At 33.3% G+C, this 123,346-nt stretch overlaps 4 protein-coding genes and 6 long non-coding RNA genes across 14 annotated transcripts; 4 read left to right on the top strand and 6 right to left on the bottom strand.

Moving 5' to 3' along the window:
* The first annotated feature begins 17,544 nt into the window (after positions 1-17,544).
* LOC126266029 (uncharacterized) lies at positions 17,545-18,465 on the top strand. Its single transcript, XM_049969307.1, has one exon. It carries the CDS (start codon positions 17,782-17,784, stop codon positions 18,232-18,234), a length of 453 nt encoding a protein of 150 aa, XP_049825264.1. The 5' UTR covers positions 17,545-17,781; the 3' UTR covers positions 18,235-18,465.
* A 1,190-nt stretch (positions 18,466-19,655) lies between these two features.
* Positions 19,656-21,416, bottom strand: LOC126266049 (uncharacterized). The gene is made up of 3 exons (XR_007548523.1): positions 21,302-21,416; positions 20,595-20,715; positions 19,656-19,815 (listed from the first exon to the last, which is right to left on the bottom strand). It is a non-coding gene; the product is annotated as an uncharacterized LOC126266049 (long non-coding RNA).
* Positions 21,417-21,550: 134 nt separating this feature from the next.
* On the bottom strand, positions 21,551-22,653 carry LOC126266050 (uncharacterized). The gene is made up of 3 exons (XR_007548524.1): positions 22,557-22,653; positions 22,188-22,271; positions 21,551-21,980 (listed from the first exon to the last, which is right to left on the bottom strand). It is a non-coding gene; the product is annotated as an uncharacterized LOC126266050 (long non-coding RNA).
* A 485-nt stretch (positions 22,654-23,138) lies between these two features.
* On the bottom strand, positions 23,139-37,347 carry LOC126266035 (uncharacterized). The gene is made up of 6 exons (XR_007548496.1): positions 37,210-37,347; positions 36,955-37,155; positions 35,038-35,122; positions 32,700-32,952; positions 24,025-24,150; positions 23,139-23,246 (listed from the first exon to the last, which is right to left on the bottom strand). It is a non-coding gene; the product is annotated as an uncharacterized LOC126266035 (long non-coding RNA).
* A 6,541-nt stretch (positions 37,348-43,888) lies between these two features.
* Positions 43,889-44,877, bottom strand: LOC126266054 (uncharacterized). Its single transcript, XR_007548530.1, has 3 exons — positions 44,749-44,877; positions 44,114-44,697; positions 43,889-44,016 (listed from the first exon to the last, which is right to left on the bottom strand). It is a non-coding gene; the product is annotated as an uncharacterized LOC126266054 (long non-coding RNA).
* Positions 44,878-56,279: 11,402 nt separating this feature from the next.
* On the top strand, positions 56,280-58,972 carry LOC126265915 (uncharacterized). Its single transcript, XM_049968823.1, has 2 exons — positions 56,280-56,789; positions 58,277-58,972. Exons 1-2 carry the CDS (start codon positions 56,280-56,282, stop codon positions 58,970-58,972), a joined length of 1,206 nt encoding a protein of 401 aa, XP_049824780.1.
* Positions 58,973-62,040: 3,068 nt separating this feature from the next.
* LOC126266037 (uncharacterized) lies at positions 62,041-64,260 on the bottom strand. Of its 5 annotated transcripts, XR_007548502.1 has the most exons (5): positions 64,148-64,260; positions 63,864-63,924; positions 62,646-62,781; positions 62,359-62,480; positions 62,041-62,179 (listed from the first exon to the last, which is right to left on the bottom strand). It is a non-coding gene; the product is annotated as an uncharacterized LOC126266037 (long non-coding RNA). The 5 variants fall into 5 exon arrangements; XR_007548500.1 differs by lacking the exon at positions 64,148-64,260 and having other exon boundaries at positions 63,864-64,069; XR_007548501.1 differs by lacking the exons at positions 63,864-63,924; positions 64,148-64,260 and adding an exon at positions 62,997-63,095.
* A 6,504-nt stretch (positions 64,261-70,764) lies between these two features.
* LOC126266055 (uncharacterized) lies at positions 70,765-83,106 on the top strand. Its single transcript, XR_007548531.1, has 4 exons — positions 70,765-70,869; positions 70,924-71,074; positions 71,125-71,237; positions 82,833-83,106. It is a non-coding gene; the product is annotated as an uncharacterized LOC126266055 (long non-coding RNA).
* Positions 83,107-89,023: 5,917 nt separating this feature from the next.
* LOC126265914 (exodeoxyribonuclease III-like) lies at positions 89,024-89,440 on the bottom strand. The gene has a single exon (XM_049968822.1). It carries the CDS (start codon positions 89,438-89,440, stop codon positions 89,024-89,026), a length of 417 nt encoding a protein of 138 aa, XP_049824779.1.
* A 19,860-nt stretch (positions 89,441-109,300) lies between these two features.
* On the top strand, positions 109,301-110,245 carry LOC126265913 (uncharacterized). Its single transcript, XM_049968821.1, has one exon. The coding sequence runs from the start codon at positions 109,301-109,303 to the stop codon at positions 110,243-110,245; it is 945 nt and encodes a 314-aa protein (XP_049824778.1).
* The last annotated feature ends 13,101 nt before the right edge of the window (positions 110,246-123,346 follow it).

The raw sequence follows: 123,346 nt of genomic DNA, 5'->3' as shown, positions 1-123,346 counted from the left end.
TTTGAGATAGATATCTTGTTTCATTCAAATAAGGAAACGATCTCAGTGTACAAACAACAACAAAATACTCCTACGTAGGAACATTGATTATCATAATTATATTTTTATTTATTTTATCTTATTTATAAGGAGAAGTAAAAATGTTCAAATCATAAATAATATAAAAATTGTGTCATTAATCATAAATTTTAATAAAATCGTAAAATGTGTTTTAAATATTTCAATTTTCTTTACTTATGAAACAGAATTTTGCGTTTTATATATTCATAAAATTATATTTTAATCTGTTATTATGAATGTTTTTGAAACAGGTTAAAATTTATCAAACAATATACGAAAAATAAATCTCCAATAATCTTTTCAGTTTAACTACAAATTTATTTATTGCAATTGAAATATATTGTTTATATTTCAGATATGTTAAAAATTTAAATCATTTAAATTATCAAAACTCATATTGGCATACTGCATATTTTTTGTTGTATATTCATAACAAACATAATAATAAATGGAAAAATTCAACGCATAAATAATATAATTCAGTAATTTGTACATTGTATCATTTGAATCATATATTTTTTATGTATTAATTATCTCAGACTACATAAATCATAAATTGTAAGAAAATTGTTATTAAAATATTTATTATATTTTTGTAGTAAATAATAGGTAATATGTTGTTTCATTTTATGGGAAAATTAAATTACCAACAAACTAATTTCACATTGAATTAAAGATTTATTCAAGCACAGATGATTTATAATCAAATAAAACCCATTTACTTAACGATTGTTTATTTATGTTTAAACCTATTTGCACAACAAAAAGCGTTATTTGTAAATACATCAATAGCGATTTTTGCAATTCCGTTACATACCAAGACGACTAATTTCAATTTCTAATCAGTTTGAAGATGGCAATACTGGTAAATCAATCATGTGGTGTCAAGACTTGTTAACACGAGGTATATGGATCAATGACATGGTTTTTCATTCACTTAAACTTTTACCATTTTCATACACATGTCGAAGACTAGAAATTTTCTTGGTCAAATTTCTTCAATCATCGATTTCAACACGCCTACTTGATGTTTTTGTACACATGTTATTATTTATGGCTTTAGGGGAAATCGTCAAGTCGAACCTGCAACTTTCGCCGATAAAAAATAAGCAACTTTGTAAACACAGTTTTGCATCGATTAATGAAAATGTCGATATACATAATTTTTTGTCGGTAGCCGATGCGAAATAAATCAAATTAACGTCGGTGACTTTCTTCTGCTTTCCCGATTGATCGGAGAAAGCGAATTTTCCTCCGTGAATGCGACTCGTTCTTCATACTTTGTTCTTGATATGGTGTATGTTGTTGATGTAAACTTGCACTGTTTATTTTTACAACCTCAATTAACGAAGGAGCAACAAAAATGTAAACATTCTAACTCTTAGTTTTTAGTGATAGTATTTTCACATAACTGTTTCCATTCGTAACCGTAAAACTGGGAGTGAAACAGGTTAGATACGAAATCATCAATTGATACTTGTTATACAAATAATCCAAATAAAATTTTAATTTGAATTTAATGATTTATTAAAAATTGGGTCACAATTGATGATTTGTCGATTTGTGTTTTAAAAACAATGAAGAAAAGACGATTTAACCATTTTTAGCAATGGTTTCATTTAAGTCTTTTGAATAATTCAAACGGCCTTAACGGGAATTTATTAAACTTAAATTCATGCATACCTGTAATTATAACTGATTTTAGTGTTACTGATTAGCTACATGACTATTTTAAAAATTTAAAAATGTTTTTTAATTTAACAAAACAAATAATTGAAAACAATTTTATAGTAAAAATTTAAATTACGCTTTTCTACGTAAATTCAATTGTTATATACAAAGGGGTTATAACAAAAAATACTAATATAAAATTGCTTTTTAATTAAAAGTTAGGCTAATGTTACATATTTATTTTTATGTTAATTTATTTTCATGAAATGGTGTCGTGTTTATCTACGATTATTAACACGAAATTTCCTTAAGGAAACAGTTATGTCTTCAAGGAACAAAAACTACTTATTTACATTATTTACTAATAATGAAATAAATAATAAATAAATTAATAAAACCAGTACCGATAAAATTGCATGCTGATGTCTAACTGTAAGTAATCTATTATTTTTCAGTTATTGTTAAGACACTGGAACAAATATTACTACCGTGTATTAATTTCATCAAATTAAAACCAATTAATACTTATAATGGTTGAAATATTATGAACCGAATATCCTTCGATCAAAACCATTTTCCCATCAAATACGAATTTCTCCTCTCACATTTGTAACAATTATATTTTACTTTTTGTTAAAAGACGTTACGTCATAATTAATTGAAACAACAATTAATAAATTGGGTTTTAGTCAATAAGAAATAATGGATGTGTCCTTTTATAAGAATAACTATTGTTTATGATTGACATTTAACAGATACAATCCATTTGTATAATTTAATTACTGTTCATACTTTCTACATTCAATTGTACATCTTTCTTATCTGACTATACATATGTTGAGCAATGATCCTAAATCTCTCACAAACTTATGGTCACAGGAAACATTTGCGAATGACAAAATCGTAAATCAAATAATTTTTCGGTTATAATGCAATTAGTTTCGATAACCGTAAAAAATTACGAATCCTGTTATAATTTATTTACTCCATAATTTACGTCAGGAACCTACAGGAACGTCACAAATGTTTAGACGCACAATATAAACAATTTTCATCGGTTAATTAAAGAAATTTTATATATACACTGAAAAAAGTGCGGTACCGTAATCCATTAACGATTTTAATTTAAATTCCGCAATGAATTAACGTTGTCAAACTAAAAACACTCTCGTTTACGCCTTGAAGATTAATAGATATGAAACGAATGATATTTAATAATTTGGAATTGAAGGAATTTGTTTATTGAATATTGACGTTAAATGATCATAAGATTAAGATTTATCTTTTAATTTGTGGTGTCATTAATTTTTATAATAGTACAGTACACAGTATTGTTCATAACACCTGGAATTTCTTAATTATCGATATTTTGAAAATTTGTACGGTAATATCAATATTATTAATCTTCTAAAATATAACAGATATATTGTATACTATAATGATTAGGTATTTTATCCACTCTGTATTGCAAACCCAGAGTTATATGAAATTTAAATTTTTTGGTTTGCTATACTCAGTACTATTTCCGAGAGACAACGAAAAATCACTCAATGTGAGTATAAAAAAATTGTGCGTATTGCTGAAGTCTTCCCATTCTTATTATCGGCCTATATTTTGGCTATTATGAACCAATCTGTACCATCTGGGATCTCTACTAGGCCTATACGTTGAAAACTTGTGGACTCTGACTTAAAAAGTTGTAGGACAGCAAAGAAACCACTTTTACGAAAGAAAAACATCGCAGCCAGACTATAATTTGCTAAAAGCACATGGGTGGACAGTTAACGACTGGAAAAGAATTATTTGGAGCATGTTAAATATGGAGTGCTTGTATGGGGGTGATTTTCTTCGTACGACGTTGGTCCAATTCACCGTATAGAGGGTGTAGTGGATCGATACATTTATAGAGACATCCTTAATATTGTTTTGAAGTCGTATTTGTTTGAAAAATGCCTATAAGACACACATATTTTTAATATGACAACGGCACAAAGCCCCGACCTTAACCTAATTGAGGATCAGTAGGAAATTCTTGAATTCAAATTTAGGGGCCGATTTATTTGAAAAATTATGTGATGGTTGGTATTCAATGGAACAGAGCCAAATTAAATGAATTCATGCACAAAGGGTACCACAAAAATATTAATATGACTAAAATTATTAACAATTTCAATATTCACCAGTACGTTTTGAAATAATTTTTTCAAAAATTCCATATATTATGACCAATACTGTAGTTCAAGCAATGAAATAAATTCTTATACATGTTTTCTAATAATTTTAGAAAATTTTTACTATTTACGTGTTAATGTTTAAATTATTGTGTGTTAATGAATAATTCTTTAAATATTGTGATAAATAATATATGTAAAGTATGTATTAATCAAATTATGCGTGTTTAAGGTAATGAAATGTTGATAATATGTTAATAAAGTTTATATTTTCGATTTAAACAAATTTGGTCTAAAATTTAAAATTAATGTAATTTCTGACTACATACTTGAAAGACGACAAAAATAATTCTAAATTTAAAACGTTTAATATATTAATTATCAGACACTTTTTAATTAATTGAAAGCAGTAATTATTTAATTAAATTCTATTTTTGCCTGAGTAACGTCAATTGGGGTTTATAAAATATATATAATGCTAAATTTTTTGATTTAATTGTATTAGTAAAGATTTTAATGATTAGAAATCACCTTAAACGCCGGACAGTACAGAGAAAGTCTATAGAACCCAGCTTATGACCAGATGACGTATATTCAACTGAAACTATGTCAGTGTGCTGAATTTGAACTTTTTTTATTAATTTTCTTGGGATTTTGGCCACTTTAAAACAATTAACATGAAACATGTATGCGATTATGGATCGTGCGGGTTATGAAACCATTTTGAGAACTGCTGTTTTATGGTTTACTGCATAATTAAATATTATATGGTTTTAATAACCGCAGGAAATTATTAAATTGCACTGTAAAAAACTTAAAAAACTAATGCAAAAAGTCCACTTTATAATTACAATGCAATTATCTTGCAGTTCAGGTCCAACTATTCCCGAAAAAAACTAGGAAACAGTAAGAAATTATGCAAATAAATATGAGAATAATTTGAGTGGTATGAGGTACCATTATTGGCAAGTATCCATTTACATTTCCCCATGTACCAAATGGTACCTATTCATCACATTCTTATGCGTTAAATCTCATTATGCACGTAAAATACGGTAAAAAGTAATGCACTTAAATTCTAAGTTTGGAAGCCAACTGTCGATGTAATAAATTATATTTTATTGTTGCATGGCACTGTTTTAAGTGACTTGGTAAAATCGCAACATTAACTATCCTATTAATGTTCGTACTAAAGGCGTTGATTGATTGTCTCCTTTTTCAGACAGTTGTAAATTCGAAGAAGATGCAGGAACACTAAATCAATTTATGAGCTAGTGTGAATTTTCTTGTACGTGCTTTCTATTATCTGTGCGAGATAAAAATAACAGTAACAAATAAAGTTTTGCTTCTATGGATAGGAAACTATAATAAATGTGACAGTGTCTAGTCACAAGTAAAATAACAATTAAATCATCAGTTAATGAGGCTTGTTAAAATCTTTGAAAGCGTGTAACTACTATTAATCTGTTATTCCAAAAGTTTCTCACCTTCCTTTTTAGTTTTCTAACAGGTTACGTGATGAATTTGTTTCAGTTGTTACTTTAGAACACCTGGTATACTATAATTAATTCTAAAAGAACTAAATAATGGTACAGACTGCATAAATTACACGTGTGTGAATTATTCCCTTGTCTATACCTTACACACAAAAATATCGAAATTCCAGCTTCCGGTGGACTGATGCATTATTAAGTTTTGTGTAGTCAGGTACTTTTTATAGACTTCTACACAGAACACTCAGAACCTCTAGGTATAATTCTGAATACTGAATTCCGAAATCACCGAAGATCACTCGATAGTCAGTTTTAGTAACGTACAAGTGCTTCACAAGGTGGCGCCGCTTTCATTATTATCCTTGAATACAGTGGGGGTATCATATCGTAATGATATTATCGTTCATTAATAAGGAAGTGGTTACATCTGAGAAATTGCGTTTGCTTTAATCGTTGCCTCATCAGAGTAATTTGAAATAAAGGTAAAACTTGAAATCGTTTGTATGGAAAATAATGATTTCTAAATTATATATAAAGACCATACAGACCACAAATTCCTGCTCCAAACCCAAGTGCGAACTTAAGAGGACAATGCGGTACCAGACATTCGCAGGGCATCAATGACCGCATCAAGAATCCAGTCTATGTTGACGGAGACAGTGAATTTGGAGAATACCCATGGCAAGTTGCAATCTTAAAGAAAGATCCCAAAGAAAGCGTGTACGTTTGTGGTGGTACACTGATCGACTCCCTTCACATCATTACTGCGGCTCACTGCGTTAAAAGGTAAGATGATTAAATTGTGGATTAATTAATTAATTAATTTGGTTTTTAATGAAAATAATTTTCACAGTTACACCCCTCATGACTTGTGAGTTCGTCTTGGTGAATGGGACGTAAACCACGATGTGGAATTCTATCCGTACATCGAAAGAGATGTTTCGCTGGTTCAGGTCCATCCTGAATTCTACGCTGGAACGCTTTACAACGACTTGGCTGTTCTACGAATGGACAAACCGGTAGACTGGACCAAACACCCACACATCAGCCCTGCCTGTTTGCCAAATCCACACGACGACTACACCACAGGCACAAGATGTTGGACCACCGGCCAGTGTGGCCATTCAGCAAACCGTACCCCTCTGAACTTGATATTTTTGTGAGACACGTTCGGCACCTTTGGACTCGGCACGGTTCGGTTTCTGAATCGGAACGGAACTGCTTGGACCCACATGTTTATAATACATTAGCAGCGAAGTAAACAAGATTTTGTCTGTTTCTTATAGCGTTACACAAACTTGAATATATGGAACTCGATGCGAATCTTCAACATTGTTGTTGATATATAATTTAACGAATTGTTTGAATTGTTCTTAATAAAAACTATGTTTTAAGAAAGTAAAAACCATAAAACATTCGTTAATTTATACATAAATTATCTATTATACGTTACTAAAGATTAATTTACTTCAATCATAAAATGGTATATAAAGATTGAAATTATATTTTTATTCTTGAGTAAAATTTAAGTATATTATAATAATTATTGTTTATTACTAACAATATTAATTAAAAGTAAAGTAAAACACAATAATATTACTATGTACAGTCGGCTGCAGAATGACATTACCACTTTCCAAACAAAATCCTTTGCGACCCTCTCTCGTTAAGCCTCGCCCAGAACCCTAAAAAAATGTAGGCCGTAAAACCCAGATATACGTAACAAAGGGTTAATTGCGGATCAAAAAATTTACTCCTGTCGATTATATAATAAGTATTTCATATTTTTGGAAACACTTCTTGAGAAAATTAGAGATTGACTAAATTAAAGAAACTTAGTTTTTGTAAATTATTATCACAGTTAGTCATAAATTAAATATAATAGCCCTATTTATAAAAACTAATAAAAATGTATAAAATTAGAAAAAAAATTCTTTATTTTTCTCTCATCTGTTTGAACTAAAATTAATCCTATTGACATAAACTAAGATATTTATGATTTTATTAATATATAGCAGAGGTGGCCAACCTGAGGCTCTTTGAAGGAATATTTGTGGCTCTCGATAAATGTACCCCTTTTCCCTTTTCATTCCAGAATTATCAAGAGAAGTAAAATAAATGGTCAATTTTTAATATTTAAATTCAATACACATATTTTGTACTTTTCAATAAGTATAATTTTTGTGAACAAATTTTTTTAATACATTGGGGTGGAGCTGGCCACCCCTGATATACAACATTACTTTTCCGTTAAACTATTTGAAAATATCAGTGTAATATATTATGTAACTTGTATAAAATATGTTGTGTATTTCGCTTGTTTGAGAATTCATTAACTAAATGCTTTTTAGTATTTATTATAGATGTGTTAAAAAATAGTCATACTTTTTAGTTGTAAGCAATTGGGATAATAAATTATTATGTGATCATTGGTCACGATTTCACTCTAAGCATATATCGTGTATTAATTAAAAACCGCTTATTCAGTGAACGACTAAAGATCTACACAAATGTATCATAGTCTAGAATTTTCTTTAACACGAGCTTCATCACAAATCAGAGCAATTACAATACTATATATATATACATATATATATATATATATATATATATATATATATATATATATATATATATATATACATACATATATATATATATATATATATATATATATATATATATATATATATATATATATATATATATATATATATATATATTGTAATTGCTCTTCATTGTCAAATTGCTAAATTGTAGTAAAAGTCTGTTAGTGTAACGATATATACTACTTTGATTATAATAAACAATCAATTTTTTTAGTAAAAATTTATTTATTTAATTTTAAGCAGTAAAATAACATTTATTTAATAAAATTTTTAGTTTTCAGCAGCTAACTGTAAAAAATATCTAAAACTTTAAGGTAATTAAGGTACCTTAATATTAGGATTAAAACTAAGTCTTACATGATATTTAATTTAATAATAAAACTATCTTAGACCTAAATAACACAACAAATGTAAAATTAAATATTTATTATAAGTTTGTACACAAATGTAGTATTCGGAATATTTATATTACAAATACATCAAACAAAGTGCAAATACTGTTAAATTATTGGACAAATATGATAGTTAAGACTGCCAGAAGTTAAATTTGTTCGATGTGTTCGATGTTCGATCAGTTTCGAGATACACGTATATGAACAAAATTTAATTGTTTCTTGTTTTTCAAAATATTCTCCATGAAGACTGACACAATTTTTTTTATGTGAACCAATTTTCAAAGCACTTTGCCATCTTATCCCAACATAGTACTTTCAAAACAAGTGTTTAAAAACTTACTAAATTAAGGACTATACGGAGAATATTCCATCAGCAAAAAATAAAATATTATAAATATTATAATTGTATCGTTATGTATTCCATTTCCACTATAATAAAAGTAAATTATTTCAAGTTATAAAATGTCAGTTATTTCAAGTTATTAAAAAAGTCAAATAATTATATTTAATTATATTGTATGGTTCAAATTAATTTAAAGTTTTCGTTTAATATTTAAATTAAATACAACATTTATTTTTAATCAACATACTTTTTTAATATTAACATTTGTAATCAGTTCAATTAGACAAATTTAATAATTCAGTAAATAATTTGAAGTTCTTCAAATATAAAAGAAAATTTCTCTTTTGGTTTTCATTAATCTGAACTAAATTGTTATTATGATTATTATTGAACGAGTCGTGCTGTGTAATTAATAAAATCTATACCAAATTTATTCTAAAAAGTACCAATGTTTAAGATTTATCAGTAATTTTATAATTGAATATTATTTTCCACACTTTAGATATAAAATAAATGTTTGTCCTTTTTTATAGTCCTAAAACCGAATAATATGATATCTGCAATAATGTTCCTACTATATAATTATTTTTAATAGTTATATTAAATATACATTTGTATTAAATAATTTAGAATTTAATGAACAATTTGTACGGTGAACAATATTAATATTAACAAAACGAGTAGTTAATTAACACATTTGTGTTTGAAATCAAAATCATAGTATTTCTCTCAGAATTATTTTATTGTATAAGTTTATTTTAATAATTATATAATATATTTTTACAATTAAATTAACCATAAATAAATATTGATTGTTTATTACATTATTATCATTGTTTATTTTATAATTGTAGTTATATTATTAATTTCATAATTATATTGAAACAAAAATGTACTATATTCACACCGACTTCAAAATTTTATTCTAATAATGCAAGATCGTCAATTAATGCCGACCGCAAATCTTATTAAAAACGCTTTGCAGGTAAATATAAAATTGGAAAAAACTAATACTAAAAACGGCATGCGTATCCACGGCAGTCGCGTTTCGATTCGGAAACCGAACATGATGAACGAAAACGAGCACTCCAAAATCGTCTTAGACCCGAGAAACCCGGTTTGCTGAATGGCCACACTGCCACCGGCTGGGGAAAAGATGCCTTTGCAGACTTTGGCAAATACCAAAACATTCTTAAGGAGGTCGACGTGCCAATTATTAATCACGGCATTTGTGAGAGACAAATGAAACAAACCAGATTGGGATACGACTTCCAACTGCACCCAGGATTTATTTGCGCCGGTGGCGAAGAAGGCGAAGATGCTTGCAAAGGAGACGGAGGTGGTCCGATGGTTTGTGAACGTGGAAGGTACCTGGCAAGTTGTTGGTGTTGTCAGTTGAGCTATTGGCTGTGGTCAACCAGGCGTTCCTGGAGTGTACGTTAAAGTTGCTCACTATCTCGACTAGATCAGGCAAATCACTCAGCGATATTAGATAGTTTGTGATTGTCGCGATTATTAGGAGTACTTACTTTATGTATAGATTTAGGTTTTAACTTATTTTTGTACAGTTATTATAGGATACTGATGTGATAGAGTCAATTTTATGTAAATTATTTGCTTATGTTTTATTTATATTCAACTACGTTACAATAAAGTATTAATTTAGTAATTTAGTTTAGTTAATGAGCTAAATCAATTCTTCAATTCAGAAAAATTCCTCAAACGAATTTACTTTTACAAAAAGGAAAAAATAAATGATACCTAAAACATATTTTAATAATTATTAATTTAATGGTTGATTCCTATATGTTAAAATATCACTACAGTTTATAGCTATTAATAATATAATAATACAATTAATTATAATAATAATTTAATAGCTATTAATAATATAAAAGTAGAATTTACTCTTTATTTTTTTAAATGAAGTGGATAATTTCTTCGTAGTTTTTTTATGAAGAATATTTGGTTCAATTATATAAGAACAAAAAATATGTTTATATATAAAATCAAATGTCAATATTTAGTAAAAAAATTTTTATTTCTTATAGGTTGTGTAAAAAATACCATTTTATACTTACATTGCAAAATGTAACGGAGCAATATAACAAGGAAACGGCATACTGCATTTCCAAAATGAGCAACTGTTTAACTGTTTTTGAGAAATTTACACTCACTGAAATCACAGATTATATATACTGAAATCAGTGTTTAAATATTTTTATCCGTAATTCTTTTATCTCACTTACCCTCATTCTCGTATGAGCTGCAACAGAGATAGTACGCAATCATTGTATTGTATCATTGTGACGTCATCAGATTAATTTGTATCTCTACCTAGCGCGGTAAATTGAGTTTGCCTGTCTGCCATATTCTACGCTCTGAGCACGAGGTAGAAGAAGAAGAAGAAGAAGAAGAGTTTTGTTTGGCGATTTAGGGACTCTCATTTTACATCTTTGCTTAGCTTTGATGCGGCAGAAGTACCAGGGTGGCCAAGCGAATAGGGACGGAGGGGCAACAGCCGATGATAGACGTTCGGAATCGTCGAAAAGGCACGACCTTTATGTCTGGGGTTGTAGAGATTTTTAATGTTTAATTTTAAAAATTGGTCATGGAAATTCCCCAAAAATTTCCGAGATGTATAGGGAATATTTAGTGATTTTAGTTAGAGGAAATAATTTACTAGATTTTAAAATGGCGAAAATTCAGTAGTTTTTAGGTTAGAGAAGTATATAGTCTTTAAAGAGAGCGTGGTCGGGGAATGTTAGTACTTTGAGAAAGCGCACAGTATAAAAAGAAAAATAGGCACACAGTATAAAAAAAATGGTTCATAAAAATTTCAATGAAAAATCTCATTAGTCAATATTTTTCAACTTAAAATTGAATTTTCTATAAGAAAATCTTAAATGAGACAGTACTCTTCGGCGCGAGTACAATATTTTGAAAAAAATAATAGGAAGAATGTCTTTCTTTCTATTTTTTACAGCCAACATTAGAAGTTGTGAGTCTAAACAATTAACAAAAGTTTTAAATGAAACATAAATGTAAAGCTAAACATTACATATAATCTCCAATTTTAAAGAAAAGTATACTAACCTAAATAATAATTAAATATACAATAAGTATTTAATTATTTAGGTATTATTAAAAAATGCTGTGATTAAAAAAAAACTAGTTAGAAATTTTATATAAAATTTGGTACTTCATTTGAGACTTCAATTACCTCAAAAAATAACTTGTTTAAAATTTAAGAACGAAATAACAATGCTGAAAATAATCAAATAATAATAAGTACATTTTAATAGAATAGACATATAAAAATACCATTAACAAATAAAACTATGTAAAAATACAAATACATAAAACGAGGCACAAGACACAAAAGCGCAAAGACTAATAAGAAAATAATGAAACGAAATGTGCATGGCAACACAGCGTATGAAGCTCACGCCGGTTGTCGGTGACGTACGTTGGGGATATACCCATACTTATCAACCGCAAACACAACATTACCCATACATACAAATGACATAAATTAATTAAAGGGTACTTACAACATAAATTGTTTCAAAAACAATTTGTAATGAATTTATTCTTTTTTCTATAGCCTATAAACTACTAAGAAAGCACGCCGTGAATCTGGGGAAATATTACTGTCAATTTTAGAAATTTCCAAATGTAAATACTAAAATCTCCAGTTTTTCATGTTTCTACCAGATGACAGAGGTTGACCTTTGACCCCACTTTCGTCTCAGAATCGTGCATTTCCACCGCGGCCGCACGAGTATGTTCGGCTGCTGCCCACTCGTCCCTATTCACTTGGACCGCCATGGTCGCGACCAGTGTGGCCATTCAGCAAACCGTACCCCTCTCTGAACTTGATATTTTCGTGAGACACGTTCGGCACCTTTGGACTCGGCACGGATCGGTTTCTGAATCGGAACGCAACTTCTTGGACCCACATGTTTATAATACATTCATTAGCAACGAAGTAAACAAGCGTTTTGTCTGTTTCTTGTAGCGTTACACAAACTTGAATATATTGAACTCGAGGCGAATCTTCAACATTGTTGTTGATATGTAATTTGATTTAATATATAATTCGTGATATTCCAGGCGTTCTTGTTAAAAGCAGTTTCGTAATGTAATCCCTTTATTGATCAGGCCTATCAGACTGTGACGAATTGTTTGAATTGTTCTTAATAAAAACTATGTTTTAAGAAAGTAAAAAAAAACATAAAACATTCGTTAATTTATACATAAATTATCTATTCTACCTTACTAAAGGTTAATTTACTTCGATGATAAATTATAATTCATTGATGCAAAGAACGGATTGTCAGTAATTTCAATAACGTTCGTTAATTTATATATACATATTTATTTTATGGAAATTATACAAGGTTGTTTATTACTAACAATATTAATTAAAAGTAAAGTAAAACACAATAATATTACTATGTAGCTTAATATTAGGATTAAAACTAAGTCTTACATGATTTAATTAATTTAATAATAAAACTATCTATCTTAGACCTTAGAACTAGCATAACAAATGTAAAATTAAATATTTATGTTATTGTTATGTTATTTAGTTTTAGTCGATTTGCGACGGAGGCCGGTCCACAAAGGAGGCCAGTATTTCGGGGGCTACTGGGGCAACCAGGAGCGTCCATGGTTGTATTTTGCTCTCCCACTGTTGTCGAGGAAATTCGACGATTGGGAGAAGTAAATCTGCATATGGACGGCACTTTTAGTGTTGTCCCACATATTGGGGATGCCCACCAACTATTCATCATTCACCTGAGGTACCGGAGGACGATATTCCCGATACTGTATGTTTTAATGGAGAAGCGCGATAGGGCAGCATACAATATCATACTAAGGTACCACAAGGAGGAAGTGTTTAAACGAGAAATAGTTGTTGGTAGCATTATGGCCGACTATGAAAGGGCGCTGCGCTTGGCTATTATGGACACATATCCGGGGACGAGGATTGTGAGCTGTTGGTTCCACTATGCCAAGGCAGTGTACTTGAGAGGTCGGCAACTGGGGCTTGTTGGGCACTCTCACAAGGGGTACGTATGGCAATGGTACTACCCCTTCTCCCTCAAGATAATTTTATGGCTGGTATTGAGGAAGTGGAGGCATGAATGGCGTCCAAGGACAGGAACAAATGATTGCCGCATTTGTCACCTACCTAAGACGCCAGTGGACCAGGGCAAATGTTTCGGTATTTGGCGAAGAGCATGATTGGGAGGAAACATCCTAACATTTGGGTATATGTTACTCATTTTTTAAACATGGAGAACGCAAAGGCAAGCGACTTAGTGCAAATGACGCGGGGCCTCCAAGAGCCAAATACCCCCAGGGCGCGCTACACACGACTAAATAGGAGGATAGGTATATAAACTCTCATCTCTTTTATCACAAAATATTAAGATATTTTTTTGCAGAAAACGCACAAAGACTATTACTGGAAGAACAGGACATAGGTTTATTCCTTCGCCGTCTAATCCATCTCGTCGATGGCTTAGAATTGGTAATAAACCCGGATATTGCGGTATATGATGATGGGGACATCGTACCCAATATTCAGGCGCCTGTTCCTCATGTGATACCGCAAATGGCAGGCATAAGACTAGAAGAAGAGGTGAATGGTGAGGCAGCCGCAGTGGCTGTTGCACATGTTCCTGAAGTGGCCCCGGAGGTTTTGAGGCTGGAACCACCACCTTTTCACTATTTTGCGCCTGTCAAACCACCACCGTTAAAAAGTTTTTCACCCGTAGTGGCTGTTTCGCGTGGCCCTGGCATATACTGACCGAATGTGAACAACAAAGATATTCAAATGTATAATAAGATATATAAGTCACGAAAGCCTTAATCTTTACATTAAATATTGATATTTTTAAAACTTTCAGTGTTCTTTTAGATTATTCATATTGAAAATCTCTATCTTAATTTTGTTCTGATCTAAATCTGGTTATAAGAATATTTGCTCTCACTCACTCATTTTTCTCTACATTTGACTCTGAAAAGTCATCTTCATCAAAACTGAATTTACTTCTGGTATTAATAAATTATATTTTAAACTCTCGACATCTGTTTCTAGTGAACTAAATGATAAGAGCCGCCTAATTTGAAAAAAATTATGGCATACAATTTCTCTTACGGTACAGTTTCCATAAGAAATTTAAACTTAATTATTATGGATATACAAGCTTAAACGTAAGAGATACTGTTTGCGACCAAGATAGCAAAAATAAATCTGTTTTAATAGTATAATTCTTTATATTATCAAAGTTCCCCTTCTGAAACATATTTTATAATTAATAATCGTCGCATTTATATAATTTTCGATGCTTCGCACATTAGACAGTAATCTTGTAAAATTTGAACATATTATTTAAGCTTTTGTTCTAGATAAATAATCCAATATTAACTTTAGGACGTGGCCTAAACTCACTAATCAGCATTTTAATTTACAATATCAGTCAGTAATCTGAGACTAAAGATCTTCCTAATGATGCATTTTATACTGCTGAATTTGTACACATAATGAACTTTGTTTCTTTAAATCAGATGTTCAAACTAAATATTAAAATAAAACTATAGGTAATGGGAACTGAAGATTATGAAGTCAGACAGTCTATTCCAGAAAAACACATATAATCGAGATGAAGCCAAAGAGTACAACAAAACTCGGAGTCCTGTCTAACCTACAAGATGAATCTCCAGAATAATACTATTGGTTACGTTTGTGTATGTGTTATTCTTGTCGTTGTCGTCATAATTTTCGTTGATCTCACACAACAGAGTACGTCACCGTGATCCAGGCAATGAATGCAATAAAAAAACGAACATGAATATAGCCTCACCTAATCTCCAATGCGAGTCCCCAAAATCATCGCAGTCGCCGTCGTCATTTTCTTTGTAATCGACAGACTACTTAACGTACGTAAGTCTTTGTACACCCTTCATTGTGCGCGATGATGTTCGTAGTAAAAAACGGAGTCACATCTAATCGTCAAGAAGAGGAATCTCCAAATGATTGGATTGGAGTTTGTTTTAATTTTGACATTCATTCGTTCGTTCATCTTAATATTGTTAATGTCAATTTTAATAAAAAGAGAAGAACAAACAGAACGTCGCACAACGTCTAACCGGCGAAAAGAATTCCCAAGCAAAGGCCCGAGTCTTAACAGATCGCAACGTGGAAACTGATCTACCACCAGGAACGTAGATCGTGCACAGACATTTCCGAGTACCAACATGGAAACGTTGGCCTTGTGAAACTATAAAACTAACTAAATCCTGTCGTCGACCGATGGCCCCACTCGGTATATAAGGTAAATCCCAACAACTCATCTGTCATCTCTCGGGCAGTACCGCTCCACAAGCCAGTGGTGGCGGGAAGCCAACGGATCAACTGCAAGCCCAATACTCACCCAGGGAGGTTCTAGGACCTTCCTCAGATTGGGCTTGTTCTTCCGGGAACCAGTTGACAGGGGGCTGTCATCTTTGTCAGTCCCGTCTTCTGGTTCAACTTCACCCGTGTATGTATATACACGTGTGCTTGCACATATGGTTCCCGATTGGTCATGATCTCCGGATCGGCACCCGGAGAGGGGTTTACACTTTCCCCTCTCTGTCCCAAAAAAACTCACCTGTCCCTCACCATTAAGACTTGTGGCCGAAAGGCTGGGTGGTCGTGAGTGCGGATGCACTTGTATTCATGTCCCTCACCATTGGAAATATGGTGGAAAGTACGTGAAAAGAACAATAAAAGTGCTGGAAAACTAGACGCGCACGGCGTGGGGTGCGCGTAGCAGCGAGCGCGCGGAGCGGTCGAGCGGCGAGGGTCAATGAACTGGCGGTACTCAGCAAGCGGTGTGACAAAGCAAGCGGCGCGGCGTCAACAAGGCGGCGGATGGTCTTTGTCGGTGATTTAGAGAGAGATCGGCGGTGTTTTTGTCGGTTGTAGCGCGGTGAACACAAAGCAGCGGTGATATAAAAGACTAAGTGTGTGATAAACAGACATAGGTGACTGGAACAATATGATCACAAAGGGCACCGACAAAGGGGTAATTTAGACCAAATAAGGGGTGAGTAAACAAACTGACTTTAATTAAAAGCGGCCGAAATAATAAATTACGAGGTGAAATTAGAAAACAAAACAGAACAGTAAAAAAATTTGCGTAGTGCGAAAAATTTGTGTATGAAACCGAAAAACAATAAGCGAAAATGAGCGGGACAGAATCGGAAGTGATTGACATTGCGTGGGAAACGGGATATGACACGGATATAGTAGCGGGAGGGAGCACAAGGGAAGTGCAAAATAAAGAAAGGGAAGTGGAAATAGAAGAGGAAGAAAAGGAAGAAAGGGTGGAGGATTTCCTTGAGGAAATAACAGGATTAGGGAGTGCTGTTACACGGAAATCGGGTGCGAAGATACAATTCAACATCGCGGAACAGACAACTGTCTTGAGAGCAGTGAAGGAAATCGAGGAAAGAGTGGCACAAATGGCATATAGGATGGGAAAATTAGAAGGTAGAATGGAAGGAAGAATTGAAATGGTGGCAATGATGGTGGAAAGACAGAATGGAAAGTGAAAAAGAAGAAAACAAGAAAAGTGAAAGGAGCAACAAGAAACAAACAGGCAAAGAACAATACGGGGAAAACAACGTAATTGAGGCAACAATGAAGGAAAAAACGGAAAAAACTTATGCAGAAAGGGTAAAGACAACGAGAAGAAGGGAGGATAAAGACAGAGGGGAGACAGGAAAAGAGGAAGCACCAAGAGTGAATAGAGAAAAAAGAAAAGAAACAGTGATTAAAATGAAAGATGCACAGAGCAGGAAGGAAGTGGAGAAGAAAATAGAGGAAATGAAATTACACAGGAAGAAAGTACAATCGGTACAAATATTAAGAGGAAACAGAGTACTTATTAAAACAGGGATTTTGAAATAGAAAGAGAAAAGAAAATAAAACCAAAACTGGAGATACAGGGCGTCAGGAAAGGGACGAGTGAGGAAAGCATGATGGAAGGAATTGAAAGAGCAGTAGGAAAGAAAGTCAGAATGGAAGACGTAAAAATAGTCAGAAGATACAACTGCAGGAATTTAATCAGGGAAAATATTATATTCAGCATAGAGGGAGAAATTTTTAGAAAACTAATGAAAGAAGAAAAAGTAGAAATAGATGGTGAAAGGTGTTTCGTAAAGGAGAACTTTAGCACCGAAATCTGCTACAGATGTTGTAGATTTGGGCACATCGCAAAACATTGTAAGCAAGAGTGGGAAATAGTTTGCTATAGATGCGCTGGAAAGCATGAGGGAAGGGTGTGTAAAAATGAGGATTGGGCATGCACCAACTGCAAATTTCAAGGTTTAGAATATGAGGGACATGGAGCGCTAGATTGGGAATGCGAGTCGCTGCGGCGGAGGATCAGGAGCAGCAAAAGACTGATAGAATATGGGAACGAGCATTAAATTTGTTATGCTAAATGCGGGGAGAGGGAGGGAGGCGACGGATTTGTTCGCAAGGAAACTGGAAAAGGAGAAGATAGACATAGGTATTTTGCAGGAAATATACCACGGAAAGATAAATATAAAAGGATACAAAACATATAGGGTGGAGGATGGAAAAGTAGCGATTTTTGTGAAGAAAGAAACTAAGTTTTTGCCCAGTTACCTCGGTGGATGTGGGGTGAACCATTTACAAAAATATTCTAAATAATCGAAGACACAATCTTACCACTAAGTATTTGAATAATACTCGACTGTTCACGTTTAATAATGTTACTCTGCCTATTATTGCCTATCAAAGGATAATTTACTAATAGTATGCTGAATTTGAAAGAAAAAAATTTATCATTTAATTTCGCATATTTCAAATATTTTTCATGCATATTTGCATGCATAAAACCTTTGTTGCATATCATCTGGTCTCTAGTGATTACCAAATATCAATTAGGGATAAAGGTTACATAGTCAATGAGGTCAGATGCTTGGTTGAATCACGTATTGTTACTTGCATAACTAGGGAAAGTAGTCTTAGGTTTAGATCAACAGTTAGTAAGAATTATAATAAAGGTGCCGACGAATGCCACAAAAAGGACAAATACACTATAGAATTAAGAAATCCTGTTTCAGCAGTTGCCAATATATTAATGGGCAATGTCGTGCTTAAGAATTTCATATAATACAAATGGCAAAGAAACTGTTAGTTCTTCCATCAGGACAATTCAAGCCTATACTATAGTAGGAGCAGCAAAAACAATTACACTTTGTTTAGTAAAGGACAGCAAAAACTAATTATGTTCAGTCGGGAATCACTGAAATGGATTCTTATCGTTAAACAAGAACTTAAACGCTAGAATAATAGGTTATACATTAATACTCCACGAGGAAGTAAGAACTCTATACTCCAGAGACGATCGATTAAACACCCCAGTACTAACGTTTCCAAACCGAAATTGAAAAGAGGTATTTCCAAATCATTAATAAACATAGTAAATAGAATAAAAGAGGTAAAATTACTGCACACAAAGAAATAATGAGTGTCGCATGTCAAATCAAAATGGCATTAAAAAGGACCTCCTGAATCCTTGTTATTGTGAATAGAACATATCTTATATCCAACTGACACATAAGAGAACAATCAACCATAACTGTAACGGATAACCTTTAACAATTAAATTCAGCCTTTAGATCCTTGTTATAATTGTCAATTCATCAACTCCAATGTTCAAAGAGCAGCAGGTTATAAACCTTAGTTGAGACAATTGAACATGTACTCAAGTTGATATATACTGTCGAAGGACTAAATTACACTATTACAAATTACATTCTAAATACATAAAAAATTACTTATGAAAGTCAACAACTGGCGCAGCAGCTCGTGTTTATGTTAATATACAAATGAGAATAGACTTTATTAATGTTCTAAGAGTTCGAATCCGAGATCTCTCAATTATTTTGGTGTGCTAGTAGATTGATACAATCAATTGGTTCGAGTGCCTGAAGAAAATAAGACTCGATGAGTGCTTTCCGAATAAATGATCCAAATACCTAAAACAAAAAGATAACAAACGTTAGAAAATATCGTAACTATATACTTATTGATATGTTTCAATTTGCTAAATTATCTTTAAAATTTTAAGTAGTTAACAAATCGTTCTGGGATAGATAAACTTCTTTGCGATTGTGAGAACACGAGTTATTGACAATCTGAAATATCATGACTATAACAATTCAAATTTTCAGTTTTATTTAATATTTTAGAAACTAACAACTTAACTCTTCATAGAAAATGATTAATATACCTTTTTAAATAAATGTACTTGAGAATCTATAGAAATGTTTAAAAATTATTTTAACTTATTGAAAAATATAAATTTATTTTAATTTTCAATTAATAGAAAGAAGATAATGGAATGTTTATGTTTAAAGGTAAAAGTAGGTTAGGTTGATATTCACTATAAAAATTTTAAATTCGTTAAATTTTTTTAACACAGTCCGAGAGTAAAAATAAAAATATTCTAAATTAATTGATTATATAAACAAAAATTATCAAATGTCATCAAATTTGGTTTGACACTAGACAAATTTGAAAATTATATTGGGTAATTTGACAATTTTAAACTAAAAGTTACTGAATGAACTTTTTAGAAATATTTTAAATTCAATTATTCCGTCTGAAATAAAAAAAGGTGGACATATTTTGTTGAGTGGAGTTTATAGGGAAAGATATCAAAATGAGGTTTGTGGCAATTAACCTTTTAAAAAATTTACCCCCGAAGCAAATTCTTCTCTAATTAATCTGGAAATAATTATGATAGTTAAAATACCTGTATACTTAATACAATTTCTTGTATTAACTTTTACCAAAACTGTTGCTCTAGTAGTAGTATTTTCAATACTACTAAACTTACAACTTGGAGGAAAGCTTCTTAATTTCTTAGTCCAATGCTAAAGCAAAAAAACAATATTAATTATTTACATAATAGATAAATTAAAGAATATAGTATAATATAATTTATACAGTAATTTATTGAGATCTTATTTAAATGATTAAAAATAATTGCTCATTATACATATTTATACTTACTTAACCATTTTTGAACAGTTAAAATTTGTAATATGGGCTTTAATATGACAAATAACAATTTTAAAATTGTTGGTTGCTTATTGTTATTTAATTTTTTAAAATAATTGTATAATAGTTAATTTAAAAATATTGTAGATTAATACCAATTGTGACAACATTTAAAACAGAAAAGATACCTTGGAGGTAAATTGTGATAACCGATCATATTTAAATAACCAAAATTAGTTGCCCAGCATATATATTTATATTAAACATATGCACAACAATTTTAAATACTTAAAATTTGTGAGATAACTTTAAGTATAAATTTAAAATTTATTAGACTGTATGTCCAACAAGAAAAATTTATATTTTTACTATACAAAACTGAACGGTTGTATCGTCCTTTTAAAAACACAATCGGTGTGATACTATGCAAAATTAGTTTATAGTAAATGTGAGCCTGACCTTTAGTATTTACATTTCTGGTTAATTTCATTTCCTTTCCTCATAAAATAACAGCCCAGTTTAATTTTTCATTTGTCCTAAGGAACTTACAACTTTGTACAACTGGTCGGAAGCTTCTTAGTTTCTTGGTTAAATGCTGAAAACAAAAAAGAGATTGGTTACTCAATTTATTAAAATAATTTTGTATAATAGTTTAATTAAAAATATAGGATAGTATAAGTTATATACCAATTTATTGTGAGTGACAAATATTGAAGATTGACACCAATTGTGATAACATTTAAAACAGAAAAGAAACCTTGGAGGTAACTTGTGATAAATGATCATATTTAAATAACCAAAATTAATTGCCCAGCATACATATTTGTACTAAACATATACACAACAGTTAAAATTAAGTAAGTAAGTTAATCCTTAGCAGATATTAAAGAAAATTTGTATTTTTACAATACAATAAAAACTGAACAGTTGTAATTGGGCTTTCAAAAACACACAATCAGTATGATACTATACAAAATTTGTTTACAGTAAATGTGAGACTGATCTTTTATATTTACATTTATGGTTCATTTTATATCCTTTCATCATAAAATGACATGCCCGTTTAATTTTGCATTATTTCACTTGTCCTAAAGAACTTTGAACTTGATGGAAAGCTTTTTAGTTTTGTGGTTAAATGCTGAAAACAAAAAATTGATATTAGTTATTCAATTTATTAAAATAATTTTATATAGCAGTTATGTGTTAGACTATATGTTCAAGATTTACTACTAATGAAAAGTTATGTTTTTATAATACATAACTGAACGATTGTAATTATATTTTTAAAAGCACACAATCGGTATCATACAAAGCAAATTTAGTTTACAGTAATTGTAAGACTGACCTTTTATATCTACGTTTCTGATTCATTTCAGTTCCTTTCTTTCTAAAATTTCATGCCAGTGTAACTTCTCATCTTGCGCCGTTGCTAAAATAAAAAATTCAGTATTGGTTATTAAAAGCACCTTATAGTTTATATACATAGTTTATCATGAATAACTGTAAAATTTGTAAGATAATCTTAAGTATAATAGAAAATTTAAAATTTATTAGACTGTATGTCCAACATTTATTTATCTATATATTATCCATATATTAAAGAAAAAATTATATTTTTACAATACAAAACTGAACGATTGTAATCGTACTTTTAAAAACACAATCGGTGTGCTACTATGCAAAATTAGTTCATAGTAATAAATGTGAGCCTGACCTTTTATCTTTACATTTCTGATTCATTTCATTTCCTTTCCTAATAAAATGACATCCCAGTTTAATTTTTCATTTGTCCTAAGGAACTTACAACTTTGTAGAAAACTCTTTAGTTTCATGGTTAAATGCTGAAAACGAAATATCGATAGTTATTCATTTTATTAAAATAATTTTATACAATAATTTATATACTAACTTATTGTGAGTGACAAATATTGAAGATTGATCCCAATGGTCCTAACATTTAAAACAGAAAAGAAACCTTGGAGGTAACTTGTGATATCTGTTCATATTTAAATAACCAAAAATAATTGCCCAGCATACAAATTTATATTAAACATATACACAACAATGTTGAACAGTTAAAATTTGTAAGAGAACCCTTAGCACAATAACATTAAAATTTAAATTTATTATGTCTAATATTTACTTATCCATATGTTAATGAAAATTTATATTTTTACAATAGAAAACTGAACAATTGTAATGTGTAATTGTGCTTTTCAAAACACACAATCAGTATGATACTGTGCAAAATTTGTTTGTAGTAAATGTAAGACTGATCTTTTATATTTACATTTCTGGTTCATTTTCTATCCTTTCCTCATAAAATGACATCCCAGTTTAATTTTTCATTTGTCCTAAGGAACTTGCAACTTGGTGGATAGCTCTTTAGTTTCATAGTTAAATGCTGACAATGAAATATCGATATAGTTATTCAATTTATTAAAATAATTTTATACAATAATTTATATACTAACTTATTGTGAATGACAAATATTGAAGATTGATCCCAATTGTGATAACATTTAAAACAGAAGAAAAACGTTGGAGGTAACTTGTGATATCTGTTCATATTTAAATAACCAAAAATAAATGCCCAGCATACAAATTTATATTAAACATATACACAACAATGTTGAACAGTTAAAATTTGTAAGAGAACCCTTAGCACAATAACATTAAAATTTAAATTTATTATGTCTAATATTTACTTATCCATATGTTAATGAAAATTTATATTTTTACAATAGAAAACTGAACAAGTGTAATGTGTAATTGTGCTTTTAAAAACACACAATCAGTATGATACTGTGCAAAATTTGTTTGTAGTAAATGTAAGACTGATCTTTTATATTTATATTTCTGGTTCATTTTCTATCCTTTCCTCATAAAATGACATTCCGGTTTAATTTTTCATTGTTTTAATCGTCCTAAGAAACTTTCAACTTGGTGGGAACCTTTTTAGTTTTGTAGTTATAAAAAATCGATATTAGTTATTCAATTTATTAAAATAATTTTATATAATATTTATAAGTTAGGCTATATGTTCAACATTTACTTATCTACATACTAATGAAAATTTATATTTGTACAATACATAACTGAACAGTTGTAATTATACTTTTAAAAACACACAATTTGTATCATACAAAGCAAAATTAGTTTACGGTAAATGTGAGACTGACCTTTTATATTTACGTTCCTGATTCATTTCAATTCCTTTCTTTCTAAAATTTCATGCCAGTGTAACTTCTTATTTGTCCTAAGAAACTTACAACTACTGAAAAGTTTCTTTGTTTCTTGCGCCCTTGCTAAAATTAAAAATTCAGTATTGGTTATTTAAAAGCGCCTTATAATTTATATACATAGTTTATCATGAATAATTGAGCAAAGAATAACCAAACAACCCAAAAACATCATTTTATATCTATCCACCTTGATGTGCACACAGCCCCTATGACATCAAAGAGTTGCGGGTTGCAAACTGGATGGACAATAAACAATATTATTATTATTAACATAATAATTTTATCCACTCTACACAATTTAAAAATTATTTAAATTTTGCAATTTTGTATAATTTATATAATAACCTATTGTGTCTGGAAAATATTGTATATTGTGAATTAAGACGACATTCAATACAAAAAAGACGTGAAAGTGATAACTGATATTATTTAAATAACTAAAAATAATTGCTCAGTATACATATTTATTCAGAGCACATACATAAAATTTTTGAACAGTTAAAATTTGTCTAAATTGTCTAGATGTTTTCTTATAAGATTTCTGCAATCCTGTTGCAAATGAACTTATTAACGATAGCTGATCAATTTTGTGCTCATTACGATATCGATATCGATAATGTAACATTAGGTATCATGTTTATTTTTTATAAAATAAGATTTCGTTGTTCAAAAACCTACCGTTCCTTTAAAAGAACGCCTTTATTTACATAACGAATACTTGAATTTGAATTTTAAAAACATACTGCGAAGAATTCTGCAAGATATTTTAACAATGAATTCAGCAATATTTTGTATTGAAAATATATAAAAACTTGTTGATATTTACAATCAAAATTCAGTAACGAATTAAAAATATTAATTCTACAACGTGATATTAAAAGAGTTGCCGAAAATTAGTAATCACAATAATGAACTATTTTAATTAACAAGAAGAAAGAGTAGGTCACTACGTTTTACAAATCGACAAGTGTATTCTTTTTTGTTGATTTTCATTTTTGTTTATTTATTTTAATATAGTATCTGTGCGACAAAATTAATGTCTTTTACTTTGTTCCACTAAAAATTTCTGAAAATTTCTTTTTTTGATGGGAATAAACTCTAGATTAGGTAAAATGACGCACCGTGTTAGAAGAAAAAATATAATAAATTTGGAAAAAAAATACAGTCGGACACCAATATGAAACAATAATGTGGAGTAAATTTGATAAAAAAAGTAGCTCCTCTTATGCTAAGGATTTTTATTAAATTAAGAGCTACAACGTTATCTGGAAGAAGAACCAATTCAGCGAAATCAGGATATGTATATACAATTTTTCTTAAAGAACAATTTATAATAGCAACTTCCGTCACTTGTGAGAAATTATTTTTAATAATATCACACATAAATAAGATCAATTTTATTCCTAAATTATGAACAAACGAAACTTTTAATATGTATTGTTTAATGTTTGTTATATATTTTATTATCTTTAATTAAATTGTACAGATTTATTACATTATATTTTTTAAATTTGTTAAATAAATTTATTTGTTGTGTTTATTTTAGAAAAATATTTATATATAAACTAATGGAGATTTATCGCTAAGAAGAATAATTGCTGACAAAAATAGTTATCATGCTGAACAAAAAAATAAACAAACAAGTAAACTTGTATTTACGTGCAATTATTGATTTTATTTGTATCACAAATATACTAATGCAAAAATATTGAAAATAATTATAAGAAATTGATTATTTTGTTATTTTTGGTTTATTGAAAATTCGTTATAACGTATTATGATATAGTAATTAAAATAATGTTTAGAATGTGATAAATACTTTTTTGTTTTTTGGCATCTGGTACTGGTCACATTGTAGGAATTGAAGACAAAATGGATCGTAATGTCTATAAAAATTTATTCGTCATATGATGCCCTTTGCGGACATTTCGAATTATTTAAAAAAAACTAGATTACAAGTACAAAATGTGTAACATTAATTACAAAAAGAATTTCGTATTTTCAATAGAATGTGTGAAATCTAAGTTAAATAACATAGAAATTATATTAGTATATACGGTTAGCGACAGATCTGCGGTTACACTTCAAATTCAGAATGTTTTGTTACTATGCATTGTTACTGTTAATTTTGAGTTTTTTATATATTTTAATTTTTAATTGTGTAAACTTTTTATTATTTTACCACAATTAAAAATCTTATAGATGCTTCAAAGTCTGAAATGTACTCAAATATTGTAGCCTCTTGCAAAATTATAAGCGGCTTCTATGCAGTAAATCAAACATTTTAAGCTTATTTATTCTCTTTCACTTCATATAATAGCCAATGAATCGCATAAAAAATTGAAAGAAAACGAAAGTATTTGCTACAATTATAAAATACTAGAAGAAAGTACTATGTGCATGGTTCCAGTTTTATAATCGAAAATGTATTGGTGAAGTTCAATTTATGGATAAATTAACTTATGGAAGACATAATATCACATAATAACCAGAAAGAATGTTTAAGTATACTTTCAGAATTTGAAAAAACTATATCTTTGGAAAAGACAGTAAACCCATTCCGATATTATTCACAAAACGTATGCAATCCTATATTGATCTATTACTTGAAATTAGAAAGACCACCGATATAGTTCCCAATACAAATAAATACGTTTTTGCAAGGCTCCAGGTTCCAAAGATAAATGGATGAACGGATCTGCAATTATTGGGAAGTTGGCACATAAATCTGTAGCTAAAAATCCTGAACTTTTGACTAGTACCAGATTTAGAAAGCAAATTGCAACAATACTGCAATTGGTAAATTTTGAACAGAATGAAACGGAACAGGTAGCAACATTTATGGGATTCATAAGGAATTTTATAGGAAAATGGTAATAAGAATATAAAAATAATATATTATATATATATATTATTATTTTTTATATTCTTATGATCTTTATTTTTTGTTTATTAAATTAACTATCGTTAATTGTTTGAGTTTTTTATTATAGACATTTAGAAGATATTTTCCGAACAGCCAAAGTTGCTAAGGGTTTATTAATGATTAATGCGGGGAACGGATCGGAGTTTTTGGCCTTGTTTTGAACTAACTGTATCTGAAAAAATATATATTATTTTAAAAACATAAAATTTTTTGTAGAAAAAATATTGTACTTAGTGTGATTGTTTCAAAAACATAGTTAACTTATGTTTTATTTGTCTTAAAAACAAGTACTACCACCATTATTTTGTTTTCTACGTAATATTTATTAAATATGAAATTACCTAATTTCCACATATCTTCTAATATTTATTTTGAAATTTTCAATAAATTTATCTCAAGTAAGGTATTTTATTAAAACATTTGCTCTTTTAGAAAAAAATGATCTTAATTATCTATTATCTATTATAATCTCTTCAATTTAAATATTTGTAACAATTTTAAATCGATTGTTTTAAATTAATTTCCGACATATATACGGGTTTTATTGTCACCACTTGCACAAATATATGTAACGGCAGGAAAACCTGTTCTTCGTATCCACAATATACATGCCAATACCTGGGGCAAACCTAAAAGGTGTTGATACAACTTATGGCAAGTTATCTCGTGACTCAAATTTCTTGGAGACGAGCGAGCACGCATTTATTAAAATCAAATTATTCTATCAAACAGACAATTTAAATCTAAACATATCTCAAAATATTTAAAAAATAGTCTAATAACAAGTAGATAGACCAACAATCAATCGCATTTGTGAATGACTAGACTAACTTTATTGAAAGAGAGCTCGTAGTATTTCAAACATTATTTTCGTTCAAATGACTTTTGTCATTACAAATGTTTGTAATATTTTGTTATGTTGTAGACCACATATTTTAATAAATAAATTTATAATAAACAATAAATAACAATAATAATAAAATTTATAAATTAGAAATATTGTTAAAGATACAAATTAGGGTATTTTAAATAAAGGAGATGTCTAAACGGAAAATTAGTAGCTAGGCATGCCTATGCATAGTTGTCAAATTTGGGGTCTTCTGTTAACGTTGATTTCAAAGTCTGGGTCTAATAGTGTATTCGTATAAAATTTTATACAAATTTTGCGCCCTCTGCCCTATTCGTCATTCAACTAAATTCGTATAAGTGTAGTTATACAGCCGCTTTTCCAGACCCAATCGAAAATTTGCCCTGACCCCCCTTAGAGGGTGTACATACGAGAACCATTGAGACCCGGAGCCGGGTCTGTTAACGTCAAATTTGGTCTGACAACGTTAATAGGCGGTTAAATAAATATATATATATATATATATATATATATATATATGTGTGTGTGTGTGTGTGTGTGTGTCTGTATGTGATAAGATTAATTATTTTAGGGCAGATTAACATTTTTAACGGCATTTTTGTACCACAGTTTTCTTGAATTTAAAATATGCCTTTGTTGTGGTGACACTCCTTGACATTCAGTCGAATGCATACAGCATAAACAAGAATGTATTATTAACATAAAAACGTTTGTAAAAATTGAGAGTCAGAAATATCTGATCAATTTCTTATGTATATCCGTGTAATTAAATACTCATCATTAGATATTTTATGATTAATATTCTGAAATTCATTTATTAAAATTCATTTTATTGTATGTGTATATAGTAAATTAATAAATATTTAATTATCTTCTAGTAAACAATATTAATTATTTCGTTGTATTTATAAACATTTAAATAAATACTGTATATTATTATTATTTTTATTACTATTGTTAAGAATGATTTGGTTTAATGTTAATTTACATATTGTGTTTATAAAAAAAAAATTAATATTGTGGTTTTCCTGCTTCCATATCATGTATGTTTTTTATCAGCTTAAAAAGTAATAATTTTAATTTGAACATTATCGTTTTAATGTATATTCCACACAAATGAGTAAAAATACAACAGGATTGCTAAAAATTTTGTTTGAATAATAACAACCAGGGTATGTATATTTCCGACGTGGTGGTTTTTCTTCAATCTTCAAAATGTAAACATTACCAACCATTTTCGAAAAAATTAGTAATTCTATTATCCCGAGCGTTTGTGGGTAGTGTGGGGGGTTAAAAATAAAACACGCAACTGGTTTCAACATCAGGGCATGGTAAATTTGATTATTAATTGAATTCTATTGTACCGAATAAACGTGCAGTTCATAAACTATGAATCACCATTAAATTCCGATGGGTGATAAGTGGTATAAATGATAAAGGATCATAATTATCATTAGATATTCATTAGTATGTCGAAGCATGATTGATTGTAAAATGATATAATATTGTGACCCTAATATACACTGCAGTAAAGCTCCACTATTTATCGTACATCAGCGTATTATAAATAACATGCTTGTCAAATTAGTTCCCAAAGGTTTCTGGACCGTTTATTAGTTGTAATAGATACAGAAACAAATTGAAAAGCTATTTACTAATCTAAAACGTGTTCGGTCGTCTTCATTAGAAATTAACATACAACTTCTTCGTAAATCTATAATCTTGAATGAAACGACAACAATGCGGTCATTCTTAAAACAAACGCAATTGCATTTTGCGTAAGTCTTGAATGCTGGACCTACGTACTATCGGCTCCAGAATTGCATTACCACCTCAAGGTTCATTTTCGCTTGCAGTGTTCGTCGTTGCTCACGACCGATATTTGTGGAGGGGATCATTTTGCTTGGTGTAAATCTTGTACAATACGATTCATTCTTTTGGGATTTTATTGTTTCGTTTATGAATATTTTCTTTTCCGTTCGTGTTAGGGCAAATAAATTGATGATTACAACTTATTTATTTAGTCGGTTACAAATGTTGTTGCGATTAGTTGCTCAAAACATATAACTTATATGTTATTATTGCTATTACATAAATTTCGATTTCAGTACAATATTTACTGATGAAAAATGTAACAAAAATATAATATTCCCGAATAATCAAAATAATAAATAAATATTAAAAATAATAATTTAATACTTAGTGTGACCAAGTATTGTGAAAAAACTGAATAACCATGGAAACTACAACCGTAGCAAACAGTATAGTGTCTGTCAGTTCTTATATTTTTATTTAACAATTATTTTAGAGAAGCGACGTTTAATTAACGTTATGTTTCTTTTTATAATAATAATTTGCAAACGTTACGCGTGGAACAAAATAGTCATATTGCTTACAATCCAATTATTTTAAATAACTAAATTAAAGGTAAACTATATTGATTGACAAAAAGCATTTAATTTATTGTTCTGCAAACAGCAATAATTATGAAGTTAAATGTATGCTTTAAAATTAAAGTTCCTTGAAAATAATAAGGTAGAAAATAAAAAAAAACTCAGTGTGCATGCAGTTATTGAAAAAAATAAATAAAAATAAATTCTGTCCTATATAATTTTCTTGTATTTATCTTATGGAAACATTCAGTTCTCGGGAAATTTAGGATATATTCATTTTCTGTTCTTTTAAAAGAACAATACGTGTACGAATTTCGTTATTTATATTGCACCACATCTTGTCTCGTTATATCGAAGGTAATAAATGAACCAACCGCATGTTTTACGAGACGGTCAAATCATATTCGTGGTGGGGAAGTGAGTAGTGCGCCAAGCCAAGCCAAGCCAAGCGAATTGAAAGTGGTAATGCAATTCTGTAACCGATAGTACATACACATACATAATAATTAAAACCTGAAACATTTCGCGAACAAGAAACATTTACTTAGGTGAAAGTTAATAATTAATTTGCACACTGAACCAATTTTTGCTTGAGGCTATTTAACATAATACAATCGCCGTGGCTGGATTTATAACCAACGGAAACTTTTCAGATGAATAATATGGTAAATTTATATTTGTTTCTTTATTTTGAATAATGTCAAAAGTGCAGTTAGTTTTACAGTTAGTACTCTAATTTATAAAGTACACAACGAAATGTTTATGTGGAATTGTCGTTTTGAGTATTCAAATCCCATTGTCGTTATATAGTAGATATATACAATAAATAATGTTATTGTGTTAGGATTATGATTCATTAGAAATTTAATTACGGGGTTTCTTATTCTAAAAATAGATAATGATTACATGTTACGTCCTTTATTAAGTCATTATAATTATTAGTAATTTCTGAATACATGGAACGTAATCGGTATCAGAACATAAATATTTAGATAAGTTTTTGTGGGATTTATTCATCGGCCCATATTGAATATTATTTAAGCATAAAGCTATAAAGCGTTATTATTAATACACCTAAATTTGTACAGAGTGTGCTTTGTTTTTGTTTAATTTTGTGCATGTCAGAACATTCATAATTTTGTTATTATTATTCACAAAATTAAAAGTAAATAACGATCACTCTGTATAAAATTTGGCAGTACTAATAATGGATCTTTATAGGATGATCCTTAGTTAATGTTTATGTCAAAAATAAACTTTCCAATATTAAAATTTGGCAGTATTTTATGAACATTTTAGCTAGTCTATCAATTTGTCAAAATTTTTAGATACAAAAATATACAGGATGTTCCATTGAAAGTAAGTTACAATGTTGACGTTATTAGAAAAGTACTTCAAGTTACATAAAAATTTCAAATCAATACCTTTCCCTTTTCTCCATAAAATTTCTATTGAATATTTTAGATGAATAAACCTGTATATATTGTACGAAATAAAAACAAAACAATTTATTAAATTGGCCAATAGGTTTTCTGACGCATTGACACTATTAATGAACAAACAACAAAACACATCAGTTACTTACTAAGAATATTGAAATGATGGATAGAAATATTAATTCCTTTTTTAGAGGGTGTGCAATGTGAAGAAAATAATGAAATAAATCTCTCGCTCTCATTGAGCCAGCCAAGGAATTTTTAAAATTATTTTATGTCCACTTCTGACTTTAATCGACAAAATCTGGGTCGAGTGAAATTTTATTCAAACCTAATGGTTTAATAATAATAATAATAATAATAATAATATACTTGCTCAGTAATCATAAAAAAATGTTGAACTGACGTGGTGGTTTTAATGAAAATATTAGGTAAGTTATTACATGATAAAAACTCTCAAAACTATTTTAATTAAGTTTTGAACAAAAATATTTGGGTTTATTCTAAGCATATCTAAAATAAGATACGGAAGAGGAAGCTGCTGCTCTTATACCACAAACGACAGAAAATTTAAAATAGAATATCTTCATTAATTTATTTGGTTGTAGGATATTTTCCCAAAAAAAGTGGATAAACCAATTGTAATAAAATTTAGCATTATTCAATATTCTAAGAATTCGATTTCTTTTACATCTAACCAATATTTATCTACCTATTTAACTATTATGCTGTTATAGTTTATTCTAATTTACAGTAAAAGCAATAAAGAAGAACAATGTAAAATTAGTGTAAATTATCTGTGCTAGAACAGTAAAAAAATGTTAATTATCATGGTCACATTATTTTCATAATAATATTAACTATTTAATTTGTGAGTAAGGATAAATTATAAATGCACGTGTGCTTCCTACGATTTTTTATTATTATATTTGTTTCAATTTTATCAATTTTGGGCGACAAACTGTCGACAACAATTATTTTGCCAATACCTATTTTATAAATGGCCTTCTGCACATCCTTTTGGAAACAAATAAGGGCACCGAATCTGTTTTTACCGTAAACTGTGTAATAATCCAAACAAGTAGTTATAACTTTTATTATCCATCAATTAACTTGTTTTCAGATTTTTTTAAACTTGTGTATTTTGGTTTCACTTCTTTCACACCAGATTCTCTTTGATCACTCATATGTGATGAGAACATTAAAACATTCTGGGGACCTCCTTTGTTCCATCATTCATGACTAAAATAAAAAATAAGGTTGAATATATACAAAATATTAAAGAACAACACAGTAAGTCGATTTAATTTTAAAAATGTATATTTTTCTTTAATATTTATTATTTCAAATAACGATAACTATGGACATCAGTACAAAGTTTTGCCTAGTTTTTTATACATTTTTTTATATTTTCATAAATATTTAAATTGGAATTCTCAATTTGGAACCTACATTTTACTTCAGAAAAAGATGATCAAATAAGCTTCAACATAAACAATAATCATTTTAAATTCTTTAAATAGTTAGAAATGTTTATTAGTAAAATAAATTTTAAAGTGAAACATTTATTTACTAAAAATTAAAAAAAAAAATGTTTTACAAAAAGTACTAGAAATTAATTCATCAAATGTTCAAAACATTAGTGAATGAGTTAATTAATTCAAAACAATTTATAAATATTTGTCAAAAGGTACTGAGTGTAAAATATTGTTTTTCAACTAATCTTCTAAAAACAATTAGTATTAAAAACGTATGTAACATTTCTATCTTAATTAAATTGTTTCCTGTAAATTATATTGGTGGTACCGTTTTATGCTAATTACATATATAATTTTTAGTCACAAAATTATTTACTTTCAATTTTGAAAATATTGTACGTTTTTAAAATATAGGCAATACCCATTTAACTTAGAAATTAATTAGTTTTATAGTTCAAATCGATTTCTCTTTACGTAATGTCAATTTTCGCATTTTCCCGCAGCGAAAACAAAATATAAATAAAGTTCTAAAATTTGTATACCATTGGAAATCTAGATAAATGGATAATTAAAAGAATTTTTAGTAGATCTTTATTAATTTAATATTTATGAAATTTTGTCTTCGATTAATAAAATATAATTAAAATCCACGTTTCACATTATTAAAATTAGAAAATATTGATCAAATTAGTTGACGATTAATTTTAATTTTATGATTAGGTTGAATTGTTTATTAATTAAAATATGTTTATTTTAAAGAGAATCTGAATGTAATATAAAAATATATATCAAATTAATCTCACAATATTCACGTATATGAATAGAATAAATTTGCTATCCATTCAAATCTTAATCAACAAGAAATGAAGAATGATAAAAAATAAATTGTTCCATGTACTCTACTACTGTTTATAATTTCCTTTATTACACGAAATATCCTTTTAATTTTTTTCTTTTTAACGTATAAATATAAATATTTTTATATAGAATTGTCTAATAAATATATGTATTCTACTTCATTCAAGTGTGAAAATTTTGATCAAACAACTATAATCAAAATACGTTTATTATTTCAAATATTTTTATTTCAGGGTAAATTTGATTACGTTTATGGGACTGATATTCAAAATTTTCAAAATGTATTTGTCTATTAAAATTATATTTCAAAGCTGTATCAATAAAATTATATTAATTTATGATTCGTATGTAAATATATGTAATAATAAAATTTTTAATTAATCCATCAATTAACTCGTTTTCTATGACTTTTTTTAACTTCTGTATTTTTGTTTCTACACGGACTGTCTCGAAACTTAGCTGACTGCTGCTATAAATTTCCTCAACTTATTTACAACTAATAAGTGTTAATACTTATTCCATTTTTCTCACTCCATCATCGAAAAACACGATTTCTAAAATACAAATTAAATTCTCCCGAATCGATTGCTAAAGAGAATTATCTGTGTTGAACCTTAAATGTCGATAGTGCAACGTCCGGTCAAGTCCAGAATAGTGAAGGAGTTTCTGTCCAAAAAGGGCCTTATTGTTTTACAACATCCGCCATATTCGCTAGATTTACCATCAGCAGACTTCTGGCTATAGAAGAGATAAGAAGTACGGTGACATAAGTCCTTAAAAAGACCTCAAGGAAAGACTTCAACTTTTTTTTAATTGTTTTACAATCTTATACAAATGATGAAAGAGTGTACTTGGAATATTATTAAATAAAAATTACGATATGTTTACCCGTTTCGTTTATCTGACATCAGCCATCTAATTTTTGAGACAGACTGTGTTTGCATTAAATGTACTTTTGACTAATCAAACTTAAAGTATCTATTCTACTGACCTTCACATCAGATTCTCTTTGATCACTCATATGTCGTGAGAAAACTAAAACATTCTGGGCACCTCCTTTGTTCCATCGTCAATGACTAAAATAAAAAATAAGGCTGAATATATACAAAATATTAAAGAACAATACAGTAAGTATTTTTAATTTTAAAAATGTTTTTTTAATAATTATTTCTTTTGTACATTAATTTTTTAATTACATTTTCATATAAATTTAAATAGAAATTCTCACTTTGGAATCTACATTTTACTTCATATAATCATTTTAAATTCTTTAAATTTTTAAAATTGTTAATAAAATAAATTTTAAAGTGAAACACTTATTTACTGAAAATTAAAAAAATATATTCACGTATGTGTTTCCAATATCTTCAAAAAGTTATTGAAGATAATTTATTAAAGGTTGTCCAAAATATTAGTGAATGATTTAATTTAAAACAACTTATAAATATGGCAAAAGGTACTAATTTTCAACTATTCTTCTAAAATTAATTAGTATTAATAGCATATGTAACATATGATAATATTAAATTGTTTCCAGTAAATTATATTTGTGTTATCGTTTAATTATAATTGCATATGTGTAATTATCTAGTTTTTGGTCAAAAAATTATTTATTTGCAAGTAATCTTTGAAACTTTTGTACGGTTTTTATCAACTTTAAAATATTTTTGACAATACCAATTTAATTTAAAGAAATTGTTCAGTTTTATGGTCCATCGGTCTCTTTACGTAAATGACAATTTGAGCAACAAAATACAAATAATGTTCAAAAGTTTGTAGATAAATGGATAATTAAATGAATTTACAGTAAATATTTAGTAATTCTATATTTATTTACAATTTTCTCTCTGATTAATAAAATATTTTTGAATATTTATTTATTTATTTTTCAAATTACTACAATGTAACTAAAATCCACGTTTCACATTATTAAAATTAGAAAATATTGATAAAATTAGTTACCGTTTAATTATAATTCTATGAATAAGTTGAATTGTTTATTAATTAAAATATGACAAGATCATTTTAAAAAGAAACTAAATCTAAATGTTAAATTGCTCACTCATTTGTCATGGGAGAACTAAACCAACATTCTGGTACCTTCCTTCATTGTCCAATACTAAAATTTAATAAATTGTATATTTACACAAACTTAAAACACCATTTTAATTCATTGAGAACCTCATTTCAATATTAATTTTTTGTGTTATTAAAAAACAGTAGGAACTGTTCTTAAACAGTATTAATTGTATGTAAAATGAATTATTTAACTAAAATAAATATAAATCTATAGATGCTATGTCTGACTACTGTCTGGGTACTTTCGAAGTAGAAAAGTCATTACACATATTAATTTGTCACAATTAGTTAAATGTTTATTATTTACAGTAATATTATGTAATTTTTAAAAATTGTTTTTAATAAGTATAATAACTAAATCAATTCATATTATATTAAAATATACAATTAGATTATTGGCTTATCTGATAATAAAATTAAAATTTGTACAGGCTGAACATTCATCGGTGGACAAGATCTAATTGATTGTAGCTTACGGAACTTAATATGAGATAAAGAAATTAGTGTAATTTAATTCCTATAAATAAATAAGTTAACATTTGTACCAATTACATATCATAGACAAGTTAAATATATTCGATTGCATGAATATTAATTTACATAAATGAATATAAAATTATTTAATAGACAAAGGAAAATATGTTTTGTTAAGCTAAATAACATTATTATTATGTTTATTCTACAAGTTTTTAAATTAAAAAAGGTATAAATAAAAAGAAAATTATTTTTTAACTTTGTTTCTTTGTTTAAAATGAAATATTTAAAATGTATATGAAAGAACATATGATGCGTTTTCTTATCATAATTAAATAAAGAAAAGGTTACTAACCTTCAATTCGTAGCTTGCAAAAATTTCAAGAACAGCATTATGGCATCTCTTATTACATATTCAAATTGATAAATTAAGATGAACTAAAACAATTTATATTACGTTGAATCCTTCCGTATTTATAATTTAGGGCGCTAGATTTTCACATGTTTCATTGTTTTATGCACCAACACGTGGTCCTTGGTTTTCTTCAGTTTTAAACTACAATACATAAATTAAAGTGCAAACAAAAAATACACAAACGGGAACACTCACTGTCACCAGTACAAATATAGCACACGTGATACAATCAGTATCCCAGGGGATGACGAAGAAAAACCTGCAAGATTAACCAAGGCCCCCGACTAACCTCGTGGTTGTTCCGATAGCGACTGACACATGCTATGTATACAGTGCGGTACACCAACAGGTATTACATTGTAATATACCAGTGCCGGATACCAGTGTGGCCATTCAGCAAACCGGTTTTCTCGGGTCTAAGACGATTTTGGAGTGCTCGTTTTCGTTCATCATGTTCGGTTTCCGAATCGAAACGCGACTGCCGTGGATACGCATGCCGTTTTTAGTATTAGTTTATTCCAATTTTATATTTATCTGCAAAGCGTTTTAAATAAGATTTGCGGTCGGCATTAATTGACGACTTTGCATTATTAGAATAAAATTTAGAAGTCGGTGTGAATATAGTACATTTTTGTTTCAATATAATTATGAAATTAATAATATAACTACAATTATAAAATAAACAATGATAATAATGTAATAAACAATCAATATTTATTTATGGTTAATTTAATTGTAAAAATATATTATATAATTATTAAAATAATCTTATACAATAAAATAATTCTGAGAGAAATACTATGATTTTGATTTCAAACACAAATGTGTTAATTAACTACCCGTTTTGTTAATATTAATATTGTTCACCGTACAAATTGTTCATTAAATTCTAAATTATTTAATACAAATGTATATTTAATATAACTATTAAAAATAATTATATAGTAGGAACATTATTGCAGATATCATATTATTCGGTTTTAGGACTATAAAAAAGGATAAACATTTATTTTATATCTAAAGTGTGGAAAATAATATTCAATTATAAAATTACTGATAAATCTTAAACATTGGTACTTTTTAGAATAAATTTGGTATAGATTTTATTAATTACACAGCACGACTCATTCAATAATAATCATAATAACAATTTAGTTCAGATTAATGAAAACCAAAAGAGAAATTTTCTTTTATATTTGAAGAACTTCAAATTATTTACTGAATTATTAAGTTTGTTTAATTGAACTGATTACAAATGTTAATATTAAAAAAGTATGTTGATTAAAAATAAATGTTGTATTTAATTTAAATATTAAACGAAAACTTTAAATTAATTTGAATCATACAATATAATTAAATATAATTATTTGATTTTTTTAATAAAGAATCATTTTATAACTTGAAATAATTTACTTTTATTATAGTGGAAATGGAATACATAAAGATAAAATTATAATATTTATAATATTTTATTTTACTGATGGAATATTCTCCGTATAGTCCTTAATTTAGCAAGCTTTTAAACACTTGTTTTGAAAGTACTATGTTGGGGTAAGATGGCAAAGTGCTTTGAAAATTGGTTCACAAAAATTGTGTCAGTCTTCATGGAGAATATTTTGAAAAACAAGAAACAATTAAATTTTGTTCATATACGTGCATCTCGAAACTGATCGAACATCCAAATGTATCTTCCGGCAGTCTTAACTATCATATTTGTCCAATAATTTAACAGTATTTGCACTTTGTTTGATGTATTTGTAATATAAATATTTCGAATACTACATTTGTGTACAAACTTATAATAAATATTTAATTTTACATTTGTTGTGTTATTTAGGTCTAAGATAGTTTTATTATTAAATTAAATATCATGTGTATCATCATCACCTTAAAGTTTCAGATATTTTTTACAGTTAGCTGCTGAAAACCAAAAATTTTATTAAATAAATGTTATTTTACTGCTTAAAATTAAGCATTTAATTTAAATAAATAAATTTTTACTAAAAAAATTGATTGTTTATTATAATCAAAGTAGTATATATCGTTACACTAACAGACTTTTACTACAATTTGGCAATTTGACAATGAAGAGCAATTACAATATATATATATATATATGTTAGCTTACGTCATCATCTTCACCGATGGACCGATGCGACGGGCTCACATCTATTTAGACTATTTTGTTTTGTAAACAAATCTGAAGGATTTGTTTATATTTGATAATCGGGGCAGTTTTTAAGAAATAACCGGGCAGTCAAGCTTTAGATGTCGAGGGTTAAACTACGTTTGTTGTAATAAAGCGTATTATTGTGAATTTAGTGTTTTAATCAAACTAAAAAGACATATATATATATATATATATATATATATATATATATATATATATAGTATTGTAATTGCTTAGAGGGAAATCGTGAAAAATCATCACATAATAATTTATTATCCCAATTGCTTACAACTAAAAAGTATGACTATATTTTAAAATATCTATAATAAATACTAAAAAGCATTTAGTTAATGAATTCTCAAACAAGCGAAATAATACACAACATATTTTATACAAGTTACATAATATATTACACTGATATTTTCAAATAGTTTAACGGAAAAGTAATGTTGTATATCAGGGGTGGCCAGCTCCACCCCTGATATTAAAAAAATTTGTTCACAAAAATTATACTTATTGAAAAGTACAAAATATATGTATTGAATTTAAATATTAAAAATTAAACATTTATTTTACTTCTCTTGATAATTCTGGAATTAAAAGGGAAAAGGGGTACATTTATCGAGAGCCACAAATATTCCTTCAAAGAGCCTCAGGTTGGCCACCTTTGCTATATATTAATAAAATCATAAATATCTTAGTTTATATCAATAGGATTAATTTTAGCTCAAACAGATGAGAGAAAAATAAAGAATTTTTTTTTCTAATTTTATACATTTTTATTAGTTTTTATAAATAGGGCTATTTTATTTAATTTATGATTAACTGTGATAATAATTTACAAAAACTAAGTTTCTTTAATTTAGTCAATCTCTAATTTTCTTAAGAAGTGTTTCCAAAAATATGAAATACTTATTATATAATCGACAGGAGTAAATTTTTTGACCCGCAATTGACCCTTTGTTACGTATACCTGGGTTTTACGGCTTACATTTTTTTGGGGTTTTGGGCGGGGCTTAGCGAGAGAGAGTCACAAAGGATTTTGATTGGAAAGTGGTAATGCCATTTTCTGCAGCCGACTGTACATAGTAATATTATTGTGTTTTACTTTACTTTTAATTAATATTGTTAGTAATAAACAATAATTATTATAATGTACTTAAATTTTACTCAAGATATAAAAATATAATTTCAATCTTTATATACCAGTTTATGATTGAATTAAACTAATCTCTAGTAACGTATAATAGATAATTTATGTATAAATTAACGAATGTTTTATGGTTTTTACTTTCTTAAAACATAGTTTTTATTAAGAACAATTCAAACAATTCGTCGAATTATATATCAACAACAATGTTGAAGATTCGCATCGAGTTCCATATATTCAAGTTTGTGTAACGCTATAAGAAACAGACAAAATCTTGTTTACTTCGCTGCTAATGTATTATAAACATGTGGGTCCAAGCAGTTCCGTTGCGATTCAGAAACCGAACCGTGCCGAGTCCAAAGGTGCCGAACGTGTCTCACGAAAATATCAAGTTCAGAGGGGTACGGTTTGCTGAATGGCCACACTGCCGGATACTCCCGTGTTCAGTTTTAGGTCGGCCGCGCGCATGACGTCACGCGTAGAGTAACTTGCATTACGGGATATGAATTTTATACGAATATTCTCAGAAATGTGTTTATTTCCACAGTTTATAAAAAAAAATCTAATATAAAAAATGCTTGTTATGCCATATTTTATAATTTAAAGATAAAAAAATATTTAATTTAACGTAACTGTGCTATAAAGTGCATTACTGTTGCCGTAAAAAAATTTTTACGTAAAAGTTTATTATAATAAAGTTTATTAAAGTTTATAAGGATAACCAACCATGGTTGGGCAATTTTTAGAGTATTTTTTAAAAACCCTGGATTCAGCTTAATTTTTGCTAGCCATTTTTTTAATGTAGAGACTGCCGGATATGGAAAACCCCTTTTTAAATTAAGTCTATATTCTCTAGGGCCAGCAGCATACATCGATATAGCACGTGAAATTTCATTTACTGACCACTTTATTCTTTTTTGGCTGTTCATTTTTTTAATTTAATTTTCACTAAAAACCCGTTTAATTGCAGCAAGTTGTTTTTTAAGTTGTTCATTTTCAATTGCGAGGTCATCTAAGTTTTTCAATGTTTCGTTTGTTTGAACACTAAAATTTTTAACACATAAGCAAATGATATGATAAATGACTTATAGAAAAACCATTACCCCTTTTCCAAAGTAATATTTGATTCCACCAATACCATATTATTATCTAAATTTTCCTCCACCTTACAATTATTAATAACTACAGGCTAAGCTGCCCTTTCTCCAACCCTGTTAAGCAAAAAGATAAGCCAGTCTCATACAATCAAATCAACACACCACCACAATTTGATATTTCAAAAACTTACGTGTATTCAGCCTGAAGCATGTTCTTTATAAAACGTGCTGTTTCTCTTTTTTTTTTTTGCAATCTCTCGGGCAGTCCCGCTCCACAAGCCAGTGGTGGCGGGAGGCCGACGGATCAACTGCAAGCCCAATCCTTACCCAGGGAGGTTCTAGGACCTTCCTCAGATTGGGCTTGTTCTTCCGGGAACCAGTTGACAGGGGGCTGGCATCTTTGTCAGTCCCGTCTTCTGGTTCAACTTCACCCGTGTATGTATATACACGCCCTTTCCCCCATATGTGCTAGCACATATGGTTTCCAATTGGTTATGATCTCCGGATCGGTGCCCGGAGGGGGGTTTACACTTTCCCCTCTCTGTCCCCAGAAAAAAAAAAAAACTCTTTTTTGTACGGAACTTTTCTTCTTTCTCCAGCTCCAGAAGTTGAAGGTGATTGTACAACTGATTGGATTAAATTTTGAGTAGGAACAGCATCATCTTTCAGTGTGCGAAAATTTTTAGGAGTGTAACCCAGAAGGATATGTTTTAAGATAACTTTGTAATCAGTTTCATAGAAATGTTTGGAACACATTACAGCGTTGTTTGTGTTTACTTTGTCTTTTCTCTTTGTGAGATGTAACCACGTTTTGCATAAATGATTGTCTTTAGGAAATCTAAAAAATATAACGTTTCTGATAGGATTTCGTTTAGACTAGTTGTCAGAATTACATCCACAATAGCACACCGCATTTTTATCACTTTAATACACAGTCTAGAAATTATGTAAAAAACAATACACACAGAAACAAAACGTCGGAAAGAATACCGTACATATGTTAAATAAGTATATGTATATTCAACTATTTACTTTTAATAATGCTTATTGGAACAAAATTGCCAAAGGGCATAGTAATTCGCAGATTATAGGTCAAAATAATATTGTTCAGTTCAAAACCTACTCTACGCGTGACGTATTCGCGCTAAAATAAGCACCGCCCACCGTGCGCAATATCCTACCTTATATTTAGTGTATCATGGTAATATACAGGAAAGAATATACGATAAATAAATCCTGTTTCACTACATCTGCCCCCTCTCCTCAACTCGTTAAACAGAAGCTACACGGGATGATCCCTAACAATTCATATAATAACAGAAGCAAATTTTAAAAACAAAATAAAATCAAGGTTTTTATTAATTAATAAGATAAAGAAAGAAAATGTCAATTTAGATGTGTTATTTAATATTTTTGTAAGTGACTCAACTTAACAATTCATAGGAAATGATTAATATAACTTTATAAATAAATAAAATTGATAGAAAATGTTTTAAAGACAAAAATATCAATTTAGTCATATTCCATTATTTTTTAATGAATAAGAAGGAATAGGAAGCAGATGACGGAATGTTTATGTTTAAAGGTAGAAGAGGTTATCAAAATGTGGTTTGTGGCAACTAACGTTTAAAAAAAAATTGTTCTTCGAAGTAAATTCTGCTCTATTTAATGTGGAAATACTTATGACAGTTAAAACACCTGTATACTTAAAAGGGACTCACACTTTCTTGTAATAAACTTCACTAAAGAAGTTGCTCTATGTATTTCTAATACATTTTTTTTTTCGATTAATATTATAATCAATTTTTGAAAAGAATTAAAATTTTTATTTTAAGTATTAAAAAAATGAAATTAAAACATTATATTATGAAATTAAAAAACAAAGCATTATTATTTTAAATATATAAAATTTAAAACATCAAATATATCAAATTTTAAATATATAAAATCAGTTAAATTGTATTTTTAAAAACATATAATCAGCATAAGTTCGTTTCTCATTCATTTCATTTTCTTCTTTCGTAACATTTTATGCCAGATTCATTTGTTCTGAAAAACATACAACTTGGGGAAGAACTTTTTAGTTTCTTAGTCCAATGTTAAAAGCAAAAATTAATATTAATTATTGATGACAATTGTGATAATATTTAATACTAAAAAGATGTTTTGAAGGTAACTTGTGATAATTAAACTTATTTAAATAACCAAATAATTACGCCACACACATATTTATACTAAACAGATGCACAACAATTTCCAACAGTTAAAATTTGTAGGATAACCTTTAGTATAATTTAAAAATTAGTATTAGTATTGGACTATATGTTCAACATTTATTTATCCATATATTAATAAAAAATTTTATAATAAAAAAGTGAACGATTAATTACAACCATAAACATCAATACACAATCAGTATCATAATATGCAAAATTAATTTATAGCAAATGTGAAACTAACCTTTTATATTTACGTTTCTAATTCGTTTCGTTTTCTTTCTTCATAAAATTTCATGCCAGTTTAATCTCATCTGTCCTAAGGAACTTACAATTTGGTGGAAAGAATTTTAGTTTCTTCATTAAATGCTAAAAACAAAAAATTCATATTAGTCATCCAATTTATTAAAATAATTGTATACAATAGTTAAGTATAATATATAATATAATATAATTTGAATACTACCTCATTGTAAGTGAAGAATTTTGTTGTTCAAGAAATTTCATTCTGATTATTTACCATTCTCGTCTGCTTAGCAATTTTAGTCTTTCCAAACACTGGTGTCCATATTTTATCAAGTTTCAATGTTTCTTCTTTTCCATTGAAGTTGTTTTTGTGTTTATGAATTTCAATTGTTTCCTTAATCATTCTGTTATGATATACAATTGTTGACGCAAGCAGTTGTGTATCTTAGAATTATGTGTTAACAAAAAGTCTAAGTTGTCAATCAGATATCAAAGAGATACAAATCAAACCAGACCTCTGAAGATGATAGTCACTTTTGCTAATGAAACATCAGGAAATAATTCCAACAAACATTGACTTATAAACCTGAACAAATATAATGTAATTGCACTTTTAAAAACACTCAATTGATATGATAATATGCAAACTTAGTTTAGAGTAAATATGAAACAAACCTCCATTAGTTACATTTTTGATTCATTTCGTTTCCTTTTCTTCGTAAAATATCATGCCAGTTCAATGTTTTATTTATTCTAAGAAATTTACAACTTAGTGAAGAAGCTTCTTGGTTTCTTGTGCCAATGCTAAAAGCAAAAAATCAGTATTGTTTATTTAATATATTAATATTGTTATACCATTCAAAGCACTATTATAGTTTATATACATGGTTTATTATGAATAAGTGAGCAACGAATAATCAAACAACTCAAAACGACATTTTATGTCTCTCCTGATGAACACGCCACCCATATGACATCGAAGAGTTGTGGGTTGTAAACTGGATGGACCATAATATTGTTAACTATATAATTTTAATCATTCTTTAAAAGTTTATTCAAATTTTGGAATTTGTATAACAGTTAAGTTGAAAAATATAAGATAATTTATATAGTAACCTATTGTGAGTGGAAAATATTGAATATTTGCTAATTATGACGACTTTTAATACAAAAAAGTGTCTCGTAAATAACTTGCGATAACTGATATTATTTAAATGACTAAAATAATAGCTCATTATACATGTATAATAATTTTGGACAGTTAAAATTTGAAATACTGACTTTAATAGACAAAATAAGTTAATAATAAATGTGGAACTGACCTTTTATATTCGTATCTCTAATTGTTTTCATTTTCTTTCATCAAAAATTTTCATGTCAGTTTAATTTCTCATTTGTCCTAAGTAACTTTATACTAAAGACATGCATAAAAATTTTAAACAATTAAAATTTATAAGATAACCAGATAATCCAATAATGTTGATTAAATATAGACAAATCGATTATAAAAGAATATATTCTGACAGTCAAAATTTGTTTCTAAAATCCACTTATTATACTAAATATTATTAACAAAGCACTTAAATATATTGAAATATGTAAATTATTAAACCATTTTAAAATATATTAAAATGAAAAATAAGACATATTTGCAACTAAGTTTTCATTTAAAAACGATTGATGACTAAAAATGATGATAATTTTTATGTAAATTTTCATAAAAGTATGTTAAAAAGTATATAGAAAATAAAATTTTGTTGTTCAACAATTGTGATTTAAAATAATTATCGATGTAACTTGATTCAATTGTATAAATAGTAAGTATCTATTTTAAATGATATGTGGTAAAATTGAAAATTATGCAAGAATTATTTAGTAGACAGTGGGTACCTGGTAAATGCAGCACCAGAATTTTTTCTTTATATATGGCCATCAGCCACTTATCTGCAAGTTCAATTACGTATTACTGAAAAGCAAAGTGATTGATGACTGGTGAACGTGATATCGATAACGTGTTATCGCGAAACCTACAGGAATTTTCTTGGTCACATTCTTAATTGGTAAGTTGCTTGTACAATTTATTAATTTTAGTGCATCTAAATTCCATAAAAGTATACAAGGAACTATCTATATTTTAGCTATAAACTAGTTTTCATCTAATATTATTACACTATATTGTTTGTACATTTTTTAATTTTATTCCAAAATCAAAATAATGTCTACTTAACTATATACTAATTATCTATTTGAATTAAGCCATATCCCAACAGATCAAAACCATGGAGATCTGTTCACCAAGCCCCTACCTACTGATAAACTCAATTACTTTATCAAAAATATGTACGTGTCTTAAATATTGCCTATACTTTGTGCTATCTAATGTTTGTCATTATTAGTTAAGACTTTTGCAATGTTAATTAAAGCCAAATAATTATACCAAAATTTTAAAACTGGCCTTGCGTTTATGTGGTCGAGTGTCGAGATTGGTAGTATAAACTCAGTCAATGTTTTAGTTAATAATAAAATGGTGAAAAATAATAAGACAACTCTGCGTTTTAGTTCTTGTGGCAAGTCTAAGATATCGACTGATAAATAATTAAACTTAATGCATTAATCAATATAAAATATAAACATTCAACTGTATTGACTTTAAGTTAGCCTCATTACTTTTCTCAGCAATGTCTATTTCTCTGTCTAGGCTTTTCTGGGCTTTTTTGAACTTTACTGGGCCCATAACCTGTTAATTTTCCTCAAAAGAATTTATTATTTCTGGAGAAATAGTGAAATTAAAAAGACCAACTGTATTTTCCTTTATTAATTTCCATATATGCAACATTATTTTTTATTTCATCGTCGTGGACGATGGAACAAAGGGGATTCTCAGAATGTTACAGTTTTTTTCATGACAAATGAATGAAATTTTGATAACGTAATAAAATTTATCCTGGAATGTAAAAACATTTGCAATAATAAACGTTTTTTAATTATAATTGTAACTTAAATGAGGTAGAATGAATGAATTTTCAATAATTTGTTGGACATTGAATTTTATATAAAATTATTTATATGTATACATTAAAAAGAAAAAATTAAAATACTTTTCAAGCATGTTCTTAGATGAAATTTGAGAAATTATATACACAGTAGTATGGAATATATAGAACTTATTCTTTTTATATCTTTCGATAAGAAATTATATCGATTAAGGTCTGCAATAATCTCGGCTTAGACAAATATTTTCTCGCAAGATATTTTATTTTTAATTGTAAAACAGAATTGGTAGTATCAAGTTTGTTCAACACTATAACATGGTCATTGGTATCGAATGCATGTGAAAAGTCTGTATAAATGACGACCATCTAACTTTTACGATCTATTGACTCCCTTACTAAAATTTTTACTTTATCTTCCCTCCCTTCATCGATTGCTCTCCACCCCTGCCACGGATGTTCCAATAAGAAAAAAAGCCTTTTTAAAGGGCCCTGTATCAGAATAATATCGTCTTCGATTTCTTCCCCCAGTCTCTGCATCAGCAGTCTCGCTCCTTCCCCCCTCCCCTGATTTATTTGAATCACTCTTACGATTAGATTCATGATCTCTACATACTCGTAATTGACCGTAATTAACATAAGCCAGTTTTCTTTATATTTGCCCCTACCTTTTTTGTTCACAATCACTTCGATGCTTTCGATATCCTCCCTTGAACATTTTGATTGTAACTCTTTGTTCTGCCTTATCATTTCTGATATAAAATTATCCTTATTGTAGTTCTTCTCCACCCATCTGACCATAATATTTGCCTTCTTGCTCGACTCTTCTTTTACTTTTAACGCCTCTTTTTTCTGTTCTCATTCTCTCAACCTGATCCGTATCCATCCCCTCAATTACGACGGTCCCATTCCTAAACTTTTTCACATTTCTGAAGGATTCTTTCATACCTTTATGTTCCATCATCTCCATATCTATCTAACTTAATCTTTTCTCTACCCTATTCTTTTCCTTATGAAGTGCCAGTTCGAGCATACATAATGTCGGAATGATGTACATGTCCTGTACATCATTCCGACATTCTCCCTAACATATTCCGTTTCGGCCGTATTAAACTGCTACTTTCCCTTCTCTCTCTTGGAGGTTGCCTCCTCAAAAGCAGTGCATGATTTAACCACCAGGCTCCAGTTTCTATTCAGGTTCCCTCCCTCTGCATTATCCTTCACCTATTTTATCAGGGCTTTAAATTTTTCTTCATCTATTTTCCTTTATCTTTCTCCAATTCTCCGAACTTCATCCTCTTTACTATTTCTCTCTCAGCATCTTCCTCTCGTAGCTCCTGCCCTTCCTCGTTGCTTCCTGGTTTCAGTCTTTATCTTTTGCTCTCTCAGTTCTCTTCTTCCTGATCTGCCAAATAGAAAGACAAAAATAAAATAGTAATAAAATATTCAATTAAGACCACGCCCAGGTATAACCTCAGCCGCTCACCTCAGTCCGGTTCCAGGTAGCTCCTTATGCCTCGTGTTGTTCTCATTCTTAAAGGATCATAATTCAGGATGATCAGGAGTGTTTCTTGCTGTAATTTCTCAGCGGTGTCCTTTGTTCTTTTCTTCACCTCTTCCTCCAACGGCACTATTCCCAGTTCTCCTCTTATCTACGTATTTCAGACAAACCATGACGCACCCAGGATTCTTCCCAGGATCTTGTTCTCTATGGTGTGGAGCTCCTGTCTCCTGGTTCTAGCCGCCGTCAACGATGCCGGGCATGCATAGGTCGCCACTGGCCTCACCACCTGTGTATAGAGGGTAGTTTTGTTGCTTACAAACATTCCGTTGCCCTGGATCCACATCCATCCTAGTCGTCATCCTTTTTTTCAGAACGTCTATGTGGGGTTCCCAGGTCAGTTTGGCATCCAACGGACCACCTCGACTCCCTCCGCCCTTGGAATGTCAGAGATGTATGTGTTGAACAGTGTCGGACCGATCCCTGTGGCACCTCCGCACCAATGACGCGTTCCTCCGATCTGGATTCCTCAACTCTGACTCTGTCCGGTTCCTCAGGTAGGAAGCCATGACCCCAATCATGGTCGGGCTGAACAACGGCCTTTTCATCTTCCAGAGCAGGCCGTCGTGCCAAACTTTGCTACGTGGCAGTTGACCTACTTTACGGTTAAATTCATCCAGATATTACTGATGACTCCGTTGGTTGTTTCTTGAAAACTTTGGATGGGAGGTGCTTTGAAGTATCCCCTTTTGGCCTCAGGCCCGGGCACAATTTTTTGTCCCATTTTACTGCCTTTTTTTCTAATCCAAAGACATTAAAACACATAACACTTAGCGTTTCTTCGTCAGTCCGATCATTTTAATACTATTCGCAATTATTATTCATCCCTTTCTTGAGTTCTCGCTCAGACTTGCTTGTCGACGTCGACGATTCGAAATGACGAGTCGTGTTAAAAGTTATAAGACTCGTGTTAAAAATGGAAAAGCGAAACCTGAGTTTATAGACATAAAAGGACAAGTGGTGTATCCACACCCAATTTGGTCTCAGATTCGGTTGCAGACGCGGGTTGTCTGTTTCCCTTAGCTGTGCTTTCCGGATCCTATTCCTAGTAATCGTGTCTTTGGTGTGCTTGGCCACAATCTTCGCATGGCAGTTGGCCCTCCTCGACTTCCTACTCTTTCGGCCTTATATGACACCGGGGAACGTGGCCATAGATCAATCGGATCTTACAGGAAGTTTTATTGCACCGGATGCATCTGTAGACAAGATTAAGAAGCCTTTCCTCGTCTTTTAAACGAAGAGCTAGAAAATTTCCCCTTCCAGCATCGATGCATATTTGACATGATCTCTGCTGGAAGGGGAGGTTCACGTATATTTCGCCGTTCTCGACTTCGTCCGTTCTTACATATTCGTTATCCGTTATCTTTTGCCAGGTTTACATAAATCATGATGTTAAAAATTTTATTGCCAGAACTAAAACAATCTAGCACCCTGCGTCGGGTTTTAGGGCGAACATACTACCGGGGTCTGCCAAGTCCCGGAAGGCACCGTTCACGACAGCCTATCGTGCTGCACATAGATCCCCCAAAACTCATAGAGTATTAGGCCCAATAACGGTTGACCGTTAGGAGTTGGTTCTCTGACACTGTGCTCGAAGATTTTCCTCTTCGCTGCCATCGAATCCACAGATTGCTTTCCGTCAGCTGTTAGTCAATCTACACTACGCTGACATACTTGTCCGCCTTCTTGGGCCGGAATCAGAATATACCAGGTGTGTCGAATTGTCCGACCACGCTTGAATCAGGGCTAGGAAACTCTAATGGGCAAAATGGTTCATGAACTTTTACTGCCATCTATCGGGACTGTCCATTACAATCATTTAAATTTCCACCAATCAGAAACAACTCTCCTTTCTCTCTGTCGTTAGCGCGGGTTTTAACAATCTTTGTTTAGCGTTGCTTACTTCCATCGGAAGTGCATTTTTTAATAATTTTTCCCTCTCTATTGTGTTATTTGTGTTGTTTGTCTTAGCGTCCGTTTTATTTATCGGTTTATTTTAATTTTATAACTATGGGAAGAGTAAAACCATGCTGTGTACCTGGGTGTAACGATAGAAGGACAAAAAGGTAATATTAACAATAAATCATCATTAAATATTATATTTTGTAAATAGTAAACCATATAATTTAAATTATAGATACACCATTGATACTAATAAAAAAACTCGCCCTATTTGGCTTCAAATAATTAATGAGAAATTTTTGCAATTAGATGATAAACATATAGGAAATTACCTTATTTGTGGTTTACATTTTGAGGATAGCTGCAAAGAAGCTAATGAAAAACTACGAAGTTTTAATGTTTTTTAAATATATTTTTTATAGGATACGTAAAAACGCAAAATGATAATTTTTTGCCTCCATCCCCTTCTGAAACCACTTCTGAAGGTAACTTGATACATGATATAAATTAATCATATTTATTTTAGAAATTGTGGTTACTACTAATGTAAAATTTAGTCTTGTAAAATCGGTATTAAAACCTACAAAAATTTATAGTAGAAAACGGATATTCAGTGTTATAGAAAATGATACAGAATTAAATGTTATCCAAAAACTTGAAAATCCTTCAACTTCAAATATTTCAATGGCATCCTCCATGATGAATTATGATATAAGAAGTAAGTGTAAAATATATTAATGGCAGGGGTAGATTGTAGATATTTTGATTTATGATTTGTCTCATTTTTCATTTTTTTATTTTTGCAGCCTTAAACCAGTTTGTATAACAACTTTTTTGTTTACATTCTTAAAAATATTATGTTAAGAAACGTTTTTTCATAAAAATCATATAAATTAAATTTAGAGCCATATAAGTTAAATTTGTCAGTTGACCAACTATAATTATCACATAATAATTTTGCTTCATTTAAAAATTTCTTATTAATTATTAATTTAAACCTTATTTTCAGGTCCAAGGAGAGCAACAAGATTAAAAAAGAAATACGTTGAGTTGAAGTGCACAATACAAAAAATTACGAGATCAGCTAAGAGGGCACACAAAAAACATTTAGAAACAAAAAAAAAATTGAAACTTATAATGTCAAATAGAAACCTCACAAATGTTTTGAAGGATGTTAACGACACCACTGTTAGTTTTGTTGAGAATCAGATTCGTAACCAAAAATTGAAACCTAGAGGGAGGCGATTTACTATGGAAGATAAAAATAGGCATAAGAATTTAGACAATTTAGCAATTAAAGCTTTTACTAAATGTTTAAAAATGAAAAAATAAAAAATGTATATTAAGTAGTCTGAGCTTTTTATTAAAAATATTATTTTAATAAATAAAAATTAAAAAATGAATATAAACAAAGATCTACGGGATTCCTCTAATATTTAGCGGGTTATTTTAGTACTGTTCAGTCCCAATAGATGCGGCTGTCCACGTTTATTTGGTCACCAAAATTTACTACAGAGTTAGTTACACTATAAGTGTATATAGTCTTTGGCACAGAACACCCAAGAAGTACCAACCTCTTACTAAAAATGGGAAACAACACTGGACGATAAATTGATTTGTAGTGTTTAAATTAGTCAATAGATGTCGCCTTTATAGTTTTCTGTATTTGACATTTGACAAAATTGGCGGGAATTGTTTCAAATTTAAATTAATTGGTATATTATTGTGTGAATTGTGAGAAATAAAACAAGCTATGGAATTAAAACATTTTTATTACAAATTATTTATTGTACATTATAAAAAATACATCAGTCTTCTGTATACTTCATATTATATATAACAAAAATAAATAAATAATTACAAATACAACACAATAAATTTCTTCAACAACAATAACAAACAACATAAAAATAAATAATTCGTATTAGAATTCAAATTAGACAATGAACTTCCAAAAACATTAAAATTAAGATCTCTGGACGTTGAAGGAATAGATTGACTAGAATTCAAATTAGACAATGGATTTTCAAAAACATTAAAATTAAGATCCCTGTAAGTGGAAGGAATATAAGAATGAAAAAGTAATGGTGACAAAGGAACTATTTTAGGTTTACGGCGACAAATTTTTTAGTGAAAAACATGACATGTTTTGATAGAAGGATTAATATTACAAATTGACAAATTGAACGCCATACTAAATTTAATTTAGAATTGGAAGGTGGCTTAAAAACGATTTATTATTAAAATTAGAATTGTGAACATCACTATAATATGTATTGAAACATAATATAATATATATTGAAACACATTTTGACACAGTAACCAGACAGAGATTGAGGCTGAGAACTCATGGCTGAATTTTATAAAATTTAAAATAAAATCGCAGAAAAAAATTCTGTATTTTAATAAACTACCTAATTCCCATTGATCGAACCTTCCCAATCTACTTGGAACCTAGAATACCCACTTTTAATAATATATATAATAAGATTAACATACCTAAAAAGTGCCGAGTCTATTCTGGTTAAATCATTGGTCCGGCAGACTATTTAACCTACAAAATAATATTAATTTAATCAACAGATAAGAAAAAGTATATTAATATACAAAGCATCTTATTCAAATTTGAGGTTATTTTATTTCTAATATGATTGTAATGAAAAGTAAACATCTTAAGTACTAAATTATTGAATTACAAAGCATAGGATCCAAGTATGATTTAATTTATTAAGAAATATAAGATATAACTTACCTAAAACAAAAATTTTAAACAATTTTATTCATTAGCCCTTTTCCATCCTCCCGGCGTCATCGGATAGAAGCCCGCGCCATATTTAAATACTGCGTGGCTATTGGCCAAAAAATTAACGAACAAATCTAGTTAAATAGCCATTACCAATTGTCATACCAACATTATAAATAACATATCAATTTTAGAAAACGAGTGTAACTTCGGAAACATTCGGCTATTTCCATTCGGTCCTATTCACTTGCCCCCCTCCCATGGCTTCATATTTAGTTATTATACGACATCTAGTAATATCAAATATAAATACCCCAAATATATTATAAATTGATGTAAATAATTAAATAACAATTTTATAATAATATAATTCTACTTCTACTCAAAAATTTTTAAATTTAGTGAAATGTTCTACAATTATTGAGAAGAGGAAACCCCAATCTAGAGCAAAAGCGCCAAGAATATCAGGACGCCAGAAGAACGATGAGGAAGTGCATCAAGAGGGGGAAAGCACAGGCCTGGCAGACTGTGCGAGGAGATGGGGGCGTACGTGTGGGGAGATGCGACGAACCATCAAACCGAGACCGTTGCAGATGGACGAGGAAACAAGAAGCAGAGTGGTGGAGGGACTGTTTCCAAAGACAAGGGGGTCTACTTCGAACCCGAGTGAGATATCTCACCCGGTGAGTTAACTCACTTCTAAAAACAACGTGGCATTCGTTGCGAATTTGGTAAATTTTAGGGGAATTCAAATTTTAGGTTAATTTATATTTACAAATTTAAAATTTGACATCCAAACAAAATTCATACAAGTGCAAAAAATAATGTTTAATTAACTTGAAATGGTTAAAGAAAGGTTTGTGTGTATTTTAATCATTAAAATACAATTTGTGAACTATCAATTTATTTATTAGGGGTGCAAGTTTCAAATGTTTTTCTATCAAGAGTCCGTACATAAAACATATTGAAGCAAAAGATAATCGCAAACAACTGCTTTGTTGGTAGGACTCCCTGCTACAATACAACATATTCATTTAGTTCTTTATGAATTAATAATTTATTTTTTTTCGTGGTCAACATGACGAATGTTGAGCCAAATAAACAGCATTTGTGGTCTGCGATATTTTTTTTGTTTAATCAAAGAAAAAGTCATAAGAAAGTGATTAAATTCTTGTCGGGACTTACGGCAATCGTGCTGTAACCATCAAGTGGCGATTTCAATGTTATTGTCAAAGAATACGAAAATCGACCAAAGAAGTTTGAAGATGAATTACAAGTATTATTGGAAAAACATGATACACAAACCCAACCAATGGTGGCGGAGGATTGTATGTTACTCGGTAAACTTTTCCGATCGCCTGTAAGCCATAGGAAAGATTCAAAAGATTGGAAAATGGATTTCACACAAACTGAAGGAATAACAGATGGAAAAACGAAAAACTACGTGACATGATGCTTTTACGCCATAACGAAAGGGTATTACAATGAAAAATTAATATATTTTGAAATTTTCAAAGACAAAAAATAATGGGTAATGGGTAACGCCATCAACATTGAGTGCGAGATCGGATAGGTTTGGGTAGATGAAGATGTAATGTGTGCGGTGGGATCCGAAAGTACTAGTGAACTACGTCCGTTCCCGACAACAAATGATCAATGGAGTTCAATGAAAGATGAAGTTCTTGTTTGGAGTGGTATCCACAAATTTCTTGAGAGATGAGCAAAATATATAGAAAGAGAGCGCCGATACTTTGATTAAAATCCAATCTTGTCATTGTTCTCTCGTTCCAATCTAATGTATGTGCCCAAATACATTTTCATTGTTGCAATTTAATTTTCCAGGATGTATGGAACAAACAATACGTCTTGTGATTTCTGGGAAATTATATTTTTCAGAAAAACAAGAATATAAACATTATAATGTTGTATTTACAATTAAGTTTTACTATTTATATTTTTTCTATAAATGTTTAACCCTTCAACATTTTGAAGATATCATTCTTATCTTGAGTGTTAATAACTTAAGTTGATTCAATGTATTTTTTACTTTTTGAAGCAATTATTAATGGGAGACTTATAAATTAGTTATATATGGTATCTGCTTGAAAACTAACTGAGGTATAAAAACACAAAGCTGCAAGTAGCTACAATTTTCAAATTATATATTAACAAATGAAGCATAAAATTAAATTTACCTTACTCAGGTAAACCTTTGGTGTTGAGCTAAGGATTTATAAATGGATGGAATATTTCAACAATATACGAAAGATATCTATTAGTACCCCACACAACTTAATAAACTCTACTTCACTTAATTATATGATACATTGTACAGTATAAATTAAATTTTCTTTGTTAAGGTTTGACAATTCTTCAATCTTAATTGAAAACACAATCAAATCATTTGTTTTATTAATACCTAATAAACAACGGAATTATTTTATATCATAAATATTTTTTATTGCTACTGACGTAACATGGACAAAAGGACACCCCTACAAGAATAACGTCATTGGAACCGAATAAAATATCTCATAGATTTTCCCCAGGACGGATCCACCTTGTCGTGGTCTTGGGGCTCAGTACCGCTCCACAAGCCAGTGGTAGTGGGGAGCTAACGGATCCAACACCTGCAAGTCCAATCCATCCCCAGGAAGATCTCCGATCTTCCTCAGATTGGACTTGTTCTCCTCCAACCAGTTGACAGTGGGCTGGCGTCTACGTCAGCTTTAGTCTTCTGGTTCAGCTCACCCGCATACGTTTACACGTATGCGTTATCCATCTGGGTTGAGATCTTTAGGATCGGTACCCGGGGGGGTTTTCTGTCTTCTGACTTTCCCCTTATAAAAAAAAAATATCAGATTTTCGTGCCCATTCCATGTTTGACATTAGTGGCGTTCACATCGAAGTAGTGTCAAGTTCAAATTATGTTAGTTTTTAATCAATAGTCTAGTATTTAGTTAGGTAAATAGTTAATTATAGTGATTATGTTTATAACGGTGTTTGAGTTGTGTTGTTTTCTGCGAAATAGAAGCTAATTTTGTAGTTTAATTAAAACTAATCTAAAAATCAAAGTGACATTTGTCCACCAAACATAAGTTCTTGTCTGGTGGGCGGGCCCTACAACATCCTTCGGGACCCAAACACGCAACCGAATGACAACATAAATAAAACAGAGCATACGCCAAAGATGTATGGCCCCTCCAAGAGTAGATCGAGGGAGGAGATGATAAGTTATGTCAAGAAACGGACATTCTCGACAGAAGAAAATATGGAGACCGAAGAGTTGCCGCAAACCCCCAATCCTGGTAAATCGGAGGATTCTACAGCCAACACCGGTGAACCGAGTAACTGTGAGGCTGTTGATTCTGCCCGCGGGGCTTCCACAAATAGAGCAGAGTTTGTAAAACCGAAGAAAACCACAAATTTGAGCAAAATCATTTCTGTGACATCTATTGAGAAGAGGAAAGCCGTTGAACTGCAAAATCGATATTCTTCTCTCAGTGAGAGTGAAACAGAGGACGAACACAGAGGTATTACTCAGAAGAACACCAAAAGACTAAAGAAAATACACAAGAAGAGCACGATGAAAGAGGGTCAGACAAATCAGATCAACCCAAGCAAAACAATAATAACGAACGATAAAATTATAAGCCGAAAACCTAGTCAACCACCGCCAATTGTATTAAAGGGAAACAAGGTTACTACCCACAAAGACCAGGTTGACACTCTAAACAAGGATATTAAAAACTACACGCTAAAGTTCACAAAGAACAATAAATATGCTTATAAACATTGCCGACCCGGAAGAACATCGGAAATTCAGTGAGGTTCTACTGAACTCTAATACAGAGTTCCATACATATACACGCAAGGATCAGAAGACTCACGCATTCGTTCTTAGAGGGTTGGACTCGGAACCCGACATTGACGAGATCCGGTCCAATCTTCTGGAGGACCACGAATTGAAGGTCATAGAAATATATAAACTAAAATCAAAATACAGGCCATTGTACTGTAACAGAGCTAGAAAACCGTTAATAAATGACTTCGTGGGAGAATTTTTAGACCACCACTTTGTTTAGATTCTCACGAATTTTTTCATATTTTTATGGGTTTTCTTAAAATTAATCTTACATTTGGTCATCGTAAAATAGTCGTAAAATACAAAATTTATTTTAAAAATTACTTATCTTAATCTAAACGTTCGTTGATATTTTTTAACACATGTGTTCTTTTCGAACCCTTATCTAGTGTCAGGGTGTGGTCGCACAGTGGGTTCGAAGTTTAAATAGTGATATTTCTATGTAGAACTTATTCAGTAATTAAATTAAATTAATTAAAGGAAAATGTAATAATTTACCCCAACAGGAAATTTTAGAGAATTGTAACTTTGTTCTTTTATTTTTGTCTTATTTAAGTTAATGAATTGATTTTTAAAAAAGATTGAAAATGTTTGTAAGTACAATGGTTTTTCCTTTTGCAAATAACATCAGAATTGTAATATAGAAAAACTCTTAAATTAATTTGGCAACAATGTTGAGAAAAGGAACATTTGTTTAGTTCATCTGATTGGTTGAAGTAGGATCGTTGTTGGAGACATTCAGATTCTTAAGGGTCTTAAGTCACCACCTACTTCACCCCTTCCTAGAATCCGAGTTTATAAAACTCTGGGATTCATTTATTTCGGTAGATTTTTACCCGAATTTTTCAAGTGTCGAGATCGAAGTTCTTTTAGTTGTTTTTGCTTACTGTTTGTCAAAGTTCAACCTTTTTGCCAAGAATTTAAGTAAATTTAAATCATTCAATTTTTTTCTATTTATATTTATTTGTTTTTGTTTTTCTTATATTTATTTTGTTAATATAGTTAGGTTGATTAAAATTGAGTTTTAATTAATTCCGAACTAGAAATTAAAGAACAATAAAACAGTGAGTAGAAATTATCTAATATTTCGGTTTGGTGAAAGGTGTGAGTATTGAGTGTAATACATCACCTTAGTTGAAGAAGATCTGTTCAACAAAAACAAAGGTTAGTGATATTGAAATTAATTATAGAGTGAGAATTGTATAGTCTAACCTCATCAATATTTTGTGTAAAATTAAATCGCTCGCTTTAACCTGTTGTAACGAGTCTTTCAAAAAGACTTTGGTTATACCAATTGAATTATCATCGGTAACCCGTTACAGTACATGATCGTTACAGACAATAATGTCACCCTCAAGTGGCTCAACCAGTTCATCAGACACCTGTTGAACATACGGGTGTATTGGGAGAGGCGCAACAACGAAAGGGGCATTATCCAGTGCCACCGGTGCCAGCTGTGGGGACACGCGACCTCAAACTGTAACAGGGCATTCAAGTGCCTGAAATGCGCCGGAGACCACGCAACATACACGTGCGAAAAGTCGACGGACATCCCGGCAAAATGCTTCAATTGCAAAGGGGATCATCCGGCAAACTCCAAAGAATGCCCTGTTTACAGAAAGAAGGTTGAACAGTTAATCCAGACGACACCCACATCAGCGAAGGCTCCGGAACAGATTACAAAAACAATCCCAGCGCCACTCCCCACAAAACAGGCATGGGCAACACGCACCAGCCAGCCCAGCACATTAAACAACGAGGATTTCCCAGCACTCAAACCCACCCGAGGAGGCGCCGACGGACACCGAACAGCTAAGTTGTCTAATAACAACCAAACCATTGAATTCACACAGATTGTTTCAGAGATGGACCAACTGCGCACCAAGATGAATCTGCGAGGCCTCCTGCAAGCGCTGAAGAACCTCAACAGCATGCTAGACATAAAACAGTCCCCTTCCCAAAAGTTCATGATTTTCATGAACTTCTGCGAAACTTCCCTGGACAGCTATGAATTATAGATCCCAGGGAAAACTAAACATCATCAGTTGGAACTGTAGATCTATAAGAAGTAGACTGTCCACACTAATTCCTTTCCTCCATAAACATGACGAAACCCTTCCTTTATTTTATGAGCCACCATAACCTTCCTATCCCCCAATCTAAAATCCAAATGCCCAAATCAACAATATGTTATAGACACAACATTCTCACAAAAATCAGTATTCAGATATTGCAAATGGGTTTTTTCAATTCCTTTTCCCATACCCACATCCCCAGTATGCTGTTGAGCCTCAGAAAGTAAAGTATCAAATGATATCAAAATACTCTAACGACAATTATAACCAGAAGGCCTTCTAGAAACGCTCGCGTGTAAGTTTGGCTCCATCTAACGACTGAAGCATTCTGAGACAACTTGTTCTCGGCGTCCCCGATGTTGGTGGCGACACCCCTATCGCTGGAGCACTCATACATATAATTTTTACAGACACATATATATAGTTGTACAGAATGCATTGTAATTTTAGCTAATAATGTGTAAATGTATTTTAAGTTTTTTTTTTTAATAGATTTTCGTAGAAGTTCTCCTGGACTTTTTTTATTACCAAGTAATAACTTATTAATATAATGATTCAATTATTTTTATTATTATGGACTTATAGTGGAGAAAATATTGTAAACAAAGACGAAATGCGCTGTTGCCACATTGATTTCATGAGTGAGATAACTCACCGGGTGAGATATCTCACTCGGGTTCGTGGTAGATCCCCAGAACCGTGAACTGGATAGTACGTTCTGAGAACGTTGATTCGGGGAGCGACGTGGCAGCGGGGGAAGTGAGAAGAGCCTCGATCAGAATTAAAACGGGGAAGGCTCCTGGTCCCGACAGAGTGCCAGCGGAAATTGTGAAGTCCATGGCTGAGGAGCAGGCTGACAGTCTGGCACGGACGTGCATCGACCTGTGGAGGAAGGAAGTTTCCTCCCGAATGGAAAGTGGCACGTCTGGTGCTGGTCAAAAAGCCTGGTAAGATGGAGGGAGAAGTGAGCTCGTAGAGACCTCTCTGTCTGCTAGATGCAGCGGGGAAGCTGTACGAGCACGTCATACTGCACGGCTAAACGAGGAACTAGAAAGAGGAGAAGGGCTGTCGGATGCGCAGTTCGGTTTCCGGGAGGTCAACGATGATAGCCATAAACAGGGTGAAGGAGCTGACCATGAGGGAGATGGGGAAGACTCTGAAGACCCGAGGGATCTGCGCCCTGGTCACGTTGGACATCAGGAATGTCTTCAACTCTGCGTCGTGGAGGGCGATAGTGAATGAACTAAATAGAAGAGGAGTCTCGAAGGGACTGATAAGAGTTGTGGAGAACCGTTGAGAGGTATAACTGGATAAAATAGGATCATACCGTATCAAAAATGATGAGCGTGTCTACTCGCATATTGAGACGGAGCATCAATACCCCTTTGTAAACAAAAAGGAAAGATATACATGCAATTATGTGGGCGGGCCGAACTGACTGGAGGGGATCATTTGGTTTTGCTGCGTTTAGCATGCGGTTCGTCTCCGCAGACGTTGTTTTTAGTGTATTTTATTTAATTTTTGGGATACATTTTTATTTTGAAAAAAGTAGTTTATTTTTAGAATACTTATTTTTGTTTTTGATATACCCTCAAAAAATATTTCATTTTACAGATTGAAAATTATACAAAGTTACGGAATTTAAATGGAGCATCCGAAGAACTCGAACTACATCCCTACGCATACGGAGAGTTACTAAATGCATTCGCAAAGATTAATTTACATTGTGCGACGGCGCGCACCAGCACGGCGCATTGTCTCTGAGAGTAGGGATTCTTACTACCGGGCAAAACTTTTCTCTCTTTGTCGTGCATCCATCTCTTACAACATCCAGACACGAAGAGCATTTTTCGTACGGTATATTGTGGATAACCTTTTAAAACATGTTTAGAACTACCCAATGTTTGAGATATACTTTATGTGAGATATTAGATAATCTTTTCAAATCACGTGCAAACAAAGAATCTCTTAGTCCGTGTGGTGCAACAACTATGCAAAAGCGAAAGAAGATAGTTTTCAGAAATAAATGTAGAATATGAACGGTATATTTTTATTCAAATTGACAAAATGCATCTTTTTCGGAAACCATATCTGACAGCGAAGACTAGTATTATTTTAGAATCGAAATCAATTCATTGAAGAGTCATCGAATTGTAGATATCAGATATTTCCTAAATGTAGCAACTAAATTTCAAGTACAACACAAAATCCAAAAACAAAGTCCACAATTAATAAAGCTGCTGTGTGGGAAACATTTTTAATAGGAAGTATTTAAGCACATTTAATGGCATTATTTAAAGTAATGGATCCATTAATATCTAAAAACGTATATTATAAAATTCAAAATGAATGGGATGAGATATACATAGTACCATTACTGAAATTTTTATTGTTATTAATGAAAAATTCATTATGGCTCGCATTGGAGGAAGCTGGTAAATTCTGGAGTTCATAATATAATCGGATATGTAAAAAATAAAATGTTATAATTTCAATAAAAACAAAATTTAAAAACATACTAAATCATAATATTATAAATATATATTTTATTTTAAACAGTTAAATTTATCTTTCAACTTCTCGTTGATTACTCCTAAACTGACAAATGGTTTCTTCGGCGTACTTGGTAATTCATCTATAAAGGGAATTTCCAAAGTTTTCCGTGCTTCACCGAGGTAATTAAGCACCTCAGTGGGCAATTTTGTTTCAGATGTCTTTCATCTAGCAATGGTATAGACTTCAATAATTTAAAAACCATTTTAAAATGTAGGTGAATGTGATATAAAGTGAACTGTGGTATATTGTTACCTGTAAACATTTTGAGGTATATCGAAGCATTAAACTTCCACTTAAAACTTCCACCGTAAACCTTTTGTGCAAAAATGATTAATGGATGTAAAAAATATTCACCCGGAAATACATTTGTAAAAATGCCTCCTTAATCCGCAATTGTTTTCCTTCTTTTTGATGGTTGTTCAGCAATTATTTCGTTATACAATTCATTAAACTCATCAATTCCATAAAACTCTTCAGTCGGTTTTCTTTTTCCTGCATCTTCAATCATAGAGATTGTCTTATTTGGCATGTTATTGTAGAGTTGCAATACTCCATTGAAGATATTTTGGCACATCTTTAGACATCTGCCTGTAACTTTTAGTATGATAAGAAATAAATTAAAATTTATTAGACTATATGCTCAACATTTGCTTATCCACATATTAATGAAAATTTATATTTTTATAATACTAAGCTGAACAGTTGTAATTGTACTTATAAAAACACAATCGGTTTAATATGCAAAATTAGTTTATAGTAAATATGAGACTGACCTTTTATATTTACGTTTCTGATTCATTTTATTTCCTTTCCTCATAAAATAACATGGCAATTTAATTTTTCATTTGTCCTAAGGAACTTAAAACTTGGTGGAAAGTTATATCTTGGTTGAATGCTGAAAACAAAAAATTGAAATTAATTATCCAATTTATTAAAATAATTTGATATAATTTATATAATTTATATTTTTACAATACAAAACTGAACTCTAGTAACTGCACTTTTAAAACAATCGGTATGATACTATGCAAAATTGGTTTATAGTAAATATGAAACAGACCTTTTATATTTACATTTCTGATTCATTTCATACCCTTTCCTCATACATTTCATGTCATTACATGCCAGTTTAAATTTTCATTTGCCCTAAGGAACTTTCAACATGGTGGGAAGCTTTTAAATTTCTTGGTTAAATGCTGTAAAGAAAAAATCAATGTTATTTATTCAATTTAATAAGATAATTTTAGATAATACTTAGTTACACATTAGACGATATGTTCAGCATTTGCTATCTACATATTAATAAAAATATATATACCACACAAAATTGAACAGTTGCAATTATACTTTTTAAAACACACAATCGATATCATACAAAGCAAAATTAGTTTACAGTAAATGTGAGACTGACTTTTTATATTTACGTTTCTGATTCATTCATTCATGCGATGGTATTCTCAGCTTATTCACCGAACATAATTTTACAACTGGAACTTTTCGAAGCGTGGCTTATAACGGCTTCTTTGATCTTAACCTTCACTGTTAAACAGCCATAGAAAACCTAAGAAGTACCAATTCAATGTTATAAACGAGAAACATAACTGGGCACGATTTCGGTATGTAACCATGTTGCCATTTTGAATGCGGTGTTGCCTTTTCTTACATATTTTGTTTATCTGTCTCTTTTTTAGGGCGGGAAACCTTTCATTTAAAATTTTCAATTTCAAATGTGTATAGGTTAGGTTTTTTCAAAGGTATATAAAAACAAAACAATTAAATATTTCACATCAACTTTATTATATATCAATGGTAAAAACAAAAAACATTAAAGTATACATACTATATAATTAAATCAGAACAAATATTTTCTAATCTTAATTTAAGCTTTTAATTTTGAAATTTTAGAAATAGTATTTCGATGCATCTTATACAACAAAGAATTCTTCTCAGCATTATTATTACTAATTGTAGTTTTAACACAGACGGAAGATACAGATTTACCATATGAATTATTTGAAAGAATAGGGCAAAAACTAGAACTAGGAATTTTGGATACTTGAACATTATTAATACTAATAAAAGTTGAAAGAACTGTAGAAAAATGTGTAGTGGAACAGGAAAAAGACTTATTTTTAAAATTGAAATTTTTAACATTAGTAAGATATTTGTTAGAACATTTAGAATAACTACAATATTTACTATTATAACCAAAAACTAGAGATTGCTGAGAAAAATCCATTATAAAATTTATTCTATTATATTATTATCATATATATACCTGGAAGTATTTTTTGCATTGGGGATCCTTAAAGATACATCTCTTCAAGAGGTCATCTAACCTAAAACCGTAATGTAATTATTACAACTGCTGTATAAGAACTTTATGAAATTTTGCAATAATAACTGACCAGCAAAAATGAAATGAATTAAGAAAAATTTTACATTAAATTCAATTATTGAACAATTTAAATAAACAACATTCTAACAAGCTATGTAAAATAATATACAATAACAAATACAAACAATTAAATTATATATAGTGGTATATAAAAAGATTCTTACCAGAAATATACTTTCTCAAAGTACTAACATTCCTCGACCACGCTCTCTTCTCTAACCTAAAAACTACTGAATTTCGCCATTCTAAAATCTAGTAAATTACTAAAATCACTAAATATTCCCTATACATCTCGGAAATTTTTGGGGAATTTCCATTACCAATTTTTAAAATTAAACATGAAAAATCCCTACAACCCCAAACAAAAAGGTCGTGCCTTTTCGACGATTCCGAACGTCTATCATCGGCTGTTGCCCCTCCGTCCCTATTCGCTTGACCTCCCCTGTAAACAGCAGTTGTGCCAACCTGAAACTGGTTATGCAACCCAGTTCACTTTCATGTCGCTACAAATATTACAATAATATTATTGTCAGATAATGTGTTTGCGGTTGATAAGTATGAACCTATGCAGAACGTACGTCGCTGTCTGACCGCTATACTTCTAATTTGCGGGCGGTGTTGCCAATTTGTTTTATAAGTCGTATTTGGAGAAATTATAATTTATTTTTATTTGACATTATATCATGCCTTTGTTGTGGCAAATAATACGAAAGAAATGAAACGAAACAATAAATACGGAATTAAAATTTATTGTAAGAGAGGATATTGTTGTCTAATGCACTTAAGTATGGCACTGAAATGGTCCTCGTTTCGGAATTTATCTCTCCAAATAAATTCATGCATATATGAGAGAAATAAATCTTCTGTAGTTCCAAATTGGTGACGAAGTTTCCTTTTGCATCGCATCCATGTGTTCTCAACATTTTGAGTATGAACCATATTATTTTCAAGATGAACGAAATTTTGCTGGTGGATATTTTCAAAAAAAAAGAAATGGAAACCTAATGTAACCTAACGTGACCTATTTTTTTCAGAAAGTTCATCAAAAATAGAATATAAAAAAATTGTCAATAATGTAATTTGTCAATTTTTGTTGAATTTTTGAAAATTTTGTAATTTTTATTAAATTGAATATTAACAATTTTTTTTGATGAACTTTCTGAAAAAAATATAGGTCAGGTTAGGTTATATTAGGTTTTTATTTATTTTTTTTTTTTTTGAATATATTCTATTTTTGTTGAACTTATTGAGAAAAATAGACACACAATATAAAAAAAATTGTTCATAAAAATTTCAATGAAAAATCTAATTAGTCAATATTTTTCAACTTAAAATTGAATTTTCTATAGGAAAATCTTAATTTTTTATTTGTTGAAAACATACTCTTCGGCGCGAGTACAATATTTTGAAAAAAATAATAGGAAGAATGTGTTTCTTTCTATTTTTTACAGCCAAAATTAGGAGCTGCGAATCTAAACAATTAACAAAAGTTTTATATGAAACATAAATGTAAAGCTAAAAATTACATATAATCTCAAATTTGAAAGAAAAGTATACTAACCTAAATAATTAAATATATATATACAATAAGTATTTAAGTATTTAGGTATTATTAAAAAATACTGTGATTAAAGAAAAACTAGTTAGAAATTTTATATAAAATTTGGTACTTCATTTGAGACTCCAATTACCTCAAAAAATAACATGTTTAAAATTTAAGAACGAAATAACAATGCTGAAAATAATCAAATAATCATAAGTACATTTTAAAAGAATAGACATATAAAAATACCATTAACAAATAAAACTATGTAAAAATACAAATATACAAAACGAGGCACAAGACACAAAAGCGCAAAGACTAATAAGAAAATAATGAAATGATATGTGAATGGCAACACAGCGTATGAAGCTCACGCCGGTTGTCGGTGACGTACGTTGGGGATATACCCATACTTATCAACCGCAAACACAACGTTACCTTATTGTCATTAAAATCACCTTATGTTTGTATCCATCGGGCAGTACCGCTCCACAAGCCAGTGGTGGCGGGAAGCCAACGGATCAACTGCAAGCCCAATCCTCACCCAGGGAGGTTCTAGGACCTTCCTCAGATTGGGCTTGTTCTTCCGGAACCAGTTGACAGGGGGCTGGCATCTTTGTCAGTCCCGTCTTCTGGTTAAGCTCACCCGTATATGTAATATATACGCCCTTTCCCCCATATGTGTTATCACATATGGTTCCTTTTGGTTATGATCTCCGGATCGGTGCCCGGAGAGGGGTTGGTTTACACTTTCCCCTCTCTGTCCCAAAAAAAAAAAAAACCTTATGTTTGTAGTGTTTTAGTTAAGTTAATTTTCTGGTTGACTAGGCAAAAAATAAATAAAGTTGGTGACAATGCCAAACGAATTTATTTATATTAATCGTAAAATAGTCTAATTAATCTATGCGTTACTTCATTTTTAACATAACGGATTTCTTTTCGAATCCTCATCAAGTGCCAGGGTGTTGCCGCACAGTTGGTTCGTAGTTTAAATGGTTAGATTTCTTCATGTTTTATGTAGAACTATTTAATAAAATATTCTTAAATTAAATTAAAATATTTAATAAAATACCCCTACTTGAAATCTTAGAGAATTATAAGTCTGATCTTTTTATTCACGTTTTCTCAATATTAATAAATTTAATTAATGAAAAATGACTTTTACATTATTGAAAATATACAATGGTTTTTCCTTATGCAAAAAAATGTCAGTATTGTAACTGATAACATTTGTTTAGTTGTAGTAGGTTGGTTGGAGACATTCTGTTTCTTAAGGGTCTTAAGTCACCACCTACTTACTCTTTGCCAAATCAATTGTTATAACATTCGTTAAGTTCAATCTTTTTGCCAAGTGTTTAAGTTAATTTTAAATCATTCAGTTTCATATTTTTTTTTCTTTTGTTTCTGTTTTTCTTATATTTATTTGCTATCATAGTTATATTGTTTTAACTTGAGTTTTAATTGGTCCCGTATTATAAATTTAAGTAAAGTAAAGTAGTAAAACTCTCTTTTGTTTCTGTTTTTTCTTATATTTATTTGCTATTATAGTTATATTGTTTTAACCTGAGTTTTAATTATTCCCGTATTATAAATTTGAGTAAAGTAAAACAGTTAGTAGAAATTATCTAATATCGGTTTGGTGCAACATGTGAGTATTGAGAGTGATACATCACATTAGTTGAAGAAAATTTGTTCAACGAAAACAAAGGTTAATGATATTGAAATTAAACATTGAATGAAAATTAAAGTTTAAGATTAAACAACAAAATTTGTGTACCTATTGACTGTACATGTTTTTATTTTAATTTAGTATCATTTACCAGTTTGTTGTTGTTTTAATTGGTTGTTGTTGTTTTTGTTAAGTAAATATAAGATTAAGTCAAATTTATGAACAAAATGATTAGTTTGAAATAGTAGCTGTAGTAACTGAAAAATATTGATTAAGTAAATAATATTTTAACAACACAAATCTCCGGTATTGACAAAATCACGTCATTTGTTGTTTATTTAAATAGTGTACATTTAAATAGTGCAAACTTTGTTGATAATTCTTTTTATATAAGTAAAAATCCTACGTCTTTCTTTCCTTTTGTGTCACTCAGTTAAATAAAATGGGTTTAAAATAGCCCAAAAGAATCTAACAACAATAAGTTTGCATTAGTACTTTCTTCTAGATTCTCATGTTGGTAAAGATTTGACCGATCTTGATTCCTGTACGTTTGGTTTTAATTCCAAGCACCAAATGTGGTGAGACTATATGAAGGTGATTTTTGCAAATTTCAAGGTTTTAATGTTTAGTATTAACGTAATAATGCGCAAATTTCTTAATACTATGATTTATTACCATTCTATTTTTCCAATAGCTTTCTTATTAGCTCTATTGTGTTTTCGATTTCAGTGACAACAAATAAAAAAAATAGATTCAGTATTGTTAGATTTCTTCAAAATTTTATCTCAGTCATATATCACATATTTCAACAGAAAACTTGACATTTTCGGGTAACTAATTAGTTATAATAATTTTATTACAGTATTAGTTTAGATAAGTGTCGAAGTGATGTATCCTTAAGTATTTATTTGATGTATTGTCATCATGTCTCATTTATATATAGTATGTTTTTTCCGGTTAATCTCTCAAATGGCTGGACCGATTTTGACGGGGCTTTTATTGGCAGGTAGCTAATGTAATAAGGAGTAACTTTTATCTTAGAAAAATTCTTTTATTTTAGAAAAATAAAGTAATGTTGCAATGTCCAAGTATTGTCCACTACCACGCGCAGCTCACGCGCAGATCACGCGCATGCCACCGCTGGGCCGTCACGTCGGCGCCTCCCACCACTTCTCCCACAAATTAAGTATATTTGTATTCAATATTCAGATTTACATTGAAATTCTTAAATTATTTATAGGTTATTTTATTTAGTTAGTAACGTGATAGTTGTTTTTTTCTAATATTTAGTTATGCCTAAAAGAAAGTCAAAACATGAGAAAGGCCAAAAGCCAAAGATTGCGACGTGAAAATGAATCTGGACAAGATAGGGAAAGTCGTTATACAAATTGTTGATTACGGATGTCCATTAGGGTGTCCGTTGTTTCCCAAATTGATTTTAAACTCTGTAGCGCCCCCTATATTTTTAGTAAATGGCCTAAAAAAAATTATCCAATCCATATAAGCTCTTAATTTTGATAATAAACCGTGCCACAAAGACGATTTATTTCCCATTTAAATAACATGGGGTTTTTGTACTTTTTGGAATTAATTTTTTCTTTGCGAAGCCAGTTCATACATTGCTGCGGCATCAAATTATTTTTGTAGGAAATTGAAAAAAAAAATGAAAAATTATTTTAAGTTCAACTTTGACCTTGAATAACTTTGAAGCAAGTGATTTTTTCGAAAAATGTTATGAGAAACTTTTTGTAGAGCATTCAATTTCCTACAAAAATAATTCGATGCCGCAGCAATGTATGAACTGGCTTCGCAGAGAAAAAATTAATTCCAAAGTACAAAAACCCCATGTTATTTAAATGGGAAATAAATTCTCTTTGTGGCACGGTTTATTATCAAAATTAAGAGCTTATATGGATTGGATAATTTTTTTAGGCCATTTACTAAAAATATAGGGGGCGCTGCAGAGTTTAAAATCAATTTGGGAAATAACGGACACTCTAATGTCCATGTCTAGGTCGAATGAGAGTAGTTCTGAGAGGAATGAACGATAACAATTAGATAGAAGGCGTCTTTCATTGTTAAGAGCTCAAGAATCTTTGGAGTCACCGTCTAGAAAACGATCGTATTCAACACGCTATCGAACGAAGTCGCGAGTACATCTAGTTTAATATAAATTTTAAGAAGACAGTTTTCCAACCTTTATAAAGTGACAGATGGAAAAAAAGATATCTCTAATCTATAAGATATGGCAACACCGTGTTCAACATGGCAACATGCATCCCGAAATTGTCCTCAGTAATGTTTCTTGTTTATAACATTTTCCAGGGGGGCCAAGTGAATAGGGACGGAGGGGCAACAGCCGATGATAGACGTTCGGAATCGCCGAAAAGGCACGACCTTTTTGTCTCGGGATGAGTTAGGGATTTTAATATTTGATTTTATAAATTGGTAATAGAAAATCCCCAAAATTGTCGAGATGAGCAGGGGAATATCTAGTGTCTTTAGTAAGAGAAAATAATTTACTAGATTTCAGAATAGTGTGTCATGGACGCTATAACTTGGTAGATTTTAGGTTATAGAAGACAGTCAGATGATGTTTTTGCTTTAAGAAAATTTATTTCTGGTAAGAAACTTTTTATATAACCAACTTACGTAATTTAATTGTTTGTGTTTGTTATTTTATAAACCGTAAAGTTAATATGTTCGTTTATTTTCATTAATTGAATTTGAAGTACAGATTCATTTGTAATAATTCATTCCATACTTCCTGCTTAGTTATTGCAAAATACTGAAAGTTACTTTTACAGCAGTTATATTAGTTATAATTATGATATTACAGTTTTAGTTTGGACGACTGTCGAAGTCTATATTCTATTCTATATTATTATAATATAAAATTTATATTATATTTATATATAATTTATATATATATATATATATATATATATATATATATATATATATATATTTGTTTGTTTTTATCATGAATATATAATAAAATTATACAAAATATATAATTATATATATCAGAAAAACTTAACCTACCCCAGGACGGATCCACCTTGTCGTGGTCTTGGAGCCCAGTACCGCTCCACAAGCCAGTGGTAGTGGGGAGCTAACGGATCCAACACCTGCAAGTCCAATCCATCCCCAGGAAGATCTCCGCTCTTCCTCAGATTGGACTTGTTCTTCTCGAACCAGTTGACAGTGGGCTGGCGTCTACGTCAGCTTTAGTCTTCTGGTTCAGCTCACCCGCATACGCTTACACGTATGCGTTATCCATCTGGGTTGAGACCTTTTGGATCGGTACCCGGGGGGGTTTTCTGTCTTCTGACTTTCCCCTTATAAAAAAAAACCTAACCTATACTCATTTAATATAAATTTTAAATAGAAAGTGACAGATGGACAAATAGACATCTGTAGTCTATAAGAAATGGCAACACCGTTTTCAAAATGGCCGCATCCTGATATCGTGCCCAGTAATATTTCTTATTTATAACATTGGGTTGGTACTTCTTAGGATTTCTATGGTGGCCATTTCGGAAACAAAGTGTGTACAAAGTGTCAGTTGCTAGTGGAACAACCACGAGGTGGTTGGTTAATTTTCCAGGTTTTTCTTCGTCATCCCCAGGGATACTGATTGTATAACGTGTGCTATATTTGTCCTGGTGACGGTGAGTGTTCCTGTTTGTGTATTTTTTGTTTACATTCTAATTTATGTACTGTAGTTTGAAACTGAAAAAAACCAGGGACCACGTGTTGATGCATAAAACTTTAGTGTCTAAGTGTCGTGGTTTCTTCGCAGGCACCCCATCTGAAAATCTTCTGGCGCCCTAAATTAAGAATATGGAGGGATTCAACATAATATAAATTGTTTTGGTTCATATTAATTTATCAATTTGAATATGTAAAATTCGTAATAATTTTAGGTGACCATTGCAATGACATATCTGTTTAATGGGAGGTTAAAAAAATAATTTCTACACGCGATGCCATAATGCTGTATTGCAATTTATGCAAGATACGACATGAATTATTGAAGGTTAGTAATCTTTTTTTTATTTGTATATGATAAGAATATGTTCTTTAACATACATTTCAAACACAAAAAACAAAGTTAAAAAATATGTTTCTGTTTAATTACTTAATTTAAAAAATGGTAGTAATTATATTTATATATTTAAGTTTAACAAAACATATTTCACTTCGAAGTTAAGCTAATTACTATTAAATAATTTTATATTCATTCATGTAAACTAGTATTCATGCAATTGAATATATTTGACTTGTCTATGTTATGTAATTAGTGTAAATGTTAAATTACACTAATTTAATAAGTCCCGTAAGTTACGATCAATTAGATCTAATCCACCGATGAATGTTCATTCTGTACAAACCATTTTTCAATATATCAATAGTGATTCGGGATTATTGGTCGCCGTTTGTTGGAATTATTTCCTAACGTTTCGCTAGTACGAGTAGCTAGCATCTTCAAAGGTCTAATATTCTAAATAACTTAGACAATTGATGTTCTAGAAATTTCGTTCTGTTAGTTGGCCTTTCTTATCTGCTTACCGATTTTAGTGTTTTTGAGCATTGGTGTCCATATTTTATCGAGTTTCAATGCTTCTTCTTTTCAGTTGAAGTTTCCGTGCTTAAGGATTTAAATCGCTTCCCTAATCACTCTCTTGCGATATCTGGTTGTCGAGGCAAGCAATTGTGTATCTTGTAATTTTATCCTGTGATTTCCATCTAACATTGCATGTTCAACTACAACAGACTTGACTGATTGTTCCAAGATGCAGTTTCGTTTGTGCTCAAAAACACTAAAATCGCTAAGCAGATAAGAACGGCCAACGAACAGCACGAAATTTCAAGAATATCAATTGTCTAAGATGTCATTTAGTTGTCAATCAGATATCAAAGTGACACGGACCAAATCAAATCTCTAAAGGTGCTAGCCACTCGTGCTAGTGAAACGTTAGGAAATAATTCCAATAAACGTCAACCAATAAACCCGAACAACTATAGATATTATTAATAATAAAATTTTAATATTCAAACAATTATTCTCATTAATATTTACTTTTGCTACTTTATGTTAATATTGTTTCGAAAGGTAACCTGTGCCTATGACTACTTGATTTTTTCTCTGTAATTTCAGTTTAATTCATGCTATGTGAAATATAGCAAATAATGTTAAAAATGGAATGCTTCAAATACTCTTTTGTTTTTGCTGTTATTAAATAAATTTGTATTTGTTTTGATTTTTCCTCTTAATGTTTTAGACATCGATGTTGCGAATCACGACACTTATTTATATTTTTAAAAAACTTTTATTTTACTTATACAATTTATTACTATATTTAGTTGAACAGAAAGTTAGAATACAAAATACTTATTGAAGATGGAATTGGAATGATGAAATAAGAATTAGAATAATAATAGGAATAGGAATGAATGCGATACAGTAGGGTACCCCTATTTATAACTTATACTAACAAAGAATAATATTTTACAAACTAAGATGTTCTAATTCTAGAGTATGTCCTTGCAACTAAGAAATATTTAACAATGCACAAAGAAGTATTATATTTCTAATGCGCAGATAAATAATATAATGTGCTTATCTATCAGATATAACAACTCCCCGTTTTAAAAGAGTTTTATTCTATCGAAGAATAAAAATCAAAAAAAAAATAAAATTATAAAGTTATAAAGGAGTTTTATAATAGTTCATAAAAGTTCATAATTTAAACTGGCACAAATTTAACACTATTATTGTCATTAAATATCACTTCGGAAAGTTCGTTTTGTTCAATGGTAGGATCGCGCACTCGTCAAATGGAGGGACGTCTTCGTTGCGATCTTGAAAGAAGGGGTTGAATCCTCGTTGTTGGTCCAGATGGTGGTGGTGGAGATTGATTTGAAGAGGTGATTCGATTTATGATGGTCCTTCTTCTTCTTATTTTACAGCATATGTAGATAATTATGATAGTAACAATAATGGTTACTGACAGGTAAGTGAACCATGGCCAATGTTTTGTAATGATGGTTTCGTTGATAAGGTTATCAAGCTGGTCTTGATATTGATTCAATTTTGTTTCTGCTACTTTAAGTTCATCTAGGTTGAATTTGTTAATTTTCAAAGGTTTTAATTTCGGAAGTTTTTCTTGTTTTGGCAGATGTAGGCAACATTCAAAAGGTATTTGTGGAGTTATTATTACATCTGTATAATTGGATTCTGCTTTTTCGTAGTTGGACGAAATTTTGACTTCGCCTATGTATCCGGTACACATCCGGTTTTAATTGGATAATGACATTAGTTTTGGTGAATTCAGTTTCAGTTGGAGTATTGGCACATGTAATAGTGATAGATATAGGATTACTAGTCACTATTAACCATTTATTAGTATTTAGAGGTTGAATATTATAGTCTTGTTAATCAAAGGTTGAAACTACACATGTTTCTGGAATTTTTTTTTTTTTTTTTTCTTGGATTCATCAAAATTTGAGCTTCACAAATGGCATTATTATCCACAGGATATAGAACAATGTTTTTACATATTTTCGTCTTTGTGTCTATATTTTGACATTTATCTATGTCATTTGTTACTGCATACTGTCGATTAAAATCGGATGTGATTAGGTATTTATGGGAATTTAGGATAGTATGAAAAAGTTTAGTTCGATCATCTTTTAATGGAAGGGAAAATAAGTGATATAGCTTAAACGAGTCTATTTGGACTGTTGGGATATTTAGTACAAAAATTACTTTAGAGTTCGATTGATATGCATCTAATTTAATAATGTTTAAAAATTTTGGAATGTTTTCTTTAGTGTTATCTAAAGGTAAGCTATCTTTTCTTAATTCTGAATTTATCTTTGAGAGTTCATGTAAAAGGTTTAGAGGTTGTATTACAGAAGGATGCACAATATTTATTTTCGCGAATGTTAAACTATTTATAATATCGTCAAGCTCTCCATTGATAAAAATAAAAGATTCCAATAATTGTTCGCAGAGATTGAAAACTTTAATTTTCGCTTCAAGTAGATTCATATTGTCGGTTATATTAGAGATCATAATATCAATAATTTTTATATCATTGTTAAACTTTTCTTCGTCAATTTGGAGTTTTTGAATAGTATAATTGAAATTTTTAATTGTTGAAGTAGTAATTAGTATTTGATTTTTCATTAAGTTTTCGATATGTTTTTCATCTTTTTCGATTTGGTCAATGCATTTATCATAATATTCACCATCTGATGCGTCTAAGTTTCCTGAGATGGTTTTCCAAACGGCACCAATACCATTCATTAATCCTCTTCTATTTCTTTTCGAATAATGTTCTGTGTCTAATTTAATTTCGTTAAATTGGTCTTTAATTTGTTTAATAATTCTATCTCCAATACAACAGTGTGAGGTCTAATTTCAGCAACAAAGTATAACATTCGTGCATACTGAATATCTAAGGAGTCTTTTAAAGTTTGTAAAATTATTTCGTTTCTATCAAAAGCATCTCTTATAAAGTCAATATTTCTATACACAATTAATTTCCATTGATCATTCGAGATCTTAATATTTTGTTCGTAGTGATAATATATTCCTAGAGTATGATTTAATGGGATTATTTTGAAGTTTTCCGTTATTATATTTTGGTATTTTGATAAGAGTATTAGGGCAATCCTGTAACAAAGGTTATTGTTAATTTTCTTTAATTCTTTCAGTATATAATTTTAATCTATCAAAATTGACTTGGGTTTCATATTGATCATTTGATATGACAGCAGAGTTTGGGAGTACAATTCTTTTTATTGTAAATGGACATAGATATTTGTCTTTTAGTTTATTTCCTATCTGGCTCTCTTTTAACCATACTTTTTGATTTACTTCGAAAGTATTAGGATAGTTTACATGTTTATCGAATCTAATTTTTGCTTTTTCTTTTGATCTCTCAATATTTAATCTGGCTTGTTTATTAAGGTAACTAGCTTTATTTTTCAATTCATTCGCATATTTACTTATTAGTTGTGACTCATTGTAATAATTTTCTGGATTTCGACTACTAGTGTGTCCTAGAATTAATTCATATGGTGTAAAACCAGTTGTTTTTATTTTCGTATTATTATAGGAAATTACAGCATAAGGTAGAGCATTTAAGATGTGTTCATCGGGGTTTTCTATTTTAAAGATTCTTATCATTTCAATCAAAGTTGAATGGTATCGTTCCAGTGATCCGTTGCTTTGCGGATGTGCCACTGAGCTAAAAGTTAATTTGAAATTGTATAGTTTGGCTAAATCTTTTATGATGTTATTGTTAAATTCTTTTCCAGCATCACAATGAATTCGGAGAGGAATACCATAGTGTTGAAAATATAGTAACAGTGTTAATGCATCTTGTTTTGCAGACTTGTTCATTAAAGGATATGCTTGTGTGAATTTTGTTAATTCGTCGCGGATAGTTAAGATGTAATTAGATTTTGGGATTTCCAAAATATCTATGTTTAATCTTTCAAAGGCTGTTTTAGGAGTTTCAGTTATCACAAGAGGTTGATCTGTATTCTGTCGGTTACTTTTAGTTCTGTTACATACTTCGCAAGATTTCACGTAATTCTCAACATCTTTTTGGATGTTTTTCCAATAATATTTTTCTTTGATTCTTCGCAAGGTTTCATTAATTCCCCTATGAAGATTATTTTTTCCATTATGAAAGTTAAAATAGTATTACGTTCGACGTTTGGTTCTATAATTATATTTTTACAGATTACAAAGTTTCTTTCGTTATCGGCAAATATAAAAGAGAGTATGTCTGCTATATTAATTTCATTGAGGTTTTCAAAATAGTACGTTTTATCTTCAGAAAATATATCTTTGTTTTCGTAAAGAATTTTAAAAATTTGTCTTTGTATGTCTTCCTTTTCATTTGTAATTGCAATTATGAAATATCGTCTATTAGGCACTGACGAACTACAGACGGTATTTAGTTTCGTTGTTGAGAAATCTTCATTATAATTTAAGAAATCATCCATTATTTGTTCTTGAAGTTTATTTATATTTCCTTTTTGAAAAAATACTACAACATTTTTATGTTGTTTGTCTAATATCTGATTGTTGGTATATGAAATTTTTGAGAAGTCTATTATAGATTCAGTTTTTGTTATTTCAATAAATCGTTTATATTCTTCTTTTGTTGATTCAGGAGCTATTTCAGTTGTTTCACTGAGATTATCATTTTTATCATTATTGTCCATAGCGTTAATATTTTCAATTTTAATACGTGATAAAGCATCTGCGTTTCGGTTTATTTTTCCTGGTTTGTAAATAATTTCATAGTCATATTCTTCTAATTTTAAACGTCAACGAGCTAGTCTTGAACCCGGATCTTTTATTGAGAAAAGCCATGTTAAAGGTCTATGATCTGTGATAAGTTCGAATTTTCTTCCATAGAGATATGGACGGAAATGTTTTACTGACCATATTATTGCAAGAAGTTCTCTTTCAATTACAGAATATTTAATTTCTGCGGGACTTAACGTTCTTGATGCGTAAGCGATTGGTAAATCTTTTGATGTAGGACCTTGAGAAAGTACCGAGTCTATAGCATATGCAGAAGCATCGGTTGTGAGTATAAATTCTTCTTCAAAGTTTGGATAACGTAATATTGGAGAAGAGATAAGCAGTTGTTTACATTAATTAAATGAATCAATACATTTTCTGTCGAAATCAAAATTAATATCCTCTTTTAAGAGATTTGTTAAAGGTTTTATAATTTTTGCATAATTAGGAATAAATCTGCGGTAATAACCAGTTAAACCAAGGAATGTTCGAATTTCTTTAACATTAGTAGGTTGAGGAAAGTTTTGAACAGCGTGAATTTTCTCAGGATTTGGTTTTAATCCATCTGAAGTAATAATGTGACCTAAATAACAAACTTCGTTACGAAGAAATTCACATTTATCTGGTTGCAATTTTAAATTATACTTTTGTAATCGTTTAAAAACTTCATTCAATCTTTGTATATGTTCTTCTAAAGTAGGAGAGTAAATAATAATATCATCCATATAAATTAAACATTTTTCATTTTGAATACCAGACATTATATGATCCATCACTCTTTGAAAAGTAGAAGGAGCGTTCTTTAATCCAAATGGCATACGAATATATTCATAGTGACCATTTTCAACTGTAAATGCTATTTTAGGAATATCTTTTTTATTTAATTCTATTTGATGAAAACCACTAGCAAGATCTAGGGTTGCAAAATAAGAACATTTACCTAGTTGATATGCGGATATCGATACGATTTTGTGTATATTGGTTTTGTATTTCCTGTATCAATGCAATGTTTAATCTCATTAGTAAATGATAATTTATCACCATCTAGATAAAATATTTCGTTATATTTTAAACATAAGTCTTCTATTAAATTTTGTTCCTCTTCGTTTAAATGTTTTAATCTTAATTGATCAAGAATTTTATCGTTTCTAGATTTAGGTGTTGTAATATTGTTACTGTTTATTTTTTCGATAATATTTGGTAATTCTATAATTTCTATCGGATTGATTTTTGTTTCTATTTCATCTTCACTTGTATTACAAATTGTTGTTAAAAAATGTCCGTTCTCTACTTTAACAATTGCTTCAGCTAATAATAGGTTTTTATTTATGGTTTGTTTTAAACATAGTCCTTCTTTAACTTTTGAATTTGTTTTTAATTTTATAATTTGTTCCGTTCTTGGAGAAATTACTACGTTTACTGATTTTTGACAATTTTCATACGATTCATTATTGTATAAAGGTATTGAATAATTAACTTTCTTAAAGAAGATTTCATTTTTATTAAGATCAATTCTTGCTCCAAAATAATTTAAGATATCTATTCCAAAAATTCCATCAAATTCTAAATTTAAATCATGAATGTAAACATCGTAGGTGTCATTAAATATATCAAATTTACATTTTTTATCAACTGTAAAAGCACCATTCACACTTGCAACTATTGTGTGCGTTTTTTGAATTGTTGTATCTTCACTTATGACATAAGGTTTCACAATTGTAATTGTTGAACCGGTGTCAATTAAAAATTTAAAATTTCCATTTCAAAATTTTCCTATTACAAATTTCAAATTATTTTGATCATTATTATGATTCATCATAATATGAGTTTTGGTAAAATTATTTTATTTTCTTTTATATTTAGAACAGCGTATATTTTATTTATATTATCATTTTTGATTTTATCATTATATTCGATTTTTAATTCTGAAATATATTTATCTTCACTTTTCTTTAATAGTTCGATTAATTCTTCTTCATTGTATTTAGTTTCATTAGTTGAATATATTTCAACATTTTTATAAAAATTGGGTTTCATAATTGTTATTTTATAATCTATTCCCGTAATTAATTTAATATTATTCCCAGCTTTAAATGTTATATAGTAAATATAAGGTTTATTAATGATTTTATTATACGAATCCTTCTTTAAGGAAATCGTAATATTGGGTATTTCATTCTCATTCAAAGCATTAACATAAGTTGCATCATCATTGTTATTTAAAAGATTGTCGCTATTTGACTCATTATTACAGCTTTCATAGATACCTTCAAAATTTTCATAAAAATGGTCAGGTTCAACGTTGCAATATCTTTCACCACAGTATTCATTTTCTACTACGACATTTTTATTATTATATTCATTATTATATTCATTATTATTTATTTGACACTTTTGGTCATAAGATTTATTTATTTGTTTATGATGATGATAATTTTTTATTTGTTGAGTTTTTTTATGAGAATATTTATTATTATGTTCATGGGAATTATTTTTAATATTATAATTATTATGATTATTTGAATTATTATATTGGAAAAGTGTATTCAAAACGTTGTTCTTTCTGTTCTGATTTGATTTGGTTGGGCTTTTGATGTTGAAGGAGTTACATTGTCCATCGTGCACTTCTGTTGTCCGTTTAAAGCATTTGTACTTCTTGAGTAGTTATTGCTCTGATTATTGGAATTAGATTGATTAAATTGAGGTTTTTTATAACTAGGATTAAAATGGTTTGAGTTATAGTTTTGTTTATAACGAGCTTGATTATTCGGATTATTTGAGTTATAGGGATTCTTTTGATAATTGTTATTATTATTATAATTATAATTAGAATGCGTTCTATTAATTTGGCTTATTTGTGAATTGTTATTCTTGTTTCTACAATCATTAATTGAATGACCAGACTTTTTGCAATAATTACAAAATTTAGATTTTGCATTTTTATTTTGTGAATAATTTTGATTCTTATTAGGTGACTTAGAGGCTTCCAGGTAGTTTAGTTGACATTCGCGTTTTATACGAATTGCTGCCTCAACAAGGTTTTGCGGATTACTTGCACGTATTATTGACCCTAATTTACTATCTAGACCGGTAAGGAGAGTATCAAGGCACATATTGTCAATCATGGTGCATTGACTTTCCTTTTCTGATTCTGAATGTTTATACAACTATGCAGTTTTGCGTTATGTGCATTGATTCTGTGAATAAAACCTAACGGATTTTCATTTGGTCCCTGTCTAATTCTATTTAAATCATGAATTAAAGAGTTTAAATCACGACTGTCACCAAAATGAGTATTTAATAAAATTTTGATTTCTCGCCAATTATTAATATTTCTAGAGTTTATCAATTGAGAAGCACGACCACGTAATTTATTTTTGATATGGACAGTTAATAAAATATCTTGTTTACCTTCACATAATTCCAAAGCTGTATTACAAGAATTTATAAAAGCACTTAATAAAATTTGATCACCATCATATTCAGGTATAAGAGAAAACAATTCAGTCAATTTATATGTAGGCATTTCTTCACTAGTTGAATCAGGCATTGTTATAAGATTATAATAGAACGAATTAAATACGAATTAACTATATCAATTATGAGCAAAAATAAGGAATGGTAAGAAAAGGAATCGACTTACAGTATTCTGGACATCTTGTGCGAGATTCGTTATCTTCAAAGGATTCTTCCACCAAAAGCTGCTTGAGTAGATTACGTATGATCTTCTTCTGGCTATTGTTGAAGATATCCCATCCTCGTCGCCAAATTTGTTGCGAATCACGACACTTATTTATATTTTTAAAAAACTTTTATTTTACTTATACAATTTATTACTATATTTAGTTGAACAGAAAGTTAGAATACAAAATACTTATTGAAGATGGAATTGGAATGATGAAATAAGAATTAGAATAATAATAGGAATAGGAATGAATGCGATACAGTAGGGTACCCCTATTTATAACTTATACTAACAAAGAATAATATTTTACAAACTAAGATGTTCTAATTCTAGAGTATGTCCTTGCAACTAAGAAATATTTAACAATGCACAAAGAAGTATTATATTTCTAATGCGCAGATAAATAATATAATGTGCTTATCTATCAGATATAACATCGATAACTGATAAACTACACGTACATAATGTACACCTTTACACCTGTGCAGCTGAGTTTATTATTATTCAAATAAACCTGAAACCCTTAAGATCAGTGTACTTTCATTTAGCTTGTTACTAATGATTTAATTGAATATATCCATATACAGAATATTCAAAGAGGATTAAACAAAACAATATTGTAATATAATTCTCAATCAATATACTCATTAATATGTTTATATTAATCTCGCTTTTTATCGTCTTATTTTTATATCAATTTTGGTAAATATTAATTAGAAATCAATTGAATTGATTTTGATCACTTCTGTGGACAGTTTTTTTCTTTTAATTTCATTGTGTGTTTAAATAATAATATAAATAACATTTTGTATGAATACAGAGCTTTGCACAGGTTGTAAAATTATTTTGTATTTGCAATTCATTTATGAAAATATTACTGAAAATAATAAATATTTTACTAATTTAGCATATTAGTATATGTAATGACTTCTACTTCGAAAGTACCCAGACAGTAATTAAACATAGCATGTATATATAGATTTATATTTATTTTAGTTAAGTAATCACATACAATAATGTTTTAGAACCAATTCTTACTGTAATTTTTTAATAATACAAAAAATTAATATGTGTAAGTGTGGTTCTCAGTGCAATTACAATGGTGTTTTAAGTTTGTGTAAACATTCAATTTATTGGATTTAAGTAGTGGATAATGAAACAATGGAAGCTACCAGAATGTCAGTTTAGTTTTCTCACTCCAAATGAGTGAGCAATTTAACATTTAGATAAAGAGGAATTAATATGAACAAGTAGTCGAACCAAAGTTACTACATTGATATTCATATACGTGATTGTAAGAATAATTTGATATATTTTTTACATTACATTATTTAGTTTCTCATTAAAATGATTTAATTAATTAAACATTTCAAGTTTTTCATAGAATTAAAGCTAAATGGTAACTAATTTGATAAATAAATAAATAAATAATATTTTATAAATCAAAGATAAAATTTCATAAATATAAAATTAATAAAGATCTACAGAGAATTCATTTAATTATCCATTTTTCTAGATTTCTAATGTTATACAAATTTTTGAACATTATTTGTATTTTGTTTTCTCTGTGGGAGATTAATCAAACTGCCATTTACATAACGAGAAACCTATTTGAACCATAAATGTGAACAATTTAAGTTAAATTGATATTCTCTGAAATATTTTAAAGTACGTTTCAAAATATTACTTGAAAGTAAATAATTTTGTGACTAAAATTAGATAATTGTATAATATAATTTACTGGAAACATGTAAATAAAAATGAAATGTAACATTTGCATTTAATACTAATTACTTTTAGAAAAATAGTTGAAAAACAATATTTTACAATCAGTACCATTTGCCAAATATTTATAAGTTTTAAATTAACTCATTCACTAATGTTTTTAACAACCTTTGATAAATTATATTTAATAACTTTTTTAAATATTGGAAACATGCTTATATTGTAAAGAATTTTTAGTAAAAACTTTTTTTTAATTATTAGTAAATAAGTGTTACTCTTAAATTTATTTTATTATTAAAATTCTAACATTTTTAACTATTTAAAGAATTTAGAGTGATTATTAAATATGTTAAAGTTTATTTGGTCACCGCTTTTTAATATAATGAAGTATTTATGAAAATGGTAACAGAAGTGTAATGTACAAAATAAACTAGGCAAAATTTTGTATTGATGATCATAGTTATCGTTATTTGAAAAAAAAAATAATTTTTACAACATTTTTAAAATTAAAAAGACTTAATGTATTATCCTTTAATATTTTGTATATATTCAACCTTACTTTATTTTTTATTTTAGTGTTAATGTTAACACAGTCTGTCATAAAAATTAGGTGACTGATGTTAGATAAGTGAAACGGGAAACCAATCGTATTTTTTGTTTAATATTATTCCAAGTACACTCCATTATTTATACGTCTGTAAAACGATTCAAAACCAAGTTGAATTCATTGTTTGGGGCCTTTTCTAGGACCCATGTTCCTGTATTTTGAACTCTTCTATAGCCAGAAGTCTGTTGTTAGTAAATCTAGTGAATATGGAGTGTGTTGTAAAACAAGGCTCTTTTTGGGACATGAGTCTGAGTCTGAGTCTAACATAGATAATTATCTTCAGCAATCTGTCCAGGACCTCAAATAACACTGACCTACAATCGTTTGACCTTGCTGAAGTGGGAAAAATGGAATAAGTATAAACACTTAGAAGGTTTTAAATTTCGTGAATCAAATATTTATATATCTACTTAGTTCAGTTTTCGTATTATGGGTGGCACTCACCTGAGGAAATTTATGCCAACAGCCACCTAAGTTTTGAGACAATTCTATATAAAAAAATATTTATATTTATACGTTAAAAAGAAAAAAATTAAAATACAATTCCTTTGAACATTTTTAGGACTTTTTTTTTTTTATTGGGTCAAAGAGGGGAAAATCTACAAGACGCCTTCTGGTGGAAGTCGAAGGCAGTGTCGGACTAACCGACTAAAAACCCCTCTCCGGGCACCGATCCGAAGATCATGGCCTAAGGGTATAACCATATAGGTTTAGGAAAATACAGAGAAGGAAAAAATTAAAGAGGTTTGCAGCTAACCGCCACATACTAAAGAAAAGATGTCCCAAAGAGACGCAGTGGTCTAGACAGCCAAGAGACAAGGTCTCTTGCATCTGTCAGATTCACAGGGTTGGATGTCATGCAAGTATGCAATCTCCGGATTAGAGTATTGAAAGATAGACCTCCGGAGATTGAGTGCATGTTTGCGCCGCAGCTCCAAAAGAGAGGAAATGTTGTATTCGAAACAGACTTGTCTGTTACGAATATAGTATGGGACACCAAGGGCCGACCTCACTAGCCTCATGTAGGTCCCTTGCAGGGACCTAATGAGCCAAGGGGCGGCGGTGCCCCATATAGGAAGAGCATAGGTGAAGAGAGAGTGGACTGTCGCGTTAAAAACACGCAGCTTAATTGAAGACGAAAGACGTTTAGAAAGGAAGAAAGATTTCAAAGCAACAAAGGCCGCTAGAGCTTTCCCCTTTACCAAAGCGACCTGGCGAGAGAAACTGAGTTTCTTGTCAAGTATGACACTCAGGTACTTGGCGCTGGAACTCCACTCAACTTGGTGATCATTGATATGGAATTTAGGTGGCAACCTTCGTCGATTTGAGAAGAAGATAGCTTCGAATTTAGAAGGATTGATCTCCAATCTCCATCGAGAGTACCAACAGAGCAGTTTAGGCAGGAAGTTCCTAATATGGATCCCCGCATAAACTATACATCTGTGGGAGCTAATTAAGGTAACGTCATCGGCATACATTGCCATAGTAACTCTAGGACAAGATGGTATGTCGCTACAATAGAGATTGAAGAGAGTAGGAGATAGTTTGGAGCCTTGCGGGACACCAGCGGTAATAGTTCTCGAAGAAGAGAACTCGCTTCCAACCCTGGAACGAAAGGAGCGGTTGGAAAGGAAAGAGCGGATAGTGCCGATCAGATAAGAAGGAAAGTTTAACGAAGCCAGTTTGTGTATTAGACCAGCGTGCCAGACCCTGTCAAGCGCCTGCTTGACATCAAGGAGCAACATGGTACCATGCTGCCCCTTGTTACGCCTTCCAGCCATGTGGTCACTCGCAAAAGCTGATGACCGGTACCATGGCCTCGACGAAATCCAAACTGAGCGTTCGGCAGGATGTGCTGGTCAGCCATAAATTCCTCAAGCCGTGTCCGAATAACCTGCTCCGCCACCTTGCTTAGCGAAGAGAGGAGGCTAATGGGACGATAACTGCTAGCAAGGTGGGCAGGTTTGTTGGGTTTTAAAATAGACACTACCGTCGCCACCTTCCATGCCGACGGGAAGTAGTGGATACGGAGCATCGCATTTATAATGTTAGTAAGCATTGCCACCTGAATGGTAGCAAGCTTCCTAAGGGCCACGTTGGGGATGGTGTCTGGGCCGGGACTTTTCCGGTTATTGAGGGCTTTAAGGATACCACTGACTTCGCTGGGAGAAGTAAGAAGAATGTCACTATCAGGTACACGCGGACTCCCGACGACGTATTTGTTGCAGTTCTCAGCCTCACGCCCTCGGCCTTGAATTTGTTTCGCAGTTCCGGCCACACCGAGTTGTCCCGGATGTGGATCGGAACTGCTTTTGTATTTTGTTCCGCAGGCTCGGCGGTGGAAGGAGAACGGGACTGGACGGGGCCTGGAGACCCACCCTCGCTGCCGGAGGATGATAGGCAGCGCGCCTTACGCTTAACTGCGGGCACCACCGGGGGAACCACTGTACTAGTGTCGACACAAGGTGGCGAATCATGGGACAGTCCGGACCCTGGAGGGGAGGGCACTGGTACTAAAGAAAAACTTACCGGGGTTCCACCGGTGACCACAGAATCCAAGCGACGCTGAAGACTTTCGATGAACGCCGCCTGTACTCTCAGCGCATCCTCCAACTCACGGATGCGGCCCTTGAGTTGGGACTTTTTAGTGGGTCGGACAGGCAGTTCCGGCGAGGAGCCACGCGTATTGGAGTCCTTGGCTGGCGAACTCCCTCCCACCTTGCGTGAATGTTTATTAGCTCTAGTTTTCATAGCACTACACTAATACACAGATTCTACAACTTGGATAAGTTTGTAGAACTTGTTTAAATTTCTTAGGACTTAAATATAAGAGAACTCAGAGGGTCACCTTGCTTGACACCACGCCGGATGGCGATAGATCGTGTAAATGAGTTGCCTACTTTAATAGTTATTGTGGCATTAGATAAAGATCTCATTATATAATTAGATGACCCTAGGTCTACATTCATCCGGCGTAGTGCCCGGGCAATAGAGTGATGAGACACACAGTCGAACACTTTACGAACATCTAGAGAGACGACATTATAGGATTTTCCATTTGACTCTCTAGAGGCACTATAATTGAGCCTCTTATTAAAAATCCTATGTACTAGAAGTTAGGAAGCAGATTCAATTGTTATTGGCCTCAAATTGGTGGCTTGTCGGCGGTCTCCACTCTTAGACACCAAAGCAGTACGTAGATTTGCCTAAGATGGAGGATGCACGTTGCGGCCCAAGATAATAGATAGCATCACAACTCAATGGATAGCAGGAACTTTTTTGACATCTGGTATTGTAAGACCATCTAAACCTGGAGTTGATTTCTTCCATGATAACGTTATTATGGTGACTTCGTCATCAGAGACTGGTTTAAATATATTAGCTGGATTTTTCTTGATAAATGAAGTTGTCTGGTGAAGAAGATCTCTCAAAAATTCCACCATATCACAGGGTAATATCGTCAAGTCTTGGTAGATCCGGAGAGTCATACATGCTTTTTCCATTAAATATAATTTAACTTTAACTATTTAACTGGATCCAGTTAATTTACTACCATATTTAACAGGATAATTGGGCTTTGTAGAATGCTTGGACGACTTTTTAGAAGAACCACAGAGATTTTAACCATTCTCCAATTTGACCAGGATGCTCGGCTTCGAGGTTGGGGTAGGGGAAGTCTATGGAGAGGGGAAAGGGTCCTCAACCACAGGCTTAGGCCTAGGTGCTTTGGGCCAACCCCTATATTTGCGACTGTGTTCAGCACAGTTGACGCACCTAGGCTTCACATTTTTTGCAGATTTTATTTCACATTCTGCGGAGGGGTGTGACCTCGCGCAGAATGGGCATGTCCATTTTGCGTTGCAGTAATTTACGGTATGTCCAAACTTTAAGCAGCGCCCACCTTGGGGCATAGCTTGAGACTTCCTCTTGTTTTCAACAGAAATCCGCAGACCTGCGATGGAACTAACTTTAAATTGGTCACTTCCGACCTGCTCAAATGTACCGTGACTAAGGGTCACACGTTATTACCCCTCCTCATTCTGTGAATCGCAATCATCGGGAGGCCTAATTCGGACAGCTTGGTGAATACCATGCTTTCCGGAACAGTCTGATTAACCCAGCTGGTGGGTGTTGGAAGACTGTAGCGTGTAGCGTAAAAGTTAAAAGGTAGCTAGCTAGGTTCCGAACTAAGAGTACCACACCAATCTGTTATGTAGATTGTGAACACTCCAGCGAAGAATCACAAGTAACATCAACTTTCTACACTACACATACAAATACACTTCAACTGCACCAACGTTTATGTGAATGAGCTGTTAATATCTGTGTACCGGACATTGAAAATTACTCATTTAAATTTAAAAATTAAAATAATAAGTAATCATGTATATACTTAAAATAGGTAATATTTTAAGCAACAAGTATAAATTACGGTTTATATTATGTAAATTATATTAAAATTTAGCTATTATTGTGTAAATTATTGTCAAAAATAAGGTTTATAACCTGCTTCTCCACAAACACTGGGTTTGTTAATTTGACAATTATTTCATTAAAAACAACGTGGTTTGTTGGTTGCGTCGTTTCTTAAATCATCATTTCAAATTGACCATTGATATTAGTATACTGTGTCTAAAGGGTATTAGAAGTCCTTCATATTTTCCTCAACAGAAAATGATATGATTTAGTTGAACTGCTAGTAGTGAAGGATATAATTATCTCTCATTCGTTTTTTTTGTTTAAGAATGGTATTAAAAAACACTTGTTTCTGGTTCATTTTAAATTTGTCCCACACAATATTCATTATTTTTTCAATTAATAGGACAATTCTATGTAACTTCCATAAGCTTTATATTTGTACTTCTGTGCTTCGATTTGTGCAATTAGATTTACACTTTTTGTATTTTCCTTGTCATCATTGTCATCGATGCATTTCATTAACTTGTTGCAGGAATTCCTTTAAAATCTGGGACTTACTTTATTCCGTCCACCCTCACCTCAAATAATTAACGCCCTATATTTTAATGGGATTAAATGTGTACTGTCTATCACTGTAATAGGGCCATTACAGAAAATGAGGCACAATTAGAGATGTGTCGGTAATTTAATATCGCGATTTTGGAGCGTTATTCTTTTGAAACTGTATGGTTACTCTCTCAGCGACGAAATAACTAGTTACTGAGATATGAGGCAATTAAGTAGACCCAGCTAATCGCAGATTGAAACAGAACACCAGCAAAGTTATATGTATGTGGGCCGGCCGGACTGAATCAATCAACTTACTGATGTTGATTTCGTTGGTCATTTTTGTTGTTAACGTTGACTGATTCTGCTTTTGATCGTGGTTAAGGAGAAACAGATCAAATCGAAGTGCGTTTGATATATTTTCAGATACGGTCATTATTTTAACGATTGTTAACATCGGTTCTGTCGATGTGCCCATGCCTCGTATCAATTTTAGATTTTTAACAACAACGCTCTTTGTAAAATCGTGATCTCTGAAATTCTCTCTGGCACGTTTCGTGGACTTCCGATCGACATTATGTTCACCAACAGTCGGTTAGAGGAAGAAAAGAATTTTACAGCCTTCTCTTTTGGAAAAGAACTGCTTGGAATTTCCCCGGATTTAGCTTGATCTTCCATCTGACACACCATTTCTGGATATCATCCATTGCGGCCTGCTGTCGCCTGGATATCACGGAGGTATTTCTATGGAATGCTACAATAGCAGAGTTTCCGCAAATGCCTCCGCCTTGTCTTCACCCCTGTACACGACGCCAAACACTCCATGAATAGGAGGGATCACCGTTTTCTCCTTTCTGAGCACTATCTGCATTTGCCACGCAGAACAATCACGTGTGGACAGCTCTTCTAGTCTCCTATTCCAAACTTCAAGCCTGAAGTCCGTCAGAGCTCTTTTCAGCTGTTGGCTGTGCCTATTCAAGGCAAGCCTGTCCCGATCTAAGTGGTTTGAAGAATACCTCCTTCTAAGCCGCCTATTCTCCGATGAGTGCTCGAATGTCACTAGGGACGTCTCCTGATTCTCCTTGGTAACAATTTAGTGACTCGGTCGAACGCTTCAGAGATGTCATTCTGAAAGTCTTCCACAGTTGCCTCCATTCTGCATACGAATTGATCTGAGGTACTGCCCTCAGACTTGCGTTCAACGCGACCTGGTAATCCCTCCAAGCCGTTTTTTTCTTAAACGGCATCATGTTCCTGCCAGCGGATGCTGTTAGAATGAAGATCACTGGGTTGTGGTCAGATGTACCATGATTGATAGCCCGGAGATCTACGTCCCTTACGACATTTTTTACAACTGCAATGTCCATGACGTCCGGAAATCCTCTGCCGAACGGGACAAAGGTAGGTTCTCTCGAGCCCGCGACGACTGCTCCAAAGTCGTCAGCCCACTCCTCTAGCCTCCTCCCATTGGCGTTCGCCATACGGCTATTCCACATGGGGCTTTTGCAGTTAAGGTCTCCCAGCGCTATCGCTGGCACATCTGATCCAACCAGTAACCGGATGTCCTCTCGGTCTAGCTATTGTAGCGGGGGCTTGTAGAGAGGTGATCTTGACAGGACCATCTACAGTGCTCAGCTCAATGAAGATGTTATCCATCGTGATTCCCGAATCCGTCCCCAGAAAACAGTGGGCGACTCCTGGTCTAATAAGGATAGCGACCCCTCCGTAAGGAGTGTCTCTATCATATCTGTAGACGTTATAGCCTAGGAGCGCCATCCTGCTGTCCGAAGGGGTTTTAGTCTCCTGCAGACATAGGACGTCCGGAGAATGTTCCACTTTGAGATCCTCCAGATCCATCCTTCTCGTCTTAAAACCGTTTACGTTCCAGGATAACACGGCTATACTGCCTGGACCTGAACTAGACATTATTGTCATAGTCTCGCAATGCCACCAGGATCGCCTTCTGGATCTCTGGCATGATGCTGCTGATTATGGACGTGACAAGCCCTGTGCACTGATTTGCCACCCTCTCTGAAGGCCTCGAGCTAGGAGTAGCTCTCCAACCTGATTGCAGTTCGCGCATCTGGCATTCCTCTCTTCTTCTACACTAGCCAGCGTACACTTGCTTGCAGAGTGGCTACCTGCACACTTCACGCATTTCTACGGGAAGGTGCACCTCATCTGAGTGTGCGCAAACTGCTGGCACCTGTAACACTGGCTAGGCACGCCGGACTTCCTCTTCGGCTCCACCCTAACCACCAAGTCCATCATCTTATTGATCTTGAACAATCTTTATTCTTGGTCCTAACCAAGAAGAGTGGCATGGCCTCCTTAGTACGGAAGCTGGTCATGCGAGGCACTTCGCTGTCCGTAATGCCATGGCTACTAAGTTTCTCTATGACCTCGTCTACATCTGCTGTGATGGGTAGTCCTCGCACCATAGCGTAGACCTTCTTCTCAGGCAGCCTGTAGGAGTAATACGCTCGATGATTTTACTCCAGGAAGGCCGTGAGCCTCCTGATTCGGTCTCGGTCTCTTTGATCTCTTTGCGCAGGGCAGGGCAGCCCAATCGTCCGGATTCTCAACGACTATTGGCGGAATCTTCGCACTGTATGCCGGTGCCGAGGCCACCTTGGCGTACGACACCGGCTCTGGTGTAGATACTGCCCTGCTCCCCGCTGCCTGAGGAGTCTTCGATTGGCTCGGCTGGCTGGGCTTAGCAGGACGGGATGCCTGCAAGGGCCTCACATCCCCTGCATCACCCATCGCCAGCTCCTAGGAGACGCGCCCCTTCTTCCTTTTCGGGGAAGACACCCTATTCGGAGAGGCCGAACACTGCTTCTGCAGTTGAAGGATTAACACTTTCAGGGCGTCGATCTCCCTGTTCTGCTGCACAATCTGATCTCCTTGACCTTTCAATTGTGCTTTTAGATCCTCGTTCTCGTCCAGCAGGACAGAGACTTTCCTTTCCAGCTTCTTCTCCGCCTTAGACCTGGACTTCAATCTGCTCACACTCTTTTCTGCATTCTGTTCGGTTTTAGTACATAAAAGTCAGTGTATTTAACGTACTTTACCCGCCTTACGGCACAAAAACACGGCCTCCCATGAGACACGGGATTGGGTTACGCCCAATCATCGCGCTACGGTGAACGTAGCTACCGAATGCCTTTGAATATGCACTATTCTCCAGCCTCTCGGTGGGAGCGGAATATTCAGTAGACTGCCACATCCTTCCTTCGGGATAGAGTGATTTGATTTAATATCAATGCGGAAAGAGTTATGATCGCTCACACACCTTTCCGCATTTAACCACCATGAATGTTCATATGGCCATGTTGCCGAATGAAGTGTAATATCAATATCACTTTGCCCGTTGGCCGTGCAAAATGAATAATATTTATACCATTCATTCATCACATTCAAACTGTTAGCCAATATAAACTCTTCCATTCTACAGCCTCTCGTAGCACAATCACCACGACATAGATGTGGCATTCGCATCCATATCTATTTATATTGGCTTGCCTCTCACTCTTTGTATTACCCTTTCAATATAATTTAGATACGGGTCCCATACATCACCAAATTGGCAACTTCTTCCACGCTGACAATTAAGTTGAAGTAACTTAATCATCAATACCAGACATTCTACTCCTCATTCTTAAAAGCTCTCTTTCATACAGGGGACAGGACCTACTCAATACTGAGTGAACACTTCTTAGTCCTCTTGCCTTACAGCTAGGGCACATTCTTACTACCCCAGCTTGACACGTATCTTTCCGGTGTCCTTCATTACCGCAGTTGCCACATATTTGCAATTTTTTACATTTCACAGCTATGTGGCCAAATCCCAGACATTTAAAACATCTCGGGACATACTGCCATTCTTGACACCGGAATGCATGCATTCCGACATACACTTTACCAGATTCGACCAGTAATTTAGATGACACAGCATCCACCGCAATCACTACGGTACCTAAACAAGTATTTCTTTTGTTTGGTATCCTTTTAACTAACTTCACCTTTTCGGTGAACTTAGCTACATTCATACTAGCCAAATTTTTCACTCTCAATTCTGACATGAACTCCTCACTCTTCATGTCAGTTGGCACATCGTGGACAGCCACCTTAAGACTTACAGACTTTGCTTTTTTCACGTCAAGTCCGGCTTCCTTAAAAGCAGGAATAGCCTTCAGTCTTTCTCTTTCATTCTTGGTGACTGTCTCAATTTCGACTCCTGTTTTTGTACGACGAACAGCCTTAACCCTTATGTCACCTAATTTAGGTGCCACATGGGAAACAACTTTTTCCTTAACTGTCTCTCTGTTGACTGACTTGTCAACAGAATTGACAGCAACGGCATATGTCTTAACTGTCGTCTGTGCTTTCACCTCGGGAGCATTGACCAACATAGTCGATCACTGCTTCTCCTTGATGCAAAGCTCAACAGTCTTTCTAGACTCTTCCAGTTGTCCGGCTGTACGTTCGTAATTAACGATGGCCGTTACAGCTTGTGCCTTAACTTCACCAAATTGCTCCAAGATAAATGTCATAGCACCTTTTGATATTTTAGTCTCCGCTTTGCAGAGATATTCTATCAGTCTTTTTTCTACTGTACGTAAGACCGTCAACGGATCACCCGTATACTCCAGACATTCGCTTTCTCTCGCCGGCCTACACATACTCTCTGCAGATACACTCAACACATCATTTTGGCTTTTTTCAGCCGGAATAACGCACGAACATTCATTCTTGCTTGACATGACGTTTGAATTTACAAACTTCAATGTCAAAACAAAACTAACTTAAAAAAAATTTTAACACAAAAAATATAAATAAAACAAATATAAACTTACAAAATAGGCAATCCTCTATTCCTACACCTTACAGAAGCACTAACACTACTGAAAAACAACTCAACGTACGCGATAAATTGATTATTATAATTTATAATCAATATATTACGGAGCACAATAAAAACGCGTCAATCAGTCAAATGACATGAATGACATATAAGTTCAAGATTTTACGTGCTTCACCCGCCTCTCGGCACAAAAACACGGTCTCAAAAGAGACTTAGGATTGAGTAAACGCCCAATCAACGCGCTACCGTTAGGCAGCTACCGACGCCTTTGATCACGCACCAATCATCAGCCTCTCGGTCGGAGCGGAACCATCTAAAATTCCTCCCTTATTAAGCAGATAAGGTGCCCGAGTTGGTTCCTGCGCAACTCACACGCCACATTGCCCGCGATATGAGTACCACTGCCACTACGTAATTCCTTCCCAAAGGGTAAGACAACATCCTGGGATGCCGGGGCTTGGTCATACCCAACCCGTAGTACCTATTTTTACATCTTTGGTTTGATGTTCGCATGCAGTGTGCACACTAAGGATTCAGGAGGTGGGTGCATCTCCAGGCCTCTCTGTGGCTAGCTCGAGTACCCGCATGGCCGCCAATCCATGTAACCACCAAGAACGCACTGACCTAGGTCTCAGACCAAGATCGCAATGATCATGGTAGCCCCCTACGGTGTGACATGAATGACAGAGTGATTTGATTTAATATCAATGCGGAAAGAGTTATGATCGCTCACACACCTTTCCGCATTTAACCACCATGAATGTTTATATGGCCATGTTGCCGAATGAAGTGTAATATCAATATCACTTTGCCCGTTGGCCGTGCAAAATGAATAATATTTATACCATTCATTCATCACATTCAAACTGTTAGCCAATATAAACTCATCCATTCTATAGCCTCTCCGAGCACAATCACCACGACTAACATTCTTACTATGCCACATCATAGATGTGGCATTCGCATCCATATCTATTAATATTGGCTTGCGTCTCACTCTTTGTATTACCCTTTCAATATAATTTAGATACGGGTCCCATACATCACCAAATTGGCAACTACTTCCACGCTGACAATTAAGTTGAACTAACTTAATCATCAATACCAGACATTCTACTCCTCATTCTGAAAAGCTCTCTTTCATACAGGGGACAGGACCTACTCAATACTGAGTGATCACTTCTTAGTCCCCTTGCCTTACAGTTAGAGCACATTCTTACTGCACCAGCCTGACACGCATCTTTCCGGTGTCCTTCATTTCCGCAGTTGCCACATATTTGCGATTTGACAGCCTCAGCATAAGTCTTAACTGTTGTTTGTGCTTTCATTTCGGGATCATTGACCGACATAGTCGATCTTTGCTTCTCCTTAACGCAAAGCTCAACAATCTTTCTCGACACTTCAGGCTGTCCGGCCGTACGGTCACCTTGAACGATGGTCGCTACAGTTTGCGCCTTAACCTCACCAAATTGTTCCAAGATGAATGTCATTGCACCTTGGAAATTTTGGTTTCCGCCTTGCAAATATATTCAATCAGCCGTATGACCGTCAGAGGATCACCCAGTCAGGGTATTTAGCGTGCTTTTCCCGCCTTCCGGCATCAAAACACGGCCTCCTATAAGACACGGGATCAGGTTACGCCCAATCATCGCGCTATGGTTTTTTTTTTTTTTTGGACAGAGGGGAAAGTGTAAACCCTGACAAAGATGCCAGCCCCCTGTCAACTGGTTCCGGAAGAACAAGCCCAATCTGAGGAAGGTCCTAGAACCTCCCTGGGTGAGGATTGGGCTAGCAGTTGATCCGTTGGCTTCCCGCCACCACTGGCTTGTGGAGCGGTACTGCCCGATGTGATTGCGCTACGGTGAACGCAGCTACCGAATGCCTTTGAATATGCACTATTCTCCAGCCTCTCGGTGGGAGCGGAACCTATCTAAATTCCTCCCTTACATAGCGCGTAAGATACCCGAGTTGATTCCTGCGCAACTCACACGCTAGGTTGCTCGCGACATGAGCACCACTGCCATTACGATGGTCCTTCCCACTGGGTGAGGCAGTGCCCTAAGACACTGGGGAGTGTTCTCCAACAGTTCCCTGTTATTCCTATAAAGCATACATTTCACCAATAAATGGTCCACACTCTCACGACCAGCACCACAATCACACATCTCAGTCACACTTAAACCTCTTTCATATAAAAACACATTCGAACTACCATGCCCAGTCACCAAAAAGCCTAAACTGGTGTTAAGCCAAAACCATTCATTAGCACTGGCCATCCGTACATCCTTAACAAACCGAAATGTTGACCGACCCTTAATACTATTATTCCAACGATCCTGCCAACAAATGGTTCGTAAAAACTCTCCCAACCCCTCTATTCAAAACAAAATCCGCATACCAAACAGGCGGTTGCCCTCTCTGATCTCTAAACCTGACCCCCCTACGTACAGCCTCAAGATCCCATGGCAGTACCCCCATAAGCACTATCATAGCATCCGTTGAGACCGTACGGCAAACATTAATACAGGCATACAAAACCGCCCGCTGGCAACGCATCAAACAAACCTTATTCCTTACTTTCGACAAACATCCAAACCATACACTACACGCATACAATGCACACGCCACAAATAAACTCCCGACGCATTACCCTGGAGACAGTTCCAACAACCGCCAAAACTTTAGGACGCAAGTTTACAACATGAGGAGAGAAATTCATACGCTCACTCATCAACACACCCAAATACTTTACCTTTCGCACATACCTCACATGCCAATCACCCATTCGTATCCACGGCGGACGACCTTTGAGGAGCGTGGCAGTAGTTTTGGTCTGCGAAACCTCAACACCCACCAACGCTCCCCAATCATAAACAGCCTCCATATACTCAGTACCCTTTTGCTCAATCTCCAGTCGACTCCCACCTTCCACCAACAATAACAAATCGTCCGCATACGCGACGAATTTGGCTTCCAATCTCTCCAACGTCACAAGCAGCATATCCATCATTAAGTTCCATATGAAAGGACCACATGGGACCCAACGAAACATACTTTCCTTTCACAAAAATAACTCATCCACATCTTCATCTCAGTCACACCAATTTCAAACAGTCTCTCCAACACACCCTCCCATCTCAAATTATCAAACGCGCCCTTAAAGTCAACAAATACACCCAACACATACTTACTTGCAGATACACTTAAGGTGAACCAAGCACAAATCCAAACTGCCTCTGATTAAATCCACCATACATATCAAGCATCCTATTCACAAGCACTCTCTCACATACTTTCGCCAACGAACTTACTAAACAAATAGGCCCATACGACCTATCCTTATCAATAGCAAAATTACTTTGTTAGATTTCCAACTGCTAGGAAAAATGCCACCAACAACACATTTATTATTCAGGGCTACTATATACTCCGGCGCAACAAGCCACAAACACTTCACCATGCGCCCAGTAATTCCGTCCAACCCAGGAGCCTTTTTATCATTAAGACGAATAACTGCACATTCCACTTCATCCTGGCTTACAGGATTAACCTGATTCACAGGTCCAGGACAAAGGAAATTACAGTTGTCGTTAGGAAAGAACTCGTCCAACAACAGATTAACCGACTCATCCCAGGTGTCCGCAACTGCCGGCACAGCCGGTTGATTCCGAGGATCATTGTTACCATCCTCTGATACAAACCTTCTCCAATCTCCCTCCTTTGCAACACGCAAAGCATCCTTATACCGCCTAGCAATAGAACGATATTCCACCTCCCTAACTCCAACATCATTATCCCCCCTAGATTTGGCTTTCTGCCACAATCTACGCAACCGTCTAATACGTTTACGCAGATCCGTGAGCTGGTCATTCCACCAACTCACGTCCCTACGCCTACCCACCCCCCTCCTTCTACATACTCTATCGTTAACCGTATTGAACGAGTCCATTATTAGCCTGAGCTGGCCCAGTATGGACATGCCACTGAAAGCAACAATGCCAACCCGAGCAAGCTCAATACTCATAAAGAACCCAATCATTGTATACTGCCACATTCATTCACATGGACAAAGTGATCCAGTTCAATATCAATGCGAAAAGGATTGTGATCACAATATACGGCCACACTGCCGAGTATACCGTCATATCAATATCACTTTGCCCATTAACCGTACAAAAAGAGTAAAACACGCCATTTATTCATCACATTCAAGCCACTTGCTAATAAAAACTCTTCCATCTGTCTACCTCTCCTTGCACATTCACCATAACCAACATTCTTACTGTGCCACATCTGTGATGCAGCAGCATAATTTCACTGCTGTACGCTCGCATTTTACGACGGCCGCTACAGCTTGCGCCCTTACCTCGCCGAACTGCTCCAAGATAAACGTCATTGCACCTTTGGATATCTTTGTCTCTGCCTTACACAGATACTCCACCAATCTCCTTTCAATATTCTGTATCGCACTCAACGGACCATCTTCATTCTGTTCCACACACACACACACTCTTCTGCTCACGCCTTTTACTCCTCCTCGCACTAACACCAGATTCACTACTCGACCCATCATCCACAAACTTACTGACAGGACGTGATCTTTTTGCCCCAGTTCATCAAACGATTGTAGGGGTTTAGGTCAAATTTAATTGGTCTCTAAGGGATGTTTGGGGACCGCCATTGGCCGAATAGGACGCAGAGTATAAAATCATCTCCTGTATGGGTGTTGTCGATTTACAATAAATATCAGACTAACCATACATACAAGTGTACCGTTGACAGCCCATTTGCAAGTTCTATCAACATTAACAATTAAAATTTAACAAGAAAATTTGTACAAGAATTGTATAGGTACAAATAACAGAGTATAAAGTATAAACATACAGCTTTTATAATTATAAGGTGTGCGGGAGTTGCACAGCTCGCCTAATCCGGCTCCAAGGTGTTAAGCTTTACAATGATTACCAATACTTAAAAGAATCAAAGTAAATCAGAATGATTGAAATAGATTTTTTCAATCATTAGTTAATTTAGTTAAATAAACTGTTCTATGAGTAAAATCTCATATGAGAGGAAGGCGATGTTAATACTTTGGGCAATTAAGTTACAGGTGATAAATGAACTGATAATATACAAAGACTAGATTTTGATTCAATCAGAATTTACCCTCGACCTCCAAATGCGAGGGTTTATTGGGTCAAAGAGGGGAAAATCTACAAGACGCCTTCTGGTGGAAGTCGAAGGCAGTGTCGGACTAACCGATTAAAAACCCCTCTCCGGGCACTGATCCGAAGATCATGGCCTAACCGCCACATACTAAAGAAAAGATGTCCCAAAGAGACGCAGAGGTCTAGACAGCCAAGAGACCAGGTCTCTTGTATCTGTCAGATTCACAGGGTTGGATGTCATGCAAGCATGCAATCTCCGGATTAGAGTGTCCCGCGCAGAAAGGGCACGCCCACTTGGCGTTGCAGTAATTCGATGTGTGTCCGTATTTCAGGCAGCGCCCACATTGGAGCGTAGCCTGCGCCTTTCTTTTTTGCTCTACAAAGTGAGCTGAGCTTGAATATGTCATTGAACGTGCCGACGCTGCTGAGGTGGACGGTCACCAGCGGCCAGAAGTTTTCCCCCTTTCTCATCCGGTAAACGGCAGTGACCGGGAATCCCAGCTCCACCAGCTCCGTGAACACCATAGGCTCAGTGACCGCCTGGTTCACTCCACGGATGATTACCACCAGCTGCCTGTCCACTGGCAGCTGATGGGTGTGGTAGGTGATATTACTCTTCTCGAGTATTCGGACAGCCCTACGATGGTCCGTGACCCCTTCAGGGTACACACGGACACCCGACGACGTATTTTTTGTAATCTTCAGCCTCACACCCTCGGCCTTGAATTTGTTTCGCAGCTCCGGCCACACCGAGTTGTCCCAGATGTGGATCGGAACTGCTTTTGTGTTCTGTGCCGCAGGCTCGGCGGCGGGAGTAGAACGGGACTGGACGGGGACTGGCGACCCACCCTCGCTGCCGGAGGATGATAAGCAGCGCGCCTTACGCTTTACTGCTGGCACCACCGGGGGAACCACTGCACTAGTGTCGACACAAGGGGGCGAAACAGGGGAATAGTTGTCTGGTGAAGAAGGTCTCTCAAAAATTCCACCATATCACAGGGTAATATCGTCTATACTTGGTAGATCCGGAGAGTCATATATGCTTTTTCCATCAAATATAATATCAGCCAGAACAGATCTATTTTTATTATACAGATCTTGAGCTCTTTTAAATTCGGACGCTCGACTACTGGATCCAGTTAATTTACCACCACATTTAACATAAAAGTTAAAAGCTAGCTAGGTTCCGAACTATGAGTATCACACCAATCTGTTTTGTCGGTTGTGAAGAATCACTGTAACACCAACTTTTTCTGCACCACACACACAAATACACTTCAACTGCACCAACGTTTAGGTGAATGAAGTGTTAATATCTGTGTACGAGAAATTGAAAATTACTCATTAAAATTTAAAAATTAAAATAAAAAATTACAGTTTGTATTATGAAAATTATATTAAAATTTAGGTATATATATCGTTTCTGTCGATGTGCCCATGCCTCGTATCAATTTCAGATTTTTAACAACAACGCTCTTTGTAAAATCGACATCATCGTCATCTCTGAAATACTCTCTGGCGACGACAGAGAATCGCGGGGCTTGCAATTCTCATAAAGAAATGCATCCCCACACGAAAATCGACCACACTCCCAGCCCCATCCACAACATAACAATAAAACTGTACAACGACATACACATCACATCCATCTACAACCCTCCCAGAAACCAAATGACTGAGACACAGTTAGGCAACAATGTTAACTTCGCTCCGAGCAGACGATAGAAGAACAAATAAAGGTCCTTGTTAACAACATAATCAAAGCAAGGAACAGAACAACGAAAATGATAAAGCACACCGACGGACGATATTCCCCAGTCTGTACGCGATAAAATTAATACCAAAAACAGACACAAAAAGAGGTGGAATAAACTCAGGAGCGAACAAGACAAAAACGAATACAACAAACTCAGATAAGAAATCAAGCATGAGATCGCCACCTACAGACAACAGAAGTGGACAAACAAACTAACCAAGTTAAGAGACAACTCTGTCTGGAATTTCCTAAGAAAACTGAAAAACAAGGGCACAGACTATCCCACACTTTTGCACAACGGCACCGAGTACGTGACAAACAAAGAAAAAGCTGAGGTGTTCGCAGCACATTTTGCATCAGTACACAAAACAGACACGACAAATATGACACAAGACCAACACACCACGGTAAAGACAGGACAACAAATAAACCTTAACAGTCCCTCACCCATACCGCGAAACATCCTGCACAAAGTCCTCACTACACTACACTACACTACTACACTAACCTTAACCCAACCGAAATCAAGTGACAAATAAAAAACCTTCCAACAAATAAATCCCCAGGCCCCGATACCATAGACAACATCCTACTAAAAAACCTTGCCAATAAAACAATAGTTCAACTTCATTACATAATCAACGCTATATTACGCTATCAATACTTCCCCACCAAATGGAAATCCTCCATAGTCATCCCGATTCACAAATCAGGCAAAAGCGCCCACTCTCCAAACTCCTACCGACCCATAAGCCTTCTCGACTCCCTGTCGAAACTGACGGAGAGGGTAATTCTCTCTAGGATAAACCGAGTCGATAAACAGCTCAACCTGACCCCACCGGAACAGTTCGGCTTTCGCCCAAAACACGACACCGTTCTCCAGGCAGTCCGAATAGTCGGATCTGTCAGGGAGGCATTTAACCGTGGACAGTCGACGGTCATGCTTCTTCTCGACATGGAGAAGGCTTTCGACACGGTCTGGACGGACGGTGTCCTGCATAAACTAACACTGCTCGGTTTCCCCGCATACTGGGTGAAACTCATAAACTCGTACCTCAGAGAGAGAATCTTCAAAGTCAGAATCGGCAACGATATGTCTAACCTGCACCGCATCTCTGCCGGCGTTCCGCAAGGCACTGTCCTAGCTCCCAAGCTGTACACCCTCTACATCTCAGACATCCCAACCTTTCCCAAAACAAACCTTGCTTTGTACGCTGACGACACTGCAATCTATGCCCATAGTTTCCACTCTCAGGTAGCAGTGGAACAAATCAAACTCCACCTGAACATGCTGACCACATACTACGACAGGTGGAAAATCAAAATCAACCCGTCAAAAACGGAGTTGATCAACTTCACCAAAAAATTCACCAACACCAGAATTACCCGACCACCTGTCGTGGGTGGGGTTAGCATCCGGGAGAAAAAGTGCGTCAAGTATCTGGGAATACACTTAGACAAACACTTATTTTTCCAGGAACACACCAACCAAACGAGGCGGAAGATATTTGGCGCACTTAAGACCGTTTATCCGCTCATCAAAGAAGAAGCCCACTCGGCGTGCAGACCAAGATTCTCCTTTACAAAACCCTGATCCGACCCATCATAACTTACGGCTACCCTGTCTGGTCGACAATAACAAAGACAAACATGCTGGCACTTCAACGCATACAAAACAAAATGCTAAGACACGCGAAAAACCTAGCTAACAACACAAACATCGACACCCTCCACGAAAACAACGTCATCACAAAAATAGACACACAGATAAGCGAGATCGAAAACAAATACTTCCATTCCCGAGTCAAAAACAACCTCTTGGCAAGACAACTACTGGACGCACATCACCTCAACAAAAACCCATCCCACCGCCAGCAACTTATCCATTTGGGAGCCCCCATGACTAATTAACACAGACAACGACATTCGGTAAAGTTAAACACCGAAATTCAATCAAGAACAGACTGTATACAGGCCTCGGGTCAATGACCTGACCAGACAATAACAAACCCACACCCACCAAAGAAAAACACAACCCAGATCACACAACCAGTCCAACTACTGAAAGGGGGTTTTTTGCAGATTGTTTTCCCCTGTCGACTGATGCCATGGTTGCCCTGCAAAGTAGATCCAGAAGATCCACGGACAGACAAGGATGCGAGGTTCGCACGGACAGCCGGAAGACCTTCGAGGATGCGCCCAGCGCGACGATGGCCAAGCTTTGATCATGATACACAACACATTGTAGGACACCAGAGTTGGCTAAGAGTTGGCTAAGATCGACACCAGAGTTTGCTAAGGCGAAGCTCTGGATCCCCGTTCCCCGATGGCTGTCCCGAAAACCGCACTCGGAGGACCCACATTTAATGGAAAATTGTATTACTGAATGTGTAGTTAAATTTTAAGGATTATGACAATAAACATTATTATTATTAAAAAAAAAGTTCTCGTCCGATCACTGAAGTCAAGTAACATCGGGCGCGGTTAGTACAGTCAGCGTCAGATCTGCAGTTACACCTCGAATTCAAAATCGCTTGCGGTGCATTGTCGGCCGGCCCCCACCACATACTCCCCGCTCACTCCGCGTGTTTTTGCCTTGCAATATTTCTGATGAAACGCGAATTCGAATTATATTTTTACACGAACAAGGGATTAATAATACAGAGATATGTCGTCAGCTCAATGTATCTGTAAGAAAAATTGTGAAAACGTTGGGGAAAAGCATGAATTATTAATTTTGTTTATTTTATTTCTTAGTGAACTTATTATGTAGCGGAGGAAGTGTGCCACTACATGTAGTTCAGGGTTATACTACTTGTTTACTCGATACTTTTTTACTTCCAATATTAAAATTTCTCTCTTGTTTTAAAATCCATTATAAATGTGTTCATTTTGTCTAATTATCTAACAGTTAAACATGTTAATTGGTCATCAATCTCTCAAAATTATAAATATTTTTAATATATTTAAACATTTTAAAATACAATGATGATTTATTATCATGAAATTTTTGATTAATATCTTTTTAAAATTCGTGAAAGATTAATGTATCCTGTTCGGAAAAATAAACTTAAAACCATGTTATTTTATTAAATTTAAAATTCTAATTAACACTAATAACTACTATTTTCGTATCTATAGTTGTTTGGGTTTATTGGTCGACGTTTGTTGGAATGGTTAGCATCTTCAAAGGTCTGATTTGGTTCATGTCACTTTGAGATCTGATTGACAACTAAGTGACAACTTAGAGAATTGATGTTCTAGACATTTCGTTATGTTCCTTGGCCGTACTTATTCGCTTAGCGATTTTGGTGTTTTTGAGCACTAGTGCCCATATTTTATCCAGCTTCAATGCTTCTTTTCTGTTGAAGTTGTTTCTGTGTTTATGGATTTCAATTGCTTCCCTAATCATTACCTTGCGATTTAAATTAATATTTATAACATGAATTTTTAGGCGGTGTTTAAACTTTTAAACAATAGTAGATATTTGAGTTATTTATTACATTAATTTATTCATAATATATTTTGTTCAAATAGACATTTAATACTAATATTTAGTTTTGTTAAATACATTCTTATTTTGGAATTTATTTGTTTACTTTAATTATACATTTAACTTTTAATACGAATACGATATGGTAAAAACTTTCGTATGATAGAGTATAATTCTTAATTACCAACATATTATATGATAATTGAGTAAAATACGTTTTAGAATGAATATATTAGAATTAGAACAACAATTATTATACGAATTAAGCAATAAGAACTGTAACTATAAAAAAGTTGTATACATTATTATTCGATTCAAAATATATAACGTGAACAAGCAATATTCTTAATTTGTCAAATATTAATGATGCGAATCTGTCGCAATAACACATATAAAATCTTTAATTTACTGTGTCGCAATTGAACACTCGCACAGTTTTTACTACTATCCCCTCCACTCGCACACACTCGCCGCAAGCGAATATAGCCTTCAAGGTGCAACTGCAGATCTGACGCCGACCGTACTTGGATGGGTGACCGCTTGGGAATACCGCGTGCTGTTGCCTTTTTGCTGATTTCTCCTTGTATTTTTCTTAGTTGATGTAATTTTTAGAAATATTTTTTTAACATAAAAAATATAAAAAGTCAATAAATGGTGGATGCGCGTCATACTTCCATGTCGAAAATTTCGTCTAAATTACATTTACATTCGTCTCTATCACGTTTTTATACCTAAACAATAACAAAACGTTTGTGTGAGTATGTCAATGAATGAATGGATGGATGAATGTATGCATGAATGAGTGTGTGAGTGAGCGAGTGAGTGAGTGAGTGAGTGAGAGAGTCAGAGAATGGGTGAACTCGGATGACCGTTTTCTTGATTCAATTTCAAAATTTTGAGATTATTTATTTATAATTACAGTCAATTGTCAATTATCGATTATTAATTTTGTCAGTTTCCGAACGGGTTAGGTACCGTACCGACGAAAATTTATATTTTATTATTTATTTATAATAATAATGAAAATATTAATGTCATTAATAATAATGTCAATAACAATAATAACAACAACAATAATAATAAGAATAATTTAATAATAATAATAATAATAATAATAATAATAATTAATAATAATAATAATAATAATAGTTGCTTTATTGTTCCCATAAATTACATAAATTAGAATTAATTCCATACATTGAAATATACAAAATACAAAAAGTTTAACATTTGTTCTAATTTTACACAAACCTAGTTTCAATTTCCCAAAAATAATAAAAATAATAAAAAGGTAAGCAAAACACTGTATGTTAAGATATAGTTAATTAACATAATATGCATAATAAACTAAGATACACTTCCTTAAACTTAAATTTCCCTAAACTAAATACATATATAAAATTGCAAACAATAAAAAGATTTATAAGAATAAAATATTTTCATTTACTTAACTCTTACCTAGACTGAATCAACATACAGGTAAGTAACTCCAGATACAGATAAGTAATTAATAACCATACAAATTTTTAAAAAACTACATAAAAAAAGATAACTATCAATGTATTCATACTATAATACAATTGCCACTAAGTCTCAAGACTTATCAGTGGCTAAATAGATATATTATTTAAGTAGGATATAATACTAATAAAATCAAAATTAAATTATTATATTTTCTTCGATCAAAAGATTGTGCAGTTCTGATTTAATATCATTTGTTTTAGTACAGTTTCTAATATTTTCTGGCAGCTTGTTATAATTTTTATTCACTATGGCATTTCTTCTACGATATCCATATTTGTTTATGAATATATCAGATGTAACATCACCTCTGGTTTTTGCTCTAGTGTTTGGTCTATCTTCATCTGTTTCTCGTTTAATCAGATAATTATTTATTATGAGTTTATAGAACAGGAGTTGTTTCACATTAAGTAGGTTTAGATCTTTGAAACCGTTATCTGAATTGTTGCAAATGGTCTTCATAGCTTTGTTTTGAACTCTTTGAATACTGTCTATCAAGTATTCTGAAGCCAAACCCCACACTGTTATTCCATATGAAAGAACAGATTCGAACATTGCTTGATGACAAATCTCAATAATTTTTTAGAACCTATTCCTTTTAAGTAATATAACCTACTATTCACAATACCCAATTTCTCAATCACCTTTTTGTAACAAAAAAGGTTAAGTGAGAAACTCTAAAATTTCAAAAATAAAAAGTGTTTCGCGCACTGGTTTTGAGCCCGAGTCTCCTGCGTGCCAGCGAGACGCGTTGTCCACTACACCAAAGTTCATTCTGAAAAGTTTAACTTTTTAGTTGAATCTAAACTGACTGACATTGATTAAGGTGCGCAGGTACAAATCTTGTAATCTGACAAATTTAAATTAGTAAACTCTTGTTTTTCTATAACAAAGGCTTAGATTACAATTATTTAATATTAATTGTAGTAAAATAACTTATAAAAATAAAGATTAGCTGAGTTTCTATATACCGTGTGTCCCAAAAAATTAAATTGATTTCATATACTGGGTGTTCAAATCATTTAATTTAAAATCATATACCGGGTGTTCCAAATAATTTATTTAATTTTATATTTACCAACAACACTTAAATCATGGACACTTGTGTTAAGTGCCGTCAAGAATTGCCTGACGATGGTAACCATGTAAATTGTAAGGGATGCAGTGGGTCCCTACATTTTGAGTGCTCAACAGTGTCGGTGAAGACGTACAACGCCATGAGCAAATCGAAAAAGGATGAGATGTGACAGCTGCAGAAATGGGTCAAAAATAAGCCTATTGCAAAAATCTGTTGAAAAGTTGGAGAATAAGGTGGACCAGCTACTTAAAAAACAGGAATCCGTCGACAAATTTGACAAGAAGCTGGATGAAATAATAAAAAGTCAAGAATTCATTTCCAACCAATATGATGAGGCTATGAAAAAATTGATTGAAGTAACGGAGAAATTGACTAATATCGGAAAATTCCACAAAAGAACAAGATAGAATTAATAAAGGAAAGGATAAAGAAATTGAAGAGCTAAAACTTAGATTAAATGCTGTAGAACAAGAACAAAGAAATAGAGAAATTATATTAAGGCAGGTTCCAGAAAATAGAGATGAAAATTTATCACAAATCATATGTAAAATCTCAAACAAAATTAATCTTGAAATGAATTTAGAAGACATAGAAAGCGCTTACCGCATAAAGAGCAGGATCAGCACTGGTAAAGCCAACAATGAAGTCGGCTTTATACAGTCTATAGCTCTTAAATTTAGAAGCAGAACTAAAAGAGATTTATTCTCTTCACTGCTTAAAAAAGCCAACGTTAAAAGCGCTGACATCATGGAGAATGGGTGAAACCAATATATTCGTGGATATGATATGCTGACACCATATTATAGGAACTGCATTGCTATTTGCCACCAAACAACGTGTCATTGAGAAGAAATGGAAATTCTGCTGGTTTGGCCAAAATCAAGTCAAATGCAGGAAAACAGAAGGATCAAGAGTCATTTCTATTCTAAAAGAAAGCGATTTGGAAAAAATCTTATAAAAGTGTTATTTTTTACTGTATAGGTTTATTTAATAAAAATGGACCAATTTGTAATAGACAATATTAATGAAATAGACTGTTTGTGTTTTGACACTTATGATGATTGGAGCAATAATGATTTGACAAAAAGTGACACAAACATTAACATTATCCACATGAATATCCGCTCATTAAGAAAACATTTTGATCAGTTTGTGTGTGCGTTAAGTAAATACTGTAGACGTTATTTTACTAAGTGAAATAAACGTATGTGAAAGTGAATTTGTGCAAGTGAATAGTATCTACAAAATTGGGGGATTTAATTTATTTTACAAATGTAGAAACAATAGAAAGGGTGGAGGCTTATTAATATATATCAAAGATATTTTGTCAACAGATATTGTTAAAAGTAATTTTAATACCGCTGAACATTTACTTGTATGTGTGTATAACAATGTTATTAACTTTAATTTATTATTTATATATAGACCTCCTGATAAAAATACTGAAGACTTTGTAAAGGAGTTAGAGCTGTATATTCAGTCTGAAAAATCAAAAAATCTTGTCATCATGGGAGATATGAATATAGACACAACGAGCGATATTTTGGTAAACGCCAAATACTTGAGCATGTTGAATGGATATGGATTTATTCAAAAGATTGAGAAGCCTACTAGGGAAGAGTCTAGAAATAACATCTGGGTAAAAAGCTGTATTGACCATATTTTCGTTCGTATTCAGAAATGCTCAAGTGTGGGAAGTGTGATTAAAACCAAGATTTCTGATCACTATTCAATAGGTATATCAATTAACCAAGCAAAAACGACTGACATAACTAAAGAAGATCAAGTATACATTAAAAATGTTAATCAGAATAAACTGAGGGAAATCTTGAGTGAAAAACTAAATCCAGCAAATCTTGCTATTCATAAAAATGTTGAAGATCTTTATAACTATGTTGTTGACTGCTCAAAGATGCTGAAATTAACTCCAGTACCAATATATATTTTCAAAGAAGACGTAAAGTACAAAAACCCTGGTTTAAGGATGAGATTTTAAAGAACATAAAAGTACGGGATAGACTTTTTCGTCAATGGTCTAAAGCCAATACTGATAATATTAAAACTTTCCTGAGAAACAAATATAATAAACTTCGTAACAAGATCAACGTAGATATAGAAAATGCGAAAAAAGAATATTACAACAAGAAACTAGATAAAGTAAAAATGGATAGTAGAAAGACCTGGCAACTAATAAATGAAATAACTGGCAATACAAAAAGAACCAGTACAACAAATAAAATTCTTAAATCTTTCAAAAGTGATGAGAAAGCTGTAGCAAACTTGTTTGTTAAAGCCTTTGCGAATCTTGACCATGTAAAACATAATTGTGGTTCTCATTTGTTCCAAGACTACTTGAAACGTAATAATATTATAATACCATCAAATGAAAGATTAATATACTTACCTTCTATGGACTCCACATCGGCTCTACGGTGCATTAATAAAACTAAAGTTAAATCTCCTGGCATTGACAACATCCCCAGTAGAGTAATAAAGGAAAACATCCACATCTTCGCACATGTTATTGAAAAGATATTTAACAAATCATATAATGAGAAGTACATACCACAAAACTTAAAAACAGGTGTAGTAATACCCATTTACAAGAAAGGTAGTCATTCAGTCTGTAATAATTATCGACCTATCACCATTTTACCGAGTATTAATAAAATTTTAGAAAAATACGTGGCTGACTATATACTGGGTTTCCTCGAAAAGTATAACATTCTGGACAAATTTCAATGAACTGGTGAATGAAAGCCTTGAAAATAACCTTCATGTTCTATGCATTTTTGTGGATTTTACCAAGGCTTTTGATCTCATTAATCACCAGACATTACTCCAGATGCTCTGTAGCGCCGGCATAAGAGGACCAGTGTTAGACTGGCTAAAAGAATATTTAAACAACAGGCATGTTTGTACCAAAATTAATTCCCAACTTAGTGATTTTGTGAGGTCTGAAGTCGGTGTTCCACAAGGCAGTGTACTGGGACCTTTATTATATTTAATATATGTAAACGACATAGGATACTGTTTTAGTAAATGTAAATATTTTCTTTATGCCGACGACACCATTATTATTTCAAAACATAAAAATATTGAACAAGCCAGGAAAGCTCTAATGGATGAATTCGTTTTATTTCAATTGTGGGCGCACGATAAGGGACTAGTTATTAATACCTCCAAAACGAAACTTATGCACATCAGGTCACCACACAACAAATTTGAGGGTACCACCAATATAATCTTCCACCAGAATGACTGCCTACACGGAGTATCATGTTCGTGCACAGAAATGTTAGAATCGGTACAAACTCAACAATATTTAGGGTTAATAGTTGATGAGCAATTACAATTACCACTTTGAAAATACCAGTTCTCGTCCATTCACATCCGAGTTCTCCGATAGCGTACACATCGAAGCAACATTGAGCTCAGATTTTCATAGTTCTTAATCAATAGTTTAGTTTTTAGTTTAGTTTTTAGTTTAGTTTTTAGTTTAGTAATTAGTTAGTATAGTGATTGTGTTCGTTACGGGGTTAGTGTTGTGTCGTTTGCGAAATAGACGCTAATTTTGGTGGTGTTTAATTAAAATTAAAGCGGTTGATGTGGCACGGAATACGGTGCTGGCCAAGTCAACAAAAATTGATCGAAAACAGGCCATCATAGACGACGCCCAAGGGCGAGAAGGACCCCCAAAGGCACTATGCCTTAAGGGGTACTGAAATCCAAAAAAACACAGATTTTGGTGAGTTAAAAAAGCCGTATACACGACCAGGCGCTGTCCCCTCTCACAAGGACAGCAGTGTGAAACATAGAGTTGTAAAAAACATAAACAAAGTTGACAGTCTTACCCCAAATAAAGGATTTTGCCCGGCGGGCGACATCCCTTGGAACCCAAACATGTTTAGTCCCACCAAGGGGAAATCGAGGGACGACCTAATCAATTACGTAAAAAGCAGGACTTTCACAACGGACGAAATCATGCAGACTGGGGAGGTGTCTCAAACACTCAATCCCGGCAAATCGAGCGACTCAGCAGCCAACACCGGTGAACTGAGTAGCCGTGAGGCTGTTGATTCTGCCCAGAAAGCGATCCCAAGTACAACAGAGGCAGAGTTTATTAAACCAAAAAAAAAAAACACAAACCTGAGCAAAATAATATCAGTCAAATCAACAGAGAAAAGGAAAGCCATAGAGCTTCAGAACCGGTACTCCTCGCTCAGCGAGAGCGAAACGGACAACGAAGACATGGGCATTGCTCGGAAAAACAGCAAAAGGTTGAAAAAAGCACACAGAAGGAACACGACTAAGGAAGAACGGATGAGCCAAACTGAGAACGACAAGCAGAATAGCCGTAAACAAAGCCAACCTCCGCCAATCGTTTTAAAGGGTAACAGGGTGACAACCCACAAGGACTTGGTCGAGACCCTGAACAAAGACATCAAAGATTATACGCTGAAGTTCACAAGGAATAATATACTTGTGAACATAAGCGACGTGGAGCAACACCGTAAATTCATAGAAGTCCTTCAGGATTCAAATACAGAATTCCACACCTATACAAGTAAAAACGAAAAAACCCACGCGTTCGTGTTGAGAGGATTGGACTCGGAACCCGACATTGACGAGATCCGGTCCAATCTTCTGGAAGACCACGACTTAAAGGTCATAAAAATTTATAAACTAAAATCAAAGTACAGGCCGTTGTATATGATCATCACAGACAATAAAGTCACCCTCAAGTGGTTCAACCAGTGCATCAGACACGTATTAAATATACGGGTGTACTGGGAGAGGCGCAACAACGAGAGGGGCATTATTCAGTGCCACCGGTGCCAGCTGTGAGGACACGCGACCTCAAACTGTAACAGGGCATTCAAGTGCCTAAAATGCGCCGGGGACCACGCAACATATACCTGCGAGAAATCGAAGGACACCCCGGCAAAATGTGCCAATTGTAAAGGAAATCACCCGGCAAACTCGAAAGAATGCCCTGTCTACAGAAAAAAGGTTGACCAACTAAACCAGAAGACACCCGCAGCAGCAAAGGCACCGGAACGGCTTAGAAAAGTAATCCCAGCGCCACTCCCCACAAAACAGGCATGGGCAACACACATCAGCCAGCCCAGGACACTGAACAACCAGGATTTCCCAGCACTCAAACCCACCCAAGGAGGCGCCGACGGACACCGAACAGCTAAGTTGTCCAATAACATCCAAACCAATGAATTTACGCAAATTGTTTCAGAGATGGACCAGCTACGCACTAAGGTGAATCTGGGAGGCCTCCTGCAAGCATTAAAAGGCCTCAACAGCATGCTGGACAAAAACCAATCCCCTTCACAGAAGTTCATGATTTTCATGACACCTCCAACAAGGTGATTCTGTTTGGCGACTTTAACGCACGGCATCGGGCCTGGAACTGTCACGTTAACAACGCAAATGGAGTCGCCATACAGAATTAACTGATTGACACCGACACGCTGATCCTCTTTTCGGATGAACCAACATGTTACCCCAACAACGGCACAACGCCAACCACCATCGATTTTACGTTGTGTAAAAATGTCGATGGAATCTCCCAACCCTTCGTAATTCATGAACTCGATTCTGACCACGTCCCCGTCCTGGTAAAACTCACATCCTTAAAATTCCACCAACAATCCCAACAAAAAATCCTGTACAACAAAACAGACTGGTGCAAATTGCGAAACTTCCTTCATACCCACACCCGTATAAACAACCACATCACCTCACCCAACATCCTAGAAAAAGAAGTCGACATTTTTATACAAAACATAATCAGGGCTCGCGATTTTTCATGTAAAACTATTAAAATTAAACCGCTCGAAGATGATCTGCCGCAGAACATAATCGCTAAAATAAAAATCAAAAACAAACACAAGAAAAAGTGGAACAGGTTCAGACGAATCGGGGACAAAATACCTACCTCACCTTAAAATCCCAGACGACACAAGAAATACGCGACTACAGAAGCGAAGTTTGGGAGGAAAAACACCAACGACAATTCTCTGTGGACGTTTTTGCGACGTCTAAAAAACAATAAAACTGAGCCTTCCTCACTCTACTTCAACGACTCCGAGTACCTTCTGTACACCGCACAGACGCGGATAATTTGTCTCCTGAACAGACAGCAACCCAGACAATCGGCGAAGAGATCGCATCGGGTGACCGCATCGTAATCCCGCCACAAATCCATTCCAAAATAATCACAACCCCAAAAAAACTGTTGTCAACAATCAAAACCCTCCCCTCAAACAAAGCACCTGGCTCCGACAAAATTGACAACATCCTTTTAAAGAACCTTCTCCGCAAATCCATCATCCAACTGATGTACATCATCAATTCCATCCTCAATCTCCAGCACTTCCCCACCCAATGGAAATCCGCAATAGTCATACCTATAAACAAACTCGGTAAAGACCCAAAGAACCCAAATTCTTATCGACCCATCAGACTCCTAAACACCTTGTCCAAGTTGACCGAAAGGATAATCCTCGAAAGAATCAACAGAGTTGATCGGAGGCTTTCCGTAACCCCGCCGGAGCAATTCGGATTCCGTCAGAAACACAGCACCACACTACAGACGGCCAGAATCGTGGCATCTGTCAAGGAAGCGTATAACCGTGGGAAAAACACGGTTTTACTGCTTCTGGACATGGAGAAAGCGTTCGACACCGTCTGGCTCGATGGTGTGGTGCACAAATTGCGAATCCTACAGTTCCCGGAGTACATGGTGCGCCTCCTCAACTCTTATCTGAGAGGGCGCTCTTTCCGCGTCAAACTGGACAATTCACTCTCCCAACCCCAACAAATCCTTGCTGGCGTACCACAAGGCACGGTCCTCGCCCCCAAAATATACACCCTATACACTTCTGACACTCCCAAGCACCACCAAACACAGCTTGCTCTCTATGCTGACGACCCTGCTATCTACTCACACAGCTTCAGTTCCCAGGTGGCAACGGCGCAGATCAAGTACCATATGCTGAACCTCACCAAATACTAAGACAGGTGGAAAATAAAAATTAATGCTCAAAAAACGGAGCTCATCAATTTTACGAAAAAGTTTACAAACAACAAAATACGGCAGCCACCTGTCATAGGAGGAGTCAGCATCGTGGAAAAGAACTGCGTCAACTACCTGGGAATAACTTTGGACAAAAGCCTGTCCTTCAAACAGCATATAAATAAATTAAAGTCAAAAGTTTTTACCGCGATGAGGGCAGCTTATCCTTTAATCAACAAGAGCAGTGTCCTCAGTGTTGAGAACAAGTTGATCCTTTATAAATCCCTATTCCTACCCATAATAACGTACGGTTGCCCGGTGTGGTGCTCCATAACCAAAACAAACATGCTAGTTCTTCAACGAATTCAAAATAAACTTCTCAGACACTTTAAAAACGCCACAAGATACGAAAGAGTTGAAGAACTGCATAACGACACAGGACTGAAAATGAGACGTACACATCAAATCAAAACTGCGCAATTCACCATTAACTATAAATGTGACAAACACAAGACACGATAAAAAAAATCCTGCCCACAAGCACAAATTAATCCACGAAACCCTTCCTCTATTTTATGAACCACCATAACCTTCCCATCCCTTAACCTCAAACCCAAATGCCCAAACAATTTTAACACACAAAACACCTTCACAAAAATCTACAATCAAAGATTGCAAATGGGTTTTTTCACTTCCTTTTCCCATACCCACACCCCCAGTATGCTGTTGAGCCACAAAATGTAAAATACAAACGATATCCAAACACTCTATGGACAATTACAATCAGAAGGCCCTGAAAACGCCCGCGTGTAAGGTTGGCTCCATCTAACGACTGAAACATTCTGGGACAACTTAGCACGGTCCGACCACCAACCCACGTGTTCTCGGCGTCTCCGATGTCGGTGGCGACACTCCCATCGCTGGACCAATATATAATTTACAGACACATATATATATATATATATACAGTTGTACAGAATGTATTGTGATTTTAGCTAGTAACGTCTAACTAAATGTATTTTAGTTTAGTTTAGTTTAGTTCTCGTCCGATCACTGAAGTCAAGCAACGTCGGGCGCGGTTAGTACTTGGATGGGTGACCGCTTGGGAATACCGCGTGCTGTTGCCTTTTTGTTGATTTCTCCTTGTATTTTTCTTAGTTGATGTAATTTTTAGAAATATTTTATTAACAAAAAAATATATAAAAAGTCGATAAATGGTGGATGCGCTGACGCGACTTCCATTTTTTGTCGAAAAATTCGTCTAAATTACATTTACATTCATCTCCATCACGTTTTTATACCTAAACAACAACAAAACGTTTGTGTGAGTATGTCAATGAATGAATGGATGGATGAATGAATGTGTGAATGAATGAGTGTGTTAGTGAGCGAGTGAGTGAGTGAGTGAGAGAATGGGTGAACTCGGATGACCGTTTCTTAATTCAATTTCAACATTTTGAGATTATTTATTTATAATTACAGTCAATTGTCAATTATCGATTATTAATTTTGTCAGTTTCCGAACGGGTTTCAAGCGAAGGCATCCCGTTGCAAATCGACGAAAATCGATTTCAGTTAGTAGGTAGACGGACAGACAGATCTCTCGCGCGTCCGCACGTCCACATACCGCCGCCGCCCAGCGTCGACTGCTAGAGACTCTTATTAAATATAAACTTTCTCCCATTTTGTCCTGCGCTTGCGTTTGCTTTTACGCCCGTCTGTGCTCACATTCGACACCTACGTATGAAAATTTATTATTCATTAATATTATTATTATTATTAAATTAAATAATAATTAAATTAAATTAAAACTATTACGTGTAACTGTAATCTATTTATTTTATTTTCTTTGAAAATTTGTGTACATATTAGTCCTGTAATACCGTAAATTTAATACCGGTTCTGCCAACGAATATCTTTTTGTCGGTTCCACTATCAACGGAACGGAAACTGTTGTTGTTGTTGTTGTTGTTGTTGTTTTTTCAACCGGCACCGGTAGATCGGCGGATACATCGTCGAATAGTTTCCTAAGATGAAGAATTTTGAAACCAAGCAGACGGTTTCAAAATTCTTCTTCTAGGTGTCGGACGATAAGAATCGAGAACGACATTCTTTTTAATATGTACTTCCTCTTTTCTTACCGTCTCCACCGCTTGTTTTCCCTTTCCCTTTAGGCTAGAAACCGACTGAATAGGAGTCAAATCAGAAGGGAATATTGCGATTTCGTTGCTCGTGTTTGTTGTTGTTGATGTTTCAGATATCGTAATTTTATTAGCGATGACTGGTTCCGGGGAAACAGACAGAGTCGGAGTGGGTGCGTCTGAAGCAGGTACGGTCGTTACTTTAGCGTTCGGTGACATCGATTCGGTCGATGTGCCCATGACTCGTGTTAATTTTAATTTTTTAACCACACCGCTGTTTGTAAAATTGACATCGTCGTCGTCTCTATAATTCTCTCTGGTGCGTTTAGTTGATTTCCTATCGACGTTATCGACATTATCGTCACAGACGGTCGGATAGAAAAAGAAAATGGTTTTGCAGTAATGGAATAGCGACGTAACGAACGGCATGGTTGAACGATACCTAATATACTGATCAACGGCAGTAATGAACGTTATTTATAGGTGAGCAGTTACAGTTTCAGGTAGATTTTTACGCATGAATGTTTCATTGAGCAAACAGGTAATCGAGGATACACACGTACCGTCAAAAATTTATTGAAACTAACAACAATAAATAATAATAATGAAAATATTAATGTCATTAATAATAATGTCAATAACAATAATAACAACAACAATAATAAGAATAATTAAATAATAATAATAATAATAATAATTAAATAATAATAATAATAGTAATTAACTAATAATAATAATAATAGTAATTAACTAATAATAATAATAATAGTAAAAAGAAGAAGAACATTAAAAATAACAACAATATGAATAATAATGAAAACAATAATTTATTTTAATTATTATACTTAAGACAAACTGACTAAAATCCTGCACACTTTATGGTCCTCTAAAATCATCCTAATAACCTCAAAATTGACGTCCAACCGATAATATGCATTGCTCTTAAACAATTTGAGTATGAAAAACTGTCGGCAACGGCCATACCACGTTGAAAATACCAGTTCTCGTCCATTCCATGTTTGACATTAGTGGCGCTCACATCGAAGTAGTATCGAGTTCAAATTATGTTAGTTTTTAATCAATAGTCTAGTATTTAGTTAGGTAAATAGTTAGTTATAGTGATTGTGTTTATAACGGTGTTTGAGTTGTGTTGTTTTCTGCGAAATAGAAGCTAATTTTGTAGTTTAATTAAAACTAACCTAAAAATCAAAGTGACAGTTGTCCACCAAACATAAGTTCTCGGCCGGTGGGCGGGCCCTACAACATCCTTCGGGACCCAAACACGCAACCGAATGACAACATAAATAAAACAGAGCATTCGCCAAAGATGTATGGCCCGTCCAAGAGTAGATCGAGGGAGGAGATGATAAGTTATGTCAAGAAACGGACATTCTCGACAGAAGAAAATATGGAGACCGAAGAGTTGCCGCAAACCCCCAATCCTGGTAAGTCGGAGGATTCTACAGCCAACCCCAGTGAACCGAGTAACTGTGAGGCGGTTGATTCTGCCCGCGAGGGTTCCACATATAGAGGAGAGTTTGTAAAACCGAAGAAAACCACAAATTTGAGCAAAATCATTTCTGTGAAATCTATTGAGAAGAGGAAAGCCGTGGAACTGCAAAATCGGTATTCCTCTCTCAGTGAGAGTGAAACAGAGGACGAACACAGAGGTATTACTCAGAAGAACACCAAAAGACTAAAGAAAATACACAAGAAGAGCACGATGAAAGAGGGTCAGACAAATCAGATCAACCCAAGCAAAACAATAATAACGAACGATAAAATTAAAAGCCGAAAACCTAGTCAGCCACCGCCAATTGTATTAAAGGGAAACAAGGTTACTACCCACAAAGACCTGGTTGACACTCTAAACAAGGATATTAAAAACTACACGCTAAAGTTCACAAAGAAAAATAAATATACTTATAAACATTGGCGACCCGGAAAAACATCGGAAATTCAGTGAGGTTCTACTGAACTCTAATACAGAGTTCCATACATATACACGCAAGGATGAGAAGACTCACGCATTCGTTCTTAGAGGGTTCGACTCGGAACCCGACATTGACGAGATCCGGTCCAATCTTCTGGAGGACCACGAATTGAAGGTCATAAAAATATATAAACTAAAATCAAAATACCGTTGTACATGATCGTTACAGACAATAAAGTCACCCTCAAGTGGCTCAACCAGTCCATCAGACACGTGTTGAACATACGGGTGTATTGGGAGAGGCGCAACAACGAAAGGGGCATTATCCAGTGCCATCGGTGCCAGTTGTGGGGACACGCGACCTCAAACTGTAACAGGGCATTCAAGTGCCTGAAATGCGCCGGAGACCACGCAACATACACGTGCGAAAATTCGACGGACATCCCGGCAAAATGCTCCAATTGCAAAGGGGATCATCCGGCAAACTCCAAAGAATGCCCTGTTTACAGAAAGAAGGTTGAACAGTTAATCCAGACGACACCCACATCAGCGAAGGCTCCGGAACAGATTGCAAAAACAATCCCAGCGCCACTCCCCACAAAACAGGCATGGGCAACACGCACCAGCCAGCCCAGAACATTAAACAACGAGGATTTCCCAGCACTCAAACCCACCCGAGGAGGCGCCGACGGACACCGAACAGCTAAGTTGTCTAATAACAACCAAACCATTGAATTCACACAGATTGTTTCAGAGATGGACCAACTGCGCACCAAGGTGAATCTGCGAGGCCTCCTGCAAGCGCTGAAGAACAGCATGCTAGACATAAAACAGTCCCCTTCCCAAAAGTTCATGATTTTCATGAACTTCTGCGAAACTTCCCTGGACAGCTATGAATTATAGATCCCAGGGAAAACTAAACATCATCAGTTGGAACTGTAGGTCTATAAGAAGTAGACTGTCCACACTAATTCCTTTCCTCCATAAACATGACGAAACCCTTCCTTTATTTTATGAGCCACCATAACCTTCCTATCCCCCAATCTAAAATCCAAATGCTCAAATCAACAATATGTTATAGACACAACATTCTCACAAAAATCAGTATTCAGATATTGCAAATGGGTTTTTTCAATTCCTTTTCCCATACCCACATCCCAATTCTAGAAACGCTCGCGTGTAAGGTTGGCTCCATCTAACGACTGAAGCATTCTGAGACAACTTGTTCTCGGCGTCCCCGATGTTGGTGGTGACACCCCTATCGCTGGAGCATTCATACATATAATTTTTATAGACACATATATATAGTTGTACAGAATGCATTGTAATTTTAGCTAATAATGTGTAAATGTATTTTAAGTTTTTCTTTAATAGATTTTCGTAGAAGTTCTCCTGGACTTTTTTTATTACCAAGTAATAACTTATTAATATAATGATTCAATTATTTTTATTATTATGGACTTTATAGTGGAGAAAATATTGTAAACAAAGACGAAATGCGCTGTTGCCACATTGATTTCATGAGTGAGATAACTCACCGGGTGAGATATCTCACTCGGGTTCGTGGTAGATCCCCAGATCCCGTTCTGAGGACGTTGATTCGGGGAGCGACGTGACAGTGGAGGAAGTGAGGAGAGCCTCGATCAGAATTAAAACGGGGAAGGCTCCTGGTCAAAGAGCCTGGTAAGATGGAGGGAGAAGTGAGCTCGTACAGACCTCTCTGTCTGCTAGATGCAGCGGGGAAGCTGTACGAGCACGTCATCGCTGCACGGCTAAACGAGGAACTAGAAAGAGGAGAAGGGCTGTCGGATGCGCAGTTAGGTTTCCGGGAGGTCAACGATGATAGCCATAAACAGGGTGAAGGAGCTGACCATGGGGGAGATGGGGAAGACTCTGAAGACCCGAGGGATCTGCGCCCTGGTCACGTTGGACATCAGGAATGTCTTCAACTCTGCGTCGTGGAGGGCGATGGTGAATGAACTAAATAGAAGAGGAGTCTCGAAGGGACTGATAAGAGTTGTGGAGAACTATCTGCAGACAGAACAGTGGACGAGGGTGATGTGATCAGACAGGTCACGATGGGGGTACCGCAGGGTTCGGTCCTGGGGCCACTCTTCTGGAACGTTTTATATGATGGGGTGCTGAAGCTGGACGTCCCGGAGGGAATCCGCATAATGGCGGATGTCATTGCGGTGATAGAAATAAATCGCGACAGAGACAGACTTATGTAAGCAGTCAACGAGACCATCCGGTTGATATGCGTATGGCTTCGGAACTTGGACCTCTAGATCGCACCTGAAAAGACAGAAGCTGTTCTGCTGTCTGAAAGGAAGAGAATAGGTGATGTAAGATTTCGCGTGGAGGTGACCGAAGTAATTAAAATATTATATACATTGTTCATTAAAAAGAAATGTTTAATATATATAATATACTTTTCAAGACATTTCTTAGATGAAGTTTGACAAATTATATACACAGTAGTAGACTATATGGATCTTACTTTTTTATATCATTCTTAATTTCTTATCGATTAAGATTTGCAATAATCTAATCTATGTGCTGTTAGACAAATATTTTCCAGTAGGTTATTTCATTTATTCAACCCACATAATTGTAACAACGATAGATTTTTATCTGTCAAGATCATTTATAATCATTTTGTGTTGTACAAGTATTATTCTAATTTTAAATATTTTCGGTGAAATAAACTGTATCCAAAAGAAATAAAAATTCAACTAATATATATGATAATTTCATTATGCACGTGTTTTTATTTTTAATTTTTATAATTAAGCTGATCCGTAATTTATTGAACCATTGTTACAAGAAGATTAAGATGTGAAGTTTTCATACATTGTTTTAATTGAAGAAATATTAAGAACAGCCATTGTCAGGAAGAATATATTAGTATCTGTGTACCAGATATTGAAAACTTTACACCACAAATTATATTTAAAATAGAAGAATGAATGAATTTTCAATAATTTATTGGACACTGGAACGTGCGTCGATTAAACCGGGCACTGTAGAGAGAGTGACTGAATAAAGACCTCAGGGATAAAACCCTGACGCATGGTCAGCTTATTCGGCTGATATGGGAAACCTGCGACAAGGTAATGCCAAGAAGGGGCACTCAGGGGAATCGCAAGCCGAAGTATTGGTGGACGCCGGAGATAGCCGAGGCAAGGAAAGACTGCGTGGGGAAGAGGAGGATGGCAACCAGGGCGATAGGAAACCCCAACCTAGGGCAAAAGAGCCAAGAATATCAGGACACCAGAAGAACGACGAGGAAGTGCATCAAGAGGGAGAGACGGACTGGGCCCACTGGACTACGATGGAGTGCAGATTCCGAGGACAGAGACAGCGAGGTACCCGGGTGTCACGATGGACGCGAGGCTGACCTGAGGACCCCACATTGAAGAAATAAGGTTCAAAAATGTCGTCGGCGATGGAACCCCTGAAACCCTTGTGGAATCAGGATAGTGGATTGTCAACAATTAATAAATCCATCCTGTACACACAGGTGGTAAGACCTGAGGCGTCCTACGCCTGCCAAACATGGGCGACGGCATCCGTGTCCAGGAGGAACCAACCCCAGACACTGGAAAATAAAATAATGAGACGCATCCTGGAAGTGCCATGGTTTGTCCGCAATACGCAAATCATAAGGGAACTGGAAATAATCCCTTTAGAAGACCTAGTAAGAGAGAAAACAGCGGATAAAATCCAATTGGGGACAAACCTGGTGCTTCAAAACAATCTCAACTACAACCCAGCAAGAAGGAAGGCAACCTCGAGAGGCGCAATTTTAAAGGCCACAGGAGGAAGGTATATAACCTGCTGCTTCACAAACATTAGCGTTGTTAATTTGATAATTATTACATATATCCATAAAAAACGAGATGACCTGTTCACTGCGTCTTATAGGGTATTACTGGTTCTTCATCTTTTCCTAAAATTTTAAAATTAGCTATTTCTTACAATTTTGTTTCTGATCGACTAGATTATTTTATAGTTATTGGGGTTTATTGGTCGACGTTTGTTGGAATTATTTCCTGACGTTTCGCTAGCACGAATGGCTATCATCTTCAGAGGTATATATTACTTAATAAAATATATATTTTTTAAATGTGTGTTGATTTTGTGACCAATTACATAGCAAATTAATTTTGTTTAACATTTAATTCAAGTAGACATTATTTTGATTTGGGAATAAAATGAAAACAATATAGTGTAATAATATTAGATATAAACTAGTTTATAGCTAAAATATAGATAGTTTCTTGTATACTTTTGTGGAATTTAGATGCACTAAAATTAATAAGTTGTACAAGCAAATTACCAATTAAGAATGTGATCAAGAAAATTCCTGTGGGATTTCGAGACAACATGTTATCGATGTCACGTTCACTAGTCATCAAAACTCTGCTTTATCTAATGCTAATCAGAGATATAATTATAAAAGGTCAGTTCCACATTTACTATTAACTTATTTTGTCTATTAAAGTCAGTATTTCAAATTTTAACTGTCCCAAATTATCATACATGTATTTAAATAATATCAGTTATCATCAAGTTATTTACAAGGCACTTTTTTTGCATTAAATAATTGGCAAATATACAATATTTTCCACTCACAATAAGTTACTATATAAATTATCTATTTTTCAACTTAACTGTTATACAAATTCCAAAATTTAAATAAACTTTTAAAGAGTAATTAAAATTATATTGTTAGCAATATTATAGTCCATCCAGTTTGCAACACGCAATTCTTCGATGTCATATGTCATATGTAAATATATTGTATTTGTAGGAAAAATAAAACGAGTTGCAGTAGTGTTACTGAAAAAAAAACAAGAAAAGATGACATTACACATTATAAAACTAAATTAGAAATTCTTAAATTACAACAAAATAATTGTGAAACTGGAAATGGTAATTTTTTATAGACTGAGCATATTCTACCGAATTATTCCATGCAACATGACATAATGATTGGTCGAGAAATTTTGAGTCAAGGATTAGCTGTTCATATGATAACTGAAGATCTCATTATAGAAGAATCAATCTCAATATTTGAAGTCTGAATTGTTGCCGATCATGGTCATTATTTCGTAAGCAAAGAATTTCGAGAATTTTATCCAAACAATAATATTAAGTGGACCGGAAAGTTATTCAGTTATCAGTTCTTCTTTAAATTAATTTTACATATCATGCAATGGCAACGTGGTCCAACGAGAGCAACTCGTCCATATTTATACCAGAAGTGGATTCCAAAAATGTCCTGTATAGAAAATAACCCCGATTGATATTAATAGACATAAGGTTGGAATGACTCTGTCATGCATGATGTCTCTCGATTTAACAAAAGTACATATATATTGTTTTTCTAACCTATCAAGTTTGTTTATATTATTAGGATGTGGAGTCCTGTATAGAAAATAACTCCGATTGATATTAATAAACATGTAAGGTTGGAATTTTGCCAGGAATGACTCTGTCATGCATGATGTCTCTCTCTAAATTCAGACGGGTCAAACACTTTTGTAAACTAAAATGATACCTCGGTTGGTTCCGTTACAAAGTACTGTTAAGTAGTGTCACAAAATGTAAATGTATTTGAATGTGTTATTTCTTTGGTCAACCAAACCAAACTAATATGTGGGTTTAATATCATATTTTTAAAATTATTAATGAGTTAGATCCTCAAAAACTCTTGGTACTAATCCGTTCAGCTTCAAAGATAACGTAGCTCCAAAATATATTGATGTCCATGAAGTCTTTCAGTAAAGAAAAAAACAAAGATTACATAATCGTAAACTGAAGAATTATTGAACGGAGTTTACAATCATGCACATAAAATTTTAATGGAAATTAATATAAAACTCGACTACATTAGAAAGAAATTTTATAAACTCCCACATTATTTAGCAATCCACCAAGACCCGATATTACCAATAACTTCAAAATGAGAATTATGCTTAGAGCCAAGGGCTGTGTTAATGTTGTTCTTTTATAATAGCCATTAATAATGCTTTAGCCAACTAATAATAAAAACGTTACTACTTGCTGGAAAACAACCAACCGAATGGAAATCTAATCGAACAACACTCATCTTAAAGTATGGGAAAGACCCGCAACGGGCCAAAAACTATAGGCCAATCACAATAGGTTCTATCATCTCCCGACTATTCGGGGGCTTAGTCGACAGGAAGATGAGAAACGGCGTAAAATTCTTCGAAAGGCAAAAAGGTTTCGTGCGCGAACAGGGATGTTACAATAACATACACATTCTAAATGAAATAATAAAACAAAGTAAGAAGTCAGGAAAAGGGGTTCCACCTGCAGTGGTGCGTATGGTGGAAGAAAGCTACAAGAATGTTCGCACACAAATCAAAATGGGCGAGGAAATGGTCAAAGTTGACCTTCAGTGAGGAGTGAAGCAGGGCGATCCACTCTCGCCATTTATATTTAACACTTTACTAGAACCATTACTTATAAAGCTGGAGGCCATGCCTGGATATCGTTTAGGAATACAAAAGTGTCATGCTTGGCGTTCGCGGACGATTTAATACTACTAGCGGACTCCGTACCACAGGCGCAGGATCTCTTAATAGAAACAGAATCATACCTGCAAAAGATTGGAATGAATATATCGATCTCAAAGTGTGCTGCTTTTGAGATCAGAGCGACAAAAGATTCATATGTTACAAGAGATCCTCAGATAAAAGGAAAAGAAGACGGCTCGATTCCGTTTGCAGACGCGGGATCAAGTCTACAATATCTAGGAGTCAACATTTCTCCTTGGTATGGGGTCGACATTCGAAACATCAGGGATG

This window comes from Aethina tumida, chromosome 6, assembly GCF_024364675.1.
Source record: "Aethina tumida isolate Nest 87 chromosome 6, icAetTumi1.1, whole genome shotgun sequence".
NCBI lineage: Eukaryota > Metazoa > Arthropoda > Insecta > Coleoptera > Nitidulidae > Aethina > Aethina tumida.
This window is presented reverse-complemented; position numbering and strand designations above follow the sequence as displayed.

Bases quoted from the DNA above. Each gene is read 5' to 3' on its own strand.
- LOC126266029 (XM_049969307.1), top strand. From the start codon at position 17,782: ATGATGGAAGGAATTGAAAGAGCAGTAGGAAAGAAAGTCAGAATGGAA.
- LOC126265915 (XM_049968823.1), top strand. From the start codon at position 56,280: ATGTATGGCCCCTCCAAGAGTAGATCGAGGGAGGAGATGATAAGTTAT. The intron at 56,790-58,276 runs GTTACTACCCAC...AACCCGTTACAG, and splicing joins TTGTATTAAAGGGAAACAAG to TACATGATCGTTACAGACAA.
- LOC126265914 (XM_049968822.1), bottom strand. From the start codon at position 89,440: ATGTCTAGTTCAGGTCCAGGCAGTATAGCCGTGTTATCCTGGAACGTA.
- LOC126265913 (XM_049968821.1), top strand. From the start codon at position 109,301: ATGTTTAGTCCCACCAAGGGGAAATCGAGGGACGACCTAATCAATTAC.